The 113,913-nt window shown below is 53.9% G+C and overlaps 4 protein-coding genes and 1 pseudogene across 11 annotated transcripts; 3 read left to right on the plus strand and 2 right to left on the minus strand.

Annotated features, from left to right (window-relative positions):
* The first annotated feature begins 21,301 nt into the window (after nucleotides 1-21,301).
* IER5L (immediate early response 5 like) lies at nucleotides 21,302-24,006 on the plus strand. The gene has a single exon (XM_026009489.2). It carries the CDS (start codon nucleotides 21,502-21,504, stop codon nucleotides 22,723-22,725), a length of 1,224 nt encoding a protein of 407 aa, XP_025865274.2. The 5' UTR covers nucleotides 21,302-21,501; the 3' UTR covers nucleotides 22,726-24,006.
* Nucleotides 24,007-29,934: 5,928 nt separating this feature from the next.
* On the plus strand, nucleotides 29,935-30,335 carry LOC112928020 (non-histone chromosomal protein HMG-17 pseudogene; annotated as a pseudogene).
* Nucleotides 30,336-35,223: 4,888 nt separating this feature from the next.
* PTPA (protein phosphatase 2 phosphatase activator) lies at nucleotides 35,224-77,563 on the minus strand. 7 transcript variants are annotated; one of them, XR_011999823.1, is made up of 14 exons: nucleotides 77,081-77,563; nucleotides 71,346-71,443; nucleotides 68,293-68,379; nucleotides 63,050-63,175; nucleotides 61,050-61,167; nucleotides 59,124-59,223; nucleotides 58,107-58,231; nucleotides 56,907-57,007; nucleotides 52,104-52,211; nucleotides 42,393-42,604; nucleotides 38,500-42,306; nucleotides 37,902-38,069; nucleotides 37,250-37,363; nucleotides 35,224-35,944 (listed from the first exon to the last, which is right to left on the minus strand). XR_011999823.1 is itself a non-coding variant. In XM_026009488.2 (10 exons), exons 1-10 carry the CDS (start codon nucleotides 77,109-77,111, stop codon nucleotides 48,201-48,203), a joined length of 972 nt encoding a protein of 323 aa, XP_025865273.1. In that variant the 5' UTR covers nucleotides 77,112-77,563; the 3' UTR covers nucleotides 46,754-48,200. The 7 variants fall into 7 exon arrangements, 1 of the variants encoding a protein (XP_025865273.1); XR_011999822.1 differs by having other exon boundaries at nucleotides 38,500-41,571; nucleotides 42,086-42,604; XR_011999820.1 differs by having other exon boundaries at nucleotides 38,500-42,604.
* Nucleotides 77,564-77,665: 102 nt separating this feature from the next.
* CRAT (carnitine O-acetyltransferase) lies at nucleotides 77,666-91,575 on the plus strand. 2 transcript variants are annotated; one of them, XM_026009486.2, is made up of 15 exons: nucleotides 77,830-78,081; nucleotides 79,625-79,763; nucleotides 80,463-80,726; nucleotides 83,262-83,380; nucleotides 84,535-84,588; nucleotides 85,118-85,283; nucleotides 85,660-85,834; nucleotides 86,678-86,856; nucleotides 87,385-87,485; nucleotides 88,067-88,186; nucleotides 88,308-88,430; nucleotides 88,528-88,663; nucleotides 89,028-89,090; nucleotides 89,812-89,949; nucleotides 90,667-91,575. In XM_026009486.2, the coding sequence occupies exons 2-15, from the start codon at nucleotides 79,737-79,739 to the stop codon at nucleotides 90,880-90,882; spliced, it is 1,881 nt and encodes a 626-aa protein (XP_025865271.1). In that variant the 5' UTR covers nucleotides 77,830-78,081; nucleotides 79,625-79,736; the 3' UTR covers nucleotides 90,883-91,575. The 2 variants fall into 2 exon arrangements, with proteins under 2 accessions (XP_025865270.1, XP_025865271.1); XM_026009485.2 differs by lacking the exon at nucleotides 79,625-79,763 and having other exon boundaries at nucleotides 77,666-78,081.
* Nucleotides 91,576-96,096: 4,521 nt separating this feature from the next.
* On the minus strand, nucleotides 96,097-105,662 carry DOLPP1 (dolichyldiphosphatase 1). Its single transcript, XM_026009484.2, has 8 exons — nucleotides 105,372-105,662; nucleotides 101,519-101,619; nucleotides 101,174-101,258; nucleotides 100,979-101,078; nucleotides 100,651-100,749; nucleotides 99,999-100,127; nucleotides 99,472-99,561; nucleotides 96,097-97,607 (listed from the first exon to the last, which is right to left on the minus strand). The coding sequence occupies exons 1-8, from the start codon at nucleotides 105,445-105,447 to the stop codon at nucleotides 97,571-97,573; spliced, it is 717 nt and encodes a 238-aa protein (XP_025865269.1). The 5' UTR covers nucleotides 105,448-105,662; the 3' UTR covers nucleotides 96,097-97,570.
* Nucleotides 105,663-113,913: the final 8,251 nt, after the last annotated feature.

The following is a 113,913-nucleotide window of genomic DNA, read 5'->3' on the forward strand; positions in this document are numbered from 1 at the left end:
GAACTGAGGGGGAGGGCTGGGTGCTGGGCAGGTAAAAACAACAGCTGCCCCCCCCCCCCCCCCCCCCCCCCCCCCCCCCCCCCCCCCCCCCCCGCCCCACTTCAACGTTCCCAGTGTCACCCCCTGGGGTGAATCTGCAGGCTGCTCTGGGGGAAAGTGAAGGGTAGACAGGGGGCCCTCTTCAGAGAACTCAGCCCCAAAGAGGAAACCCACATGTAAACACATCACTGGGAGCCTCACCACTGTCGTCAGCCAGAGCAGATGGCCCATGGAAGGTATCCGCGGAGGAGGTTGGCCCCTTGGCCGGGGGGGGGGGGGGGGGGGGGGGGGGGGGGGGGCTTGCCTCCCAACCCTCCTCCCCCAGGGGTCCTTGGCCCCCACCACCCCCAGAGGGCAGCAACCCAGACCCAGAGAGAGGAGGCCTGACTTGGTCCTGATTCCAGCGGAGGGTTTCAGGGTGAGGGGGGCACCCAAGGGAAGGGTGCCACCTTCCCGGCCCGTAGCAGGCACTCAGGCAGTGATAACTGGAGTCAGAGACCACACAAGTGTTCCAAAGCAGTTCTCCCCTCCTCCCTCCCAAGGACAAGGACAGGACAGTGACAACAAGAACTGCCCCGGACTGGGCACTGGGCAGGCCCTGTGCCACTCTGCAACACAGCTAGCATCCTCAGTATCTTACAAGCAGGGACCCTGGGATCAGAGAAGGGGTGTCACCCGCCCAGTGTCACATGGTGAGACTGAGCTGGGACTGGCCCCCGGGTCTGGGTGCTCGCAGAGCGGTGTCCCCGACACTCTGCTGCTTCCTTCCACTCTAGACCAATGGCCCTCGCACTCGGTCCTGGCGCCTCTGCCCTGGAAGCTGCTGAAAATCCCATATTCCCCGGGCCCCTCCTCAGACCTGCTGCAGCCCTGGAATCTGCATTAACCGCCCTCCTGGAGATTCCGAGACAGCCAGACCTGCAGGCATCTGGGAACACCATCTGGTTTCCAGAATATCAGCTCAGAAATCCCGCCAAAGGGGTGAGGATTCAGGTGCGGATAATTCTCATTCCTCAGAAGCCCAAGCGTCCCACTGGTGAGAGGACCTCTGAGGGACAGGTGCCACCGCTGTCCCTCCCCATCCTTCGTGGTCCCACATACCCGAAGTTTTTAACTGAGATACTCAGTCCCTTCTCGGGTTCCAACACAGATGTGCAATTCCCACCAGGACTGGGGCAGCAGGGTGGGAAGGGGGGGTCCTCCGGCCGAGTCTTTCTGCGTGTTCCAATCTCTTCATGAAGAAGAGTCCGCCAAGCCTGGAGAGAGAGTCTTCCCTGCACATGTGAAGAGGTAATCGATTTGCTTCCCCATTCTTTATTAATCAAAGGCAAACCACAGCCAGCCAGGCCTCTGATCTAGGGAGCGGGGCCACACGGAGAGGGTGCCATTCTTGCCCAGGGTGCGGACACCCAGCACCTCTGACGGGGCACAGGGCCTTTATTCCCGCTGAGCTTCCTCAGGTGTCCAGAACACTCCCCAGAAGCCAAACGGCCCAGCACACCAGGTAGGAAGCTGGGGCTCCTGGTGGAGCGGAAGGGATGAGGCTCCTGGGGCTCCTGGTGGAGCGGAAGGGATGAGTAGGCCAAGAACAATCTGCCAAGGTTACCGAGGAGGCAAAGCCCAGGTGCTGTCAGCTGAGGCCGGGGCTTCCTGCTTTTCTCTTAGATGTGACCAGAGCCTGGGAGCAGGTCCCCATCCCTGGGAGTCTCTTGGCCACAGCGCCAGAGCTGGGAAAACAAGACCAGACTGGGCCTGAGAACCCCCAACATCTGGCCTGAATCCTTCCTGTTTCTGTCACATCAGGGATGGGGCGAGGTGGGGGCATAGAAACGACTCCCCCCCCCCCTCGATTTCCCACCAATGGCTTCTGACAGCTGAAGAGCCCAATGTAGGAAAGGCTTGTCTGGGATCTCACAGAGGCTCACTCAGCAGAAATTTGCAAAGAGCCTCAGTTTCCCTTCTAAGTAACAAGGATGCTGAACCATCCCTCATCCCCCATCTCCCTGCCCAGCTCCTGGGACAAGCCAGGACCCTGAAACAGGAGGGGGTAGGGGGCTGAGTCCAGGCCCTGCCACTGAGCCCCAGCCAAGCCTGGGCTCCGGGTCCTGCCCAAAAAAGACACCCACTCACTTGAGATTAAACAGACACTCCTCTCCTCGGTTCCAGCTCCTTCAGAGGCCCCCACGTACCTCACCACCTCTCACACTGGCCCCCTCCCCCACTGTCCTCTGCCTTCTGGACACCCCTCTCCTACTGCTCCAAAAGCCCCAAGTCCCCTCTGGCCCTAGGGCCTCCCCCCATGCTGTTCCCTCAGACTGGAACACCCTTCCCTGGTCCTGACCTGGCCAAGCCTGGCGTCTGTCCACTGAAGGCTTGCCCATACCTGGGGTCTCGTTCCGACCCCTGTGCCCGCCCCAAACTCTGTTAGGGTCAGCTCATGTGTTACTGATGGCTGAATGGGTCTAATTCCCCCCTCGCCCCCACCCTGACCCACCCTGACCGTTAGCACTGTGTACCCAGAGGGCCAGGCACAGTTCACAGTAAGAGCTCAGCCAACGGAGAATGGCAAAGTTCCCGCCAGATCACGGGTTTTGGGGGGTATGGGGGGTGTAGTCGGACGCCGCCAGGGCTGAGGTTACAGAGCGGAGGGTGAACGAGTCCAGGCTGGGGCAGGCGCCCGGCCCCGCCCCTTAAAGGGTCCTGGAGAACTCGACGGAGCTGTCCCGGGGTCCCCGGCGTCGTGAGGTTCAATCCAAAGGGCCTTCCACGCACGCAGACCCCACAGGGCAGGGGACCTGGGCTCCCCGCCGACAGCGCGCCCGCGCGCTCCCGGCGGCTCCCTGCAGGTCCGCGCCCGCGGTGGCGCGCCCCAGGCCGAGGGGTTGAACTACAATTCCCATGATGCCCCGCTCCGCGGCGGGCCCGGGCGGAGCGAGCGCCGGCGGCACCGCCCCTCGCGGCCTTCTGGGAGTTGTAGTTCTCCCCGGAGGAGCGCGGCCTGGGGACTAGGGCGTCTAGGCGTTCGCTCTGGGAAATGGGGAGGCTACCCGCGGGAAGGGAGGGGCTGAGGGACCCGGCTGCCTGCTGGCCTGGCTGCAGGGCCTTTCTCTCCAGCAGCCTCTCTCCCAGCATTGTTTCATAACAATAACAGCGACTCAATTTTGTGAGCACCTACTATGTGCTGGACCCAGTACCAATCTCCGGGAGGATAGAGGAAGACAGACATGGTCCCCGTGTTTGTGAGCGCCCAGTCCAGGCAGGGAGGCCGACACGGGACATTTAATTGCACAAGTACTTAATTACTTGTGCTGGATCCAGAGGAGTACAGCATAAGGCTATAATAGCAGGAGTGACAGGGAGGGTGGTGGTGACTATTTTCCGAGCCAAAGAGACGCAGAGAGTAGACAATGGGCTGGAATCTTTGCAATTCAAAGGGTGAATTTGATGGGTGGGGTGAGAAAATCAAGTCCCATCCTTGCCAACTTCATTATTCCCAAGAAGAAATTGTCCCAGAGAGATGAGGGGACTTGCCTCTCACCCAGCCTTGCACACAGTGGGTGTGAGGAAGAGTTCCAGGCGCAGACATCTAATGCCCAGAGTCCTCCCTCCGTTGGGCAGAGCCCAGCCCTTACTCTGCCGAAGTTCTTCACCTCCCTGAAACTGTTTCCCCCTCAGTGACCCTCGTGGGGTAATTCTAGCAGAAAAACCAAAGATGATGGATATGCAACCAGCGTTTTACAAGCAGGAGAGGTGCCAGTGTGAGTCACTTTCCGTTCTGTGCCCCAATGTGATGCCGTGGGACAGCCAGGATCCACCTGCGGACTGCCGCCAGGTGCCAGCCAGGGGACAGGCGGCCAGGGCTGGAGGTCCGCAAAGGAGAGAGACCCTCAGGGCTCGAAGCCCTTCTCTGAGGAGCCAAAGTTTCATCTGAGCCCTGAGGTTGAGGACAACCCAGTCAAGTCTCTAAGGCAAGCGTGGAATGTTATGTTCCCGGTGACATGTCACAGGTGTTTAGGTGAAACCACAGAGCTTCAGTGCATATCGGACCATGTCACCCCTCCTATAAAGCCATCCATGGCTCCCATCAGCCATCCACATGACGTCCACAACCCTTAGCCTGACCCTTGCCCACTCCTTGGCCTTCTGTTTCAGAATTCACCAAGCCCTTCCCTCCAAGGGGGCCTTAGCAGACCTTTGGCCAAAGCTATGAATTGGCAACCCAACAGGCACTTCTCCCTTTCTTCCCTCTGCTGTAGAGACAAGAAAAATTTAAAAACTCCATTTCCTCAGCCTTTCCTGCAGTTCAAGGTCACCATGTACCCTGGTTCCAGCCAATGAGATAGAACAGAAGCCCCTGAGGAGCAATCCCCTTCGTGAATAAAGAGATGGAGTCTGGCAGTCAAAGCCCTTTTCATCCTCTGCCCTTTGGCCTCTTGCTCTTTCCCTTCTCTCCGCCTGGAACACAGAATCAAGGCCTGGAGATTTAGCAGCCATGTTATGGTTATGAGGTAACAACGTGAGACCTCCCCATTGAAGATAGCAAAAAGGAAGACAGAAAGAGCCAGGGTGACTGGTGGCATCTGTAAGCCACCACACCCACCCCTTATGGCTCAGCTCGGGCTTATCCCTGTCTAAGTCAAGATCCCTCGCCTGTTTAGGCTACTGTAGTAGAATTTCTTTATCTGCAATTAACATGATGCTGACAATACATAACCTGGCCCGAGTGTCCCTTGCTGAGTGCCGGTCTTATTTGTCTCCTTACAAATCCTACAGGATGCTTATTGTACTCCAGTCTATATGCTGGCCTCTTTGGGTTCTTTGACCAGGCTGAACTCATTCCTGCCCCAGGACCTTTGCACTGCCCCCACCTACTCATGGCTGGCACCTTCCATCATTGAGGGCTCAGCTTCAGTGCCACCTTCAAAAGGCCCTCCACACCCACTGCACAATCTCAGGGGGTCCCCCCAGACACCTCTTCCGCGTGACCCTGCCTATTTTTACCACCATTCCTTATTGCTAGCTGATCCTCTCTGGCATTTTCATTTCTTCATTTGCTTATGATACAGAATGTGAGCTTTGTGGGAGGGGGTCGGGATTTTTGCCTGTATCACTTACCCCTGCATCCCGGGTGCCAGACACATAGTAGGCATTCACTAAAGGTTTGTTGGATTCATTAAGTAATTAATGCTGCTGTCTCTGCCCCATGTGCTTTCTCTCCCGCTTCACTTGGGAACTCCATGCCTTCCTTAGAGCCATCTCCTCCTAGGAAAGCCTTACTGGTGCCCGGACATGGGCTGGGTCAGGTCTGGTTCCCACACCTATGACTGTCAGTGTCTCTCCTCCCCTGCCCTTTCACTCACGTTTGTAAGACGGTGACAGCTCCTTCTGTTAGATGCCATATCCCATCCAGGATGTAACATCCAAGAGGACAGAACCCATCTTCTTTGGTTCCAGTTTCGTGGCCCATGCCTGGCACAGGCGGATGTGTTGGTCAAGTGAATGAATGACAGGAGCTACTTGCTGACTGTGCCAAGCCCTGGGGAAGGGGCTATTTCAGTAGTTGATCTTATTCTTTTTTTTATTTATTTATTCATGAACGACACAGAGACAGAGAGAGACACAGGCAGAGGGAGAAGCAGGTTCCATGCAGGGAGCCCGATGTGGGACTCGATCGCAGGACCCCATGATTACACCCTGAGCCGAAGGCAGTCAACCACTGAGCCACCCAGGTGCCCCAAGATCTTGGTCTTGATGGCAGGGATCACTTATAGTCCCACCCACCACCACCAGGCCCCACCCCCACCGCACTCCCTGCTACAGGTAGAACTAAATCAGATCTGCCTTGTTCTGAACAAAGGGGCAGCTGCCCAGACGGGCGCCTGCATCAGCAACGCTAAGCAAAGCCAGCCTGGCTGCATGGCCCAAAGGGCTTTAGGACTGTTCCTCAGCGAGATTTTGCCCCTTCCTTCCACGCCATCCTCCTTCCTCACCCTCTCCCCCCAAATAACAGCACAAACCCTCAGTCCTCACGTGGAATTTTTCGTCTTCAAAGCACTTTTATAAACATGAGCTCATTAGCAGAGCAGCCCCTTGACACCAGGAGGCTGCTCCCTGGGTGTCTTCTGAGTCATAGCGCCAGAGTTTACCGACAAAAACAAGTTTTTCCCATAGAGTGAATGTGGCGCCACAGCCAAGATCACTGTGTCTCAGAAAAAAAGGAAGGAGGAAAGAGAGACACGCCGCCTCTGGCAAGAACCAGCGGAGCACCAGGCCTGGTGTCAGCACCCCGAGAGCTCCGAGAGCTCCGGCACGTGCCCTTGCCTAAAGCCGGAGTGCCCCTGGGGGGTAGGGGCCCCAGTGTGCCCCCCACAGCGTGGCACTTCTTCGGGCATCTCTCTCCTGCCCAACGTCTGCCTTTCCACCACCCACTCTGTCCTCACCCACGCACACAGCCCCAGCCCAGCCAGCAGGTGACCGCTGTGTCTTCACAAAGGAGGGAGGCGGCATCAGCCATCTGGTCCAGAGGGTGGCTGCTTTGGGTGAAGGAAGTAGGGTTCAAATCCCAGATCTTCCACTTACAACTCCAGAGACCCTGGGTGAGCAACTGAGGCTCCATTTCCCCCTCTGAAGAATGGGGCAGTGTTGGGACCACATCACTCAGAGTTGGCCACAAGCGGAGTGTGAGATGGTGCGTGACAAGTACCTGTTCTCCGCAAAGGGTGTGGTTTCCAGCCTGGCTGGTGCTAGGGCTCACAGAGGGGCTTCAGAGGCAAGGCCTGCCACGTGGGAGCCTACCACAGAAGTGGGGGCTGTCGCCTTCTCCCTGAGAGAGAGCCTGGTCTTGGCCACCCCTGCCTCCGTGCCCCACATCAGCTCACGTACAGGAGAGGCATTTAATGAAGGTGCACAGAAACCACCACAAGAGCTAGACCGGCTCATGGTAGAAGCCCTGGGAAGACAGCAATCTAGACACTCCTCCTCTCCGTCCCAGCATACGCTGATGAGTCCTACTGTGTGCCCGGACACTGTGGCCAAAGCTGGTAAGAGCGCTGAGGGTCTCCACACAACACATCCCAGCTGCCTCCTGCTTCACGCTAGAGTGAAAAGGTCAGGATGCACGTGGCTCTCAAATGTGGGCTCCTTGAGAACAGAGCCCCTAACCTCCCACTGGGTGTCTGGTTCACCTTTTTCTTCCCTCCTCACAGAAACTTGCTTTTCAAGTAGGCAACTACAGCTCAGATAAAATATTCACCTCCCTTTGTAAGAATGAGGAGGCTCCTGCTGGGAACATCCAGGAAATCAGTTGTTTTTCTCCTAAAAAAAAGAGAAAACCATCTGGGGGGAGGGGGGCAGCTTTTGTTCTTTGCCCTTCACTTTTTCTCAATCTTCATCCTAAATTTCCTGCCTGGAATGCTGTCATGATTCCTGGAGGTGAAGCAGCCATTTTGTACCTTAAGGATGAAAGCCCCACACTTGGGTTGGTGGAGCAGGCAGCTGGAGGGGCATCGGGAGAGGCTGTCCCGGGCCTGACTGCATCCTGCAGGACTGTCTGGGTTCTGTGCTTAAGCCATCTCAGTCGGGGTTCTGTGCCATGAAGCTAACAGCAAACCCTGACTCATCACCAGGCCACCCAGGAGACTCGTGGCGCTTCGCACAAGGGCCAGCGCAGGGCAGCTGCTTAATAAACATGAGTGAACACTGCAGTGATGGATGGATGAGGCAGACCAGACCTGTCAGGTGCCCTGCGCCGCACACAGCAGCACCTAAACTGCAAAGACATAAAGGGGGTAGTGACGGACAATCCCATCAGATCGAGGAGGCCTGGGGTCCCGGCCAGCCTCCCCTAGGCCATGCTGTGTGGCCCCGAGCAAGTGCCTACCCATCTCTGCGCCTCAGTTTTTCTATCTGAAAAATAAATGTTTGGGACTTTGGGTGGGTCTGCGAGGGCAGTGGCCCCTGAGGTTCTTTCCTTTTTGTGCCGGTGAGAGGGGAAGGGAGCTCCTCTCACCTGTGAATCCAAATTCCATAGAGGGGAGAATAAAAAGAATCAGCTACCAGGTTGGTTACTATCTGGGAAGGGCTGGCCTTGACCAAGCTTGCCCCGTGCAAAATGCTGTGCATCGTCCCCACCAAGTCTTCCCACCACCCTGGACCCGCGGGCTCTCCTAAGCCCTGTTTAGCAAATGAGGACACGAGGCTTGGGGGTTAACTAGCTTGACCCACCCTGCCCGGTGAGCGGTGAGCGTGTGGCAGGCCAGGGCTGGCGAGCTGGAGGGATGAGATGGGACAGAGGCCTCATCCCCAGGTATGGGGGGGAGGGAGGAGGACCAGCAAGACATGAAGTCATTTTCCCCAGGGTCCCCGGGGAAGGAAGTCAGCAGGCAGTCCCATGTCTTTCTGCCTCCAGAGCAGGTGCCCCTGACCACCGCACCACCCTCCCCGGAGGAGTTGGCCATGAAGGGTAGGAGGACGGAAGATTGCACAGACACCAGTGTGAACCATGCAGTGTTTGCTCTGCAGAGATGCTCAGAGCCATGGGGACAAAGAAAAGTGAATGGTACGGGGCCCCGTCGATGGCTCAGCGGTTGAGCGTCTGCCTTTGGCCCAGGACATGATCCTAGAGTCCCGGGATTGAGTCCCACATCGGGCTCCCTGCATGGAGCCTGCTTCTCCCTCTGCCTGTGTCTCTGCCTCTCTCTGTGTTTCTCATAAATAAATAATAAAATCTTGAAAAAGAAGAAGAAGAAGAAGAAGAAGAAGAAGAAGAAGAAGAAGAAGAAGTAGTAGTGAATGGAACTGATGAGGATAGTTTGAAGGGGTAGAGCAGGGACAGGCTTGTATTCTGGGCAGGAGCACTGGGTACTTGTTCCACTGTGTTCTCTGCAGGTGGGGGATGACTGACTGTTTTCCCAATCAGTCCGTGAGCTCTTCTAGAATCTTCCTCAGGACTTAGCACAGACCATGGCCCAGGAGAGGGAGGGAGAAGGACTGAATGAGACCCAGCAGTGCCCCCAGGCACCCCAGGGTGAGCGGGCAATGATGGCAGGAGCTCTTGCACAGTCCTAGCATGACTTCTCCCCTGGTTGGCCCTCACCTTTTCCCACATCTCCCATGACTGCAGCTCTCCCTTTCCTCCCCTATGGGGCAGTGGGGGTGTGGAGGCTTGGAAGGGCCGGAAGTGCTAGCTGACAGGGGGAGGCCAGAGAGGAGTCTGGGGAGGGAGGTTAGACTTCTGTTAGAGTCAGTGTGACCTTACCCTCTTCCCCCAAAATTCTGCGTGATTGTCAAGCCCTCAGGTGGTTCCAAGGCCAGGCCAGGTTTGAAACCCTCTGACTTAACCTGTGCGGGTCTTAGTTTCCTTATCTGGAAAATAGGGGAGTGAAAGTCCCCCCCCCCCCCCCCCCCCGCCCCTCCATCCCTGTAGCATAGCTGTGAAAACAGCGAGATGGTGCTTGGGAGCGTTTAGCACAGGGGAAGGGCCCTACACATAAATGGTGGTGACTGCTATTCCACACATTTGACCAGTAAGCGGCCACAGCAACGAGGCCATGGCCCTGACCTCTATGTAGCCCAGGAGATGGCCCAGAGACTGTGCAAGAACCAGAGGATCATTTCATTTGTGACAAGCCCACTGTGACCAAATAGTCGTTCAGTATCTCCCAGATCATTTTTAAAATGCAAATCTGATCAACAGAGAGGAGAGCCTAATGCAGTAATTAGCAGAGGGGAAAAGCAGAAAAATGGATAAACCAGAAAACAAAAAAATCAGCCTCCTCCACTAACCTCATAAATATGCCCAGCAAGAGGCAAATATTAATTGCTTCTTCCACTGTTTGTAGGATCTATTTGTGTTTGTGTTTAACAAATGCTGCAGGAGCCAGCCCCCAAAACCATCTCTTTGAAGTCACCAACAAAACAGACACCTGGCTGGGCTGGACCTGGGAGAATTTTCTCTTAAAACAAATGCACCCAACTGTCACTTTATTTGTATGATACCGAGGAGTGGAAGGGTGACTACATTTACCAGGATTGTAAGTACTTGCAGGTATTCAGAGCTGTCCAAAACTTGCCTTCTGGAAAATAATAATCCCACAGAACATTTAAAGAATAATCGTGGTATTGGGGCACAAAGACAGTTTCAACAAACTCCAAAGAAAAACACATTCTCAACACAGTGAAACAAAATCTTAAATTAATAGCTAGAGGATTTTCTTTTTTTCATCTAACTTGGTGGGAATTGGAAAGTGATTTCCCAAAAATTCTTGAGATAAAAAGGAATTCGAAAGGACATTATATACTATTTAGATGTTTCATACTGTGTGGACATTAGATAAAATGAGAGTGCTGAATGCTGAAACAGGATGAAGCCAAAGCAATACTCAAAAGGAAAATTCATATCCATAAATATACCTAAAGTTTCCTAAGAAAGAGATTCCTTTAAAATAAAAATTTTAAAAGGTGACTTATTCATCAAGCAGCCCCCAATAAGGGGAGAAACTTCTGCCTAGATTGTCTTGCCAAGTTTCCCTAAAGCTCATAAAACCCAAGAAAGTTCATATTTGATTTCCTCTCCAGAAACTCTCCACCTCTAGACTTGGTGATGATGAAGTTCCAGGAGTAACAGAGATGTGTAGATATGCTCTGGGTTTACTATCTGTGATAGACAGAAGAAGAAAGTGAACCAGAGAAAGTCCTATAGAGAACCCTCAACCTCACTTCTGTTCTCATTAGGGGCTGCCTTTACCTGAAGCTTCCGGAAGGGCACTGGTTAAGGACTCTAAGGAGGCCAAAGTTCTAGGCTCTGGTGTTTCCATGCATTAGCTGTGTGACTCTAATCAAGTCACCTAACATTTATGTAGCAGTTGGCTTTTGCTACAATGATGCTGTATAACAAACAACCACAAGCTCTCTGAGGCCTCCTATGCACACACTTATTCTCACATGCACTGGTCTGTAGGTTGACTGAAATTTGGCTGCTCTAGGCCGGGCTCCACCAGGTAGTTCTGTTTCATGATGGGATCAGTTGAATTTGGTCTCAGGATGTGGGTTGGATTCAAGTCTGTCCCATTTGTCTCCTCATTCTTTTTGGATGAGAAGCTAAATGGGACATAGTTTGTCATAACGTATCACAAAGATGCAAGATGTATAGCAAAGACAAGCAGTACCTCTCCAGGTCTCCTCATAAGCATGCAGTCTCTGCTCCCCATAGTCCATTGGCCAAAGCAGGTCATATGGCCAAGGCCAAAGTCAGTGGAGCAGGGAAATCTATTTTGCCTCAAGAAGGGGATTGAATAATTGCTGAATAACTCAACCTGTCCTGCCTTCTTAGCCTCGGTTTTCTTATCTATAAAATGAAGTTGATGAAAATTCCTACCTCTTTGTAGGGACAAAACTCTTGAGCTCTGTTCTAAGCTCACCATACCTGAACCCTGCACTGGTTGGCACTGGACTTGGGTTATGTCCCACTGCTGCCCAGTGGGAGGATGGGGCTGCAAATCCTGAAGCTGGGCTTGGAGCCAATGCCACCCAAACCACAACGTTGTCTCTTGATGGAGAAGAGCTGGAGCCTATATTGGGAAGTTCACCACAGAGCCCACTAGCAGTGCCACACATGTTCTTGTTGACGGTCAAATCTCATTGCTGAGTTTCCCAAATTGCTTGAGTCTTACTAACACGTCCACAACAGGGATCCCCTCCCATCCTCAGGTCCCTTCTGGTGCTTCAAGCAAGGCTGGCAGCATTAATTTTCCCAGCTGCCTTTTCGGCTTCAATGGTATCTGAGTGCCTCTGGCCTAAGACTAGCCTGGTGGGTGTCCTTGCCCAGAGACAAGAAGATAAAGAGACTCATGCAGACTCTCTTCACCATCTGGTCTCAGGACAATTCCCCCAGTCAGTGCAGCCTTATCTTCAAAATCATGAGGAAGCCAAAGGCAGGAGAGTAGAGTGGTGAAACAACTGGATTCTGGGGAAGAAAAAAACTCAGGTGCAAACTCCACTCTGCCCCTTTCTGACTAAATTTAAGCAAAGCAAGTAAGCTCTGGGAAGCTCAGCTTCCTCATCTGGGAAAAGGGGCTCCTGACTATCATGTGGGCATCTGCATGGGAGGGTGGAAGGATGATTCAGAACACAGGCTCTGGAATGGGGCGGCATGGGGTTAGAATCTCAGTTCTTCTGATGAAGAATTCCTGAAAGGCTTTGGTCTTTTCATCTGTAAAACAGGAAGATACTAGCTGCCCAATGGGACGTGAGATCCCATGCTGTCAACCACTGAGTGCAATGCCTAGTGCACACTCAGTCCTCAACAAAGAATGGTTCCCCTCCCTTCTCATGACCCCCCAAAATATCAAGTTGTTTGCCCTAATCAATATGGAACAGAACTTGTCACTAAACATGTAATGATGGGATATGTCATATAATGTGCTTTATAAATGTTAACTAGTCCAATGAGTAAAATATCCAGATTTGTCAAAATTTAACATATATCCAGGTTTCAGAGATATAAGATATAGGATGGGGAGTGTCTTAGAAAAGATTAGTTCGGGGCACCTGGGTGGCTTAGTGGTTGTGCATCGGCCTTTGGCTCAGGTAGTGATCCCAGGGTCCTGGGAACGAGTCCCACATGGGGCTCCCCGTGGGAAGCTTGTTCTCCCTGTGCCTGTGTCTGCCTCTCTCCATATGTCTCATGAGTAAATAAATAAAAAACTTTTTTTAATAATAAAAATCTTTTAAACAAAATTAGTTCAGCATCTGATAATACAGTAAGAAATCAACGTGTTGAATAATGTCTGATTTCATTACCTTGGAGTAGCCATGTCTCCCCAAAAATGTGCATACCATTGGAGAACACACTGTCCTTTCCCCCTTCTCTTTTGTCCCATAAAGAGTTTAGCACATAGTCAATACTCAACAAATATCTGTTGAAAATGTAAATCAATCTATCCCTCCATTCATCACAGAACCAACGGATGAATCAACAGGACTGCTTGTTGATTTAAGAACTGTGTTCACTACTAGGGGAAGGGTAAGACTGGTTAAAACCTTTTTCTTTTCAAGAGAGACTTCTCGGCTACACTGATATTTAAATATATTTTTATTCACATCTGTGAAGCTAAAACACTTGTTCATCAGGATCCTTTCACACAGGCAATATTTGTTCATTGAACAAACACTAATTGGACATCCATTATTTGCTGGACACTCAGCTGCCCAGCACAGAAACTTCTGTCCCTGCCCTCAGTTTACAGCCCGGAGGCAGAGACACATACACATGTAAAAAAAAAAAAAAGGAAAAAAAAAAAAAAAGTAAGTAAACAAACATTTTCTTGGTAGTGTGGGATGTGTGATCCATGAATTGGCCAAAGCTCCCCTTTATCTTTCATCAAGGACTATTTGTCAGTGACAAAGCTGTGCGTTTACTGAACTGGTCTATTCACCTGCTGAGCCCACCTAAGGACTACATTTCCCAGCCTCCCTTGCAGCTAGGTGTCACGAGACTCAATTCTGGCCAAAGAAACCGGGAGGCACGATGATTTGGGTTTTGCTCTAAAACATCCTGCTGAGTCTTCACACTCAGTCCTACCGCCTCTGTCTGCGATGCTGCCAGCAAAGAAAACTTCTTGGATGGTGGAACCGCATAATCGGAGGAGCCTGGAACCTGGAGGAAAGCTGTCTGACCTGTCTGTGCTGGATTGCAACGGGAGAAAGAAAGAAACTTATATTGGGTCTAGCCTCTAAGATTTCAGGAACGATTTTTCCTGCAGCGGAGCATAGCCCAACCCCAAACGCTGAAAACCAGTGAAATCAAGTTGAATATATGAACCGAAGCAGCATGGAAGGTTCACGGGTCCACACGGAGGATCACGAGCCTCAGCTCTCAAAACTTGGGCGCCACCATCTTCCTGCCAAGTGCCTCCCCAGGTGTTGAGTTAAAAGAGCCGACCCTGGAGGCAAACCAGTCTAGATTTCATTCACTTAACCTCTCTGTGCCCCAGCCTCCTCATCTCTAAAATGGGCATGATAATAAATGTACGTCCGTCATAGATGCTATCATGAAGATTCAACAAGATGATTTGTGTAAAGAACTTACTGGCCGGTACATAGTAAGTACTCAATAAATAGGCTAAGAAGAGCCACTGGGAGCCACCACCAAGAACACAAAAGCAGAGACCCATTTTGCTGCACCCCCATCCCTGGGAGGTCAGTTCTGCAGAAAGGCTTCTGCCCCCAGCACCGACCACAAGGCTCCACTCTCCTACCTGGAAGTCTCTCCCCTTCCTGTCCCTCTCAGCCAAATTAATCCAGCTCCTCTGAGGTCATGGGCAGGGCTCCTGCTCACATTTCCACCCCTCCTGCAGCCAGAGCCCTGTGTGTGTGTGTGTGTGTGTGTGTGTGTGTGTGTGTCTGGGAGGGGGTGGGGGAAAGCAGGTGGAAGGGAGGAAAGAGCTGGGTTTCAGAGGACCTAGTGTGCATCCTGCCCCCTATTCCTCCGCTCATTAGGAGGACGCTGCTCAGAAGCTTCTTGTCTCTGTGCCTTGGTGTCCTCAACTGTAAGACAAAGGTGATGATACCACCTGGGTCCCCAAGAAGTTGGATGGGTTCACTGACGACATGGATGTCCAGGGTCCTGCCAGGTGCCTGTTCTCCAGCACAAGGTCCAGAACTAAAATCCTTTTTAGCCCCATGTTTAAAAAAATAAAAAGGAGCTTGCGAGATGAATTGAGGACAGATGATCGGTACTCACTGGGCTGTCTCTCCCTCCCACACTCTCTTCACACTCACACACTCACACACACACTTGAGAAATGATTTTTTTTTTTTTGAGAAATGCTCTCAAAACAAAACAAAAACTCTGCTTTGTTCCGTGTAAGCAGCATTAAAAATTCACCAGTTGTGGGGAGCGAGAGGGACAGGAGTGCAGCCTGAGCTCGGCACAGATTGCCAGAGTTTGGACCAGTGATTCAGGGACTCAGGCTTTGGGGAGACCCCCAGGGGAGAGCATTGGGGTCTTGGGGACCCTCTGCCCAGGAGGCCTTGTGAGGCTGCTCACTTTCCCCTCCTGCTAGTCCCCATCACAAAGCCTTGTTTACTTCCTTTATCACCCTCATTGCAATCTTGTTTATTTCTCTGCTTGTTTGTTTCTTGTTTGCTTCCCATCTGGTCTGGAATGTAAGTAACATGGACTGGACGGGGACTGTGGTGGTTCTAGGAGCTGATGCAGAGCCAGGCACATAGTAGGCACTTAATATTTGTGAAAGAACCAAAGGGCAAGAGTCCATAAATAAGCAAACGGATGAATGGACAAGAGAGCAACGGCGAGGCACAGGGCATCAAGAATGGATGATGACAGCTCTTCCCTAGCTTGGACCAGGGCCAGTACCCACGCAGTGGCATGGGAATATGTGTGGCCCCAGAACAGCTTTCAGAGCCTCAGTTTCCTCAACTGTAAATTAGAGATGATAATTGGAGATGATATACCTACCTCATTCGACTGCTCAGAGATGAATGAAGAAAAACATCCGTGTTAAACATGATTCTGTGTCTAGCACAATGATCTATAGCTTTATCCACCGAGTGGGGAAGTAGGTGGAGGAGGCAGGCAGCATATTCACTAGCTCCCACCACTCAAATGAAAAAGAATTCGAAGATTCAGTTCCTGAGATCCAAGGAGCTTCTCACTCCTTAGAAACTCCCAGCTGAGTCGGGTGAGGGGACAAAGGTCTGTACTAAGTGAGTTATAAAAACAACTCCTAGCCAGGAACCCCTGAGCCGCCCCCCACCCACCCACCCACTCTCACACCCACCCAGGGCTGGCCCAGGATTAACTCTGGCCTGCCCAGCATGCTCAGCTTCTGGCAGGATTTTGAGAAAAAAGAAAAGAGGGAAAGGGGGACGTCTCGCGTTTCATTTCAGTACTAATCCCTTCCACTCTTCAAAGCACTTTGCAGTCCCTTGCTGCTTACAGGACCTCCTGGAGGAAGGTGATGAGTGAGGAGACTGAGCCCCAAAAAGAGGCGATACAGGCCAGTCTGGGGCTCGCTCCCATTTCTCCTGACCTCCCCCCAGCCGCCACCCGGCCAGCTAGACCACCTCAGATGTCCAGAACTGAACGCACAGTCTCCTTCCTCATCCCAAGAGCTGCTACCCAGCAGGTCTGCCATAGAGGCTCCCAGCTGAGCCCTTGGCAGACATCACTAATCAATTGGGGCACATGCCAAATCCCTTCCGACCCAGAGCTCCAGGCAGACACTACCAATCAATTGGAATTGGCCTGGGAGATTAAGAGGATCCTCAGCTCCGCTCCAGGCTGTGCGAGCTGCCTGGTGTTCTCCCAGGGGCTTAGCACAGCACCTGCACGCTGGCCAGCATTTTAAAACTCCATAGTTATTGAGTGAATGAATGAATGGATGGATGGATGGATGCATGAACAAATAGACATCCGGCCTGTCCCAGGCGCTCGGGCAGAGACCCTGGTTGAGAGATCCAATCACGTCTCTCTACACATCCCATTAATAAGGACAGAATTTGTTGGAAAGGCCTATAAATCCAAGAGGAATAGCGGGGGTCTCCATTCCTCTCCTGCTGCTCTGCTCATGGTGCTCCCACTTCCCCAGAGCCCTGGGATTGGAGCCACTTCTTCTTTCAGGTATGTGACCCCAGGCGAGTCATCCAACCTCTCTGCACCTCAATGGCTCCATCCATAAAATGGGGATTTTACCTGAATCTGCCTCCCAGGCTGGGGTCCGGACACAAGAATATCACCACGGAAAGCACTGGGACTGGTGCCTGGCACAAAGCAAGAGCTCTGAAAAGCCAAGTTTCCATCAGTCTTTCTCATCACACCTAAGGACCTTGAAGCCAGGAACTATGATGGCTTGCTGGGCACCAGGCCTGATGCGCAGGACCATGCTGGGCAAACACGGACATTGGTGGATCATTAGCATCCACTAGGGACAGTGACAGGGTAGAGGTTCTGTGGGGCAGGAAGTGGGGGTTATCTGGGGTCCAGGACCCCAGCTGAGCTCCCCAGTATCCCCCCCCCCCCAGAGATGCAGTACAGGGCTCTCACCTCCAAGTGTCACTAGCCTCTCAGCATCAGAGAGGACTCAGCAGTGATCCCTGAGGTCAGCAGCAACCCCCCTCCTGCCTTCTCTGCCACTGTCTGCAGTCCCCAGTCTCAGTCCCCATGGAGCAATACTCCAAGTCTCAGAGACAGTGAGCTGTGGCAGCCAGGCGCTGGACCAGGAGGTGGGACAGCTGAGTTCCAACCCTAGCTCCAGTCTGCCACTCTCAGTACATCTCTCCTCCTTGCAGGACCTCAGTTTATCCATATGGAAATTAGAAGCGTGGGGTGTGTGTGGGGGGATCCTGGTCTCTAGGGCCCCTGCATATTCACGTTCATTGACTGATTTAGTCCACAAGCATTTACTGAGTGCCTACTGGGTACCAGACCCTACACTAGATAGACTCTGAGCTATTCTCTGCTAGAAGGCCCCTCCCCATCTTTGGCTTCCAAAGCTCAGCTTCCTGCAGAAGGCCCTCCCAGACCAGCTTTGGGGGCCGTCCCTCGCCCTCCTGCAGCCCTGTCCCTCTTCCTATCACAGACTAATCACTCTGTTTATCTTGTCTGCCTCCCTCTGAATTGTGGCCTCCTGTTCTTACAGGACCACATCTTGTCCCCTGACCCATTCATAGGGATTCCAGAGGACAATCCTCTTGGGCAAATGAACAACAAAGGCATAAATTCTAAATCTCCCCACCCATCACCCTAACACAACACCCTTCATTAAGCTTTTTGCCTCTGCATCCCTTTTTCCTAAGCCAATCACTAGGAACCCACCAGACAAATCCCACAATCCCACTGCTGACCAGCAACCTTCCTAGCCATGTCTCCCTCCTGCGATCTGGGTAACCAAAAAGACTCACAAGGCATATGTGGCACTTACAAGGTGTTAACTGCCCTGGCATGGGGCTGACACCACTGGGGGTTTGATGGGAGCCCAGGTCCCAATGGGGGTTCTGTGCCATGCTCTGTGCTGTCCCAGCAGACACTCAGTAAATATTTAGGCATTAATTAACTTCCTCCAGGGAGCAGTGACTCAGTGCCAGATGTAATCCCCCAGCTCCATGGGAAAAGGTGAGTACTTGAACCTTTTTCAGGTGCCCAGACAAATAAGGCCAGCTCTCCATCCAAAGAAGCCTCATATCACTCATTGCTGTCCTCCTGCACGGCGTGCAGGTCTGAAGGCCCCTCATCCCCACCTGGATGCACATGGATGCTCACACACACAGGTACACACTCACTGCCCTCGCAGTCTCTGGTACTCTGCTTTGAGCCATCCCTGGTGCAACTGAACAGAAGCTTTGGGTGGGATCTGCCCATTCCACAAACATTTGTGAATTCCTACTGTGTGCCCCAAGCTCCACTGCTCCCAGGGGCGCCAAAGACCTCAGCTGTCCCATTGCTTCCTTCAGCAACTGTTTGGTGACAACAGCTGCGGCAACTCCCCCCTCCCAGGCCACCCCAAAAAAGATCAAGGGTTTTTATTAAGCTAGACAACTGCTTCACTCTCCCCACTAGCCCTTCTCAATTTTTGAGAAGGAGAGGAAACAAAGTTAGTGTGGGCCCCAGACAAGAAGGCCCAAAGAATAGGGTCACATGGATGGGCTGACCTCCTCTTAGCTGATCCCCAGAAGTGAAAAAGCCTTAGGAGAACTCAAACTTGCCTTGGGGCAGGGGTGAGTAGGGGACTGGGAAGTGTCAAGGGGAGCTGCCCCAGTGAGGGGCCTAGCCCCCACCCCCTCCTGTGGCTAGAGAACCCACCTCCATCCCTAACCTGATTCCCCAACTGGGCGCCCCCCCCCCCCCCCCAGAGGCGTGCTTTGGGGTGCAGCTCTGAGCCTGGCTGTGAATGATGAGCTGAGGGTGGAACAGATACTTACTTACTTCTCTGTGACTCCTGGAGACGCTGGTCTCTGAGCAGCTGGCAGGGAAGTAGTGGATGTTGATGACATCAAGGTCATGTGTCGCCCTGGGCTGAGGCCTGGGAATTGGACTTGGATCCACCGAGGACAGAAGTAAGCCACTGATTTCGAAGAACCCAGAGGAAGTTCCAGGCCTACGAACAGACCTGGGTTCAAATCCTGCCTCTACCCCTGCTTGGCTGTGTGATATGACCTTGGGCAAGAACCATAAACTCTCTTAGTTTCCTCTAATAAATTCTGAGTGAGGACAGAAGGAAGGCCTGAAATCAGCATTAATAATCCATTCTTGGACTCTTGCAACTGGCCAGACACCAGGGATCCCAGATATGACTGTTGCATATGGAGTCCTCACATCCATAAAACCAGACAGAACCTCCCGCCTTCCTTCATATGCTAGTGATGTCTCAAAAGTAAACGAATGAAACTTGTGTGTATCTTGAAGACAGACCCTAAGGAAGTAAGGGGCAATGGATTTTTTATTCTGGCACATATTATCTCATGGGCAAGTTCCACTCTTGTGTGTCCCCATCACCAGACCACCTCTTCCATAGAATGGAAGTAAAATGCCCTTTTTCCGCAGTCACCCTAAAATGTCAGTTCTGGTTTCTCTGGATGGGGGTGGGGAGAGATGCTACCAGCCAAAGGGCTCAGAGCAGACAGAGACAGCCCAGAAAGGACAGAGTCTTCACCAGGAGCTGTGGGACCTCAGGCAAGTCGGGTCTGCTGTCAGCACCAAGTTCCCTTGCCTGAAAAATAGGGTAAATGCTCCCTAACTTTGTTTTCACCCTTGATGCCTGGCATTGAGTAGATGCTGAAAAGTGTCTGTGGAAACAAATCTGAAGAATCCCTAAGAATGAAGAGAGATCCAGATGCTGGAGGATGGACCAGCTGGGTCTCCTCACTCCCACCAAGGGACAAAAATAGGTGCTGAGGACAATGGGCCCAAGGAAAGAGGGCACCCAGGAAAAGTTTGCTCCTGGGCCCCCACTCCCACCCCTGCCCCCACAAGGCCTGCCTAGTTCTCACAGTCTCTGTGAAACCCAGTCCTCCTTCACCGGGCCAACCCAAGGACGTCTTCCTCAGACAAACCTCTGGGCCCCACATTCAAGCAGCAGTCACCCCCCAACCAGACGGAGAACCCCCAATCCTATCCCTCTGTTCTCCCATCTCTCAATCCCCTCCAGCTGGGAGGAGCTGGCCAGTGGATGGTTCAGCGCCAAAGGGAAACGGTGTTCACAAAAGTTAAGTTGGTGAGTTCCTGGGCCCTTGGTATTCGCCTCCCGTCCGGAGCTCACAGTCCTGGCACGAATCCTAGCTCTGCACACTGGGAGCTGTATGATTCCACACATCACCCCACTCCTCTGAGACTCAGGTCCCTGCTCTGCAGGCAGTCACCGTGAGGGATTCAGGCTGTTTCTGGCGAGGGTCTGTCCCACATGAGACACATAATAATAGTCCTCATTGTCATTATTATTAGGAAGGATGGGAAAGGTTACAGAACCGGTGATAAGGGCACGGGCTCAGAGCGCCTTCCTCTTCGGACCTCAGCTGGTTTCGAGGCCGTAGGCTCTCTGCTCTGGGGCATGCCTTGAAGACCAAAATTCACCCCGTTTTGGGTCTTCCCGTCAGACGAATGGGGAGGACAGCGCTTCCCTGAGTATTTCCTGAGACCCCTCGGTCAAAAAAGTCAAGGGTGTCAGGCCCAATATTCTCTGCGGTTGAGGCACCTCCAAACCTTTCTCCCTTGGGGGTGCCCAAAGTCAGCCCGGTGGCCCCACTCGTCTCCTGCCAAGGCCTGGGTCACCCGGGGCCGGCAGGTGAGAGAGGAGGTGCCGCGTGGCCGGGAGCGGAGAGTTGCGCGCACCTGCTGCAGGTGAGGCCCAGCCGTGCGGAAGGGGGAGGAGCCGTGGCTGCAGCACCCAGGTGAGCCGACCCCCGGCTCCTAGGAGCTAAGCCGAGGGCGGCAGCGGGCTCCAACGTGGCGGTTACGAGGCGACCCGGGCTGCACACAGCGGCCCCAGCGGCTGCGAGTCCCGCGCGGCACGGCAGCCCCAGGAGAACATTCGAGGCAGCGGCAGCGTTGGAGGCCCCGGGTCCGTTCGGTATTTGAATAGCACAAAGGAACCGCCTTGGTCTGATTGGCCAGCCGAGTGGCCCCGGGGCGGGCAGCGCCTGTCACTCGGGAGGCTTCGGGCACTCCTATTGGCTCATGAGGTGTGGGGCGGGGCCCGGACGCTCGGCTAAATAGCTGGGGCCGGGGCCGGCCGAGGCTCATTGCTTTGGCGCCGACTGGGGAGTGCGGGCTCGCGGGTGGCGCGCAGCGCATGGTGGCGGCTCCTCTCGGAGCGCAGCCGACCCGCTGACCCGGGCTCCGTTTCCCCTGCCCGGCGCGCCCCGGCGACCGGCTGGAGGCCGATACAGCAGCAGCCCTAACGGCAGCAGCGGCCGCGGCTGCTCCGCCGCCACCGTCTCCGCGGGAGCATGGAGTGCGCCCTGGACGCCCAGAGCCTGATCAGCATCTCCCTGCGCAAGATCCACAGCTCCCGGACCCAGCGCGGCGGCATCAAGCTGCACAAGAACCTCCTGGTGTCCTACGTGCTCCGCAACGCGCGCCAGCTCTACCTGAGCGAGCGCTACGCCGAGCTCTACCGGCGCCAGCAGCAGCAGCAGCAGCAACAGCAGCAGCCGCCCCACCACCAGCACCAGCACCTCGCGTACGCGGCGCCCGGCATGCCGGCCAGCGCGGCCGACTTCGGCCCGCTCCAACTTGGCGGTGGCGGGGACGCGGAGGCGCGCGAGCCGGCCGCCCGGCACCAGCTGCACCAGCTCCACCAGCTCCACCAGCTGCACCTCCAGCAGCAGCTGCACCAGCACCAGCACCCGGCGCCCAGGGGCTGCGCGGCGGCGGCGGCCGGGGCGCCCGCGGGCGGCGCGGGGGCGCTCGCGGAGCTGCCCGGGTGCGCCGCGCTCCAGCCGCCGCACGGCGCGCCCCACCGCGGGCAGCCCTTGGAGCCGCTGCAGCCGGGTCCTGCGCCGCTGCCGCCGCCCGCGCCCGCGCCCGCCGCGCTTTGCCCGCGGGACCCTCGCGCCTCCGCCGCCTGCTCCGCGCCCTCCGCGCCCCCAGCGGCCGCCCCTCAGGCCGCTGCTGGCGCCTCCCCGCCCGCCTCCCCGGCCCCCGCCTCCTCCCCAGGCTTCTACCGGGGCGCGTACCCGGCCCCCTCGGACTTCGGCGTGCACTGCAGCAGCCAGACCACCGTGCTGGACCTGGACACTCACGTGGTGACCACGGTGGAGAACGGCTACTTGCACCAGGACTGCTGCGCCTCCGCCCACTGCCCCTGCTGTGGCCAGGGCGCCCCAGGACCCGGCCTGGCGTCCGCCGCCGGCTGCAAGCGCAAGTACTACCCTGGCCAGGAGGAGGACGAAGACGACGAGGAGGACGCGGGCGACCTGGGAGCCGAACCCCCCGGGGGCGCCCCGTTCGCCCCCTGCAAGCGCGCCCGCTTCGAGGACTTCTGCCCGGACTCGTCCCCGGACGCGTCCAACATCTCAAACTTGATCTCCATCTTTGGCTCGGGCTTCTCCGGGCTGGTGAGCCGACAGCCGGACTCCTCGGAGCAGCCGCCGCCGCTCAACGGGCAGCTGTGCGCCAAGCAGGCGCTCGCCAGCCTCGGCGCCTGGACTCGAGCCATTGTCGCCTTCTAGGGACCCCCGAGGGCACGGGGACCCGGGGCCCCGCGGGGCTGGGGCCAGACAAAGACTCGGCCAAGGGGCGAGAGGAGGGAGTGAACGGGCGCCTGGCCACCCGGGGCTGAGCTGGGGGTGAGCCGGGGGAGGCGGCTGATGTTTTATAAATTGTAAAATAAAAAAAAAAAAAAAAAAAAGAAAGAAAGAAATCTAAGATGTTGGACTTTATTTTTGCAGAGAGAAAAAGCGCCTATTTAAGTATGCTTTGTGTTTCTCCTACTCTTTTTTTTTTTCTTTTTATTGTAGTGATTGCAGTGGTGTTTAGCGAGGAGCCAGCCACGTGAGGGAGGGCTGCTGCCCGGAGGAGATGCCGGGCAGCGGGGGGCGAGGCAGGGCGCCCGGGCGGCCGGGGCGCGCCGGGGGAGCAGCGCAGGAGGGCGCGGGGCCCGGGACGCCGATTCCAATCAGTTGTCAGACCCGGAAAGCCCGGCGCTCGGCTCTCCCGAGCCCCTCCGTGGGGTGAGGAATGGGTCTTGTGAAATCCCGAGCAAAAACAAAGGCAAACTCTCTATCTCCGAAAGGGACGTTTGGGTCACATTTCCTCTCTGGGGGCGGCCTCCAAAGTTCTCAAAATGAGAAGGCAGAAATGAAAACACTTCAACTTTTTTTTTTTTTTTCTTTCCCGGGGCGGGTGTCTTGAACCCCTCCTCTCCCCGCCCCTCTGGCTTGGCCCTCTTCCCCTCCTCCACCCGTCTCCCGGACTCGGGGGTGGCGCCCGACACCCCGACACTCCCGGACGCCGTTTGGGGAAGGGGTGGGGGGCGGGCACGGCGGACTACATTTCCCATCATGCCCAGCACTGCGGTCCTCACTAAACAAAAAAGGAAGTCGATTCCTTCACCTGGATCCCCCGCGGCCCCGAGGGAGGGAGGGGCCGGGGCCGCCGACTGCGTTGGAGACTTTTCACGAAGTTCCCGGTCAGATGTGTTTGTGTGTGTGCTTCTAAGTTGCACTGTCCTGCTTGAGGCTTCGGTTGCGTTCCATGAAACCAGCATTGTTCGAGGCTGTGAGAACCCTGTCCTGTGTCTTCAGCTCGATAGATTTTGTTTAATTTAAAGCCTTTTGTTGTAAAAAGGTGGGGTTCGGCGGCGGCCCATGTGGACTCCCAAACAAGTTGCCAACCCTTCCTTCTCCCTCGTCCTTCTGTATTTTTGTGCATACTGAATTGTATATCACCGGGTAAAACTGTTCAGATGATTTGTTTAAATTTATAATCTTAATAAAAAGTCGGCTATAGAGGATGGTGGTGTCTTGTTTTCAGACAGGCCTGGAGGTGATGGGGAGAACTGGGGGAGGTGGGGAGAGACCCCTACCCCCGTGCAAATCCCAGCTCCCGGGGGCCTGGGCGGACTGGACCTGCCCACATCCGCAGGGCCAGGGGGTGGGAGCGGGATTGGTAGTTATGTAGGGGGGAGGGTGTTGGATGTTGGGGATGAAGCCAGTGCTGTGCGCCTCCCGGGCCGCCCTCCGCAGAGGGGCCTGCCCCCCCCCTCTGGGAACAGCCGCCCCCCCCCCCCTCCGCCCGGGGACCCCAGCAGGAAGCCGAGCCTGCCTTCAGCACATTTCCTGCGCAGCCAGGGGCGCAGGGCCTGAGCGGCCTCGAGTCTGAGCTCTCTGCGGCCGGGGAAAGCAGCGGAGGGACGCCGGGGGGCTTCTGGGCCACCCACGCTCCCCGCCCCGCGCCTCCGCCCGCTAGTCCGCACGTCTCGGGCTGCAACTTGGGGAAGTTTTTTCCTTTTCCTTTTTTTTTTTTTTTTTTTTTTAAGTTGAGTTTGTTATCACTGCTCGGTGCCACTTGGTGGTGTGCTGGCGGCGTCTCCCTCCCTCCTCGGGCCCCTCCCCTCTCCCTCCCTCCTCCCTCCCGCCCGCCTCTCTTCCCTCCCCAGTGGATGGAGGCAGGAAGGCTCCAGGCGCGCTCTCCCCTCTGACCACCTACGGAATGACCTCAGAGTGGGAGAATGTGCCAAGGCCCCGAGGAAGCTCGCATTCTCCCCACTGGAACCAAATTCACATCTGGAGCCGCGGCTCAAGCCCGGGGGCGCGCGGGGTGGTTCCAGCTTTGCAAATAGGGGATAGGAAAGAAAGACTGGGGGAAAAAAGAAAGAAAAGAAAAAAATGAAAAAAACAAAAAACAAAAAAACAAGCAAAGTGGCAGCTTGCTCCTGTTTGTTTGACAGTGGCTCTCGGTGTCCCTCCGTCCCCGGCCGTCTCCCCAGTGTTCTCACCCCAGCTCTCCCCTTTTCCGGCGCGAGGCGCCCGGCAGGACCACTCGCGCCCCCGGCTCAGCCTCCACGCCTCCAGCAGCGACAGGAGGGGCCGCCGCCGAGAGGCCCCACCCCAAGCGCTGAGAAGAGGTCGCACGCCAGTCCCAGGGGCCCGCTCGGCTCCGGTCCCCGGGTGGCGCCAGGCTTAGTACTCGGGGACACTCCAGAGCGCGGGCGGGGGGCCGCGAAGGTCCGCGATGGGGGTGGGGGAAGAGAGAGCACTGAGGCGTGAGTGAGCGGGAGGAGCGGCACCTTCACCCCCGAGGGCTGTTTCCTCGGCCTCCCACGGGAAGAGTCTGGAGCTGCTGGGGAGGGGGACCAGTGTGTCTCCCCGCTCCCCATTTTTTCCCTGCAAGTACGGGGAATAGCTGTTTGATGCACGGTTCTGCTCGGATCCACCAAGCCAGTTGCCAGAGCTCCCCCTAGCGCCACTTCCCGGGCGCTGCGGCGGCTGCTACTGGGAGTGGGCGAGGCACAGCCCGGGGCGGCGGGACTGCTGCTGGGGGGCGGCTCAGCGCCCACCTGGGTCGCAGCGCAGTGTCCCTATCCCTCCCGGCTGGAGCGGGAGCCCGGGGCCACGTGCGTCCCCATTCCAGGCCCGCTTCGAGGAGGGGGCACGTGGCCTGTCGCCTTTGTTGGGAGCGCGGACCTGGGCACGGGAAGGGACCGGCCGAGGGGCTCGGCGTCCCCGCCTTACGACGCCCGGCTCCCTACGGCAGAGGAATGTGGGTGGTAAGCTGCCAAATAAGAGCTCGGAACCCAGCAGGACCCTGGACCTGTGTTCCCTTCCCTTTTGCCAGATTTTATGAGCTTCAGCAACACCAGGAGACTCAGGCACATTAGGATCTAACTGGCAGAGGGATGGAAACGGAAGACTCTGACAGCACCCAGAAGGGAGGCACCCTTCTACCCCCGTTATTTTTCAGGGCCCAGACATCCACGCAAAGGGTTAATGCCCAGACCATAATACACAGTGACCTAAAACACAACCCACTGGCCATCTACACCTCACCCTAAGACATTCCATAGAAAACAGTAACACAAGCACTTGCTGCTATGCTGCACAACACGCTGGGGGGCCACACCCAGCCACACGGTCCCCAACACCGGACGGTCTAAGCGGCATCTTCATTCCACTCAGTCCCCCAGGGTACCGCACAGCACGCAGTTGGCCCAAACATCCTGAGAGACTAATACTCCGGAGCATAGCACAACTGAAAGGCTGGGGTGGCAGATGATGCCTGGCTATGACAGTCCTTGGAAAGGGGGAAGGGGGCAGGCCCTCCGTCCATGTAGGAGTCCATAGATCCAAATCTGCAGATAATGCCCTCTTTCTTCAGTAAAAAGACCAAGCCACACCCCACAAGCGGCCCCAGGCAGGAGTTGGGGTGCTGGAAGTAGAATAGAAGAGATTGGGGGACCCAAGGAGTGATGAGGGGGAGTTTCCAGAGAGCAGTAGGAAGCCAAAACTCCTGCAAGCCCCCCAAGGTTAACCAGCATCATCGCCACTACCACCACCCCTCACACACACACACACACACACACACACACACACACACACTTCCCTGTGCTCCTAGAACACTGCAGGTCTTATTGCCCTTGACCTGTGGTGTAGGGTGTGTAAGTGTCCATGGTATTCTTCCGGTGCAGGGCATGCCCACCAGGAGCTGCGTCTTTCTGTATCACCACTCGCTGGTCACACATTTACAGAGCACCCACTTGGCGCCTAGCCTGTGCAGAGCACTGAGCTAAGCACCGCAAAAAATACAGCAAATAAAAGAACAGCAAGTCCCTTTTTATGGATTCATTCATATGGTTTTCTCTGAGATAGATACTATTAGCATCCTTGTTTTAGAAATGAGAAAACTTGCCCAAAGTCACACAGTTAAGAAGTGGCCAGGCTTCCTACTGGAATGCAGAGTCTACTGGGGAGGAATTTGTAACATATGACAATGTGAGCCAGCAATAGTCTCGTCTAAATGGTAATATTGATAAGCTCCAGCTGAACCTCAACTAGCAGGTTGGGAGCACCGCCCTCCCACTGCTTTATTGCTTCATGCTCTGGGACCCTGGGCAATAGACAGAGGGACACACAGGACCATGGTATCTGTATCCCACCCTGCCCAGGACAAAGACTGACCTATTTCTGGTACTTTTCAGGACGCTTATGGTAGAGGATAGCAACCTTACTGGAACCAGCTTGGGCAAAAGGTGGGATTTCTTGGCTCATGGAACTAAACTGTGCAGTGGACAGGGGTACATCTGGCTTCAGGTACAACCGGATCCAGGGACAAATCATTAGGATGGCCTCCCTTCTGTCTCTCTCTCTCTCTCTCTTTCTGTGTGTGTGTGTGTCCTGTGACTTCCTTCTCTGCACTAAGATTAGCACTCCCCGACTGCAGACCCACTTCTTGGGGGGTCTGTCAACATGGCTGTAGACGGCAGTTCCTGGCTTCCCATCACAAAGTTTTGCCACCCAACAGGGACTGTCCTCTTATTTTTAATTCAGAAAATCTCAAGAAAGGATCCTATCAGGTATCCCTGGGTGGCGCAGCGGTTTGGCGCCTGCCTTTGGCCCAGGGCGCGATCCTGGAGACCCGGGATCGAATCCCACGTCAGGCTCCAGGTGCATGGAGCCTGCTTCTCCCTCTGCCTATGTCTCTGCCTTGTCTCTGCCTCTCTCTCTCTCTCTCTCTCTCTCTCTGTATGACTATCATAAATAAATAATATTAAAGGGATCCCTGGGTGGCGCAGTGGTTTGGCGCCTGCCTTTGGCCCGGGGCGCGATCCTGGAGATGTGGGATCGAATCCCACGTCAGGCTCCCGGTGCATGGAACCTGCTTCTCCCTCTGCCTGTGTCTCTGCCTCTCTGTCTCTCTCTGTGTGACTATCATGAATAAATAAATAAAAATTAAAAAAAATAATAATATTAAAAAATAGTTTTTTTTTTTTTTTAAAAAAAGGATCCTATCATGTCCCAAGCCTGTGTCCTGTGCCAGACCTGTGGCTAAGGTTGGAGGGCGGTTGGTAGCCCCCACTGGAAACTCCTGGGCAGAAAAGGGGTGCTCTTCTCAGAAGTGGGTGGCACAGGGTGGCAGACCAAAGATGTCCTCCAGAGAGAGGGGGCTGCAAGCCAAGCTAAAGGAAGCATTTAGACGTAAGACATAGGGAGACCCAGGGCACAGGCATGGCTGCTTCAAGGCTTGCCCCTGAGGAAGGAACATTCTCCTAAAGCTCCTAGCCAAAGTAATGAGGCTCCAAGGGCCATCTGGTGCCTCCCAGATTTGCCACTCAGGAATCACCCGGAGAGGGGAGCCTGCAGCCCCCCGGGGCAGGGGGCAGGGTCTTGGGGGAGCCAGTGGGCTCCGTGACAGAGACAGTGACAAGGGCCACCCTTGAGGGGCTAAGAGCTGTGGGCAAGCTGCAGGGAGGCCAAACTGGAAGGACTTGCCTGGAGCTCATATGTCCCCCCTCCAAGCACTCCCAGATACAACAGCAAAGGCTTTGGGGAGAGGCCAGGGTGATCAAGGGGTGCTGGCCAGCGGGGTGGAGAGGGAGGGGCCATGCCTAGGTGAATCATACCCCCAGCTGGTGCAGTCTGGGGACATCTGGGGTACAGGTAACATCTCTTCTCATGTGCAGGTGAAAAAAGGCTGACTACGAGCTCTGAAATGCTAGTGATTATTACTAGGTGGGGACTTTACAGATGACCTTTGCTTGATCATTAATACATTTCCATATTTTCCAAATTTTCTGCAATGAGCACGTATTGCTTTTTATGCAGAAGAAAAAATGAACAAGACATTTTTCAGAGAAAAATGTGACGTGACAGGTGCTGTAATCGATGTACAGCCTGCTACAGAGCAGAGAGGGGGAGCCGCTATATTCAGCCTGTCTGGGGCAGGCTCACCCCCTGAGAAACAGAATACACACCAAAAAGCCTTGATTCACCAGAATTCACCCTCCTGCACTCTGTCTTTGTTAAAAGAGGCGTGAGACAAAACAACAGCTCATCTTGAGGATGTTGTTGAGGAGGCATTCTGGAGGGAGCCTTGTTCATTCTCACCTCTGATCCCTGGCCCAGCTCCACCCAGTCCTACCCATCAATCATCACCCGAATGATTTGCTCCGAGTTGCTAGATAACCTGGCAAGGTGGGGAGGAAGAGGCAAATGTGCTTGGTAAATGTTTTCAGCAACCAAGGCTGAAACCAAAGAGCAATTGGCAAACCTCGGCCTAGAGAGCATTGGATCAGGAGTCTGGAGACAGAGGGGAGGTTCTGGCTCAGGCCTACCTTGACACCTGGGCTGAGTCCCTCTCCTATCAGGCCCACATTCCCTCACCTGTGGAGACCCGGTAAGAGGAGAGAAATCAAGCCCCCAAAGTGGAAAAAAGCAGCCATTGCTTCCAGCCTTCTGATGATCTGAGGCTTTATGTCCAATCACAGCAAGGAAAATGCAGGAGGCATTTATCAGATTCCACAACTACCCATGAGCAATGGCCATCTGCCTATCTCACTCACTCAAGATATCCATGCATTCGGGGGCACCTGAGTGGCACAGTCAGTTAAGCGTCTGACTCCTGGTTTCAGTTCAGGTCCTGATCCCTGGGTGGTGAGATCAAGCCCCACATTGGGTTCCATGCCCAGCGTGGAGTCTGCTTAAAATTCTCTCTCCCTCTCCCTCTGCCCCTCCTGCTCATTCTCTCTCTCTCTCTCTCTCTCTCTCTCTCTCTCTCCCTCCCTCTCTCTCCCTCTCTCTCTCCCTCTAACATAAATACGTATATCTGGGGGCACCTGGGTGGCTCAGTAGGTTAAGAGTTGGCCTTCAGGAGCAGTGTGAAGAAGAAGAGGCGAGAACCACCCCCGGACTGGCCAAAGCCTGCGTGCCGCCACATCCCCGCGTCCAGCGCTTACGTCCCGCCGCCGTAGCCACCATGCCCAAGAGAAAGGCTGAAGGGGATGCTAAAGGAGATAAAGCCAAGGTGAAGGATGAGCCACAGACAAGATCTGCAAGGTTATCTGCTAAACCTGCTCCTCCAAAGCCAGAGCCCAAGTCTAAAAAGGCCCCTGCAAAGAAGGGAGAGAAGGTACCCAAAGGGATAAAGGGGAAAGCTGATGCTGGCAAGGATGGAAATAACCCTGCAGAAAATGGAGATGCCAAAACAGACCAGGCACAGAAAGCTGAAGGTGCTGGAGATGCCAAGTGAAGTGTGTGCATTTTTGATAACTGTGTACTTCTGGTGACTGTACAGTTTGAAATACTATTTTTTATCAAGTTTTATAAAAATGCAGAATTTTGTTTTACTTTTTTTTTTTTAAGCTATGTTGTTAGCACACAGAACACTTCATTGTTGTTTTGGGGGAAGGGCATATGTCACTAATAGAATATCTCCAAAGCTAGATTGATAACAAGAGGGAAAAACACCTTCCCCTTCTAGTTTTGAGAAACCTCCTCTTGGCTCCCAGGAGGAAGGATTCCTTGATGTTGACACACATGAGCCACCTTGGTGGTGTGGAAAAACTAAAATTCATTTTTTTATGTCCTCTTCTCCCTCTCTGCCTTCAACATAGACTTGACTCCCTTAAACCCAGAGACCTGCTGGAACCTGACCCCATGAAATGGTTCCCAGTATGTCAGGCAATCTGGACTTTACGGTGTCACCACTGAGATGGCATCCCTCAAAAGAGTTCCTTTTTTTAGCTTGTGGATCTTCAGATTGATAATTCTGCCATTTTCATTTCATTTCCTGAAAATCAGGGTCGGCTTGTGAAAAGTTGTTAAACAACATGCTAAATGTGAACTGTCAACCCTCACTCTAAACTTTCCCTGTTCAGAGCATCACATGAAGACTTCATTGGGTTTTATAGTGGCTTTCTGTAGTCCATTGAAGAAGGGAGTTTGAAAGTTGTTGTATACTGTTAACGATCGTCCGCCCATGTCCTACCTGAAATACCATGATTGTTTATGAAAAGTATCTTTAATAAAGCTGGATACAGTTTGGCTTGGGAAAAAAAAAAAAAGAGTTGGCCTTCGGCTCAGGTCTTGATCTCAGGGTCCTGAGATCGAGCTCTGCTCAGGTTCCCTGCTCAGTGAGGAGTCCGCTTGTCCCTCCAACCTTCTGCCCCTCATCCCCACTTGTGCTCGCTCTCTCTCACTCTGTGTTCTCTCTCTCAAATAAACAAATAAAATGTTTTTAAAAATAAAATAAATAAGTAAATCTTAAAAAAAAAAAAGAAAGAAAGAAACCTATGCATTCCAGCCATTCAAATATTTATGGAGCACCAGGCACTGTGCTAGGCACCAAAGATGCAGCCGTGAACAAGACAGCCAAGGGCCCTGCCCCCATGGAGCTTACATTCCAGCAGAGGAGACAGACGAGAAGCAAAGGAAGAAATAAACATTAAGTTATGTGTTACAGGAGAATAAAAACAGGGCTAGACAGGGCTCAGGAGAAGAGGGTGGTGCCGCTCAGATGCAGTGGTCACAGCAAGCAACGTGTCAGCTGAGACCTGGATGGGTCAGCTGTATTGGTCAGGATAGGATAGGCTATGCTGTCATCACAAATTGACCCCCAAATCTCAGAGGTGTAACACAGCGAAGATGGAGTTCTTGACAAAGCAATGTCCAGCCAAACTGGCAACTCTCCGAGGCTGCCATGCTCCACAAAATGACTCAGTGATTCAGGGATGCAGAGTCTCGTGGTCAGGAAGCGAGTCCCCTCGCCTCTCCTCATGGGCCATTGGCCCCAGTTAGTCTCCTGACCTGGCCTAACTCCTGACCCTTCCTAATTGCAGGGGTCCAGCAGGAGCAGGGCTGGGGGCAGGCAGGAGGGCCTGGGAAGGGGAGGTGAAGGGCAGGTGGTGGGGCACTAGAAATCTCTACCACCAGCCTCTGGGGACACAGTGACAGAGCAGTCCAGGCAAGAGCAGCAGCAAGGACAGAGGCTGAACACAGGGCCTCACTGGGCAGGTCGGAGGACCGGGAAGGTGGCCTGTGGGGCTGAGGCAGAGGGCACAGCGGACGGTGGCAAGAGATGGGACCAGGGGGAAGGCAGGGACTGAGGATGCGGCTGTAACCTACAGAGGAATGCTGAGCCGTGCCTGGCATACAGCAAGCACTCAAGAAACAGGAGAGCCTTTACTGGCGTTCTGGGAATTTCTGTTCTTTCCCCAGGTCAGCAGGGGGAGCGTGTCTGGGGTGCAGAGGGAGGAGATAGGCCAGTACAACCACAGTGTGGGTCAGCTGCCCCAACCAGTTTCCCTAGTCACACTGGGCAGGCCAAGGCTCCAGGCCAGTTGGAGCTCTGACCCTCTTGGTAATGGATTGGGCCCCATGGACGCACCCATCCAAGGGACCCTCAGCAAAGAGGGAGGCGGGTGGGCGGTGGTCCCAGTGCCGCATAATGGGTTGGGTGGCATCCCCTCCCTGGAAGTTGTAGTATCGAATGAGCAAAGGCGGACCAGCACATGTGAGGCCAAGCAACAGGGGGCTCCGGGTGGCCGCCCCCACTGGGTGTGCCTGTCCAAAGCCCAGCCTTGTGCTTCCAAGCACACAGACCTGAGCGCGAACTGGACTCTGCCGCTTTCTAGGTAACAACGGGCTCTTCACTTACCCTCTCCAGCCCTCCCCAGTCCCTTGTCTACAAAATGAGGTTGCCCGTGAGTACTCACCTGCACAGTGGGTCTCCTACGGCACCACACCTGGCATATAGTAGACACCCAATACATGAGAGTTCTGATATTGTCATCAGTCGGCTCTGCCCAGATAATAAATCTTCGCTGCAGAAATAAGGGCTGTTTTTCTACAGACTCTCTCCTATTGAGCAAAACTGAGGACCAAAGAAGTAAGAAGATGGCAACTTCCTTCAGAGAGATCCAATCCAGATCTTTTTACTCTAGGGCTGGGGACGGAGAGCGGAGGAGGTGCCCTATAAACTTTGTAGAAATTTTTTTTTTTTTTGTCTTTCCATAGTTGGCACTCATGTTTTCAAAAAGGTTAATCTCAGGAAGGTGTCTGGGTATCTTTAGGGCCTGGCTATGCCTGACAGTCAACATGTACTCAGTGTGTGTTTAACAGTTTTTCACTCAGGACATATGCTTAGAGATTGAATGAACGGATGGACAGATGGATGGCTGAGTGAATGGGCTATCTGTCCATTCCAAGGAGTGGTTTATTTTTTTTAATTTTGTTTATTTATTTACTAATGATAGAGAGAAAGACAGATGCAGGCAGAGGGAGAAGCAGGCTCTCAGCAAGGAAACCAATGCAGGACTTGATCCCATGACTCGGGGATAATGCTCTGAGCCAAAGGCAGATGCTCAACCACTGAGCCACCCAGGCATCCCACCAAGGAGTAGTTTATTTTTTTTTCTTTATTTTTTTTAAAGATTTTATTTATTTATTCATGAGAGACAGAGAGAGAGAGAGAGAGAGAGAGAGAGAGAGAGAGAGAGGCAGAGAGAGAAGCGGGATCCTCGTAGGGAGCCCGATGTGGGACTGGATCCCACATGCTGGGATCACGCCCTGAGCTAAAGGCAGATGCTCAATCGCTGAGCCATCCAGGTGTCCCACCAAGGAGTAGTTTATTTATTATTTATTTATTTATTTATTTATTTCCACCAAGGAGTAGTTTAAAGATGAAACAGTTGGTATAGGATTGTTTGCCTGTCTTCCCCTAGTCAGACCATTCCCACCCCTTCCTCCTCCATCTCTAACTCCTCTCCCCTCTTTCTGGAAGCTTCTTGAACATTCTCATGTACCTTCCACATTTATTACCCACCCCCAAGCCCCCAGTTGATCTCCAGGGCACTACACACACACACAGACGCATGCACACACTCCAGGGTGGCATTTGAGGTTCTTCTTTAACATCCACGTTACCCAGCCTGGGGAGCACTGGGAAAGCCAAGGAATAAAGCTTTCCTTTCTCCCGAGAAAGAACTGGAGGTCTGAGACAGATAATAGACCTGGCTGAGAACAGAACAGGTCCACGTGGGGAGATCTCTGACCTACAGGCATTCCAACTGGATGGACAGGTATGAAACTCTTTTAAGTCAAGAAAGGAATCCAGGTATCCAGACTGGCAAGCCTGGATCCTCACCTCTGTGGGTCCTGAGCACTCAGGCCTCGGCTGGCTGGAGCACAGGAACTGGGAAGTTCTTGGGTATTCAGCTGCGGGCACAGCTGGACTCAGAGGCTCATGTGACGTCACCAGGGCTTGCTCACCGTCCCTTGGTGCTTCCTGGCTCTCCTTGGCCTCTCCTAGGTTTGCTCCGAGGCATGAGCAAGATGGCCACCGGCCAGGCGCAGCTTCACAGGCCTGTGACCAGGGCGATCACACAGGGCTTCACATTCAAAGGACCCCATGCTTGGGGTTTAACGCTCCGCAGCTGCTGTCTGGAAATCCATAACCATTTGTCTTTGAATCTGTGTTTTGTAAGTGAAATCTGATGGTACAATGGAGCACGCGCCAAGGACTTGGAGCTTCAGGCCATGTACTATTCTGTCTCCATGGGACACGTTCTCAGCTGCCCCCTTACCCCTTGGCACCCTGGCCCTGCCTGGCCTCCCCCTCTTTGTGACCATGCCACTCTCCACCCTGGGCACAGGCACAGGGAGGGTTGGGGCAGGTATCACAAGGTGTGCCAGCAGCCATCATTGCCCTGATTGGCAACACCACTGCTCGTCTGGCATGCAACTGGAGCCCCTGTCTAGGCAGGGACGAGCCTGCCACCTACCCTCGTCCAAGGCCTGAGATCCTTGGATCACCTCTGCTGCAGGTTGAGGTGGGGGCCTGGTCAACCTCTCCAGGCCCCACCTCTAGGCCAGGGGCTAGACACAGTCTGGTGGTTGGTGGGAGGGGTAATTCAGCAACCGTCAGGCCCAAGGGAGCAAGGGAGAATGCATCTGGGCACCCAGGGTAGGGTTAGGGTCTGGGAAGGTCTGCAGTATCCCCAAGCCCAAGAGCACTCCCTTGGCCGGCTGTGTGTGGCTAAGGAGCCACTCCTCCTCCTATAACCTTCCTGAGTCTGCTTTGTGTTTGTCTTTTCTGGCCAGCTCAAGGCACCCTCAGGGACAAGCCACAATATAAAAATTATACAATTTTGGTGATTCTGCACAGGAATTAAATGATCTGACATTTGCATTTAAAACTGGTATTGCACAACATAGAGTTGAATGGTAAAATCCATGTTAATCATTTAATTTTTTTTATTTTTCTTTACTAGAATGACATTAAACAGCAAATAAAAAAACACCATGACAAGTTGAGTACAAGCCTACGAAAGGAAGTAAAAGCATTCTAGGTACTTTTAATGGTACTTTTTCCTGCTTTTTGAGCAAGGGGCCCTGCATTTGTTTTTGACGCTGGGCCCCACAATGCCGCAGCTGGTCTTAGCATCCCCAGGACAACACTGTCTCAGCTTAGCAACCCTGGCAGCAGGGGCACCTACCCAACAGCTCCCAACAGAAGTACCAGTCAGTAAGCTCACAGGCACAGCCTGGGTCACATGCTCATTCCCGAACCAATCACAGCAGATGGGAGGCAGGGGCCCTCTGATTGGCCAGGTCTGGGCCTGTGTCTATCCCTAAGACTGGGGGGTTGGTAGCCCCACCTCAGTCCCTTCCAGTGGGTTCTCCATGAGGGAAGAAGGGATCCTATTCCCAGAGGAATGGGGGCTGCTTGGTCACCAACCCCAGTGTCCTTCCTCTACACACTCCTCAAACTCAGTTTAAAAAATAAAAAAACAGGGACACCTGGATGACTCAGTCAGTGGTTGAGCATCTGCCTTTGGCTCAGGTGATCCTCGGGTCCTGGGACAGAGTCCCACATTGGGCTCCCTGCAGGGAGCCTGTTTCTCCCTCTGCCTGTGTCTCTGCTTCTCTGTGTCTCTCAGGAACAAATAAATAAAATCTGAAAAAAATTAAATAAAAAATAGGGACACCTGGTTGGCTCAGCCCATAAAGCATGCAACTCTTGATCTCAGGGTTCTGAGTTCAAGACCCACTTTGGGTGTAGACATTACTTAAAAAAAAAAATAAGATCTTGAAAACAAAACAAACGAAAAAAAAAAAAAAAAAACCCAGCTGGGTAAAGAACAATTTGGTTCCACTCTCCTGGCTCTTATCTTCCCAATCTCCTTTGCTGGGTCCTTCTCCCCTTCCTGGAAATGCCAGGGAAGTCCTGGGCTCTGGCCTTAGTTCCCTTCTCTTTTCCTGCCACCTTTTCCTGGACAAGCTCATGCAGTCCCACCAACCCCCTGACTACTGTCCCCAGTTGGGACCTCTATGCTGAACGTGGCTTAGGGGTCCCAACCCCAACGTGACCTCTCCTCTTGGGGTCCCAGGCATCTCAGAGCTCCCCTGTCTCCACCCACACGCCTGAGAGCCCACTCCTGCTTCTTCCTCAGCCTTTCCCATCCAGTCCATGGTACCACCATCGTCAACCCGTTCAGGCCCCAAGTCCCAGAATGTCTGGACTCTGTTTCCCATAAATGCACTTCCAGTCCCTGCTCCCCACCCCCATCAACCCCTGGCAGCCCTCCTTCAGAAGAGGTTCCCACATGCCCTCTCCCTCTCCCTCTCCTCAGGAAGCTGCTCTGCTGCAGGGCCCCAGGCCTGGCGCCTGGATGATGGTGCTGAGCTCCCCTGCTTGCTGTTCTCCCTCCCCTCCCTCTTGCTCTCCTACTGTCCCTCTTCCAATTGAGAACCATGAAGTCAGATCCCGGCCTGCCTGCCCAACTCCCAACCTTCCCCGGGGGTGTAATCGCTAAAAGCCCGTTGGGGAGGGGGCAGAGCTCAGCTGTACCTCCCTGGCCGACATCTGACCCCTGTGGTGGGAACGGGCCACCTTGGCAATTCCAGCTGTCCCCGTGTCATCACCGCATACACTTGCACCCCGGAAGCCAGGCTGAGGAGGCCCAGCCACCACTGTTCCTGCCCCGAAGGGAGCGAATACAGAGTGCCTGCTCTAGCCTGCTGGGCGCCCCCACCCCAGCCCGGCAGAGTGCCCACTCTGTGCGAGTTGGGGTGCTCCTGCCTCCTGTGGCCAGGCTGTTCCCACCCTGGCTAGGCCCTGGGCCCAGGGGGCGGGGTTCTTCTCTTGGCCCTTTGCTGGCTAACTCTCTCCCCTTTGGGTCTGTGCTCTAGTGTCGCCCCAACACCGCCCTAAACAGTACCCCTCTACCACCCTGGCCCACATTTTTCTCGTCACCCTTACAGCGGGCTGATGTTCCAGCGTGCATTCATTCTCTCGCACTCAGCTGTCTCCTCGCTGGGGTGTAGATTCCACAGGGCAGGGAGTTCACAGGCCGCTGCATCTGGAGAACAGCACCTGGCACACAGTGGGTGCTTGATAAAGTTGTTGGCTGAAAGACCCAACCTCCTGTGGGCCAGGAAAGCATGGGAAGGTGGCTGTGAAAGAGCCCCCATCAGTGAGAGGAGGGAGGCCCCGGTGGGGGGAGGCTGTGAGGCAGAGAGGAAGCCAGCAAAGGGGGCCTGGTGGTTTGGGGGGGGGAGCTTCAGAACCAGGATGGACACTTGACCTGCTATGTCAGGGGGCATCTCTGGGTCATCCAAAGCAGGGCAGTTCCTGCTTAGTGTCTCTCCTTCCTGCTCTGCCCCTCCACTCTTGGGGTGGGGGTGGGAAACTCCTTTAAACCCAGCCTACCAAGGCTAAGTCCACACAGCCGGGCTCGATGGGTGCTGCCCCAGCTTGGTAGTGAACCACAGAACCATGAAAGCTCAGTGCCTGGGACACTGGGGAGTTGTCCACCTAGGCCACCTGCCAGGGTGGCTCTCCACAGGGCCCCAGAGCTCCTGTACTGGAGTTGGGGGATGGACGGCCTGGCAGCCGGGGCTCCATCCAGCACCTGTTGTCCAGCTTTTTCTAGGATGACTCCAGGCACGGGGAGTCTACTTCATGCATTCACTCAGGTGTTGGGCACCTGAGCACTGTGTAGCAGTCACTGTTCCAGGCACTGGAGAGTCAGTGGTGACCACGATAAACTTGCTCCCTGCCCTCCAACCGAGCTTACATTCTATTGAGAGAGAAGATGATGACCAAGTAAGCAAATCAATAGATAATAAATTCAGATCATCATGAGAGTCATATAGGCAACTAGAACAGAGGGCAGGATGGAGAAGAGCTGGCCTGGTGGACGCCCCCTCAGCAGCTTCTCAGAGAAAGCAGGGAGGGCCCCTTGGAGGTAGCAGCATCTGAGCTGAGCCCTGAACAACCAGACAGAACCACTGCTCACCGTGAGACCTAAGCTGTCCAAGCAGAGGAAACAGCAGGTACAAAGGCTCTAGAGCAGGAATGAGCTTGGCATCTTAGAGGGCCAGGAAGAGAGCAGTGTGACTGGAGGGGCAGGAAGTGGGGAAGAGTACAAGGGATCAGAGGAGTTGGATCATGTGGTGGACTGTTCTGCCAGCAGTGAGAAGCCACTTGAAGAATATGATGGGACTTACCTTCGAGCTGCTCAATGTGGAACCAGGGTTTGGAGGGCAGAGTGGAGCCAGGAGGCCTGAGAGGAGGCTGCCACGCTGGTCCTGTAAGAACTGACAGGGGCTGAGATCGAGGTGGCCACAGTGCAGGTGAGGGAGAAGTGGACAGATTAGGGTTATAATTTGAAGAAGGCTCCAATAGCACCTGCTTGCGGGTTGAATTTGGGGGATGAAAGAGAGGCTAGTGCAAGGATTTGGGGCCTGCTGGATGCTGTCCACTAGCTGAGCTGCCCAGATTGGAGGACTGCTGGGAGCACCTAGGCCAATAAGCAATTTCCACTGGAACAGAAGAGTCTTCCTCCTGCCCGGCTGGAAGTGCCCCATCATGCTGATGATGTAGGACCCACATCAGACAAACTCAGGTTCCATCCTGACTCACGGGAGCTGGAGTCCTTGTGCCATCCCCCTCTCCCCCTGGTTTCCTCCTCCCTGAGCAGGAAGGTGACGTGACTTTCTCAGCTCACCACGGGGACTCCATGAGGGCTCAAGGAAAGCATATCTTGTAGGCTGGCACATGGCTACCAGCCACAACGGTCATCACGGTCCTTGCAATCCTGCCTCCTCTTCCTTGTCTTTGTGTGACTGGCCCTGCCTCCCAGAAGGGAATGGGGCTCTAGAAGTAGGTGCCTCTCACACAGGATAAGGATGTGGGGCCGGTCCTGGAGAGATGGGCTCTGACACAGGAGGAGGAGGAGGGTTCTGGGGCCACCTGAGTGGAGACAGCACAAGCCAGCCAGAGCCACCTTGATGTTTCAGTTAAGGCTCCGGGGAGAGGCCACAGGAATGTGCACCTGAGCAGGAAATAGACCCAGCACCTCCCTGGCCAGCCAGTGACTTCATTCGCCAGGACCTCAGTTTCCTCCTCTGTGAAATGGGGACATAGTTGACCCATAGTAGGACAAAGGGAGATGTGCTTTTAAGCACTTCACACAGTGCCAGACACAAAGGCTGGACTCAGGAACCACCAGCTCCAAGGTCTCCTAGGGACACCCCAAAGTCAGGCTACAGGCAGCTTCTGGAGCCTAGAGCAGCAGTGGCAGATGAGGACATGGCAGGGTCAAGAAGGTGCAAGGAGGACTCACCAGGCCAGTGTGGTCCAGGCTGGAGCCTGGGCCTGGGGCTGGAGGCAGCAATGGGACGAGCTCCACCGGCTATACTTCGGAGATTTCCCAAGGGTTCTCGCTACTTGGAGTCCTTGTCCACCTGCAGGGAAGCCTCCCCTGCCCTGTCCTCTTCAGGCCCATTGTCCCCTAAAGGCTTTCCTGTATCATTCTAAAACCTCTATGAAGAACCGAAGGGCATCACTGAGCCCAGCAGTGAGGATGGCTGTGTTGGAGCCCAAGAGCCCGGGTGTGCATCCCTCTCCCCAGAGCTGTCCTTTCCTTGTGCTTCTGCCCCTGCACACCCACCCGTGTAGGCTGGTAAAGATTACATGAGATAATGCAAAAAGAGAGAGAGAGAGATAATGCAAAACCCTGCATAAGTGTTTCCCCTTCAAAGGATTGTGCGGTCACTCCTGTTAGACCATGTTTATTTGTCTCCAATTAATACCTAAGGAAACTGAGGCTCAGAGAGGTTAAGTAACTGGCTCAAGGCCACACAGTGAGAAGTAGAGCCCATGCACCCTTTGACCAGCCCACTCCCCACCCCTTGCAGAGGTTAGGGAGCAGGTTCTAGAAGAGTCTGCCTACAGAACAGACCAATCCCAAAGTCCCCATGTGGAGGTCTGAGGAGTCTGGTCCAACTGAGGCTGGGCTCTGGTTATCTGGGGATGGGGCACCTGCACTCTGCCTGCCTTTGCAGTGCCCCTTGGGAAAAGCCCTCACCTAGTCCTAAGCAAATAAGGAGGGAAGAGGGATCTGTCGACACCTACATGTAGAGGTCGGCAAAGGTCTGCCCGGAGAGGGGACTAAGTATTCCAGAGCAGTGGCAGTGGACAGAGTGAAAAGCACTGGGACCAGAACCAGCTGGTCTGCCCTGTGAGAGGGACACCATGGGGCGCCGACCTCATGCCAGGCGCTGTGGACACTATCTCCGGGCCATGGCTCAAGACTGCTTGCCATCCCCATGCACAGATGAGAGAAATGAGAGACCCGGAGAGGTGAAGACCCTTGTCCCAGGTCACACGGATCTGCCCGATTCCCGAGTCCTCTCTACCACTGTGCTCCCTAGAGACATCATCCTGCGTGGGACATCTCCAGCTGGGCACAGTGCCCTCAATGCCCCCTGCTCAGAGGAGAGTGGTGGATGAAGCTAGGACTCCGGGCTCTGTCCCTTTGCTGAGTAGGGAAGCCACCTTCCGCAGTATCACAAGCATTAGAAAACGGAACCATCCCTCCCTTGGTTTATCACCATCGTCACCCCCATTCCAGGCTGGCGGCAGGGGAGAAAGTGTACCTCAAGTCTGGGGTTGACTTCTCGACTCAGCCCACATTCGCTGGGATCCTGAAAGCAGGGGCTGGCTCCAGCGGTCACCACCAGCCCGGGGAGAGGCTGCAGATGCCCAGATGCCCACCAGGGAGCCCTCCCTTGCTGAGTCCAGCCCGCTGAAGTTCTCATCATCAGTCCTCCGAAAGCTCTCCTCCTCCAGGAAGCCTGCCCATCTGAGTAGTCTCCCTCCTCTCCCTCCTGCCTCCCTGCCAGAGGTACACCAGACTTGGCGCTCTTTAGGAAAAACTTTTGTATCCGTATTTTTTTATTATTATTATTATTACAAAATAACATGCAGGCATTGTGGAAAGATTTAAAAATCCACTATGAAAACCAACAGGCAAAGTTAAAACTTGAGGTTTCTCTTTTGTGGCTCACTAGTGTTTAACATTTTCATAAATCTTTTTTGGGGAGCAGGAAAAGCAATGAAGATTTCCCAAAAACCCTCACATCCCCACACCCAGAGCTACGCAGCCCTTTGTCCATGTAGATGGAGAAAGACAGATGGGGCAAAACTGTAGATTTTGTTGTTTTATAAAAAAGAGTTCTACTTTACCTCTAGTCATTGGAGCCGTTTTACCTGCTCAGCAACAAAGTCCTAAGCATCTTTGCAGAAGAATAAATAAATAAATAAACAAACAAACAAATAAATAAATAAATAAAGCGCATCCTCTGATGGCTCATTGTACGACTGTTCCATCCTGCTTCTAATAATCCCCAACTGTTGGACACACAGGGCATTTCGAATGTTTCATTAGGATGAGTCATGCTAGAATAGGCTCCAGGAGGAAGGGCCCACCTATCTCACTCACTGTAGCATCCGAGCACCCAGCACAAGGCTTGGGGCAGAGAAGGTTCCAGGGATGTCTGCCAAGTGAGCGAGCCAACGCCAGCCCCAGTGAGCACCTGACAGCTTGGCCCTGACCTGGGCCTCTTGGGCCCCATCTGGCCCCTTGAGGACTCCAGGTCCTGAGCGGCAAGTTGCCTTCAGGTTCCTCAGAGCTTTCCTTTCTCCCTCTCTCCCCAGCCGCTCTACCCACACTTCCCTCACCTCTTCCCAGCCCCCACACTTCTGCCTCAGCCCCCACACCCTCAAAACTGCCCTGCGGTCCCCACATACCCCAACTTCAGTGCTGGCCCTCCAGCCTCCCCGCTGGGCTCTCCTGGGAGACATGGCCCGCTTCTGCATCTCCACCATTCCTCCACAGGGAAGGCCCCAGCTCATCACTGCCATTCACAGAGATGCCCCAAGCCCCGTAGCGTGCAGCACCCTCCTGGGGGTGGCAGGAGACAGGACAGGCATGTAAGGAACAGCAATGGTGGGTGCTGAGTGTAGGAGTCCTAAGTAAAGAAAAGCTGTGTCTGCAAACAGTTCCTTACCACACCCCACCTTGCAGTTAAGTGGCTGTGCCTCCAGCATCCCTTACTACACATCCTGGGGCCGCCACTGCCATATATGCAGCCCCCACAGCCAGGATATGCTGAGTGGTCAGAGAGGGGGACCGGCGCGTGGACACGGGAGGTCTAGGGGCCAGGTGAGGACTCTCAGAGGAAGTGGTGAGGCCTCGGTGGCACGCTGAAAAGATGACCAGGGGTTTCCAGTCAGGAACAGGCTTCTGGGTTCCATGGTCCAGGGAGTCTGAGGAATGGAACAGAGGCCAGTGCAGCTGGGACCCAGACAGCAGGGAAGGAAGGGAGCTGGAGCACTAGCAGAGCCCAGGGACAAGGATTCCTGGAGGTCCCTATAGCCTGGGCTCTCCCCACCCCCACCACCAGGCTTGGGGTCTCAACAGCCCTGGCCGCCTCGCCATCAGCCAGGTCCAAACATCTACCCAACAGAGCTCATCCAACTCAGCAGCCACAGCTGAGCATGGCCAGCCCCACCCCAGGCACAGAGGGGCAGTCCCCAGGGCCGCTGAGAACTCATCCCCTTCCCTTGGCACCAAATCCTACCTCAATCTCCCCCTTCCCAGCCCAGGGCCCGCTCTCTGCCCTGCACTGAACCTTCAAAATGTCTTACCTGGGCCAAGGCCCCAGCCCCGTCACTGGCACCCAGCTTTTGACCCTGCTCCCAGACAGCTGACGGGGGTCCTAAAACTCAGTGGGTGTTTTTGTCTCTGTCTCTGTCTGTCTGTCTGTCTCTCTCTCTCTCACACACACACACACACACACACACACACACACACAGGCACCAATTAAACATCTTTCCTGGCCACTGATACTACATTTATTTACTGGTGCCTGCTGTGTGCCAGTCTGGCGGGCACTGGGGTACAGCACCCAGTGGGCCCCTGTCTTCCTGCAGCCCACTGACAGGGAAGACAGACACGAAATGCATACATTTTGCATATAATTCAATGTAATTGTGTCATGTCAATGGGATGTGTAGATATGGGAGTCTCTTCCAGAGGTCACTCAGAGCCCTCTACAGACTAGCCCCCCATCTACTTTTCCAGCCCTGCCTCCTGTGACACACACCTCCACACCTCTGCTCAAAACTGGCCCCCACTAGAATGCCCTTTGTCTCTGCCCATCATTCAAGGCCCCACTCAAATGCCACCTGCTCCCTAGAGCCTTCCCCAAGCTTCCCCCCAGAGCCCATCATCCCGCTTGCCCCACAGCTGGTCCAAGATCCCCATTTCCCCCTCTAGGTTGGAAAGTTTTGGGTTTTTTTTGTTTTTGTTTTTTTAGGATTTTTTAAAGTCATCTCTACACGCAATGTGGAGCTCAAACTCACAACGCGGAGATCAAGAGTTGCGTGCTCCACTGACCAAGCCAGCCAGGCGCTGCAGGTTAGAAGTCTCTTAAAGGAAGGATTCTCACCTTTTTCATCTCCAAATGCCTGCAAATGCCATGTGTGTAACGTATGCTTACTGCTTGTTAGACTCAAAAAGAATGTGTCATTCGACTTGGGTGCAAGTCTTGGGCACACCAAGCCCTCCCCTTTGCTCTCCTCCCAAGCCCAGCTCCTGTCAGGGGTTCTGCTAGGAAGGGCCTCTTTGCTCCCACCCCCCACCTGCCCCAGGGAGCAGGGCCCAGCCTTGTCCCCCCTTGAGCAGGGAACACAGGTGTGGAGCTCAACTTGTCCTCTGGGCCTCTCTAGTCCAGGACGGTGGGAAGCCTGGGAAGCCGATGCTCCCTCCTGCAGCTCTGGGAGCCAGCCCCACTCGGGTTACTTTAGACCCCCAGGGAGTGACAGCAATGTGGCCACCCTCTGCTGAGCGTGGCATGGGCGGGAGGTGTGAGCGCCTGCCAGTCCCATACCCAGGTCCTGGGCGGGCTTCCCACCCTGCACTGAAGTCCTTGCTTGGTGTCTGACTGTTCCCTGTACTTCACAGGTGATCGGTGGCCCTGCTCACACTTCCTGGCAGAAGTGAATCCAGAACAATGCACAAGGTCCACGTTGATGCAAGGGTCTGTCTTCCCTCCACTGAGCAGGGACAAGCAGCCTGGCCCATTTTCCAGGCCTCGCTGCCATCAGCCTCCCTCCTCAGCACACAATGGGCCTGATCACCACCCCTTTCAAACCTTCCTTGACCTTGAGCCCCCCACCCATCCTCCCCATCTCTGCTCCCTCTACAGCAGAGCTCTGTAAGAGAGAGGTGAGGTGCTGTGGTAGAGGATGGCTCGGCAACCAGACTGTCCCAGCTCCGTGTGCCTTCTTCCAGACTGTTGGCCTTGGACCAGGGACCTCACCTCTGTGCTCCCATGAGCTCCTCATGGGACCTTGTGAGGATGCAGGAAGCATAAGCATGTGTACCTCCATGTCTGACTCCCATTCCCTCCCCAGCCCTCTGCCACCCTGCCACCCATTCCACCGAAGCAGTCCTGAGCAAGGCACAAAGACCCAGGGCCCATTCTATCCTCTTAGCCACGTGTCCAGGGCTCTGACCTTAGGGTCTCCCTCCACCCACCTCTCCTGCCAGTCTGCCCAGAACCAGCCAGCCCTCCTCTCACCTTCATCCCCATTGCTGCCTTGGTGACCCCAGGGACCTGCTGCTCACTGACCACTCCCTAATCTAGCAGCCCAGCCCCATCCCTGGCTCTAGCTCAGCAGACCCAGATGCCTACTCCACACCCCTTCTTAGAAGCAAACAGGTACCCTTTTCTTTCTTAAAAAAGAAAAAAAAATTTGCTGTTGGGGGTACCCTTGTTGGTACCCCCCAACAACAAATCCCCGTTCCCACATCTGCCCCAGCTCAGTAAATGGCATCAATTCAGCTGCACAAGCCAAGAATTGGGGCTACTCTGGGCTTCTCTTTGCTCTCTCACACCTTCCTGTTAGTGAAAGCTCTCAACACAGCCAAATGGGACCACCTCTCACCTCGTCCTCACTGAACCCTAGTCCAGGCCACAATCCCACAATCACACCACCCACATGGTGCCCACCTCCCCTCTGGCCCCACATACTCCAGGCCCTCGTCACCGCCAAACCCTCCAGCAGCTTCCCAAAGGACATTCAGAGACTAAATCCCAAAGCTGGCGGTAATGACCTGTTGAGGCCTCTGCCCTCCCGACCCCCCTGCAGCGCTGGGCTACCCCCCTGCCCCCAGCTCTCTCCAAGACTCATGGTCCTCTAAGTTGTCCTTCCCAACCCTGTCGCTCAAGCAAACCCTGCCTGCCGCCCTAATTAACTGCTGGTATTTCCTTCCTAATACTCACCAACACCTAACATTCCAGTATTTTGGGGTTGGCTGCTGTCATTTGCATGAGAATGAAGAATACGCAGCCACTAACCATTGTGAAATGACTGGGTCCTCATAACCCATGGCCAAAGTCAAGTTATGCTCACTTTCCCAATTAGGAAGCCAGGCTCAGAGATGAAGTCAACCCTGAGGGGTCTCCTAGCCTGTAAGCAGCGCAGCGGACCTTAGGGCGGCTCAGGGGGCCTGACTTGAGGCAGGGCTCCTGGCCACTAGGCTCTCCTGGGTGAGGCCTCTGAGGCCAGGAGAAGGGCCAAGAGCTCATCCTCTGAGGATACTTGTCTACAGACACAAGCCCAGGAACAGGCAGTGTCCAAGAAGCCACAGGTACTGCAGCCCCCTGACTGCCAACTCTAGCACGACAGGAACAGAAGGAGTGGGGGAAACACAATATAGATGAGCCCCATGGGGCACCTGGGTGGCTCTCAGATTGTTAAGTCTGCCTTGGGCTCAAGTCATGATCTCAGGATTCTGGGATGGAGCCTCACATCAGGCTGTCTGCTCAGTGGTAAGCCCCTGCCCCTACCCCTCGGCCCCTGCCCTTCCCCCTTGTGCTTGAACTCTGTGTCAAATAAAATCTTAAAAAAAAAAAAAAAAAAAAAAAAGGCATGCCCCTAAAAGCTGTAGTGCATGGCTTGCAGCTAAGTCCAGTCCAAAGACTCCCCTGTCAAGCCTGGAGTCCAGAGGGGCTGCCTTCATCTAGAAGACACGTGGTGACCACGGGTATTTGCTCTGTGCCAGGCTCCAAGCCAAGGACTTCACATCCTTCACTCAGTCCTGTCAGTCACTCTGTGATGGTCCTCGTTTTGCAGATGAGGAAGCCAGGGCTGAGAGAGATTCTCTAACTTACCCAAGACTCTTATAGTTGGGGGTGGGGACAGTCAGGATGCACCAAAGCCTGCTCAGGCAACTAGGCAACCGCTATGTAGTCACTGGCTGCCCAGAAAAGGCTCAGCCCAGACAGCAGCTGAGCCAGCCCCAGCCCCAGACTCCATGGCCTGAGGGAAGGGGATCTGATGGGAGAGACAAACAGGCATGTGGAGGAGGAATAAACACATGGCATGAAAAGACATACCTCACACAAGTGACAGGTGCAAAACAGAGGCTTTAATCCAAACAGCAATGAAGGTGCATGGGGCTGGGGGACTCTGGGGGGGGGGGGGCAGGGCAAGAGAAGCCAACAAGGTGGTGGTCTGGACCCTGCAAGGGAGGCCAGCACTGGGCCTCTCCTAGGAAAACGATTTCTGTGATTCTAGTGGTTCCTCTCCTGGCTTCTGCCCAGGCCATCAGCCCAGGTATGAGGGTCAAGCCCCTGAATTGTGCTTCTCGGGAGCTCCCCTTCCCAAAGGGGATGTGGACCCAGATAGAGGGTGGGGGTAGTGGAGGAGGGCAGGCCTGGGTTTGGGCCAGGGAAAGCTGGCAAGAGCTTGGCCCAAAGGCAGCCCTAGAAGGAAACTCAGGAGCTGGCACACCTGCAACCCCACCCCCAGCTCAGCCCCTGCCCATTTTCGGGGCGGGAGGTGGGGGGTATCACTGCCTAATCTTAGAGAGCCAGTGGGTGAGTTCAGGGAGAAGGGAAGACAAGGAGGGGCTTGCTGAGTGCTCCAGCGGCCCCTGAACCACTGCCCTGAAGAGCAGGGCAATAGGGGTAAAGGGCCCTGGAGAAGCAAGCACCAGGGTGGGGCTGGAGGGGAACAGAACCATAAGATTTTAGAGGAATCTAGGTTCCCTACAACCACAGCAGGGCCCCAAGTCTCTGCCACCCCCTGCCAGCCTGAGAAACTTTGGAAAGGCAGGCCTCACCCAATCAGCTAGGGGGTAAGCCCTGTACTGAGTGCCTATCCAAAGGGCAGCTTCCAGAGGCTACCCTTGTAGAGGAGGACAGGAGAGGCTACGGCCAGGAAACCCAGCAAAGCCAAAGGCCAAAGAACAGAAAAGCCAGGATGAGGCACTGGACACAGGGGCCAGCAGGTCTGGGGGGGCAGCCATGTAAAGAAGCTGGGAGGGTCACAGGCCAGAATAGCCAATGCTTCTCGGTCCCCGATCCCACCCCAGGCTGGCCACCAGCCTCAATCCCAGACTTCAGAACCCCCAGATACCCACCCACACGTGGCTTAGGAAACTGACCCACCCCACGGAAGCAACTGCTCCAACCCCTAAAAAGGCAACAGGACCCAGGAAAGGAAAGCAATGGAAACCGCAAAACCCTCCCCCTCCCAGGGGTGCAGACCAGCTCAGGTCTCAGGTGGGACTAGACAGGAGAGAGGAGAGGAAGGTCAAGTGCAGGACTGGGGCCCGAGCACATCCACCAGCCAGGGGAAACGGGCCCCACTTTGGTCACTTCTCCCTTCACTTTGGGTCCTTCAGCCTTATGCCCTGAGCCTCCCTCAACCCCAAGCTCACCACCGACCCCAGCAGACAGCCTCTCAGCAAACAGAAAGAACAGAGGGAGGGGGCAGGGAATAACTGGAGCTGGGGCAAGGGAGGGCAGGCACAGGCATTGTGGCCTGGGTGGCCCTGGCTTCTCAGTCCCTAGCATGAGGTGACTGGATGGATGGGCAGCAGGCTCCCAAACTTGAAGTGCTGGATCACAGGAAACTTCTCCAGGCACTGTGAAGGGGAAGGGGAAGGGGAGAAGAGAGGTGAGGATGGCTCACCTGCACCCCTGTTAGGGCCCATTTGGCCTGTCGGGCCTCCAAGAGACCCGGGCACAACTCTGAAGCCTCAGCCCAGCATGGTTCCCGGAAAGTGTCCAGCTCAGAGGAGCTTCCAGGTTCAGGGAAAGGCAGGCTTCCTACCTGTTTCCCACCACCCCCTCCCATCCAAAGACCCCAACTCCATGACAATCAGACCCCACCAAATAATGAGAGAGGAGAAAGGAAGGGAAAAAGAAAAGGCAGCCCAACCTCACACGGGGTGGGGGGAGCGGGAGCGGGCAGAGAGTTGGGGATGTGAGATGAAAAGAACCCTCCAAAAAAAAAAAAAAAAGAAAGAAAAGAAAAGAACCCTCCAGATCAGAGGGGAGGCCCTAGCCCAGGCCCTGGTCTTAGAGAAGAGGTGTGGGGACACTGGGACCCACACTTGAGAAGAGTTCAAGACTCATTTTTCTGCAATTTTCAGTTCTCTGGACTGAAGAAGGTACCCTGGCACTTCGCAGTGAGACAGTAAGAACCAGTTAACGCGCCCCCACCCCCAGGGCACTTCCCAGCAGCCCTGTGTGTGGGGCAGAGGACAAGAACTCTGACTAGGAGATGGCCCTACTCCCTGAATCCAGCCCAGCCCAGCCTCAGCCCAGCCTCAGCCCAGGGTGCCTGGGGGAGATGGGGAGATTGGCAGGGCCTACACAGAAGCTGGCCCAGTGCACGGGCAGCCAGGTCCCAGGCCACACACCTCTGGCCCAGGCACTGCTTAGCGTCACACAGGACCAGGAAAGGGAGAGGGGTCCCAGCTCCCAGCTCCCCCCATACCAGTCCCGCTGCACCTAACACCGGCCACTGGCTAGCTCTCTCAGGCAGCAGCTCCGGGCAAGTGAGGATCTGCCTTCTCTCATACCTTTGACCACAGAAAACCACCACGATGGCTGCGGGGGGGAACATGATTTGCAGCTTCAGATAAGGCAAGGCCTGCTCTGTGACTGTGGTCTCAACCTCTGCTTAACTTAGGGGGACAATGGTGTGCCACGGCTGGCCCAGGGCCCCTCATCTCAACAACCAGGCACAGAGCCGAGGAGGTCTTGACCCACCCTGACCCACCGTGTGTATGTCAGGTGGGGGGGATGGGCAGGCCTAAAGGCAGCCCAGGAGGTGAGCAGGAAGAGAGAAATCTCTCTCTTCCATCCTGCAATGGAAGAAGGATGGGGACCACAGCTCAGTGTGGGAGCAGAGCTCCAGGCCACAGACAGGTCCTGGGCCTAGGGCAGAGAAAGTGGGGAGCAAGCGGGAGGGGGTGGTCCCTCAGGGGGAGGAGAAACAGCAGCAGCTCCAGGCCAGAGGCAAAGGCAGCTGCCATTGTGCTTATGTCATCAAGGAAGTGGTGGGAGTTTGTAAAAGGGGGCCCCCAGGGCCCTGGAATTCCAGAAAGGGTCAGAGGTCTGCCTGCTCCTAGCTTTCATTCAAGGGAAGCTCAGCAGGAGGGGGCAGGGACCCAGAACAAGTTTCCCCAGGGCCACAGGACAGGAGAGGGGCTAGGCTGAAGGCGAGGGGCTACTGGGGCAAAGGAAGTACAAGGCTTCAGGAGAGCAGCAGAAGGGAGCCTGGGTCAGGCCTCCTCTCAGCCTGCTGTGCCCGGAGCCCACCAGTGTCCTGGGCAGAGTGGCCTGTGCCACACAGATCTGGAGACCCTTCCAGTGCCCGGTGCCTCAAGGGGGAGAAGGGGTTCCCCAGGCCCTGACGAGGCCCTTCTGAAGGGAGCATCAGCAGTGACAGCCCTCGGGCCACCCACAAGGGCACAGAATGCATCTGGTTCCTCAGCTCAGAAAAGCAGGGTCAGAGTGTGGAGACGCACACAGGTGGTCCCAAATCCTGAGGCCACCTAATGCCAGGCCTGCTGAGGCCTCTATGGCCGCTCAGGGGACCAACTCTGACTGGTGGCCCTGGCCTTCAAGACTGGTGGGCCTCACAGGTCCCCCCCATGGACCGAGAACTGACCTGAAAACAAAACAAAACAAAACAAAACAAGTCCTTTTCCTCGGACCTCTGGGAAGGGAGTGTGTGATCCCACAGGCTCTCAGGGACCAGAAGACTCCTACAGAGAGTCTGGCAAGGCTGCCAGCTCGTACTGTGCCCACATGCATGCAGGGCTGAGTCCTCCCGCTTTCAAGAAGGATGCTTTGTGATCCTCTGGTGTTCCCTGTCTGGCCTAAGCTGCAGTGGCTGTCCTCCCGTACCCACACCCGCAGAAATCCGCCATCGGTTACAACTGTTCTGTTCCTGCCGCTGCTCCATTTGGAATCTCAGCTTGCTCCTCCCTCATCCCATGTCAGCTTGGAGCTCCTCCTCTGGAAAGGGCAGGGAGAGGAAGGGGACAGGGGCTCCTGCCCTGCTCTGAGGGCGCCCAGATCAAGGTAAGATTAGAGTCATTCAAATAAGAGCCACGCAGGAAGGACAGCACTTCAGATCCTAAGCAGGAAAGGCACAAGAGTCCTGCTTGCGGTGTCAGGAGTGGAGGTGGGAGGCTGGAGGGGCTACACGCTCCTCACACGCTGCACAGGAGTTCCTTATCAGCACCCATTGTGGGACTGGTGGGGGAAGGGGGGGTGGGTGTCAGGAATGACAGGACATCCAGAGGGCAGTGACCCAGGTGCTCTCCAGGCAGGGGACAGCCAGACTGGAGGGCCCAACAGGCTGTAGCCCGGAAGAAGCCTGTGCAGCCCCAGCAAACGCTCTTCTCAGATTAGAGAGGTATGTGGGTTGGAACCTAAACACAGGATGTGAAGTCCAGAGGAAGGGGACCAGAGGGGGAGGGGGCGGAAGGGAGAGAGAGAGCCAGGCCTGGTCAGTTCCAGCACCATTAACCCCTTCAGAACCATGCAGAGGGAACAGGACAAACTGGAAGCATCTACACTCCCAAACACACCCAAGCCTCTAATACCCTCTCCTCCCTGCTCCCCCTGCCCCCATTGATGGGATCTGAGTAAGCTCCAAGTATGATGAAGTAGACCCAGAGATCCAACCTCCCTCCCTCCCTCCATGGGAGAGGGGATGGCTAAGGGCCAAGAAATGGGCACCCACAGGACAACATATAAGACCATCAGCCTGAGGGCAGAAAGAGGGGACTTTGGGGACTCATTACTCTAGGTGAGGGACTTCACATCCAGGCCCTTCCCTGGCCAAGGTCATGCAGTTCTGGCATTGGTGTGCACAGATGTGAAAGGAGCTAGCAGACAGGATGGAAACAAAATGTCTCTTCCTTACCTGCAAGGAAAAAAACCCACCTCCTTGGTTGGGAAAAGGTGCCAAAAAGGAGAGAGGGCAGGGGACACCCACAGGAGCTGGGCAGCCAACTCCCAGCAGGGGGAGCTGAGGGAAACCACCTCCTTGCCCTGCCTCTCCCATCTGAGAGCAGAAAGACCACCTGAAGTGGTTGCTAGAAACATCAACTCTGGGCCTCCCCAGAGACCTCTCACCTGCCCAGGGATCAGGCCCACCAAAGTTTGAGAAGCACCAATGTACATGGAGCCTACAAAGCATATCCACCTTCGGGTACCAATGTCCACCTCTGGCCATTTGACAGACCCCTGTGTGTCAGGGCTATGGCTCAGTCACAGGGCAAAGCTGGGCTTCAGCCTAGTGATTCTCTGACTGCCCATCTCACAGACAGAGACTCTAAGGCCTCCAGTGTCAGAATGGCTGGCCCAAGATTCAGAGCAAAGCAGCAGAGTGGGGGTGAGGGGATCAGCAGCCCCCTCTGATCTGAGTGCTGGCCAGCCCCACTCACCTCGGCCTTATACATGCGGATCAGACCCTGGTTCACTTTGGACCAGGAGGGGACAGCACTGATGTTCCATAGCTGGTTGGAGTGCTCTGCAAAGGGGCCTGTCTTCATCTGGAAAAGAGAATCCACAGCTGAAAAGGCAGGCCACCTGGGAGCTCACCTGTATTCCCACAGCAAGGTTGTACACATATGTGTGTACACACACACCAGGACATGCAAACATGCACGCACTACAGCACACATGTGCGTATATATATACGCACACATATACGTACATACATACACATATATGCTTGAGGACCTGACTGCATCATCTGGGGTGGAGAGGGTGTGTGCACGTGCTTGTGCACACATGCACGCACGCACACACACAGAGGCGCACGCAAATACCAGAGACAGGGTCTCTCTTGGTCTGCAAGACTCCCTAGGAAAATACAACCCCTAGAGTCATCCCCTTTCTTCCACAGCCAAAAAAATGGGGCCTGATTCCCACCACCCACCACATTCAGCAGCCTCAGAAAAATAAAATCTCAACTCAAGCCCCTGCTGGGACTCCCACCAACTCCCCCCCCACCGCCCCAGCCACAGAGTGCCCCACCAGCACAGGAACCTGCTCCCCTTCAGATAAACAGTGGTAGCAGCCTTCCCGACCCTCCCCAGCCCCATACACAGGGTGGGCTCTACCTGTCACAGGTAGAGCCGGAAGACCCTGGGGAGGGGTGTCTGGGGGAAAGCCAAGGTGGGGAAGAGTAAACCTAACTGCCTGTGCATAGCAGGCAAAAGGGGAGGAAGGTCTGTTTAGAAAGCCAGCCCGACCTGGCTGGGAGGTAAATTAGGGGTGGCATCGATAGCACCAAGGGACAGGCAGGAGCAAGGACAGCTCCATTCCTGTCCCTCCTCTTGCCAAGAGTTTGACCCTCCAGGAAGGAAAGAGATTCTGCAGCAAGCCCAGTGAAGTTCCCATGACAGGAGAAACCATGGCACTGAGACAGGGAGGCGTGTGCGCCTGCAGGCAGCCCTCTGCACAAGGCCACACATCTGTTTAGCAGGCACTCCAATCCCCTTCCACACCGCACCCCCCAGGTTAGAAACAGCACGGATGCTTGTTGAGGGAATGGGGTTCAGCACCCCAATCCCCAGGCTTCAGAAGATTCAGTTTGATAAGCAAAGAGGTTGAGCTGGCAAGTAAGCAGAGACTTGGACCCTGAGAGGGTGGAAGGTTCCAGAAGAGGCTGAATGGAGGCTGGGCTAGGGGAGAGCTGTTCCGGGGAGAAAGGATGGGCCCAAAACTCCTTCTCCATATTGGGCATAAGGGTAAGGGCCCAAGAGCTTATAACAGCCCCACTGTTTGGCTGTGGACTCCCCAGGGAACCCACTCCTACACACTTCTCACTTGTCCAGTAAAGCCTCGTACCAAACTGCAAGATCTAAGTCCAAAAAGCTGCCATTTACTGCTGTCACCATCCTCCCCTGGCCGAAGTTCCCCCAAAGCCTGTCTCAACCCCCAGGTTCAGTGGCAAAGACAACAGATCCTTCCTCCAGTAGGGAGGCCACAGCCCCACGTGGCAGAGGTGGCAGATGGAGACCAGATCCCCCTCCCCCGGGTGGCTGGTGGCCGCAGAGCTTTTCCTGGGTCAGTGCCTATACATAGTACCTTCCCCCACCTCTCTCTCTCTCTCTCTCTCTAAGGCTCCCTCTTAGGGATAGCTGCCGGTACCCACAGCCTAGGGGGTCTGGCCTTCAAGGAGCTTTGTTCCAACCATCCTACTCAAGCAGGCTCCACCCTCAGTTACCGGCCCTCCCTCTTGCCCCACCCCTTCCCCCAAAACTCTCTGCCCCTTGGGGACCAGTGCCAGGTTCCAGTCATCTCCTGCACACTTCCAGGCCCTGAGAAGTTCAGAAATCACCGGAGATGTGTAATTGGTTTCACTCTGGACAAGGCCTTGTGAACAAACCACCCCGGAGGCACCCTGCTGGCTTCGTCCCACAGCATCGCTCCAGAAGCCTGCTCAGCAAGGGCTCCAAGGCTAGGCCAGCAGATGATGCTGGGAAACCAGAGGCTTTGCCTTGTGGGCCAGCCTCACCCACTAGGGGCATGGGAGGGGACCCCAAAAGGCCTCTCGGTCCTGCTGGAAAAGCCCCAATGGCCCTGCCCCTCCCCATGGAAAGGCCAGAGACGCTATTTATCTAGAGGGGCTGCCCTACCCCCCCCAGGCCTTCAGTGTCCCCAGGTCTCCCCAAGTCCTTCAGAAGGAGACTTTGCAACTCTGAGAAAGGAAAACAGATGAGGGGGAAAAAAGGAATCAGGAGCGAGAAAACAAAACAACAACAACAACAAAAAATTAGCTCATTCTAGCCACAAAGGGAGAAGAGAAAGAGCGAGAACGAGCAAGCAAGCTGCAGTCCCGCAGTGACCCCAGGGGAATCGTGTGAGTCAGAGCAGCCATATTGAGCAGGAAATTACTCACAGACGCTGCGTTCCTGCCTCTCCACTCCCAAGAGAATCGGCCTTTTGTAAATGGTTCCTCTGTCAGTAACTGAGGGGGGATGGGGGGAGGCTCTGCACAGCGCCTTCCTGTCAGCTCCTTCCCTTCCAGCTGAAATCTGATCCCTCCCTTCCCAAAACTCCAAATTTAGAAGCCAGATTGAAACTGAAATTCTTTTCCTGCCGGCCCTGGGCTCTTAAAGGCGCCAGGGCTGCATTTCCTGAGACAGCAGAAGCCCTGCAAGGTGGGGCCCCCTCATCCAGGATGCGCAGAGCTACCAGGGCAAGTCCTGGGAGACAGGGAGGAGATGCCCAGGTCCATTTCCAACTTCTTGTTTTGTTTTTTCCTCCTAGTTGCACCAGCCATCCTGATCCCCAGGTCTCTGGAGGCAACACCGCCCCCTTCCAGACTGAAGCACACAGAATTCTGCACAGGGCTTCAGGTGCCCTGTGTCCCAGTGGGGGCTCGTTCACGAACCAGGGGCAGTGAAACACTGGTGCAGGGTGGAAGGGGACTGGGGTGGGCGTAGCCTGGACAGAGCTCCGGAGAACTAGCACAGCACAGCGGCAGTCAGCACCCTCGCTGACCAGGCCTCAGCTTAGCCAGGTGGCCAGGGAGCCCTCAGAGCTGCTAGCACCGGCGTTTACCACCATGCCCAACCACCTAGACCCAAAGGAAAAACCAGGCCTTGCAGAGAGGGTGCCGAAGAAGCAGAAACTCTAGGGTTTGCCTTTCTGCCTCTCCCCACAATTAAGTTACTTAAAACCTTCTCAAAGTTCGGTGTGCCGTTAGCGCCACCTAGTGGTCACTGTAGGATTTTCCAGTAAAGGAACCGAGTCCCAAACTTTAGAAACCTTTTGGGTTTTTATACCAGTATAACCACCCAAACAAATAAAAATACAACATTTTAACCTGGAATCAATTCCCATTTCCTTGAGGCCCGGCCTGGCTGCCTTCCTTGTTAGGCACTGACGGACCCAGGGGCTTGGCTAGCCACCACAGTGAGCCAGAACAGCCTAGCCCTTTACCCCCAAGCAAGCAAAGCATGGCTCAGTCTAGAATGTGCACTCCTTCTCCCCACCCTGTTCCTCCTGTTCCCTCCAGGGTCTCCTGTGACTCCCAGACCCTCGCATTCCACTCTGGAAACAGTAGCACGTGACTGGCTCTTGAGGCAGTGAGCCAGGCTGCCCCAAGTCCTTCTGACCTTGGGCCTGCTACATGCTGAAGGCAGCAAATCTGAGACTGAAGCAGTGGCTGCCCAGCCGTCAGTCCTGGCTCCATTTGCTGACTTGGAAAAACATGTCATTTCCCTCTGGCCTCTGGAGTTTGGCAGAGGCCTGAGCCGAATGCTGACCATGAGGAACCTGGGGCTATGGCTACTTAACCAGGCTTCTCTGTTCAGGGGGCTCAGAACCAGAGCCAAAGAGCAGCCCTGGTGGGGAGGGGACCCAGATATGCATGTGGGCATCGGAAAGAATGATGGCAAGACCATCTCCAGACACTACAACCAGGGCACCCTTTCAAAGTTTGGGGGCAGGGGGGCGACAGGTATGCAGCAGGGAAGACAAAAGGTCCTAACACCTCCTGAGAGAGAGATCCTAAGAACAGTGAGTCCCCAAATTCTGTGTAAAGTCACCTGGCAAGTGTATTTAAATACGGGTTCCTGGGTCTTATCCCCCAAGATTCTTGACTCAGAAAGCTGGGGTTGGGCAAAGGAACGTGGGTTTTAACAAGCTCCATGAGTGACCTTGAGGAAGTGGGAGACCTGGCCTTAGTGGGCAATAGCAGCCAGTTAATAAACACCCCCTGCCAGGGAGGCCTGTAGCCCAGCCTGCTTGGTTCACCTCCAGGACTTCATCTGGCTCAAGTCCTCAGGCACTGACAGAGATGTGTCCCTTCAGCAGAAATCTGTCCTGCTGTCCACTGAGCCTCTCCACCTCCTGCCATAGTTTCATCCCACACAGCCACATGCCGGTGGCTAGAGAGAGACCCTGTGGGCCCCGCCCACCCCTTCAGACCTGCCGCATTGGTTACCAAGCCCACTAGTGATCAAAGCTCAGTCCCTCAGCTCAAGTGTCCCACGAGGTTCAGTAGTAACCCCAGACCACTGATTTGGGAAAGGAGATCCTGGACAGTCAGACGTTGGCTTAACCTTCCACAGGCCTAGTGGGGCTACCTTGTCAGTAACCCACCTCCTAGGGACCAGCCCTGCCATCTTTGGGTGAAAACTCTGGCTCCTCTGACCCACTCCAAAGCCACCAACCTCAGTTGATCTCAGCCTGGAGGCCACCATGGGTGGCCCTCACCCCCTTCCCCTCACCTCAGTGATAAACAGGATACATTCCAGGAACATGTAGTCCTTGTGGTTCTCATTCACAGCCTTCTCATCAACAAAGTGCCTTGGCTCCAAAAACGGGTGGTCTAGGAACAGCAAAGAGCCCCAGGGTTCAGAACCAGACACTCACACCGCCAAGCACCTCAGCCCAGGGTTGTCCACACCCACCCTGGGGGCCACTGTCCTGCCCATGTGCTCTCAACACTTGACCTTGCAGGAGCAATAAATGATGAGTGTGTGCGTGCATGTGTGTGTACACGAACTTGCTCTCATGGAACAAGCTGTGGCTTTGCCATTTTCTAGCCATGTGACCTTGAACCAGTGATTTCAGCCTTCTGAGGCTGTTTCCTCATCTGTGCAGTGGGGATGAACTGCACCTCCCTCATGCCGCCTGGTGATAGGGACCGGAGTCAAGCCTCCGACATGGTACCTGCACAGATTAAGTGCTAGTCGATGGCGGCTCGTCTCATCCTGGCCAAGACCCTTCCCAGGGTCACTGAGAAGTGACCTAAAATGTTTCAAACAGTGCCTGGCACAGAGCAAATACTCAAAATACCTATTCATATTATTTTTTAGGCAGTTAATGTTATATGGAAGCAGAAGTCACTCCCCGGCCCTCACCCACCATAGATCCCAGTGAGCCACCCAAACCTGGGGAGCAGTTGCAAAGTAGGGGGAGCAGGCAAAGTGGGCCCACAGGAAGCAGCTCACTGCCTCCCATGGGTGGCTACTCCCTGATAGGCCCCCTTGTGCACAGCTTGATAATAACAGCGGATGACACCAGTCACCAAGTCAAAAGAGCCCCTCATTTTCAACATAAAACCCCACAGCTGCTGCCAGGAGTGGGGGTGCATTTCACACCAGTCCATTATGTGCCAGGCGAGTGCCCCTGCTCCAGCCTGTGTCACTTTCCATTATCTCGGCACACTCTGCCTCCACCTCCCCCATCCTCCCTCAGCCTCCCCCGCCTCCCCTGGCCTGCCCTGCTGAGCCAGAGCCAGCTCTCAGCACAAGAGCCCGCGCTCAGCACAAGGTCAACAGCAAACAGCCTCAGTCAATAGCCAGACTAATGCCTGCTTTACAAGCTGTCACTGTCTTCCCCAGCAGCAGAAGTAAGGCGAGAAGGGAGGGAGGTGTATAGAGCAGTCACCCCAGGGGGAGGAGCAGCAGATGCCCCTTCAGTACCTATCAGCTGTGAACTGCCCCAGATGAAGGGCAGAAACTGAAAGTCGTCCAGGCCCCACACTCCCTGGCTGCCCGCTGGCTCCATCCTGTATGTTTTCTGGAGTTTCCGCATAACCTCGAGGTACCTGCACAGGAGGGCAGGGAAGAAAAAAGTAGCAAAAAGCAGACAGTCTCCACCCTTCTGCCATCAGGAGCTCACTGAGGCCAGAAATAACCACCTAAGAGTGTAACTGGTCTCTATTTCAATTAAAACCTACACACGTAAGTTATGCATCAGCTGGTATTCTCAAAATAATGTCGATTTTTTTCTCCCACACTCAGCCTTCTTTTGGCCCAGGAAAGGAAGTTTTAGCACCATCAACTCATAACATGAGCTCCTGGAAAAGAGCCTCAGGCTGTCTAACTCTGGCCTGCCCATCGGCAAGCTGGTGGGGGACAGAGCAGATCATCTCCTGGAACCTCCCAGCTCCTGCCTTCCCTGTTCTCAGGGGCTGCATCAGTGTCACCTGGGAGCTCTGGCATCAGCATAGCCAGAGTGGGGCCTGGGATGGGTGTGTCAGAGGCCTCTGGCAGCTGCAGTGCACCTGTGTTGCCAGGCAGGTGGTCTGGGGACAGGGAGCAGCTCAGAGCCTGAACGCAGTTCAGCTGGCTGTGCGACCTTAGGGATCAGAAGATGGTTTCTCTGTGCCTCTGTTTCTTCATCTATAAAATGGAAATAACTACCTAGAGCTGTTGGGGGAATCTAGGGAGGGAGTTGCATGCAGAGTGCTTAGGACAAGGCTGGCCAGGGAAAACTCCACAGAGGCATTAGTAGTTGGCAAGTGACCCGTTTCCTTCACTTGTTCTTATTTGAATCTGAACCTCTCAGAAGGCTTCCTGGACACCCCATCCACAGACAGAGCTTGGTTAGGACAGGCCGAAAGAAGCATTGGCCACTCAGGAGAACCCGCCAGCATCCTGTCTCCAGCCTGGCAGTGATGAGGAGGGAAGACCCTTGCCGCTCTTCTTCTCACTCACCGATTGAACACCTTGAAGACAATAGCTATTTGGTCATCTACCCGGAGCACCCCAATCTTACAGAGGCAGCAGAGGAAAGCAGCAAAGGCTGCTTCATGTCCTAGAGGAGAAAAAACAGCTGAGGTCAACAGTCTTCCAGGAAAAGGAGTGGTACTATTCTTGGTCTCACCAGAGTCCACATCACTGAGAACTGCCCCTCTACAGAGGAAGGTCAACATGGAGATGATGGGGCCTCTGCCCCTTCTAGAAAGACCCAGGCCTTTTGGTAACTACTGCTACTATAATTCAACTCCTAAAAGGCCAAGGCTGTGGACTTCTTAAACAGACATTTGCATTTTGTTTTGTAGGTTTAACTCACTGGTCAATTCCACACTATCAAGTGAGCACGTACTACAAGGGCAGCCACTGTCTGTATCAGGCACTAGGGAGACTAAGTCCATGCCTTTGCTTGATAGTTTATGATCTTCAGGATGACAAACAATAAATAGACAATCACTTCTATAATTCTAGCTCTGAAGGAGAAGGACAGGGTGATAACTGGAGGATATCACAGGGGACCCTGACATTAGGGTTCAAGAAGGTTTCCCTAAGGAAGTAATATTTAATCTGAAAGATGAGTAAGAGTTGGTAAGACACTGCATGTGAGGGAAGCAGGAAGACCAATCTAGCTAGAAGAAATAGCATGTGCAAAGGTCCTGAGGTGGAAAAAAAAAAAGGGTATGTTTGAAGAACACTAAGAAGGCTGGTATGGCTAAAGGAGAGAGGACAAGGGTGAAAGGATAACAAGACTTAACTGCCACGTAAGAAGTTTAGACTCAGTATCCTAAGAGCAACGGGAGCCACTGAAGGCTTCTAAGCAGAGAACACATGGTCACATTACAGGGTCAAAAGACAATGCCTTCCACAGGGCCCCTGGCTGGCTCAGTCAGTGGAACTGTGACTCTTGATCTTGGAGTTGTGAGTTCAAGCCCCACACTGGGTATAGAGAGGGAGGGAGGTAGAGAAAGAATATTTCAGCGACTTCCTGTCCCATCTCTATAGAATCAAGGTTGCTTCCAGGGCCTGGGAAGCTTGTGAGCTGTTCCTCTCACCTGCATGGTTCCTGATCTCCACCAGCCAGAGGCCAGGCAGCCATGGCTCAGGGGCTCTCACACACCTGATACCAGAAGGAAAACCCCAGTTGACCTGGCCAGTGTCCCTTCAGAGTCCCTCCCTGTCCATTTTAGGCCAAGTCCTGGAAGTCTCAAACACCCGATAAACCTGCTCCCCAGCAACAGGGGAAGCAGAAGACAAAGCCTCCCCAGGACCCAGGTTCAAGGGGACCCTTTTCCAGGCCTGCCTTAGTGGCCTGTGTTTCTCTCGAGGAACCCAAGGCCCAGGCAAGGTGAAGGCCAGAAAGAGCAGCCGCTCTTGCACTTGCCGCTTCAGGACAGGTCAGGAGGGTGCGCCTACCAGAACAAGGTCCTCCTCAGCTACCACCCACTGCACAACCAGACAGCATGCACCCTCTTCTGCAGAACTCCATAGCACACAGACATTGGCATGTCCGTGTACCACAGCGTGTACCACAAGGCTTCCAGAGGCTACAGAATGCTCTCATTTCTCAAGGTTCTGGTAAGGGGTCGCCCTAAGATATAGTAAGTGCTCAATAAATTACTCTGCTGCTAGTGATAAGCTCAGAGACCATCTTTATAAGGAATGGAAATCGGGGCTGCACAGACACCAAGTCTGTGGCATCAGCTCCCTCTGGTGGACCAAGACGGAGCAGCAGGAGCAGCACCAGGCCTCCCTGCACCCAGGACAACTGCAGCCTACCTGGCCCCAAAGGCTCTTGCTCAGAGGGCCCTGAGACAATCCGGAGCAAAGAGGAAGGAGCCCAAGAAGAGGCTGCGGTGAAGCCAAGTAAACACAGAGAGCAGCAGGTACCTGTGCCATAGTCGATGCGTGTGGAGTTCCCCACTGACTCCTTTAGGTAAACGGCCACCTCAGGCACAGCAGCTGCCAGACAGGTGGGGACCACTGTGGCCACCAAGTTTTCTGCTTCCTGATAACACAAGAGACACAAAGTGGTGGCAGCAGATTAGGCAGCATCCTGGTAGGCAGGGACCCAGGAGCAGCATTTGGCTGGGGCCCAGCGGGCCATGCCAGGCTAGCCTGGCTCCCTGCTCTGACTGGCTACAGAAAGAAGAGGGAAACATTTACTCTTACACCATAGAGCAACTACCCTAGGGTGGTTTCTAGTCTGCGGACCCTTCCTCCAGGGGACAAGGATCTGGGACAAGATAGGAGGGAATTGCAAAGAAGCCATTCGACTCCCTTATCCCGTAACTCACTGATGTCCTTATAGGCACCATCTTTCTTCATACTCCCAGGGTAGCAAGAATCTGTGCCATATGTCCACCAAAAAACATACGAGAATGTTCATAGCAGCATTATCCATAGTAGCCCTCAACTGAAATGTCCATCAGCAACAGACCATGGTGTGGTTAGGTGCTGAAACACCACACCACAATGAAAAAGCTCAGCTGCTCCACACAACACGGGTGACTCGCAGAGACAGAACACTGAGCAAAAGAAGTCAGACATTTATAAGAAATTCAAAAACAGGTAGCACTTATCTATGGGATAGAACTTAGAAGAGTCTGGAGGTGGATATCACCTCAAAAGGGGCACAAGGGTCCCGCTAGAGTGCTGGAGTGTTTTAGAGCTTGATACAGGTGGTGGTACAAGGGTCAAAACCTACGTTAAGGTCCATCAAGCTGTATAGCTATGTTGTGTTCACTTTCCTGTAAGTTAGAACTCAATAAAAATCTTAAAAAGAAAACAAACAAACAACAAAAAAAAAACATGTACCCTCTTAAGATTCCAGGGGCAGCCCCAGATTGCTCTTAGGCAGGGCAGCATTTTGCTGGGTCCTTGGGACTCCCCTCTGCTCCAGGCAAAAACACGAGGTCAGAGAAATGAGGACTCAAGTTGCTTTAGGTTCAGTCTATGGACACCTGGCAGGAAAATCTCCTAGAGACCTGAGGAAAATCTGGATTCCCAGGCCTTACCCTAGACCTACAGGACTCTGATCCTGCATTTTTATTTTTTGTTTGCTTTGAACAGGTATCACTGTGATAGGATTCAAAAATAAACACATTAACAAAATTAAAATGCACTGAATTCTACTTAAGAAACCTATATTGCACTAAATGCTAACTACCTGAAATTGAAATAAAAATTAATAATTTGAAAAATCAAGAAAAAGAAGTACAATACTAAATTCTTTGGGATTTGCCAAGAAAATATCAAAAAGTAAAAAAGCAAATAATTACACATATTACAAAAGGGATGCATTGAGAAGTTTCTATCCCCCTTCCCACTCTCTCCTGCCCTGAGAGAAACCACAGCTTTATTAGCCTCTTGTATATCCTTCTAATGGTGTTTCTTTACACAAACTGAGCAGTTTGCGTAAACTAGGTCACCAGGAACTGATGTTTCTTTACGCAACCAGATCTTTTCATTTTTCCCTCCTTGCTACCAAGAAGTAGCTCACCATATGTGTCAGACCGATCCCAGGTTCTTCTTCAACTGAATGATAAATCCCAGACTGCCTCACCCCAGGCTCCAAGTAGATCTCCTAGTCTTTCTCATAGCTGCATAGCACTCCAGGCTAGCTCTACTAGTTTATCCAACTGACCCCCTACACATGGACACTTGGGACATTTGAATCTGTAGCTAATGCAAACGATGACCTAATTAACAGCCCTGTGCAGAGGATTGGGCATCCACAGTGGTGGTTCCCAGAAGATGACGGGGGCAGAGGGTAAATACATTGGTACTTTTGGTAAGTGGAATTTAACAAACTCCCCAGAGATGCTGAGATACCTGAAAGCTCCTGCACCCCTGGCCCAGTCCCCAAGTATGTCCTGTGACAGCCTCACCTCGTCGAGTTTGGCATACCAGGTCCTGTAGGCCTTGTTCCCAAATCGAGAGGGCTGGTCCACCGGAGGAATCTCATCAATCCACCTGTCCAGTGTGTTGAGGAGGGCGACCAGTTTCTCAATGGCCTATAATAGGTAAAGTAGAGGGGACAAGCCACAATGACGAGTGGCCCCCAGCTAGAGCCACAAAGGGAAGTCTCACCTGCTGCTGGACAATGACCCCTAGGCATGGCATTAAGTGCTAAGTGTTGGGGAGATCACACACTCCTACAGGATGGAGTTTTTAAATCCAACTGTCTGCCCTGCATGGGAGCCTGTGTCTGTGTCTCTGCCTCTGTGTGTGTGTGTGTGTGTGTGTGTCTCATGAATAAATAAATAAATAAAATATTAAAAAAAAAAAGGGGGGGATCCCTGGGTGGCTCAGCAGTTTAACGCCGCCTTCAGCCCAGGGCGTGATCCTGGGGTCCCGGGATCAAGTCCTACATCAGGCTCCCCGCATGGGAGCCTGTGCCTGTGTCTCTGCCTCTCTCTGTGTGTGTGTGTCTCTCATGAATAAATAAATAAAATATTAAATCCAACTGTCTGGTGGGGGGGTGGGGGGGTGGCGCCTGGGTGGTTCAGGCGGTTAAGCGTCTGCCTTCAACTCAAGTCATGATCCCAGGGCCCTAGGACAGAACCCTGCGTCGGGCTCCCTGCACAGCGAGGAGTCTGCTTGTCCCTCTCCTTCTGCCCCTCTCCCTCATCCATGCTTACTCTCTCTCTCAAATAAATAAAATATTTAAAACACGGGTTCCAGGGCACATGCTGCCTGGTAGCCTGCCTGATTTCCTCATAAGCCTTATCCCACATCAACATGTAAACATAATTTTATGACAGCCTTTAGTAAGTCAATAGTATTTCATTGTGCCAACATACTATGATTTATTGAATCTCTGTTACATATTTGGCTTATTTCCAATTGTCCACTTCTACAATCTGGGAAGTCTCCTTCAGCAGAACCACTGGGTCAGAGGTCCAAACCTCTGTAATGCTTTGCTGGGCTGCAGTTTCAGGGAGCCTGTCTCCCTACACCTTTCCCACAGCAGGCAGAAACCAAGACATGGAATTGGTGCCACAGGCCAGGGCAGCATTAGCACACAGAATGTTACTCAATGAGGAGATCAGGTGAAGCTGACTATCCAAAACACAGGTCTAGAAGGGCAGCTAGAAAAGGGCTCCTTCTGGGTGTGGCTTGTAAAAAAAAAAAAAAAAAAAAAAAGGCCAGGACGAAAGGCTAGCAGAGGGCACAAAGCAGAGGGTGTTTAGAGGCAGGCAGCCCTGGGAAAGAAGACCTTGCCAGGAAGCAGGTCTTGCTTGTGTCCACCGGGCACCAAGAGCACAGAGAGAGACTTCCAGAAACCCCTGATACTGGGTAGGACCTAGCAGGGTAGTGCCCACATGAAAAGTTCTGAAGAGGAAGGCAAGGCTCAGTCAGGTCCACTGCTGCATTGTGCAGGCTCTGCAGAGGGGCAGTCAGAGAGCTCTGGGAGAGGGAACATGGACTTGAGCTAATGGAGTATCTGTCAGCCAGTGCCCATCCTCCCCAGTCCCCCTCAACACCCCTTCACCCCCACACAGCTCCAGGAGGTACAAATCACTGCAGGCCAAGTAAACAGCACCCCCTGGCAATAGACAATGTGACAGTGGCCTGAAGGATGCCATCCCCCACCTCCCCTCTCAGGAAAAGTTACCTGTAAGAGGGGAAACTCCCTTTATACCTGGCTGAGGCAGAAGGCCAGGGTGACATAAAGCTGCCCAGCTGTAATGTGTGAGAAAGTGCTTCCAGAGCCCAGCTTTGTGAAGAATTAGGTCACCAGCACCTGATAAGGACAGAGCAAACCTGACCCCATGCTGCAACCAGGACTCGGGAGTGATGAGGTGGTAATCTGGCCCCAAGAAGTACCAGCCAGGCCCGACTCCCGGGCCATCTCAGTCCTGGGCCAGGGCTGAAGGGGATAAAGAAGGTGCTGGAAGGCTGTGGAAGCCAGGCCCCAGCTGCCAGCTCAGCTGGGGCAATGAATAATTAAAAGGCTCCTCGCTCCTCTTTCTGGAGAGGGCTTTCAGAATGCAGGGGCTGCCTCTATTGTCTGACTGGCTGGGCCAGAGGGGCTGTGAGCCAGAACCCTCAGGAAGCACAAATAATAATTTGAACTACCCTCCTGCTTCCTCACCCAGGGCTTCCTCTTGGATTTCATGGACCAATAAAATTTTCTCTAAAACATTACTTGCCAGTGTTTTTTTTTTTTCTTTGCTCCCAACTTAAATATCAAACAAGAATAAAAAATAATAATAATCCTTTTTTCTTTAATGACTTTATTTATTTATTCTTGAGAGACATAGAGAGAGGCAGAGACACAGGCAGAGAGCTCCATGCAGGGACCCTGATGCGGGACTCGATCCCAGGACTCAGGGATCACGCCCTGAGCCAAAGGCAGATGCTCAACCACCACTGAACCACCCAGGCGTCCCTAATCCTCTTTTCTACTCACATTTTGCAAAACTCAAAAAAACCCTGAAGATTAGGACAGACATAATCTCAAACTGAAGGAGAGCCTTCTAAACATGGGTCTAGACAGTCTCACCAGATTGCCCTTGCTTGCTCCCTTCGATGCTGCTGGTCTGGAAGCTGCCACCTAAGGCAGCTCCATCTGCCCTCTCCCCAGCTGCCAACCCTGTGGGAGGAGGAAGGACTAAGAGGAAACAGGTGCCCCCAGCAGCTGTGCCGAGGGGGCCCCCCTCACATCCGTGGGCTGAGACCACATGCTGTCAGTCGTGCCTTCTGCTGCCCTGCCAGCTGTGGGCAGAAGCTGGAAGACCTCTGGAGACCAAATTAGTCACCTCTGACCACCAAGTGATTGCCCTGGCACTGGGATGAAGCCTAGTTCAGGAAGAGCCCCCAGGTGAAGCAATCACACCACTACTAGACGTTAGAACTGAAAAATAGCTAATGATAAGAGCTAATGTGCCAGGCACTGTGCTAACATCCCTATGTGTGGGATTCCCACTGAATCCTCCCCAGGGGCCATGAGTCGGTCTGTTGGCTCTTCCACTCATAGATGAAGAGATAGAAGGTCAGAGGGGACAAAGCCACTCAGCATGGAAGGGAGAGGTTATCAAAACCCAGTCAGCCTGACTCCAGAACCCAAGCACTTAACCATGCTACAATCCTGCCAGAAGAACAACTCCTGAGCTAAGACAACACCTGGCTGGCGTGGAGTCTTACCATCAAAGCGTGAGGGTCAATTATGGGACCTGAGAGGGATTTGGAGGCTCAGGATCTGCTGGGGTAATTAGAACATCCCCCTATAATTAGCCTACCCCCACCACACTCCCTGCCCCCTGAGCACAGCCCAGCTTCCCTCATCACACACTCAAGGACAAGCCCTCTCCTCTCTCAAACCACAAACTCCGTGATGGACCAGCTCCCAAGAGAAGGAGGTCTATCCCCAGCACAGGCCTGGCTCCCCTCTGGTGACAGAACAAGATATCAGCCTCCCACCAGCCAGTTAGGGCCCAGGAAGAGGCAGCTCTCTGGGGCGGGGCAGGGGATGGGGGTGGGTGGGAGGGGGGAGGGAAGGCAGCGGGGCAGGGGCTTTGATATGAGCATTGCCCTGCTAGCCTCAGGACAGGTGGAAAGACCAAGCCACAACAGGGTCAGGCCTTACCCGACAGGGTGAGATAAGGCACTGAGAGGCAGCTCAGGCCCTGGTGTCTGAGATAAGAGTCTCAAGATGACTGTGGGCCAACTAGGATAAGAACCCAAGAGCCACTGGAGGCCTGGGACCTAGCCCTAGGAGGTGGCATCCAGTAAGAGCAAACAGCCTGCAAGCCCACACCACCCCCCACAGCTCTTGTCCTCTCCGCAAACCACCTGTCTCTGAAACAGCAGCCAGAGAGTGCACACCCTGCAGTGCATGCCCTAAACTCAGTATTCCCACTTCCAGGAATGATTCCTTAGGAAAGAGCATCCACAGGGATGCCTGGGTGGCCAGTGGTTGAGCATCTGCCTTCAGCTCAGGGCGATCCTGGAGTCCTGGGATGGAGTCCCACTTCGGGTTCCCCACAGGGAGTCTGCTTCTTCCTCTGCCCATGTCTCTGCCTCTCTCTGTATCTCTCATGAATGAATAGAACCTTTTAAAAAAAATGTATTTAAAAAAGGAAAGTGCATCCACAGATCTATATGTAAGGTTGTTCAGAGCACCAATATTTAGGGACACAATCTCAAAGTCCACAGTCAGGGGCTGCTTAAACAATGAGGGTGGGCTCAATGAGACAGCCATTTACATAGTGGAGGGGCAACAGGAGAGGAGGGGCTCACATGGCAGGTCTGGCTGGCATTCCCAAAACTGTTCCTAGGGACACCCCAGGGAGGCGGGTAGGAGGGAGAAAATCGGGAGAGGTCAGCTTTTTGTAAATACACTTCTATTACTGTTCCCTTTGGTGAGCACACTTACTTTGTTTACGATCTTTTTTTCATCTAAAAAGTTACATAAAAACACCAGTTAGCAAAAATGCAGGCTGTAAGATGTGTACTTCCCTTGATCCCAATTTTATAAATCTCTATCTATTCACAGATTGAGGAAAAGGAAAAGATTAGAAATACAAACACTGGATATCCCTGGGTGGCTCAGTGTTTTAGCGCTGCCTTCAGCCCAGGATGTGATCCTGGAATCCTGGGAACAAGTCCCACATCGGGCTCCCTGCATGGAGCCTGCTTCTCCCTCTGCCTGTATCTCTCTGCCTCTCTGTCTGTGCTCTCATGAATGAATGAATGAATGAATGAATGAATGAATAAATAAATAAAATATTTTAAAAAAAAGAAAGAAAGAAAGAAAGAAATACAAACACCAAGAGGCACCTGGGTGGCTCAGTAGGTTGAGCGTCTGACTTTTGGTTTCGGCTCCAGTCATGGTCTTTGGGTCCTGGGATCGAGCCCCGCCAGGATCGCACTACTATATCAGACTCTGCTCAGTGTGGAGTCTGCTTGTCCCTCTCCCTCCCCTTACTCATGCAGGCTCCCCCCACTTCAAATAATAAATATTTTTAAATAAAGAAAAGAAATACAAACACCAAAATGTCAACTGCACATGTCCTTGGGCAGTCTTATTTTCTGCCCTGGCGTGTTGTGGGCAACAAGCACATGTGATTCTCCATAGCTATTCTGGGAAAGGCTCTTCGGTGGCAGGTTCCCTGCCTGTGCCTACCTCAGAGACTTTGTACTCAAAGGTCAGCTTCTTTCCCTTCACACCTTCATTGAGGGTGAGGATGAATCCGATGTAGTCAGCGTATGCCTACCAAATAAAGTGGGGAGCGGGGAGGGAGAGGAATGTCAGACCCCTGACCCTCCACCCCCCTACCCAGCCCCCAGCTCCATCCAGTTGCCAAAGAGCTCCAAGCTGTCCCCTGGTCCCCAGCCTGCCAGCAAGGGAAGCAGAATGATAATGCCAAATTCCCCCCCAGACCCTCCATCCTTAACAGCTGGCAAGTCAATGACCATGATTACACCTGGATCCTCAGCCAGAACATGCTCATTACTACCACCAGGAGCTCCTTTACACAACCCCACAAGGTAAACACTCACTGTCCTCATTTTATAGATGAGGAAACCAAGGCTTCACTTCAGGAAAGGTGACTTGCCCAAGGTCTCCTAAGACCAAGATCTCATTAGATATGGAGCTAGGACCCCACAAGTCCTACAATTATACTACACCACCAGGAGTTGAAGGAATTCCACAAGGGTTCCTCCCCTAGTAGGCTTCCAGATGTTTCCCCCCACCAGACAGGCCATGATGTCAGACTGTAGTGCAGCCCGTCTGCTTCCTAGAGAAGAAACAGTTTTCTGCCCACGGTCAGGTGTGCCAGCACACCCATCCCTGGCTTCCAATTGGGCACTGTCTTCCCTGCTGGGCTAGGGTTACAGCCAGCACATGGGTAAGAAAATAGTGAGGTGCAGGCCTCTGGAGAAGTAGTCCCAGGAGCAAATGACTTCTGTTTGGTCTCATTTCTTTTCCATCTCGGCTGCCTCTCAATCTCTTCCTTCCTCTCCTTATCCAAGCTTTAGAGATGGCAGCAGCAGCCACAGCAAGCCCTGACAACTGACCATCCAGCATCTAGAAAGGAACATTTCCTGTACCAGGACCTTCCTACAGCCTGTGGAATGGAAATGAGGGGTCACAGGGCAGGTCTGAGCCCTCGTCCTGCCTGCGGCCAGTGATCACAGTCATTCTTACAAATTACACCGGATGCAAAGACAGAAAGCAGCAAGGGGCAGTGTCCTTGCTCCCACACAGGCCCGAGTCTCTTGGTGACTAAAGCTCAGGCCATTCTTATAAACATACCTGTCTCCACCAACGCCACCATCCTCATCCCTGTAACAGTAACAACCATGCCTGCAGGTCAGTACCCCTCATGAATGCTTAGCGCTGGGTCAGGTGCTTTTTGGACTTCGAGTCCTTTAAGCCTCCAAACAACTCATTTTTCGTAGAAGAAACAGTCTTGGCTAGCTTAGGCACATTACCTAAGTCACAAGAAGAGGAAATGGCAACCCTCAGGTCCCATAATAATTCAAGCTTTGATCTCTCTGACCCTAAGTCCATCCTCTTGCTGCACTCTGCTGCCTAATCAAACTGTGTGAACCATGGCACAGAGTCACTTGTGAAGTCACACACTTGAGTGGTGAGCTTTAGAGCAAGCGAAAGGCTTCTACCCAAGATTGTTCAACAATACTCCATTAGAAGAACTAACCAACGTTTCCCAAAAAGTGTTGGCACCTACGAAGGGCCAGATAGTAACTATTTTAGGCTCAGCAGACCATAAAGTCTGGTTTACAAATTCTCAACACTGCCAGTGAGTGCGAAAGCAGCCATGAACAATACATAAACAAATGAACCTTGCTGTGTTCCAATAAAACTTTATTTACAAAAACAGACAGAGGTCCAGATTAGGTAAGAAGGCAGTAATTTGCTGACCTATGGCCTAGAGCATGGTGGCTCAACCCATGTCTATCTAGAGACAGAGGACCTGGGCGTGAATCTTGAATCTCATCCCAACCACTTGCTAATGCTACCATCTTGCTAAATTTCTTTATCTCCTGGTCTCACTTTTCTCACCTTCAAAATGGAGATGAACACTGAGTCTACTTCCCAGAGTTTTTGTGAGGATTAAATGAGCTAAAAAATACCTGGCACATCATAAACACATCCTCTTTGGAAAACACCCAAGGGGAAAGCAAAGAACTAAAGCCATTTTTGGATTCAGCAATACTGTAGGTTCAAGGCAGACTCAGGGTTCTCAACCCAAGTGATTTAGCTCCCAGGTGACTTCTGACAGTGTCTGGAGACACTTTTGGTTGTTAATAACTGGGGGGAGGGGTGCTGTTGGCATCTAGCAGGTAGAAGACACAGAAGTTACTAAACATCCTACAATACACAGGACAGCCCCCTACCACAAAGAATTATCTACTCCCAAATGTCAACAGCGCTGAGGTTTAGAAACCCTGAGGTAGAGCAACCAAGATGATGAAAGGAGTCAAACCGTGTCCTCTGAGCAGCTGTGGGGACTAAGGTGTTTATCCTGGTGAAGATCTAGGGGGAGAATATAACTCAGAAAAGTCATGATAACCATCGGCAAATATTTAGAAGGCAGGCTTATGAAAGAGGAGCCAGAAAAGCTTACATGGCCCCAAGAAGGACAAGCCACGGCAAATGCAGGGTGTGGGCTCAGTGTAAGCACAACAGACTCCCCCCCACAGAGAATGAGCCCTTCTGTACCAGTGACTCTCCCCACCCCAGCTGAGCAGACCAGGGGTGGGCACCTGGCTGTAGCTGGGACCAAGGCTTTCCCTGGGGATTTGAAATTGGCTTTCTTTCTCTTAGTCCCAATCTTTCCACAGCCTGTGCCAGAAGCCCGGGAGGTAGAAGCTGTTCATTTCTGCCCACCATTGGACTGAACAGCACAGAAAGGTGGTCAGCACTTCCTCTTGCTCCAGGTCCCAGTTCCTAGGTGTTTTTAGGCCCAGCCACCTTCCTGGCCTAGGTTTCAATGAGATAGATAACCTCCTCTCACTTAGATATGCTGACTCCCAGACTGGCTGTAACTTCTCCCCGTGAGAGAGAACAGCTGGCTCCCCCGTCATCTCTCTCCCCAGCTTCTAACAGCTCTGGTTCCAAGAGCAAGAAAGGTCAGGAGCTCATGGTCTCTGAAAAAGCCCAAGTTCTTCATCCCAGCTCTGGCTCAATACTGCAGACACCACGGGTACCTGAGAACGCTTCCATTTGCCCATGTCTGGAACCGTGTGGATCTCCTTTTTCGGAATGATGAAGTTCTGAGTGGCTGGAGGGATATCCTCCGAGGAATCTTGACAAAGAAAGTGAAAAAGCAAACAGATAAATAGAATCTTCCCCTCAACCCAACTTCCTCCCTTCCTCTCTCTCTCTCTCTCTCTCTCTCTCTCTCTCTCTCTCTCACACACACACACACACACACACACACACACACACACACACACACACGTTTAAACCAAGACTCTAATCCCCAGTCCCTAGGGTAAACCAGACACGTACTCCCAGGACAGAGTAATGGCTTGTTAAAGCCAAGCCCACCAACCTCCTGTCTTTCCTTCAGCAGCACAGAGCCTGGCCATACTCATGATCCCCTCAACAACTAGAGGTTCAGTGGCGCCACGTGCCCTCACCTCCTGGTCCCTCACCAGAGAATGGTCAGAAAAATAAAACCAATTTGACCTTTTAGACAGAAGCAGGCAATTCAAAGAAGGGGGAAGAAAATACAAATGGCCACCACCAACAAACATTTGAAAAAGATTGCCAACCTCTGAATAAGCAAAGAAATGTAAATGAGACGGCTCTTCCAAATCAGGGTGGCAGATTAAAACCATCTGGCATGAAAAAAAAAAAACAAAAAACCATCTGGCATGGACTGGTGAAGAGGAAGCAGGAATTCTCCAGCACTGCTGGTGGAAGTCTTGGTAGAATCTGCTGAGGCAATTCAGCACTGACTTTTGAAGCAAAAACCACACAGACCCATTGAGCCAACAGTTCTACTTGTAGGCATCAAGCCTTCACGTGCTCACAGAAATACACAAAGATGCATATAAGGGCACTCACTGCATGGAAAAAGGAAACAGCCCATATATCAATTGATAAGGCAATGGGTAAATAATAATATGGCCCATATAATGGAAATCTTCAGCTTTTTAAAAGAATAAAACCTAAACTATTGACATAAGAAAACAGCCCAGATATTAGTAAACGAAGAGAGAAAATTAAGCTATGTTATATACAATATAATCTCATTACTGCGAAAATAGCTATACATACTGTATAAATAACATATGTATCTAATAGCACGTACATTGGAAAAATCTGAAGGATTAACCCCAAAGTTAGTTAATAGTTATCTTGAGGAGGTAAGATTTATAAGGGACTTCCATTTCTAAGCTACAAATTGCTATTAAAAACTAGCATACAGTATGGGGTGCTGGGTGGCTCAGTCAGTTGAGCACCCAACTCTTGATTTCAGCTCAGGTCATGATCTCATAATCTCAGGGTCATGAGATGGAGACCCACGTCAGGCTCTGCATTGAAAATGTGGAGCCTGCCTAAGATTCTCTCTCCCTCTCCCCTCCTCCCACTTTGAGCTCTCTCTCTTAAAAAAAAAAAAAAAAAAAATTAGCATTCAGTACTTTTGTAATCAGAAAAAAAAAAAAAAAACAACTATTTTCTGTATTCAGAAGTTGAGGAAAGGAAAACACAGGGTAGTCTCATGTGCTGACCTACAGGCAAACTTCACACCAAAGCAGACTGCTTAGTATGAGTGGCCTCTCTAGCCAAAAATATCTGGTCCACACTGCAGGATTCCCTTTACTCTGACACTGGAAATACAAGCCCTCAGTCTCTTCTCTGTAATTCCAAAATCCAGAAACTTCTAAAAAGTCAAAGTTCTTAAAATAAGCTTGGCACAAATTCATTTGATACAAAAGTTAAACATAAACCAACATGAGGACATTTACAGGCTTTGCAGATCCCTCATTAGGAATTTAGGTTTTGTTGCAGATGTGGGTTTTTTTTGTTTTTGTTTTTGTTTTTTGCAGAAGTATTTTTGTTTGGTTGTGGGGTGCTGGGATCCCTGGGTGGCGCAGCGGTTGGGTGCCTGCCTTTGGCCCAGGGCACGATCCTGGAGACCCGGGATCGAATCCCACATCGGGCTCCCTTTGCATGGAGCCTGCTTCTCCCTCTGCCTGTGTCTCTGCCTCTCTGCCTCTCTGCCTCTCTCTCTCTCTCTCTCTCTCTCTCTCTGTGACTATCATAAATAAAAATTAAAAAAAAAAAGATTGGGATCCCTGGGTGGCGCAGCGGTTTAGCGCCTGCCTTTGGCCCAGGGCGCGATCCTGGAGACCCGGGATCGAATCCCACGTCGGGCTCCCGGTGCATGGAGCCTGCTTCTCCCTCTGCCTGTGTCTCTGCCTCTCTCTCTCTCTCTCTGTGTGACTATCATAAATAAATACAAAAAAAAAAAAATTAAAAAAAAAAAAAAAGATTGTGGGGTGCTGCTTTCTGAAATCTGAGAAACTCTGAATTCTAAAATACACCTGACCCCAAGAGTCTTGGATAGGGGCTGTGCCTGAATCTACTATTGAAGTTCTGTTGGGGCAGCCCCGGTGGCGCAGCAGTTTAGCGCTGCCTGCAGCCCAGGGTGTGATCCTGGAGACCCGGGATCGAGTCCTACATCGGGCTTCCTGCATGGAGCCTGCTTCTCCCTCTACCTGTGTCTCTGCCTCTCTCTCTCTCTCTCTCTATCATAAATAAATAAATATTTTTTTAAAAAATGAAGTTCTGTTGTAGTAGTTAACGCCTTCCTTTAAAAACACAAACTCGGGGATCCCTGGGTGGCTCAGCGGTTTAGCGCCTGCCTTTGGCCCAGGGCACAATCCTGGAGTCTTGGGATCAAGTCCTGCTTCGGGTTCCTGGCATGGAGCCTGCTTCTCCCTCCTCCTGTGTCTCTGCCTCTCTCTCTCTCTCTCTCATAAATAAATCTTAAAAAAAAAAAACCTCTCAGGATGCCTGGGTGGCTCAGCAGTTTAGCGTCTGCCTTAGGCTCCAGATGTGATCCCAAGATCCGGGATCGAGTTCCACATCAGGCACCTTGCAGGGAGCCTGCTTCTCCCTCTGTCTGTGTGTCTCTGCCTCTCTGTGTGTGCGTCTCTTATGAATAGATAAATCAAATCTCTTAAAACACACACACACACACACACACACACACAAACTCTCCAAAGAGAGTCACTCATGACATATAATAAATCTGTCCCCCTGCTATCCTCCTAAAACCTAGCTGACTTGGCTGCATGGAGAAAGGGGACAGGTGCCTAAGATGGTTCTGGAACTTGTGACAATTGGGAGATTGAAGCATTCCTGAAGAGGCCCTAAGGAAGCAGAAAGTGCTTTGATACCTGGAGACCTATGGAAGAGAACAGAGAATCTGGGAGGAGAGCAAGGCAAACCTCTGACTAATTCAAAATTCAAACCAGAGCCCAAAAACCAAATCAGAAACTCTCTTCCTCCTCCCACCTGTTCTACAAGCTCTGTTCCCAGAACCCAAAATTAAGGCCCTTACTATTAGTAAATTACTTTAAGACACTATTAATTAGGACCACCTGGGTGGCTTAGCTGGTTAAGCATCTGCCTTTGGTTCAAGTCATGATCTGTGGAGATCCAGCCTACAGGGTTCCCTGCTCAGCAGGATGTCCGCTTCTTTCTTTCCCTCTGCCTCCTCCCCCTTGCTCACGCTCTGTCTCTGTCTCTCAAATAAATAAATAAAATATTTTCTTAAAATGCTATTAAATAAAAAGTTTTATATAGGTCAGGCTGTTAACCCACCTCATTGGGGTTTGTTTTTTAAGATTATTTATTTATTTGAGAGAGAGCAGGAGCAGGGAGGAGAGGGAGAAGCAGGCTCCCTGCTGAGTGCGGAGTCCTGACTCAGTCTCGATTCCAGGACCCTGAGATCATGACCTGAGCTGAAGGCAGACGCTTAACCTACTAAGCCACCCACATACCCCTAACCTCATTGTTTTTATGGGAAAATATGTTCCATGTTCCAAATAATCAACTTGCAAATGATCTTTAGGAACAGACAGCCCTTCTGTAAGTAAGTTCCCTGTCAAGAGACAGCCCTTCTGAAGTTATTTCACAGGTGGGAAGCCCTCCAAGCCAGGCCTAGTGTCAAGGGAATGGCTACCTTGTAGGAAGCACTGCAACAACCACTAATGAACATACACATGTTGTTACCAGAATATGCAATCCTCAAATCAAAGAACCAAGCCTTCAAACCTGAGACTGTGATAACTGAGCCCCTCCAGCCTCAGATTCTATCTCTGACAAGGTGCCATGGGACAGGTGGATACCCTACAAGCTTACAGTGTAAGATGGAAATATTTAGAGTTTTAGAGATGTTTCCTAAAACTCCCCAAATGTATAATGTAATATCATCTATCATTTGAGAACCAGCCTACAGGTTCAACCTGTACCACCTTTTAAAAGGACAAGAGCAATCAACATTTCCTGACTACCCCTCATGCCCTATGTTTTGCCCTCGTAATCTATGGAACACATACTACAACTCTGTGGGGAAAGTATAACATACCCATTTTCAGAGATAAGAAAGGGCTCACAGAGAATGTGATCTGCCAGGCAGAGCCAGGTCTGTACAACTCTAAAATCCAAGGTTATCACCACCACACTGAGTGAAGTGGTTCTTTCTACTTGTTCCAAAATGTCCTGTTTCAAACTGCAAAGAAGGACCACCTCCAGGGACCTGGCTCTTTCCGGCCATAGATATCTTCCTCGAGCTTTCATCTCTTTTAGTGCATGGGCTGTCTCCTCAACCACCCAACTTTGGAGAAATATTCATCTCACTGAGAATTCTGGTTGGCTTATATCTCTCACAGGCATTACCAGAACTTCCAAGGGCATAGGCACATAAGTTTTGTATTAAATGAAGTAAATGCCTGGTTTCAAAGGCCCTAAGAGTCCATACCCAGTTCTTTGTTAATCTATTTGGGAAGGGGAGGGTAGATGCCTTTTTTGGTCTTCATAATTTCTCCTTCCTGAGGCCTTTCCAGAGATCCCAAAAAGCAAGACAGTTAGAAGGAATATCCAATGCTTTCAAAACATTAGCTGTGTTTGGTCAACTTACTCGCCCTATCAGGACTTTAAATTATCTAGGGTCAGTCCTTCCTAGCTCGGTGTGGGCTCAGTGATGTCAGCAAACAGCCTTCCCCTTCTCCAGGAAACAGGGCTCTATATAGGAAGATCCTTTCTCTGGTACTTCCATCCCAGTTATTGGAGATGAACCAAAGTGAGGTCACGGTGCAAAGAAAAGTTACAGACGGTGATGCCAGGGAGAGACTCCTCTTGCACAACCAGCTTTTTTAAATTAGTGGTTTACACAACTAAAGGCCGTTTCTCTCAATAAATTTTCAGCCACGGAAAGAAAACTGCACTGCCCCGCCTCCAAGAGGGAAAGAGCGTAGGTGGGCACGGTGCAGAGGAGTCCGGAAAGGGGGTGGGGGCGGGCCCGGCCCACAGAGCACCACCCCTCACCTCCAGGGCAAGGGCAGCCCCAGAATCACCTTCGCCCCCATCCCTGGCAGATTCCCCACCAGCTCCAGAGCTCACCGCAGCACGCGCAACCCAAATGTGGAAGAGGCCTCGCCCTTTGGCCACAGCACTGCGCACCTGGCCCTTGGGCAGCCGGGGCTCCCCAAGTCCGGATGTTGCGCCCCACCCACCACCCCTTCGCAGCCCCGTGATCTAGCCCGGCCCCCCGATTCCCCCAACACGTCCTCCCCGGGGGCCAGCAGCTTCTGCCGCTCGGGCACCTCCACCTCCCGACCCCGCCGCCACCTCGCCGCCCCCCAGTACCACACCCCCTCCCCGCCCCCGCGCCCCTACCCCACCCCGGCCCGGCCCGTCCTACCTGGCGGCGACTGCCGCTCACCCTCAGCCATCTTCCTCCCGCCAGGAGCCGGTCCGGATGCCTGAGGGGGTCTCACCTTTCACCCCCGGACACCCTCCCTTTCCCCGGTTCCACCAGGCGCTCAGAGCTTTCTGAAGAAAAAGAAGCACCGGCCGGCTATAACCAAAAACCGAGAATTAAAGTCACCCCCGTGAAGACGGCCGCCATGCTGGTGCGGGGCACTCAGGGAGCATGCCCAGCAACTGCCGGCTCGCGGCTGCGGCGCTCACCGGAGGGCGGCGGCCATATTGGTGCGGGGCAGCTGGGAGCATGCGCACCAACGGCCGGCTCGCCTCCCTAGCAGCCAACGGCCCGCCGGCCGGTGGGGAGGGCGGCAGCCATGCTTGTGCGGGGCGCTCCCCACCTGTCATCTCTGGCCCTATCCCGAGGCACATTAGAGGACATTCCCTTGTTGACATGGCTGTGTTTTCCTGCCGCTCTGAGAGTAGCGCTCAAGGACACCAAAGGGGCTGAGAGGGGGGCACACTACTGCCTCCAACGGCTTAGACAGCGTTTGGAGGTGGGAGACGGCGAGCTGGACAGCGGCCTGGGCTCGGCCCCTCCTCCTGGATTCCACAGCCCGGAGGGGATCTGGCGACCACAAACTGAGCCCTCGGCCCCGCCCCGTCCCTTCCCGCACCCTGGTCCCGCCCCGCGCTCGCAGCTAGCGGCCGGAGCCTGCAACCGGCTGGCGGCCCCGCCCCAAGAGTCCTCCTCCCGGGGGCCCCCAGCCGCCGCCCGCCGCCCGCCCGGCCCGGTGGGTGGGCGCCGGGCCGCCTGGACCGGCCCGCGGCGCTGACTCGGCGACCTTGGCCCCAAGGCTCTAGCGGGGACCCACCGCCGGCGGCGGCGGCGGCGGCGGCGGCGGCGGCGGCGCGGACTTTGGCCGGTGCGGAGGACCGAGCGGACTGTGTGTGAGCGAGCGGGCCGCAGCGATGTTGGCTTTCGCGGCCAGGACGGTGGTGAGTGCGGCGGGGAACCGGCCGGGCGGGCGCTGGACGGGGCGGGCTGGCTGCGCGGGGCGGGCGGCCGCGAGTCGGGCCAGACCCACAGCGGCTCCGGAAGGGGGCCGCGGGCCGTCGGGGCGACAAGGCCGAGGGGCCACTGCCCTGCCCCGCCAGCCAAACAAGATGAGCTCTTAGCTGCTGAGGTGGGACCGGCAGGTGGACTCACCCTGCTTGGCAGAGGAGGAGACTGACGCTCAAGGTCAGCGATCGCACCGAACCTACGTCGTGTGGCCCTAAATCCCGATCACCCGGAAAGGATAGTGGGGACGCTGCCTTCCCTGACACCCAGAGCCAAGGATCCGGGAGACCAGCAGTCTCTCTCGCACACCTGTCACACGCTCAGTCTGAGCCATCTGTGCCCAGGCTAGGGCCACTTCTCCAGCCTCATCCAGTTGGTCAGTCTCCTTGAGCTTATCAAATGGCCCTTGGGGAATCTCGTGTGGCCAGAGAAACTCACGTGGAGGCCTCAAGCTGGGCTGCTCTGAAGGTCCTCCGAACTGGCAGGAGGCAGCAGGTGGCAGCCCCACACCCTTCTTACCCGCCAGTCCCTCCCCCAGCTTGTCCAAGTCTACCCCACAGTCCTCCCCACAGGACAGCAAGCAGTGCTGCTGCTCTGATTTGAGTTCCTTTCCTCTCTACTCCAAGCATATCTCTGCCTGCATTTCCTTCTGTCTGTGCCAAGAAGAGTGTCCAAACAGACACTACTTGGCCCAGAGGCTCTTCCAGCTCTCCCAGAGCCCAGGACTCCACATCACCCTTGCCCCTGACCCGGCAAGGGTGGTGCCCCAGTCTCACAGACAGCTTCTAGGTCATTCTCCAGGAACCGCTGGGTGGCCTGATCAGTTTACTGCTGGGAAAACTAAGGCAAGGAGAGACTTGGCCGGAATCCCCCAGACCTGGTAACTCAAATGGAGAAGAATCCTGAAACCAGCCTCCTCCAGTTTATTTTTTAGCACCCAAAGTCCACTCTTGGCTCCCCACTGAATGAGCTATAGCTCAAGAGAACCGGGCTTTGGTGGAAGGGAAGCCCAGAAGGGCTCCAAGAGTCCTCCTGGAGGAAAACAAGATGAGCTCTTAGCTGCCACTTATGGCCACTTATGGCCCTTTCCTAGTGTCTGCTCTCTTGCACCAACCCCAGTTTACAGAACTGATTTCAGGATTATGGTGTAACCTCAGCGGCCAGGCAGCTTCTGCCTCCAGCCAAGTTTTCCATCATTCAACAGACCTACGCAGATTCCAACAGGTGGATTTTTTTAATCCCTCCTGGCCCTGGCACCAGGCCCACCCAGAGAAGAAAGGAGAACATATTCCACATTTCCTCCCACTCCAATGCCTACTACCAGCCTCTTCACCTGCTCCCCAATCCTCCACCTCTGACAGTTAGGGAGGGTGCCTGCCACAGCCACAACCTTAGATGCCACCGTAGCCACTGTAGCCATTGCCACTGCCACTGCTGCCTCCCCCACCCTGAATCTTGGCTCTTGTCTTCTCTTTCCAGCCCGGGCAAGTGGCTGTCTCTTGCTAGGTTCTGCTCACCCACTGGGTAGCACAGTTAGGCTTAGAGGTCCAGCCCAAGGCAGACAGACAGGGCTCAGAACTTCAGTCCTGCCATGGAGGACGGGCAGCAGAAAGAGAAGGTATGGAACAATCCTCTGCCATTCACCTACCCACTGCTGCCAGCAGCCTTGGATCTCCTAGCTCTCTTTCTGTCCACCTCCGGAGTCTCCCAGACTTTCTCTCTTTGCCACCTCTCACCTACCTACCAAGCCATTCAGCTCTTGCTTGCCACAGCGCTGCCCCTATGCCACCTCTGTCCCCATCCCACAGACAGATAAAAACCAAGGCCTGGCCCTCACCCAAAGATGCTGTCATCATCTGGCTCTTTCTGACTTTCTCTTTTTGCCTCTTATTTCTCAGCTTGGCAGGGGTGGGAGTAATGGAGGTATGGGCCCCTGGGCGGGAGCAGTCACCTCACTACCTCCTGGCTGGCTCATTGTACCAGGGTGAAGAAGGTGGGGCCTTGTTGCTTCCAGACAGGTGAGAGGTCACTCTCAGCTCTGCCACCCCCAACAGGTGCTATTCATCCTGACTTGGTTCCCCAGAGCCTTACCAGGATGGGTGGCCACACCCCCCTACCCTCTCCCTACCTGCGTCTCCAGGCCCCAGAGAGGTGGAGACACCTAAAGTTTGAGGGCTGGGAAGCCAGGCAGGCACCACCCAAGAGGCTGTCTCTGACCCCAAGGATTGGCACATAAGTGCCCAGGACTGGAGCTTTAGGATTGCCAGGGCCTTCCAGGGCCAGTGAGACAATGAGCAAGATGTTCTGCTGCCTGCAGGTGAAGCCCCTGGGCTTCCTCAAGCCCTCCTCCTTGATGAAGGTCTCCAGCCGCTTCAAGGCACACCAGGATTCGCTGCCTCGACTGCCCGTGCCTGCGCTTCAGCAGTCCTTGGACCGCTACCTCAAGGCACTGCAGCCCATTGTGAGCGAGGAGGAGTGGACCCAAACCAAGCAGCTGGTGGAAGAGTTTCAGACCTCGGGGGGTGTCGGGGAGCGGCTGCAGAAGGGGCTGGAGCGCAGGGCCAGGAAGACTGAGAACTGGGTGAGTGGAGCTCCCTGTTTCCACATAGGTTGGGGGGCCCGAGTCCCTCACAGAGGCTCAGGTCGTGAAAGGACCCCTTGCTGTGGCCTGTTGCTGGCCTCACGCTGAATTTTCCAATACCAGCTGCTCTGGCACACTTATTTGTGCCATGGAGTTTCTGGAGTGCTTACTGTGTGCCTAGCACTAGGTCAGGTCCCTGGGTGAGCAAGAAGGACACACTGTGGTCCTTCGGGGCTGACATTCACGCAGGGTGGGAAGCGAGCTGATTAAACTGCAGGCAGGTGTTGCTGGCAGTGAAGTTGGCCGGGAGAAAAAGGGAGAATGGCAGTGTCTTTGTTCTGAGTGGGCAGAGAGGAGGTAGTGTTGGATCTGCGAGAGAGGAACAACACAGGCAAACGTGGCAACAGCCTACCGTGTTCATCAGCAGAGCCTGGAATGTAGCACCATGGCCTAGAGCTTGGGGGCGGGGTAGCATCAGAGGAAGGCATCTGGACTTGAGCTCAGTGGGAGCTGAGGGAGGGGACCACAGGATGGCTCCAGGCAGGGCATTTGTGTTGTTCAGTGACAGATCAGATTGCCCTGGTTCTCTGTAACACAGGTGTGTTCAGCTCATGAAAACGGGTCCATACTGATGCTCCATGCAATTTTCTGTATGCATCTTACACCTCAACATTATTGAAAAGGACCACCCTGACTGCTGGGAGGGAAGTGGGAGTGGGGGTGGGAGGCATGTGATTAGGCTGGCGCCGGTACCCCAAAGGAGATACCAGGAGATGCCGCAGGAGGGGTGGCGAGTCATTCCTTTCATTTTATGTTCTGGAGGGAGCACCAGTGGCTCATACAGTGGCTGTGTGGGAAGTAGTCCTGACCTAAAGCAACTGTGTGGGGCGAAGGAAGAGGGAGACTTGCCAAGCTGGAGATGGCCCAGAAGGGAGCTGCTTTGGCAGAGAGAACCAGAGTCAGGTTCTGGCCCTGTAAGGTGGGAGATGCTTTGAGTGGGACAGGTGGTAGGGTGGGGGCCACACACGGGAGGTGGGAGTCATCAAATGATAGGCAGCACGTACTGAGCTTCAGCAGGCATTTAGAGTCTGTGGTCCAGCAGCTTACCAGTATTTTTAGCTCAGAACTCCTTCCAACAGAAACTTTCCAGCTAAGGGGCAAGGATATCCCATTCTCCACTCACAGGGCCCTAGTGCCCAGCAGATTCTTAATGGGGGAATGCCCACATCTGCAGGAACTCCACTTATTTCCCAGCTCTGGCTGGAGGCCCTGAGATCTCCAGTGGGGTGGGGTGGGGGGTGCTGGCTGAAGGGCACCCAGCTGTTCCCAGACAGGAGGGAATTCCTTTCTGCCCCTCCCTGATTCACAGAGGAGGCAGCTGAAGCTCAGAGAGGTAGACTGAAAGCCCAGAGCCACACAGCTGCTCTCAGGGAGGTCCTGAGCTACACAGGATGGTCTGGCTGACCAGGAGCCCTGTCCTCAGGCCACAAGTCAGCAGACAGCAGTTCCTCACTAGCCTGCTGTACAACCTGGGCACGTCATCTTCCCTCAGCCCTTGCAAAGGGCCCATGGCTGGTGCCCTGGTGCCACAGGCCAGCAGTTCCCCAAGTAGAACCTGTATGATGAATAGGCATGTCCCACTGCTGTCTGAGAGGGGATAGGAAACACAGTGGGGGTGTGTGCCCCTGGGATTGAGAGACCTGCCAGGGAGATGTTGCAGGCGTGTGTGTAAAGGGGCAGAGTTGAGGGGCATGTCCCAGTCACCATGTAAGGCTCAGGGATGACAGTCTCTTGGGAATCTGCACAGCCCAGACACAGGAGCCTTCAAAAACCTGTCCATGGCTGGTCCCCAGAGAGACTGCTCACCCAATGGAAAGAGCCCCGCTTATGTAGAGGAATGTAGAGGACAGACCACCAAATGCGGACACAGGATGTGGTACCTAGATCTTGTCACTAGGGGAGTGATTTACCCTCTCAGCGAGCTTTCTCCAGGTGGCCCTGACCTTGTGATCCCACTGGGTGTCTGCTCCCCAGTCTGACACCAATAGGAAGGACCCGGGTCTGAGGGCTGCACTGAACCCTGCACTCCTGGCTCCCTGGGAGAATGTCTACCTGGAACAGTCAGAAACACATTCATCAGACTTTCTTTTTATATCTTTTTCCATTTTTCCCTTTTCTGTCTATCCGGGGTGGTTTTTTTTTTTTTTTTTCTTTCTAAAAGCATAAAAGCATTGACCAAAAGTGTATAAGAAAAAATGAAATGATTCCCATCTCTGCCTCTTCCCCTCAACCTATCCCCACCTGCAGGTTTCCTGCCAGTCTTTCTCTCTGGAATCTTTGGCTTGGTGGTCTTGTCTGATTCCTCTTGCTAATGCTGATTGCCTCAGGCAAAGGGGAAATGATGGGGTGCTGCTGGTGGGTTTAAGTGGGGTGGACGGTTCTGGATCTGAGCATTCATTCTGAGAATCTGTACTCCATGGAGGGGCCCAGCCAGGTACCCACTCACTGCTCACAGGCTCTGGTCCTTTTCCCCAGCTGTCCGAATGGTGGCTCAAAACAGCCTACCTCCAGTACCGCCAGCCCCTGGTCATCTACTCCAGCCCCGCTGTGGCACTGCCCAAACAGGACTTTGTGGACCTGCAGGGACAGCTCCGGTGAGTGCAGCTGGGACAGGGCACCAGGCACATCCAGGACCCTAACGTCCAATCCCCCAGGAGACTATAGGGCCCCCAGTCCTGTTCCTTATGTTTCATCCCCACATATAGCCTTATGAAGTAGGGACTATCATCCCTATTTTACAGATGGGGAAACTGAGACTCAGAACAATGAAAGGACTTCCCCAAAAGCACCTTTCAGGATTGGCTGATCTGGGCCGGAAAGCAAGGTCTCCCTGGCTCTAAAGCTTCATAACTGTTAACCACACCGTGGCCCATGTCACCTCTCTCCCTATAAACCTGAGGCTATCCCTCACCTCAGTTCTCACCCTTCACCCCCACCCCTCTCGCTCCAGCTGGCCACAGGGGTGACCTTTGTACACAGTCCTCTTTACCATGTCATTCGGCCATGACACTTGCCCTGGCTTCTGTACCAGTGCTACCAGAGTTAAAAATACCAGTGACAGGATCTCCTGCCCGAGGACCAGCCACTCAGGCCTACCACCTGTTTCTCTTAAAGGGACCAGGGCGCCCCAAGAATTCGGGCTCAGACTCTAGCCTGTCATCCCAATGTTAGGACCCAGGGGCATCCCAGGTGTCAGGCATGATTGGTATGGCCCAGACAATCCCGGGAGGAAGGTCAGATTGAGAGAGACAGAGGCCCCAAAACAGGAAGGCACCTATCAGAGGGGACACTCTGAGCTACTGCCCTCCCATTCATACTCCCTGTCCCCCAAGGTCCCAGGTCCCTTTATAACTGATGCTTCAAAGAAGGGTGACCTCCTTCCAGGCTCCAGGCTTCAGGCCCTTTGTGGGTAGAATCAGCCAGCACCTACCAGTAACCCAGCTGTAATCGTACTGCCATTCATTCATTACACCTACGTCCTGCCAGGGCTTGGCCAAAAGCATCTCCCTGGGCCCTCTAAGAGCCCTCCCTCTAGAGATAAGAGAAAGCTGGCTTAGAAGGGCAAGCCGGGATCCAAACACAGGTCCTGCACTTGAATTCCTTCAGGCTTTCTGCAGGCAGTGAGTCAGGAGTGATGCAATCTGTATCCTCCTTCAGCGAGGCCCTTCCCTTACCTGACCAGGGACCTCCTGTGGGGTGTCCGCGTGGGGTGTCCGTGCGGCTTCTAATTTCTAATTGGTACCCCCAGGTTCGCTGCCAAATTCATCGAGGGCGTGTTGGATTTCAAGGCCATGGTTGACAAGTGAGCAGCCTGCCCCCGCCCTGCCCTCCTAATTGCCATAGCCACTACAGCCTGGGCCTGCAAGTGCAGTCGCCTCAGCCACATGTTGGGCTGGCCCAGAGTTCAGCTGCTTTCACTTCCTTGGCCCAGCTTCTGCTGGGGTTGGGGAGACAGAGTGGGGATTGGGACACCTAGGTCCTCTGCTCTGGCTTCTGAGACTGTGTGGCCACCTGGTGACCGTGTCTAAAAGACCCCTGGAATTGGTGTCCAAGCCAAAGAGGACCCCAGAGGTTGACTCACTGCTTCATCTCTTCTGGCAAACTGAAGCACACGGGGGAAGGGAGTTTCCAGGGTGACACAAGCAGCACCCCTGCCCCAGAGTGGAATACTGTCCTCCTGACCCCAGGCCAGGCCCTGACACACCCCCAGCTCATGCTGAGGGGGATTAGGGACCCTCCTCAGCTGTGCCCAGCAGCAGCTCTCTGTCGGTTTTATCCTCTTCCCCGCCTACTTGCTTGGTGGCCCCCTCACTGTCCCTCTGCCCCCGCAGCGAGACCCTGCCTGTGGAGTACCTGGGGGGTAAGCCGCTGTGCATGAACCAGTACTATCAGATCCTGTCCTCCTGCCGTGTGCCGGGCCCCAAGCAGGACACGGTCATCAGCTTCAGCAAGACCAAGAAGCCGCCCATGCACATCACTGTGGTGCACAACTACCAAGTGGGTGGGCTCCTGCCCTTCTGCGGGGAGGGGGTGGGGGTGGGCAGGGCCAAAAGTCAGCTTCTCCAACACACACACCCATGTGTCCCCAGGAACAAGCATGCCCTGGGCATCTCTACCAGGTGCCTTGCTTGGCCCCAGCCTGAGGACAGCCAGGAGGGCCAAGGGCCTGCCCAGCCTGGGGAGAGCAATTCGAGGACCTCCTCCCATCTCACACCTGTGGCCTGGCTTCATCCCCCTGGGCAGGACCCAGGCTGGCACTGGCTGTGACTTCTGGGCTGCCGAGGCCAGGAGGAGGTGGAGGGTGGGAGGTAACTGCTGCCAGTCTGAGACCCCTACCCGCCTCCCTTCTCTTCACTTGCCTGTGCCCGGATAGTTTTTTGAGCTGGACGTGTACCACAGCGATGGGACACCGCTGACATCCGATCAGATCTTCATGCAGCTGGAGAAGATCTGGAACTCATCGCTGCAGACCAACAAAGAGCCCGTGGGCATCCTCACCTCCAACCACCGCAACTCCTGGGCGAAGGCATACAACACCCTCATCAAAGGTGCCACGGGGGTGGGGGTGGATGAAGGGAGAGAGGCCCACACCAGGCCCTGGGTGGCCACATTTCTCACCGAATCCTCTCAACTCAGAATGTGTGATGTTGTCCCATTTCACAGAGGGGGAAACTGAGGCTTGGTTGGGTTTAGTTTTCCTCTCTTAAGAGTCCAAGTCCTCTGGCTGCAGACCCCACCTCGGTCTCCATGTTCCTGGCAAATCCTGTTTGGGTCAGAGGCATTGTCCCCAGACCCAGACCCCTGTGTTAGTCCCCTGAGCCACACTGGCTCTCCATGTGACCTGGGGCTTCTGTGTCCTCATTTCTTTTTTTTTCCCCCCTTTTTTAAAAGATTTTATTTATGCACAAGAGTGGGGTGAAGGGCGGGGGGAGTGGAGGGACAAGTAGACCCCACTGAGCCACAGGGCTTGATCTCAGATCTCATGACCCTGAGATTGTGGCCTGAGCCAAAAATCAAGAATTGAACGCTTAACTGACCCAGCCACCCAGGTGCCCCCTCCCCTTTTTTTAAGTTTATTATTATTATTTTTTTGGTCATCTCTACCCACACCGTGGGGCTCAAACTCGAAAATCTGAGATCAGGAGTCACAGGCTCTTCCGACGAGCCAGCCAGGCGCCCCTCTCTTTCCTCTTTTCTTTTCTTTTCTTTTCTTTTCTTTTCTTTTCTTTTCTTTTTTTTTTTTATTCTTTCCTCTTTTCTAATGTGGGTCTGGTATTGGGCCCTGCTTCATGGGGTGCCAGGGGCTGCACATAAACATTCTGGAAGCCTCTGAGGCCTCTCCAGGCCTGACATGCACCCCCATCTTGCACCTCTCCCACCTTCTTCCCCAGACAAGCTGAATAGGGAGTCGGTACGTTCCATCCAGAAGAGCATCTTCACCTTGTGCCTGGACGCACCCATGCCTCGTGTCTCAGACGACGTGTACCGCAGCCACGTGGCTGGCCAGATGCTGCATGGGGGTGGGGGCAAGCTCAACAGTGGCAACCGCTGGTTTGACAAGACGCTGCAGGTGAGGACTCGGTGGGGCCAGGACTACCCCCACCCCCACCCCAGGACTCACACCCAAACCTGGCCCATTGCAGCCTCAGGACTTCCTGCCCGGCGCCTGGGTGTCCCTGGCCTCCCAGCTAGTAAAGCAGGTGGGAAGCCAGCAGGTGGATGTGGCTGTAATTACCTAGCAGTCAGCCTGTCATTACTGGGCCTGTCCCAGAAACCGCTGTCACTCCTTTAGCACATCAGAGAGAAACTGGCCAGGCAGAGCAGCACAGTCTTGGCTGTGACCTTCCCTCTCTGCCCCTGTAAATTGATTCCCCGGGAGGGTATTGCAGGGACTCAGTGAGGTACATGCGTAAGGTACATGCTTGCTGTGGCCTGGAATGGGCCTGGGGCCCCTGGTGAGCGTTAGCTGTTATTAATAACAATATTAAGCGTGCATAACCCCTGAGATGGCTTCAGAGAGGCGCTTCCCATGAGACCCAACCAGCACAGAGTGGCCCCAGGGACCTGGGCCTGATGGGTACCCACTCCCCACCCCTAGTTCATTGTAGCAGAAGACGGCTCCTGTGGGCTTGTGTATGAGCACGCAGCAGCGGAGGGGCCCCCCATCATTGCCCTCGTGGACCACGTCATTGAGTTCACGTGAGTGTGGTTGTCCCACCCTCTACCCAGTTCCCTAGCTCCTGGTGATGGGTGACACACATAGGGGAATGCCATCCTCCCCTGTGCCTGGGAATCTGTCTCTTCAAAGGAAGCCAGAGGAAGGCATGGGCTTGGAGTCTTGAGACCCGGGTTTGAGTTCTGGCTCTGCCACTTCCCAGCTCTGTGACTTTGGACAAGTCCCTTCACTCTCCAGGCCTCCTCCATGTAGCCACTTGAAAGCTGGAGTAAAGGCAATTTTATTTTTTCTTTTTTTTAATTTTTTTTTAATTGACTTACTCATGAGAGACACAGAGAGAGTAGTAGAGACACAGGCACAGGCAGAGGGAGAAGCAGGCTCCACGCAGGGAGCCCGACGTGGGACTCGATCCCGGGTCTCCAGGATCACACCGTGGGCCGAAGGCGGCACTAAACCTCTGGGCCACCCGGGCTGCCCCTGAAGGCAATTTTCTAAAGAGTAAACCCAGAGTCTCCCTAGGCTGGCTCCCTCCAGCCTCAGGGACCCATGCCCCCAACCTAGTCCCAATGGACCCAGGCTCCCAGAGCCCCTGTGTCCCACGCAGGAAGAAGCCTGAGCTTGTGCGGTCCCCCATGGTACCCCTGCCCATGCCTAAGAAGCTGCGGTTCAACATCACACCCGAGATTAAGAGTGACATTGAAAAGGCGAAGCAGAATCTCAGCATGTAAGTAGTGGGCATGGGTGGGTGAAGTCAAGTTAAAGGATCAGAACACTCCTGGGCCTTCCCTGGGTTGGCAGGGGCTGCCAGGCTCCTGCTCCTCACCCACTTCTCTCCTGCCTCCCAGCATGATCCAGGACCTGGACATCATGGTGATGGTGTTCCACCACTTTGGGAAAGACTTCCCCAAGTCAGAGAAACTGAGCCCAGATGCCTTCGTCCAGATGGCCCTACAGCTGGCCTACTACAGGTTCATCCTACCCCACGTGCCCATGGAGGAGGGATGGGACCTGGGGGTGGAGGTGGGGCAGCCCGCCGGGGTGTACTCAGCCCCCTGTCCCACCCAGGATCTACAAACAGGCATGCGCCACATATGAGAGTGCCTCTTTGCGCATGTTTCACTTGGGCCGCACCGACACCATCCGCTCCGCCTCCATGGACTCGCTGACCTTCGTCAAAGCCATGGATGACCCCAGTGTGTCGGTGAGAGGGCCGGGGTAAGGGTGGGCAAGCCGGCCGTGAGCCACCTCCCCTTCCTATACTTTCTGTCATCACACATCAATTGAGCCCCTACTATCTTCCTACCCTCTGGTGGGTGCTGGAAATCTTAACAGAAGGTGGAGTCATGAGTTTGGTCCTGACCTTCCTGGTAGCCAAAGACAAAAAGGAACTGTTCATTCATTCACTCAGCAGTGAGCATCTGCTCTGTGCATCAGGCCTCAGGGGAGGATGGATGAGAGTCGGCAGCTGCAGTTCCTGCTCTTGGGGAGTGCAGATCCTAGGGCTGGCTGGGAAGTGGGCTGCTGGGGTGGATGCCAGAACAGACTTCAACTCCCTCACCCCCTAGGAGCACCAGAAGGTGGAGCTGCTGCGGAAGGCCGTGCAAGCCCACAGAGCCTACGCTGACCAGGTGACTGACTGACGCGTCATCTCCCAGCTGTCTATCCCTGCAGCAAAAGGCTGCCCACCCTTAGTGAGGGTGGCTATACTAGTCCTTCCCAAACCTTGGGGCATCTGAGTGAGGCTGAATAGCCCCCTTTTAAAGTTGGAGAAACTGAGGCTTAGCCCAGTGACGTTGTGGGTCCTGGGTGAACCTCTGGATCTTATGTCATGCTCTCCTCAACAGCCCCAGACTCCAGGATGCTGAGAGTATGTGGGGTCTGGCCAACAGCAGCACTCCTGCCCTCTGATAGCTTGGGCTAAGGCCTGGGTTCCCGTCTGGCTCTGAGCACCGGTGTATGCCAGGCTCTGCCCACGTTACACGCAGTTGTCCATTTCGATCTCACTGCTACCCTGTGAAAGGAAATCCAGTAACCAGCCCCATTTTATAGATGAAGGCACTGAGGCTCCAAGATACAAGTGACCTGCGAAGGCCCCATGGCCAGGGTAGAGCCAGGCCACCCAGCTCTAGGCCTGTTCTTAAATGGGAAGAGGGACTCCCCACCCTGGGAAGGTCCCTGAGGTCAGTCTCCCCGTCTATAAAGTGAGGGCTCTCCTGCCTGGACCCTCTGGTCTCGTGAGTCTAAGGGACCGCTGCATGGAAGAGGCATTGCTGCCATAGGCTTTTGAGGAAGGTCAGGGGCACCCCCTAGGACTGCAGGGCCTGCATCTGACAGCTCCTCCTCTCACAGGCCATCCGAGGGGAGGCCTTCGACCGGCACCTGCTTGGTCTGAAGATGCAGGCCATTGAGGACCTGGTGAGCATGCCTGACATCTTCATGGACACCTCTTACGCCATTGCTATGCACTTCAACCTCTCCACCAGCCAGGTGGGCCACTGCCCCAGAGCCCTCTGGGTTTTCCTGCCCTCCAGGCCCTGCCACTGCCCTGGGCACCCTGGGGTGGGATGGAACAGACCCTTCTGGAGCGGGACAAAGGCTACACTGAATAGAGCCAAGGTCCAGAACATGGTCAGACCTCCTTGGTGATGGCGTAACCCATAGAGGCACACCCATGTCCACTGCTGAAGCAACTGAGTTCTGATGGAAGAGCCAGGGTCAGAGGGCTTCACTGCAGCCTAGGAAGGCTGAGGAGTCGGAGTACCCCACCCCCCGCCCCTGCCCTCACCACATGGGAAAATCAGCTTCATTCATTCACTGGTCCAACACGAAGGAACATCCGAGCCATGCCAGCTGGTGCTGGGCACTAGGACACAGCAGGGACAGACCACCACCCCTGTCCCTGGGGGCTCACAGTGTAGGCTAGAAGCACAGAGACAGAGGCAGTGACGGCCCCCTGGGAAGTGCTGGGGGTTAGGGGGTTCTCAAGGAGGGAGCACTTCAAGCTCCCTGAGGAATGACTAGGAAGGCTCTATAGATGGTTGACTGCAAAACTACAGCCCAAAGGATGAGAAAAAGTTGTCCATCCACTGGAGAAGAGAAAGGGACATATCAGGCAGAGATACAGAAAGGCAGGCTGGTGCCACCACGGGGCTGGAGGGGAGCCAGTGGGGTAGGACAAGAGCCTCAGTCCTGTGCCATTTCCAGGTCCCTGCCAAGACAGATTGCGTCATGTTCTTTGGGCCCGTGGTCCCAGACGGCTATGGTGTGTGCTACAACCCCATGGAGACGCACATCAACTTCTCTGTGTCGGCCTACAACAGCTGTGCCGAGACCAATGCAGCCCGCCTGGCGCACTACCTGGAGAAGGCACTCCTGGACATGCGCGCTCTGCTGCAGAGTCACCCTCGGGCCAAGCTGTGAGCTACCTCCCATGCTCAGGCCTGCCAGTGTCACAGCCAAGCCACCCGAGGGGATGGGCCACCCACCAGACTTCTACTCCTTTACTCCCTCCCCCACCTGGACCCTGCAGATCTGACTGATATGGGGAGGCATCCCCCAGCAGGGCCTGCAGGCCTGAGCCAGTGCCTTCCATCGGTCAGCCCCAGCACTGCTGGGGCCCGAGTCCTGGGCTGAGTTCAGAGGCTGAGTAAGGCATCAGGCCCGGGCACCCAGCGCGTCACCTGTGAGCCCTCCTACAGGGAAAGGAACCAGAGGAGCCCCTCCCTTGCCAGGGCAACAGACTGGGAAGTCCTTTTCTGGCTAGCTCAGTCCACTGCCTCCTGTGCTGCTGGGCCAGTGTCTGTAACCCGATCCCCAGGCTCCCGAGGACCTAGACACAGGACTATCTAGAGCCAGGGGCTCCAGCCCCCCCCCCCCCCCCCCCAAGGTTGAGGCCAGGGTGTGAGGTATACCGGTAAGGGAAACTCAAGACCTTGATCCAGCCCACCTCACATGGTGGAACCATCTTTCCTGGGGGCTGCTACGTTTTTTTGGATGATGTGGCCCAAAGGCCCCAACTTGCTCGCTTCCACTCAGCTTGATTCCTGAACCATGTTCAAGGTTATATAACAGTAATGTGCAAGGTGATTAATAAAGGAGAAATTTGTCAGTGAAGAGGTGTTTCAGCCAAGGGGCAGGCAATGTGGGGTGGACACCTGGGTTTGCTTTCTCTCAACTTGTTCTGCATCTGGGACCCAGTGTCCAAACAGACAGGGGCCACAAAGGCTCCCAGAGCAGCCAAGGGGAGGGTTCTTGGGCTTAGGCTAGGGAGCCACAGGTCAACGCCAACCTCAGGGCACTTAGCCAGGAGTGGCACCAGACCCAAGGCTGCGGCCTCTACAGACCTGAGCCTCCCTGTCCTATGGGCTGTGGGTGGGAACGAGGCTCCCGGGGGGCTGTGGGGCCTCGTAACCTCAGCGGTGGTGGGCTGGGCAGTGTGCAGTTGACACTCAAGGCCTCACCCTGCTGCCCCCACAACAAGCCAACAGCAGTGGTGGCCAAGCAGCCTTGCTCAGCCCAGCCTCACCCCGGGTGCTGTCAGGAGCTACCAGACACCGGATCACGTGGCTAGTTGATCAGAACCCTATACATGCCCCCCCCCAGCCCCCCCCCAACCTCTCAGGGGCAGGGCGTTCTGCCAAAATCAAGTAGGCTGCTTACGGAGAGAAGAGCCTTTCCCTCAAAGGTGACACTGGCCCTAAGGAAGTCACCCATGAACCCCCAAGAGCAGGTGCCAAAGGGGTGGAGGGGGTAGAGGTCACTGAGCTTGTGAGTGACCAGGCTGACTTGTGACCATCATGTGAGGGTAGATCCTATAATTTTCTACTTTTTTCAGATGCAGAAATAAGCTTAGAGAAGTTAAGGTCACCAGGCCACTAAAGGGCAGAGACAGATTTCCAGAGAAGCCCCTGTAGCCAAGCACCCAGCCCCAACACCACACCCACTCAGACAGCCCAGGGCAGCGGGTGGAGAATAAAGGAGCCAGGGCTCTGATGGAGGAGGACAGAGGGCCCCAGCTGGGAAGTCGGAAAGTGCCAGCTTGACCAAGGCACTGACCAGATGGTACTAACCTGTGCTGGGCACTGGGCACCGGGAGGCCTGACTGCGCCTCCTCACAGCCACACAAGGGTGGGGACTCTGCATCCTCATTCTCTGATGGGGCTAGCAGAGGACATGCCCCTTTGCCCCAAATCCCAGGGAGCAAGAGGTAGAGCCTGGATAATGGGGGGGGGAGGGGTGTTGCGAGGCCTGGCCACTCCTCAGGACCCCAGCACAGGCAGTGGGGTGGGCTAATGCCAAGGGAAGGGGTACAGGAGCGTCCTCCCCTCGGGGGCCGTGACAGAAAGGCCTGCAAGAGGATTCCACAGCATACAGGCTCTGCTCTGCCATTGGAGAGCTTGGGCTGGCCCTTGGCTTCCCTGTGCCTGGGTGTCCTCATCTGTACAGTGGAGATGGTGCTGCTCCCTTGGGGGGCGGTGGGGGGAGGCTTCTGGGATCTCAGGAGCAGGGCCCACTGCAGGAGTTGGGTAGGCACACCCCAACCCAGCCTGAGGCAGCAGGGGAGCAGGGAGAGTGATCCAGGCTGAGGACATTGCCTGGACAGATGCCCAAGACTCCCGGAGGCTCGGGTTCTAAGACTGCATAGGGTCTGATCATGAGGCAAGATTCTTCCCCCAAAAGACCAATCCTTTGGGAGTGAGGGTGGCCCACTGCGCTTGAGTTGTTACAGGTCTGCTGCTACAGGGCTCACTCTGTATTCTAGGGCCAAAAAGTACTGTTTGGAATAGACACACTTAGCACAGAGGACCCCAATCAGTGTTATACAGAATGCTGGGGCGGGGGGAGGCAAAGAAACGCAGATTTAGTCATTACTTCTGAGGGCATGATGTGTGACCTCACAATCTGCAAGTGTTGGATGGGGACAAGCAAGTGTTCTTTGGTTTCTGGACACTCCAGGAGGTAAGTGTTGGGGACACTCACACTCACACTCCTACAAGATCAAGTTTTTCAATCCAACTGTCGGAGCGCCTGGGTGGCTCAGTCAGTTAAGCATCTAATGTTGGCTTAGGTCACGGTCTCAGGGTCCTGGGGTCAAGTCCCACTTGTGCCTTCTATCTCAATATCTTTTAAAAATAAATACAAAAGAAAAAATAAATAAATAAATAAATACAAAAGAAAAATAAACCAACCGTCATAACATAACATAAACCAACATAACAACCAATGTAATGTTATGCCAATGGACACTTCTGTCTTAGAATAAAATTTCTAAGGATAGCATCATGCACTTAGCCAATGGACCCAGAGAACAGTTGGCCCTGAGAGCGAGCAGACCCTGACGTCAAAGATGCAGATGAAGAACTTGGTTTTTGTGGGGGGTTTTGCAAAGTATGAGTGAAAAAGAATGGCTCTAAATAGATCCTGTGGGGATCCCTGGGTGGCGCAGCGGTTTGGCGCCTGCCTTTGGCCCAGGGCGCGATCCTGGAGACCCCGGATCGATTGCCACGTCGGGCTCCCGGTGCATGGAGCCTGCTTCTCCCTCTGCCTATGTCTCTGCCTCTCTCTCTCTCTCTCTCTCTCTCTCTGCGTGACTATCAAAAATAAATTAAAAAAAAAAAATTAAAAAAAATAAAAATAAATAAAAATATTTAAAAAAATAAAAAATAAATAGATCCTGTGCAATATGTTATTAAATTCGAAACTGTTGGGACGCCTGGGTGGCTCAGTAGTTGAGTATCTGCCTTTGGCTCAGGTAGTGATCCCAGGGTGCTGGAATCAAGTCCCACATCAGGCTCCCTGCATGGAGCCTGCTTCTCCTTTTGCCTATGTCTCTGCCTCTGTGTGTGTGTCTCATGAATAAATAAAATCTAAAAAATAAAAAAATTTGAAACTGTAACCCAATGAATGGGTGAAAATTGTTTACCTAGATCCCCTAAAGGCTTATCCAGGTTAGCATGAGCTTGCTTTGAGCTCTCTTCACTGGGAAAGTGCAGGGCCTGGAGCCTGCCAAGTGAGGGGAGAACCAGACCACCTGGAGCCCCAAACAGGGGGACTCTCCCAAGATCGGTGCTTTGGAAGATGCTGAGGAATGGGCTGAAGGGGGCCAGGCTGGGCTACGGATGAGGGAGCCACATGTGGAGGCTTCGCTGCCTCCTGGGAGGAACTGGTGTGCCCTGGACTCAGAGCCACCTGGCAGGTGGGAGAAGATAGATATTTCAAAGATGTTTATCAAGTATGAAGTAGAGTCAGCTAGGATTGGGGAGCAGACTAATGGGACAGGTCAGGCTGCCTGAAGGTGGGAATGGGTGGGGGGTGCTGTCAACAGGGGTGAAGACATCAAGTCCACTTGGGGCCCAGGGAACCCCCAGGGCTCACCAGACAGCCCCTTTCCCCTCTCCTCCCTGGAAAATCCCTGCTGGATTCTGTCCAGCTTGCTTGTTCCCTTCAGCTGCATCTAGTCGACTTCATACCTACCTGTTGGGTTCTCGTTTCTTAGCTATTCTATTTTTCACTGTTGATTTATTTTAAAATCTTCCAGATCTCACTTGAGTTTCCTGCCTCCTACAGATACTTTCAAGTTTGTCTTTTATTTCCTTAAAACAGTAAAACAACTTACTCTGTGCCTGATCATTCCAGTATCGTCCCAGTATGCATGGGTCTGCTCCACTGCCTGCTTTCTTTCTGATGGTTCTCAGTCATGGTGCCTTCTGCACCGGGCCATCTCGGTCTGTATTTTATGCACAGTAATTTAAAAACTACTTACACAGGGGCCCCTGGGTGGCTCAGTCACTAAGCATCTGCCTTCGGCTCAGGTCATGATCTCAGGGTCCTGGGACTGAGCCCTGCATTGGGCTCCCTGCTCGGCAGGGAGTCTGCTTCTCCCTCTCCCTTGCTTGTGTGCTATCAAATAAATAAAACCGTCAAAGAAAATGTACACAAGTAACTGAAGTCTCAGAGGAAGTTTCCTCCAGACATTTGTTTGCTCTTACCACATACCTGGGGTGAAGTCAACGTAACTGAATGTCAAGGTTCTGCGGACCCAGGGCAGGGATCCAAACCCAAGCTCAAGCTCATGGGAGGACAGACAGTTCCAAGCTCATGGGAGGACAGAGAGTTCTGATTCACCCTGACCCTGAGGACGTGGCCATTCTGCATCTCCACTTTGTGAACCAAGGAAGTCAACTCCCTACCCTGGGCCAGTCAGTCCTTGGCGGTGACCTGTGCTCATCTCATTCCCACAAGGCTGCCAAACACCCAGCTCAGTCTGCAGCTCTATCTTTCAAAGCAAGACACTGTCTGATTCAACAGGGAGTGGAGGCGACGGAGGCTTAGGAAGGGCACACTGGCCTATTCTCAAGGGCTGAGGGCAGAACCAGAGCCAGCCAGGACCATACCAGGGTCAGAGGGACCTGTAACTGAACTATAGGCCATGAGGTCCCCTCAGACACTGGTAGGAAATGTCACACAGGTTGTTTAAACCCCAGGTGTGCGGGTTGGAAAGTACTAGATGTCTTGGAGATGCTTATGCTTTTATGGTGTTAATCACATCCCTGCCCCTCAGGGTCACAGGTCCCCCATGGCCACCCCTCCCCCACCAGTCTCCTCATGAGCTCAGGCAACAGGTGCTCAAGCTGCCAGAGTTCAAGATTTTATTTTAAAACAATAGTAAACAATTTCATTGATTTTTCTTAAATCAAACCACCTCACACTTGGCTTGTCTCAGGCAAAAAGTACAAAATAAAAATAAGAAAGGAAGGGGAGGAAAATGTAGGGACTGACCAACCTTCCCCAGAAATAGGCCCCTGGTCCTGGCATCTGGAATGGCTTTTGGAGACTGTCTTTAACAAATGAGAAAAGAAAGCACCAAAATATTGTGCTTCAGCAGCAGATTAGGAACCTCCACAAAGAAAAAGGGTTGAGGGGGAAGGGAATACAGGTCCCAAGCAGCCTGGTTCAGTTCTAAAACTTCCAAGGAGTCTGGAAGCATCTCTTACTCCATTTGAGAGTGACTTAAGAGATTGGGCTCCTTCAGGAGTAGCCGCCCTCCACACTGGACAGTGGGGATCTGTGCACCCATACCCCGGACACAGGCTTAAGGATGCCTCAGCAAGTGCCCAGGCTCTGGGAGGGTGTCGAGAGGACAAGGGAGTGTTCAGAGTGAGGGGAAAGAAGGAGAGGGGTTGGGGAGAGGAGGAGAGGGGAGGGAGGGGAGGGCAGAGACATTAGGTACCCACAGCTCTGCTCCCCTCACTGGCTCCTGGTTCCTCTGCACTTTGTTTGGGTGGAGTTGACAGCTAACTGCTACTGGATGGCAGGACAAAAAAAGAGCTGTAAACAGCCTGGGTTTGCTCACCCACATGTGCAGGCTCTTTTGTCAGAAGGGGACCATTGTCTTGGGGACAGGGGACCAGAGAAAGCCCTTGTGGTGCAGGGTCGATTCGGGGTAGAGCACAATGATAGCAGCCGCCAGATGCGCACTCTCTCGGGGCTCTGCCCCCCAGACAAGGAAACACTGAACAAGGTTCTGGAATGGCATTGGTGGCCGGGAGGGCATGAGGGCGCTCCCCTCCTCCTGGGCCCCCAGGCCACCTCTCTAGCCCAGGGAAAGGCAGTCTGTCCCCTGGGCCCAGGGCAAAGGGCCTGGGAAGCTGACCTTGGCCCCTCCTCTGTACGTAGGGCAACCACGGCCGAGCAGGCAGGCCCTCCTGGCCCCATCTCCAAAAGCCCGTCCGCCTTGACAAAATCAAAAAATAAATAGTGTGTATTTTTCACGCCACCTGGATTTCCTGGCCCTGTGACCAGAGGTGTGAGCCCTCCTCCTCTACACCACGCCCCGGTGCCTACGCCAAGGGCACTTTCCCCCCAGCTAGGGGTGGGCAGCAGCACAGCGAGGGTCTCTGGCCGTGTGGCCCCCTGGCAGCAGGCCCTCCAGGGTCCTGGGCTGAGGGGCTGGCTCGGCCCTTTGGTCCACCTTGTTCGTTAAAATTAAAATAAGAAAAAAAAGGCTCCACTTGGTGACTTGGGTCTGTAGAGGTCTCTGCTTCGTCCCTCTGACTGTCATTCTGTCCATCCTGCAAGGCATCACGCAGGCCAGGTCTGGACTCATCAGTCACTGCAATTTCGTCCCCAGCTTACGCTGTCTGTTCCTACAAAGTGGGGGAGGGGGTATCAAATGAGGAACTCCTGGCATGCAGTGATCCAGGCACTCAGCTGTCCCTGCCCTAGCCACAGTGCCATCAAAATGGGTGACTGCCTACCCCAGTAGCCCCAGTGATTGGCTCAAATGGGGCCAACCAGAGCTCCCTGCCCTGGGACCTGGGATTTGAGACCCAGAGAGGATCAAGGTCTCCAGCTGGGCCTGTAACCCACCACGTCTCAGTCCTGGAGCTCAGGAACACAGCCATGAGACTGGGGAAGAGGAGGGCCCAGGATGAGAGACCTGAGACCAGAGGGACCCAGTTGGAATCCAGCTAATTATGGGGATTACAGATTATGGGGATTACCTGCCCAGCATGAGCAGGGTTCTGTTATCATTAATGTGACAACGGACAGGACAGTTCTCCACCTGGAGGTATGCATGCAAAGCCAGAACTGCTGACGGAGGTTATACAGAGGATCTGAGTATCTGTTTGGGGGTATGGCTATATCCACGATGGGCCCAGAAACCTGAGGCAAGCAGGTATAATCTCCCCCATTTTCTAGAGGGGCTGGCTAAGTTTCAGAAAGAAGAATGAATGGACTTGTCTAGAGTCCCATTTAACAAGTAGAAAACTAAGCCCACAGGTCCCACGGGATGTGGCCTCTGCCTCATCCCCTGCTCTGTCCCCTTGTTCCCTGGGCTCCAATCATAGCAGCTTCTGTCTGTCTGGTGGACTCACCAACCTCTGTCCTGTCTTAGATGCTCTGTGGGTGCTGTTCTCTCTGTAGAGTGCTCTCTCCCTGCCCAACCCAACCTCAACAGACCCACTCTTTCTCCAGGCTCAGGTCCACGGCCCACAGGGCAGCTAGCAAAACCACCACCCCCTGCCCCCATCAGGATCCTGTCACAAGCTCTCAGGCCCAGGACACTGATCACACAGACAGGTGCTTCATTCCTCATGTCTCCCCTGCCTGCCATGACCGTCTCTCTCTGTGCTACCCGCAAGTGTGCAGCCTGGCACAGAGCACCTGCATGTGGAAATTTTGGTAGATGAAGGCAACTGGTGGCCAGCCAGGTGGGGCCAGGTGGGGCAGGGCGCCTGGGCCAGCTGGGGCCCTTTCTTCAGTAATGGGATTGCCTGCCCTAACCTCCTCAAATCCCCTTTCCTCATGGATCCAGGGCTTTACTCGTAAGCTCATTAGGATAATTTGGACCATGATGCAGACACATTTCCCCGATGCTGCGACACCTGGCCCCAGCATTCTTCTCATCAGCATGTCAGGAAACCTCCCAGGCTTGCTCTGGAGCCTGACCTCAACTCAGCTCCGCCTCAGAACCTGCGGAGAAAGCTGGCCTTCCCCAGCCCAGTTGGCACTGCACCCAGGATTTGGGGTGAGTAGAGAGGGAGAGCTGAGTCAGAAGGCTCCAAAGCTCAGCTTTGTCCCGACTTGCTCTGCATCCCTGGGCAGCCCCAACTCCCTGTGCCTCAGTTTTCCCATCTGTAGGAAAGCATCTGGACGAAACAACCCCAAGGGGGGTCCACATACAGACACCCTGAGAATCTCGGCTGCCCAGCTTTCTGGTGTTGGGCCACAGGGGCTAAAACACAGCTCTGGGCCAGACAGCCAGGTTCCCTACCCGGCTCCCACATCCACCATTGGCAAGTCCCAGTCAAGTGATTCCTCCTCTCTTCTCTGACCTTGTTTCTCAACTGTAAAATGGGGCCCAGGGAAGGTTCAATGAGGTAGTGCAAGAAAAATGCTTAGGCAAGTGGCTGGCTATTGGGGAGCCCTCCAAAAAGGGGTACAGTGGCCGCCGTGGGGTTCTCCCTCACTGAGCCAGGCCCCAGTGTCTCCTGGCCCCTAACTCACCTGGCTTCTGCCCGGGTTACTGTGTACTCAAACCAGAGTACGTTGGGAATGAGGCTCGTGTCTCGGATTAGGAAGAACTCAGAGATAGGCCTGAAGAAACAGACATCCGGAAAGCCAGGACCACATCAGGGCATGAGCCTGTCACCAAGCCAGATTCCCCCACCAGTGCCCAGGGCTGGCAATGCACCCTCCCCCCATTGTTCAGAGAGCCTTTGCCTGGCTTGTGACCCAGGAGCCACTGAGAAACCCAGACATGTCACCTGTGCAACACCCAGGCAGGGGCACTGCCCCATGGTACGTACAGCTCAGCAGGCCTTAGGCTGCTTCCTAAGTCCCTGAAAGCCTAGGTGTGGAGAGGCTGGCCCCTTGGCTTCTGGGCCTGAAGAAACCCCTGGGGGAGGAGGACGCCGAGCAAGCAGGGCCTTCAGCTCATGCCCGCTGGAGGCTGGGACACCAGCGCCCTCCCAGGAAGCTGGAGGCTGGGGGCAGAGGTGGGTGGGGCAGCCACAGGGCCAGGAGGCGGTTACCAGGCTGCTATCCTAGGGAACAGCGGGGTGAGGACCTCCTGGGTGAAGGCGAACCAGGCGACGGCCATGAGGCTCCCAGCAATGCCCCCATAGAGCACCTGGCTCCAGGTGTGGTACAGCAGGTAGACCCTGGGCCAAGGATAGAGGAAGGTTCATGAGACCCCGTGGGCACAGGCCTGCACGATCCCCCCGTGCCCAAGCACTGGCTTCCCAGGGACCTGTGGGTGCACATGGGGAGACACATGCAGAGAGGACAAATTCCTGTGAACACATAGCCTCCGATCTACTTCCAGAAGGAGCTGCTCCTTCCAAACACAGAAGTGAAAGGATGGTTCGGCTGGGATTTGCCTCCCTTCTGTCCAGCCTTCAGCTGAGTCTGTCTGCAAGAAGCTCCTCCAGGACACTGGGAACAGATGGCTGATGTGTGCAGGTGTCCCCAGAACCTTGGGCTTGGCCAGGAGGAGAGAGCAAGGACCAGGCTGGAAGGGGGAGCGGACCTCTAGCCCTTTAACATGAGAGGCCTAGGACCCCCTTCCCAGCTCTGCTCTATACGCTCTGGGACTCGGGTCCATACAGAGGTCCAAACAGGGACCACAAATCCAGCAAGACCCCATGGGCAGGGTGGGGGTAGGGGCTCTCCCTCCCTCCATACCTGCTATAGGAGACTAGAAAGGCCGCGGTGAGGAGACCCAGGGAGAGCACGTGCCTCCACAGCAAGTCCAGGAACCTGGCGTTGTTTGTTTGGTGCATTCTGGGAAAACAGGCCTGTCAGACGGCCTCAGCCCACAGCCTGGAGCCCAGGCCTCCCAAGCAGCCCCTGGTCCCAACCAAATGCTGCCTGGGCAACTTCTCCTTGGCTGCAGCTCCTCCCAACCTGAGGGAGGCCAAGCCCCAAGGGTGTCCAAAGGGCTGAGAATGAGTCCCTGGCAGAGGCCAGCCTGGGCCAAGTCAGGGTCACCCAGATCAGGGGAGAAGCTCACCTTAAATACAGGAAAAGGAAGGAATAGACGGAGAAGAACCACATAAACTGGGAATGGCTGGAGGGCATTCCGTACTTGGTGCCCACTGCCATGTGGGGGCCTAGGAGAGAGAACAGAGCAAGATGGGAGGATGCAGGCCTCCCAGTGACATCCCGACCAGGGGCACCCCCCCGGACCCTGCAGCCCAGGACCTACCTCCACAGGGCCGTGGCTCCTGGATGACGTGTTTGATCAGCCAGTTGACCCCCTCGTTCAGTGCCAGGCCCCCGAGGAATGAAATCTGCCAGGAAGATGTGCGGTCAGCTGGGCCTCTGTGTGCCTGCTGGCTGCCACCCACGCCCAAAGACTGTAGCATCTGACTGAACTTCCCAGCCCAACCAGTAAACACCCTGGAACCAGTCAGGAAGCACCACAAACTTCAAGAAAGGTGGAGACAGGGCAGGGAAAGGAAAGCATCCAGGATGAAACGGTACAATGCCCCCTCCCGGTGGGGGGAATTGGAGGAGCAGAGGAGGGACAGCCAGGGATGTATTCACTCACCGTATGTAGCTCCCGCTTGAATATGATGAGGGTCACGAAACCAACAATGACGAATACAGGGCTGAGGCTCAGGTAGGCAAGGAGGTGGCCAGAGAGATCACCTGGGGTGAGTAGGGGGGCAGGGGGGCACAGGGAAACAAGATAAGGACAGAGCACAGCAATCAGAAGAGGGGCTAGCACCTAGCAGGTCAAGTGGGGCCTGAGCCAGAAAGGAAGGCCCAGAGGGCAGACCAGACAGCTGTGGATGCCTTAGTCTACAGGTGACCATACCAATTCAGCCATGGGCTGAGCCCTAATATTCATGGATCATAAGGGTTTTTTTGTTTGCTTGTTTTTTGTTTTTTGTTTTCATAGATCATAAGTTTTAAGCTGCCTTCACTGGCCTCATTCTATAAATGAAGAAAGAGTCCCACAGGGGCTGTGTGACTTGTCTGAAGTCACACAGCTAGAAGAAGTGAAGTCTGGCCTAAAATCCAAGTGGCCCACTCTGGCCTAGTCCAGATAGTAAACCCATAACCTTGCCAAAGCAGGAATTTGAATCTGGCTTGGTCTGACTTTAGAGGCCAGGCCCTGTGCCAGGAGGCATCCCGGGGCACATGGGTGCCTCTGGAGCACAGTGCTGTGCTGAGGCTGCCCCAGCCAAGCTCTGGGCCTCCAACAGAACCCAGGTGTCTCTGGACACCACAGAGTCTGACAGCGACCAAGTGAGGGGAGGCTGCTTTGCCCAACAGGCAGCCTCTCATTGGCAAGAAATTGGCTACCTACTACCTGCTTTTTACCCTCCTAACAGGCACGGAAAGGAGGCTGTGCAGGCACCAGGAGCCCCTCTGAGAGCTGAGGACCCTGAAGCCTCTTCAGTAAGGACACGTTCCCTCTTGGTTAAGGGCAGGGCTGACACTAAGTCCAAAGACTGCCTCCACCCTTAAGAGACAGGGCAGCTGTGTGGCCGCTCTAGGGTCAGAGGGCATGCATGGCTCATGGTTCAGCTCCTGTGCCAGTGAAAAGGGGCTATTAGCACTCAAGTCCTACAACTGTGGGAGCTTGGATGCGGCAAGGCCAGCTCAGCTCCTGGCACCCAGGACGCTTCCACGTTGGGAGAACTCAGCATGGGAAATGGCCCACAACACCAGCCTGGCCTCACACAGGCAGCAGGAAGGTGCCCACGCAGGGCTAAGCCCAGATTCCAGGCTGAAGAGATGGTCACATACCTGGCCTTACTCACATCTACCCACAGTAGGACTGGCTGAGAACCTGCATGGGGGAAGGAGCCAGCAACCTAGGTTCAAGTGCCACTGCTGCCCCAGGCCCACTGGCTAGGTGACACTGGGTGAGACCTTTCCCTTTCCTAGTCCTCTGTCTCCTCATCCACATGATGGCCTGGCCCCTTTCAGCTCTAAGATTCTGGGGCTTTTGGCTGCCCAGCTAATGTTCCGAGCACTGGGTTGTGAGGACAGGGAGAAGCTGGTGCCCCCAAACCTTGGGCCATCTCCATGGCCTGTCCCATAACCAGCGCTACCCTTGGGCCTTCCTGCAGATGCTGTAGAGGCTCTGGCCTCTCCACTCTCTAATAATCTAAGTCCCTCCATGGCTCCCTCTGCCCTTGGGATGAGTCCTACCCCAGGCCAGCTCATCAGGTCCTGCACAGTCCTGGCCCTGCTTCCTTCCCACCTTTGCTCCAGTCCCCAGGAACAGAACTCTAGTTCCCTGAATGCTCCCTGCCCTGTCCCACTTCTGGACTTTGCACACACAGGCTTCCCCAACTGAGATGCTGTCTGGGTTAATGCAACATAAATTAAGTAGCCACCACAGTGGCAAAAAAAAAAAAAAAGACATATTCCTAGCATTGCAGAGCTCTCAGTCTGTGGTGGAATCTATAACCAGGGCATCACTAATGATGCACTCATATGTGGCTATGCGGCCGGTATCTTTCTCTCCCTCTACACAGCAGGCTCCAGGAGAGCTGGGACGGGGTCCCTACACCCTGCTCAATCTCCCAAGCCCAGCCCAACACCTGGCACTCAACTAGGCTTAAAAACAATGCTAGGGGATCCCTGGGTGGCGCAGCGGTTTGGCGCCTGCCTTTGGGCGCAGGGCACGATCCTGGAGACCTGGGATCGAATCCCACGTCGGGCTCCCGGTGCATGGAGCCTGCTTCTCCCTCTGCCTAGGTCTCTGCCCCTCTCTCTCTCTCTCTCTGTGACTATCATAAATAAATAAAAATTTTTAAAAAAATGCTAAAAAAAAAGAAAAAACAATGCTACATGAGTAAAGAAGGGAAGAAGCAAGGATTGGTGTAGTGAGGGTACAAAAGGGGCCACAGAAGAGTTAGCAGGTGACTCGACCTTGAACAAGGCCCCCAGGCTCACCCAGGCTCCTCCTCCAGGTACTCACAATCCCTGCAAAGAGCCCCTTGTCACACCCTGTGTCATGCTGCTCACAAATGCCAGGTTCCCTCTTCTGGTTTGTGAGCACTCAGAGAAACTAAGCTACTCTGAGGCCAGGGAGAGGAAGTCTGAAAATGCTGAGGCCTTCCAATCCCTTCCCCTCTTCAGCCCTTGGTTTCCCTCCTGTAAAGTGGGGTTTTTTGTTTGTTTTGGGTTTTTTTACAGTCCATAAGGCAGGGAGTGTACGGGCCTGTTCACCATTCTAAACCCTGAGCTAGCCCAGGGCCTAGCACTCAGGAGGTGCTCATTGAATACTGGCTGAACGAATGAGGCATAAATGAGGCATAAATGAGGCATAAATGAGGCGGGCAGGCAGGGTGAAGGCCTGGCAGGGCTGCCCCACCCCCTGCATAACCCAGAACACCTAGGGTCAAAGTTCCCTGGCATCTCTGTGCCAGAAAGCAGCGTGAACAGGCCAGTTCTGGGGCAACCAGGGCTCGGTGAGGGGCCTCCAGGCTCACCCAACACTCAACCATCCTACCCTGGGAGGGTGAGGTGGGCCTGAGATGGTTCTTGAAAGGTGAGCTAATATTCACTGCAGTTACATACTGAATGCTTACTGTGTGCCAGGCATCGCACTCAGCATTTCTCATACCACCTGTAATCTGTTTCTCACATCAACACTACAAGGAAGGCACTGTGATCATCCCACTTTAGAGATGAACAACTGAGGAACAGAGAGGTGAAGTCACTTGCACCAGGCCTCAGCCTCAACTGGAGCCCAGGCACCTCTGACCCTAAGGCCCGAGCTCTCACCACTCTACTAGCCTCCAGAACGGTTGCTAAAGGACTTCTCAGCCGGAAAAACCTGCACTTCTAGAGATGGGTCTGATTGGGAAACTCCAAAAGTCAGATGCTAGGGGCTGCCAGTCCCCTGACCCGGCCCCCTCTGTTGTGGAGCAGTTCCCTGCTCAGGGCGTGGCACAAGTACTCTAACAACGAATAGCTGCCCGGCCTCGGTTTGCACACTCCCAGCAGTGGGGAGCTCTTTGCAGCCCAAATACGCTGTCTGAAGGAAAGAGGCACTCCCTGCACGCCTAGGAGGGAGCCTGGCCTCTCGGCCTCCAGGGCCCCAGAGAAGAAGGGCTCGGGTCCAGGCCAGTCATCCCTTGCCGCCTCATGCAGACCCCAGCCCCATTACAGCCCACCCGCGTTCCCGGACCCGGGAGGCGGCCCGGCCGCGCAGCCGCAGAGTGCGCGAGCGAGCCGCTCACAATTTCGCCCAGCTCATCGCCGCACCATTGCGCCTGCGCGGCGCGCGCGCCGGCCGAGCCCCTCCAAGGCTCACTATTTGACAGTTCCCACCCCGGCCCCCCGGCGCCCCCGCCGCGAGCTGGCGCGGGCCGGAGCGCCCGGGGATGACAGGCCAGCCCCAGGAAGGCGTCCTCCGAGACGCGGCCGCCTTTTACCTGTAGGATATTCGACGTGGGTGAGGGTCACCGGCCGCCATGAAGCGGGGAGCGAGCACTGTCCGTCCGCTGCCATCTTACCCGGAGACCGGGCTTCGCCGAGTAGCCAATGGGGAGCCAGGGGGGCGGTGGTCCTGACCTATCACGCCGGGGAGGCGCCGCGTGCCCAATCGGAGGCCGATACAGGTAGCGGCGCAGCCATTTAGCGTGCGGGCCCTGAGGCTGACCCGAGCGGCGAATCAGAGAGCGGGGCCCCGGAGCATGCGAGCCGACCGCGCCGGCGTCCAATCCGGGGCGAGCACAGGTAGGAGCCTGGCCAATCAGAGGAGAGGAGGGTTCCAGCGCACAACAGAGAACAGAGCAGCCAGTCACAAGGTGAAGCGGGCTCACAGAGTGAGCGGCACAGGCCAATCAGGCGCTAGCTTGGGGGGCGTGTTGAAGTTTGGTGGGAGCTTCGGTTTGCCTGGGACCTGCGCAGAGTGGACGCGGCCTCTGCGGTGCCCCCAGCCTGGCCGCGGTCGGCGGGAGTTGGGCTCTAGTCAGAACGCACGTTCGGGTCTGAGCCGACCCACTTTTAGTTATGAGTAAACTGCGGCCAAAGACCGACCCTTGTGTTAAAGTGTGTGGGGTGGAGGAGGGACTCCCGGAGGGGCGGGGGTGGGGACAGTCGGCGCCCTAAGTGCTTTGCGGAGTGGAGGGCGGCCTGACTGAAGTTGGGACGGACTCCCTCCTTCTTTCCTTCAATTCATTCATTCGGATGTTTTGATTCAGTCACGTTTATTTTGCTTCTTGGGATCTTGGCATCTTGGGAGTGTTTTAAAGGAGAAGCCTGTTTGCCACCTACACCTCAGTTTCCCGGAAACATTCCTCCCAGTGGCCGCAGGGCCCTGCGTAAACAGCCACACCTTCCCACCCCCCTCCCCGCCTCCTGCCGCCGCTGTCCCTGCGGCTAGATTGAATTACTCAGTCCAGCCAGGATGCCCTGCCTGCAACGCCTCTCCGCTCCTGTCCCACTTGGCCTCGCCAAGTCTAGCTCGGGTGTCTTTTCTCACCTAGAATCTGTTTCCATGGCCAGGTGAGAGGCCTCCCCTGGGTTCCCAGTTGCATCTCTTCTTCTTCTCTTTTTTAAAACTGTATTTATTTATTCGTGACAGACGCAGAGAGAGGCAGAGACAGAGGCAGAGGGAGAAGCAGGCTCTGGATGTGAGACTCCCTCCCAGAACCCCGGGATCACCACCTGAGGCAAAGGCAGGTGCTGAACCGCTGAGCCACCCAGGTGCCTCTGCATCTCCTCTTCTTCTTCCTTCTTCCTCTTCCTTCTTCCTTCTCCTTCTTCTTCCTTCCTTTCTTTCTTCTTCTTTCTCCTTCTTCTTTCTTTTCTTTTTCTTCTTCTTTCTTTTCTTTCTTCTTTCTTCTTTCTTCATTCTTTCTTCCTTTCTTCTTTCTTCTTTCTTCTTTTCTTCTTCTTCCTTCTTCTCTTCTTCTTCTTCTTCTTCTTCTTCTTCTTTTCTTCTTCTTCTTCTTCTTTTTCTTCTTCTTTTTTTTAAATTTATTTATTTATTTATGATAGACATAGAGAGGGAGAGAGGCAGAGACACAGGCAGAGGGAGAAGCAGGCTCCATGCCAGGAGCCCGACGTGGGACTCAATCCCGGGACTCCAGGATCGCGCCCTGGGCCAAAGGCAGGCGCCAAACTGCCGAGCCACCCAGGGATCCCCTGCATCTCCTCTTCTAACCTCTGCACTGGCCACAGCAGACCATTACTGGTTCCTTATCTGTCTCCCAATAAGCAGTCTCCCATGCAGCACCAAGAGCAGCTTCTAGAAGTGCAGGTTCCTGGGCCCCACTGTGGCCTAGCTTGATCCAGTAGATCTGGGTTGGAGCCGTGGAGTCTGCATTCCTACGTGCTCTGGGGGTTGTGACGAAAGTAGGTCCAGCCATGCGGAGAAGCCTGGGCAACATGAAGACAGGGCCTGTTACATATTTGAGTCTGGCCCAGACCAGTGCTAGCACAAGTACCTGATAAACAGCATAAGTTCTTTTGAGAAGTGAGAATAAAGCAGAGGGTTTCACCGACCAGAGATGCTCACTCTGCCACAACCATGGGAGCCACAACCATGGCTTGAGCTGAGGAGTCGGGGCGGGGGTGTGGGGGGCAGTACAGATGGTGGTGACTCAACCCACCAGCAAGCCAGGAGGGCCCCAGGCCCTCCCAACTGTACTCAGCTATCACCCAGCCCAGCCTGGACTTGTCTGGATCAGCTGACCCCATCTCATTGTCACCTGCCCTCAGCTCCCTCAGGCACTGCCATTATTAGCCTGTGAGAAGCAGGAGGTGTGAGGAGTGGGCTGTGAGTTTCCCAGAATAATTCCCTGGCACAGGGCAGCCATCCTGACCCGGTCTGCTTTGCCCCTCCTTGGTTGGCAACCATTTTACTGATGAGCAAATAGGCCTAGAGATGCAGAGCCCTGAAACCCAGGCCTGACTCCAGAGTCCTCTCACCCCAGGGAGAGTGTTCTGGAGGAAGAGACAGGGACAAGGAACTATAAAATGAGAGGGTGAGGGACTCCTGGGTGGCTCAGCGGTTTAGCGCCACCTTCAGTCCAGGGCATGATCCTGCAGTCCCAGGATGGAGTCCCACGTCAGGCTCCCTGCATGGAGCCTGCTTCTCCCTCTCTGTGTCTCTCATGAATAAATAAATAAAACCTTAAAAAAAAAAAAAAAAAAAAAAAAAAAAAAACGAGAGGGTGTTATCCAGACTGGCATTTTCCTGACAAAGGGAACAGCATAAGCAAGTGTCCTGTGTGGCTGAGTGGAAAGGGCAAGAGAGAAGGAGGGGACAGCTGCTGGGGAAGGGGGCTGGCAGAGGCCTATCCACCCCAAACTTTGAGGGTCACCAGCAGTGGTGGGGACAGAGCAGAGCTCTGAAGGGAGGGTAAGATTTTATTTATTTATTTATTTATTTGACAGAGAGAGAGAAAGAGAATGAGCACAAGCAGGGGAGAGGGGCAGAGGGAGAGGGAAAGGCAGGCTCCCTTCTGAGCCCCAACATGGGGCTCAATTCCAGGACTCTGGGATCATGACCTGAGCCAAAGGCAGACACTTAACTGACCAAGCCACCTAAGCACCCAGGGCTTTACTTATTAAACAAATAAAATAAGAAATAACATTCACATAGGAAATTCCAGAAATCAGATGTATACAACTTGATGAAGTTTCACAAACTAAACACATCTGTGTAAGCAGCCCTCAGACCAAGAACCAGGGGCCCAGGAGCCCCATACCCTGAGTCACCCCAGGGTGACCACCATCCCAATTTCTAACACCATCCATTGGATTGGTCTGAATTTCATACTTTCTGTAAGCAGAATCCTACCATAGGTACTTTATTGAATGGAGCTTCTTCCACAAGCATTGGTTTACGAGATTTATCCATGCTGTGGCCCCTTGTTCTCATTTGTTCACTCTCACTGTGCAGCATTCCATGGTGTGAAGACATCACACCCTGCACTTTATTTTCCATTCGACTCTCGATGGACATTTGGGGTGTCTCTAGAGTTTGGGGGTTATGAAGAGTGCTGCTCAGAACACCCTCGCGCATACCTTGGGTGTACCAGTTAGGCCGTTTCTGATGGAGATGTGCCTGGAATCATGGCAGGGTCCCAGAGGTGGCAGAGATGACAGGTCCAAACTGCCAAGTGAATGAGGGGCTGGGGACTGCAGATGTGCACGCTGCAAGGAGACCCCCAGGAGGCTATGGGAGCCATCTGCCTCCCTGAGCTGAGAGGTAGACCAGAAGTTCCCTGGTATCGCTCTGAGCAAACTAGGAAGTGCTCCAGTCTTAGTCACTTGCACTATCATCAATCACTACACCCTGCAAGGCAGCCCTGAATGCTTTCAGTTTATATCTGAGGACAGTGAGGCTCTTGACTGTCCCCCCACCCCCATTTGCCAGGCCACTGGGCTAGTGTGTGGCGGAGGCAGGATTCAAATCCAAGTCTGCCTGATGGGCAGGTGCAGGTTCTGAGCCAGCCTGCATCCCGTGAGCCCAACTGCTGCCTTCCTCTTCCCACTTGCCCCAAGGAGTCCTGGGATAAGTCCTGAGCTCCAGGCTTTTCCAGAGCCCCCAGCTGTGCCAGGCAAGGCTGGCCTTTTACTCACTGTGGCCTTTCCTCCAGTGGGGAGTTCACAGACAGGGCAGCCCTCACCTGGACTCGTTTGTGCTCAGAGTCCTTTAGGAAACTCCCTGTCTCTGGGCCTGTTTCCCCAAAACATGTGTGCTGCTGCCCTTTACATGAGATTCATTCGTTCACTTTTGAAACTGAGTTCCCAGGTAGTGCAGGCCCAGGAAGGGGAGTCAGGGCTGAAGAGCGAACGTGACCAGTGGTGTGCCACCCTCAAGGAACTCATTTCAGTGGAGGCTATGGCATCCTGAAGATGCCAGTTTATTTTTTTTAAGATTTTATTTATTCATGAGACACACATACACACACACACACAGAGATAGGCAGAGACACAGGCAGAGGGAGAAGCAGGCTCCATGCAGGGAGCCCATAGTCGGACTCGATCCTGGGTCTCCAGGATCAGGCCCTGGGCTGAAGGCGGTGCTAAACCGCTGAGCCACCAGGGCTGCCCCTTTAGATGCCAGGTTAGAAACACAAATTGTCTTGAGGCACCCGGCTGGCTTAGTTGGTAGAGCATGTGACTCTTGATCTTGGGGTCATGAGTTCAAGCCCTACGTGTGGTGTAGAGATAACTAAAATTAAAAAAAAAAAAATGGCGTCAAACTAGAAGTGACATTTTGGTTTCGAAATCTCTGGAAGAGGGCAGCTCGGGTGGCTCAGCGGTTTAGCGCTGCCTTCAGCCCAGAGCCTGATCCTGGAGACCTGGGATCGAGTCCCACGTCAGGCTCCCTGCATGGAGTCTGCTTCTCCCTCTGCCTGTGTCTCTGCCTGTGTGTGTGTGTGTGTGTGTGTGTGTGTGTGTGTCATGAATAAATAATAAAATTTTAAAAACAAAAGATAACAAAATCTCTGGGAGAGGGTGCCTGGGTGGCTCAGTGGTTGAGCATCTGCCTTTGGCTCGTGTCATGATCCTGGGGTCCTGGGATCGAGTCCCACATTAGGCTCCCCACAGGGAGCCTGCTTCTCCCTCTGCCTATGTCTCGGCCCCTCTCATTAATAAATAAAATCTTAAAAAAAAAAACCCTCTGAGAAGAGCCATTTATTGTCTATCTCCTAGAAGATTCTAGAAGCCAGGGTCTGGAGTTATAAGCACCATGGTGTCAAGTCCTCAAGACAAATTGTCTGGCTCATCCCTTGTGCTGGTGGCATTTTTTTATTTCCGTGGTGGAAATTCTCTCTCCTGTGGCCCCTTTCAAGCTACCATTGTAATGTTCCTGAACAGAGTGGAGAAGAGCTACACAGGCAGCTCTCACACTGCCACTGCTGGTGCTGTGCCTGGAGCAGTGCTTGGTACACAGCAGGTGCACAATAGATCCTTGGTGAACAAATTAATGTTCTGTCACATTTGTAGGAACATCCTAGGAGCTATTTATATTGTAATTCAAACTACTGTTTATTGAGCACTTGGTGTGAACCAGAAAGGACTTTAAGATCTGACCCTCCACAACTCTCCTCAGGCTGTGTGAGGATGGATCTCATGTAATAGAAGCCCTGAGGCTCATCATGACATGATGTAAATACAGAGGACTCTGAGGTGAACAGAAGGTGTAGATATGGATGTCAGGATGGGTTCAAGAGACCTGGGCTGCCATGGACTCACTGCAGGTGAGTCACCCCTCCCCTTTGATCAACAAGGGGGTTGGAATCAGCTACTGCTGTGTAACAAGCCAACCCAAACGTAGTGCCTTAAAACCATCACCATTTTATGGCTCAAGGTTGGCAAATTTAGCTGGGTAGTTCTTCTGGGTCACTCTGGGCCTGTATGGTCCAAGCAGTCTCCTCCAAGTCTGAAAGTTAGCTAGGGCTGTTGGTCAGGGTGCCCACGCTCTCCTCCATATGGCCTCCCAAGCCACGGACCCGTTTCCTTCATGGCAGCAGCTACGTTCCAAGAGGGAAGTCCCAAAGCTACAGGGCTCAAGCCTCTGCTTGCATCACGTTACTCTTGTCCCACTGGCCAAAGCAGATCATGCAGCCAAGCCCAGAGCTGATATGGGCGAGGCCCATACAAGGACACAGATTCCAAGAGGCATGGTTTGTGGGGGCCATGATTCTGACAGTCCACCGTCTGCCACAGAATGGGCCAGGATTCCCCTCGGCCTTCCCACCTCTGGCCTCTGGGATTCTGAGCTTCCTGGGACATCTTACACTGGGAAGGAAGTGCCCAAAAACTGACTGGGGCTGGGACCACGGGGGCGGGGGGGGGGGGGTGTCAAAAAGACCTAGGAGCCAGCTCAAAGGGCCTCCCGCTGGTCAATTTTGTGACCGTTTGAGCATCAGAATGACTGCAAGCAACTGTAAATTATCAAATAAATCAAAATGAGTGAATCCATTCTGGTGTTCAAAAAAGAAGGCGGAAAACTCACTGCAGAATGCAATTCAGCAACTGGAAAATAAAATACCAAGACATGCCGTAAAATGGATGTGATCTCAAAAATACTTTTCTAGGGGTACCTGGGAGGCTCAGCGGTTGAGCATCTGCCTCCAGCTCAGGGCATGATCCCAGAGTTCCAGGATTGAGTCCCACATCTGGCTCCCTTTGAGGAGCCTGCTTCTCCCTCTGCCTATGTCTCTGCCTTCTCTCTGTGTCTCTCATGAATAAATAAAATCTTTAAAAAATATTTTTCTATATAAAGAAGCTAAGCACAAAAGACCACATATTTATGATTCCATTTATAGGAGATGTCCAGAAAAGGTAGGTTGAGAGAGAAAATAAATGAGGCCCTGGGGGCTGGGGAATTTACTGGAAATGGGCACATGGGGTCTTTTTAGGGTGATGAGACTCTTTCTAAAATGATACTGTGCTTACAGTTGCCCACCTCTGTAAATTTACTTTAAAAAAAAATCATCAGGGATCCCTGGGTGGCGCAGCGGTTTGGCGCCTGCCTTTGGCCCAGGGCGCGATCCTGGAGACCCGGGATCGAATCCCACGTCGGGCTCCTGGTGCGTGGAGCCTGCTTCTCCCTCTGCCTATGTCTCTGCCATTCTCTCTCTCTCTGTGACTATCATAAAATAAATTTTTAAAAAAATCATCAAAGTTGGGGTGCCTGGGTGGCTCAGGCAGTTGAATGTCTGACTTTTATTTTTAAAGAATAGTTTTTTTAAATTTTTATTTATTTATGATAGTCACACAGAGAGAGAGAGAGAGAGAGAGAGAGACAGAGACACAGGCAGAGGGAGAAGCAGGCTCCATGCACCGGGAGCCCTATGTGGGATTCGATCCTGGGTCTCCAGGATCGCGCCCTCGGCCAAAGGCAGGCGCTAAACCGCTGTGCCACCCAGGGATCCCAAATGTCTGACTCTTGATCTCAGCTCAGGTCTTGATCTCAGGGTCATGAGTTCGAGCCCCGTGTTAGAGTCCATGCGGGGTGTGGAGCCTACTTAAGAAAACTGTTTTTAAATATAAAAAAAATAAAAATAAAAGATTGTTAAAGCAAGTGTACTTTATGGCTTAATATAACTGTTGAATGAAAACTTATCTGCCAGCATTGGAGGTAAGATCAAAAAGAGAACAATAAAAGCATTTGTCCTCTTCAGGTGGAACTGAAAGCTACCTCCAGTTGATCAGAAGATGTTTTTCAGATTCCAAGCAGATACTACAGTAACCAGTAATTCTTCCCTCGGCATGATTATGGCGTTGTGGTTCTGTCAGAAAGCTACCTTAAGATCTGCCTGTTCAAGTGTTTGGGGGTGAAGGGAGTACATGTCTGACACTCTGAAATATTTTACCTAAGAAACATTTATAAGAAGTAAATTTGGCAAAATGTACATTAATGACTCAAGGTGTTGGTTTGATGGGCGTCCTCTCTAGGGTTTTCCTTTTAATTTTGCTGTACATTTAAAATTTTCAGGGGCATGTGGATGGCTCAGCTGACTAAACGTCTGCCTTCTGCTCAGGTCATGATCCCGGCGTCCCAGGACAGAGCCCCATGTGCTCCGCGGGAGTCTGCTTCTCCCTCTGACCCCCATCTTGTGCTCCTTCTCAAATAAATACATTTTTGGGGGAAGATTTTATTTATTTATTCATGAGAGACACACAGAGAGAGGCAGAGACAGGCAGGGGGAGAAGCAGGCTCCATGCAGGGAGCCCGTCGTCAGACTCGATCCTGAGTCTCCAGGATCACACCCTGGGCTGAAGGCGGCGCTATACCGCTGAGCCACCCAGCTGCGCCTTAAATGAAGTCTTTAAAACAAATTTTTTAAATTCAATTTTCTTTTTTTTTTTAAAGATTTATTTATTTATGATAGAGAGAGAGAGAGAGAGAGAGAGGCAGAGACACACAGGAGGAGGGAGAAGCAGGCTCCATGCCAGGAGCCCGACGTGGGATTCAATCCCAGGACTCCAGGATCGTGCCCTGGG

Source organism: Vulpes vulpes, chromosome 2 (genome assembly GCF_048418805.1).
Source record: "Vulpes vulpes isolate BD-2025 chromosome 2, VulVul3, whole genome shotgun sequence".
NCBI classification, from domain to species: domain Eukaryota; kingdom Metazoa; phylum Chordata; class Mammalia; order Carnivora; family Canidae; genus Vulpes; species Vulpes vulpes.

Excerpts from the sequence above, each read along its gene's own strand:
- CRAT (XM_026009485.2), top strand. The coding sequence starts at position 78,055 with ATGTTGGCTTTCGCGGCCAGGACGGTG. Across the intron at positions 88,187-88,307 it reads GCGAAGCAGAATCTCAGCAT|CATGATCCAGGACCTGGACA; the intron begins GTAAGTAGTGGG and ends CCTGCCTCCCAG. Across the intron at positions 89,091-89,811 it reads ACAGAGCCTACGCTGACCAG|GCCATCCGAGGGGAGGCCTT; the intron begins GTGACTGACTGA and ends CTCCTCTCACAG.
- PTPA (XM_026009488.2), bottom strand. The coding sequence starts at position 77,111 with ATGGCTGAGGGTGAGCGGCAGTCGCCGCCAG. Across the intron at positions 71,444-77,080 it reads TGAGCGGCAGTCGCCGCCAG|ATTCCTCGGAGGATATCCCT; the intron begins GTAGGACGGGCC and ends TTCTTTGTCAAG. Across the intron at positions 63,176-68,292 it reads TTGAGTACAAAGTCTCTGAG|GCCATTGAGAAACTGGTCGC; the intron begins GTAGGCACAGGC and ends TACCTATTATAG.
- IER5L (XM_026009489.2), top strand. The coding sequence starts at position 21,502 with ATGGAGTGCGCCCTGGACGCCCAGAGCCTGATCAGCATCTCCCTGCGC.
- DOLPP1 (XM_026009484.2), bottom strand. The coding sequence starts at position 105,447 with ATGGCAGCGGACGGACAGTGCTCGCTCCCCGCTTCATGGCGGCCGGTG. Across the intron at positions 101,259-101,518 it reads TCAAGCGGGAGCTACATACG|ATTTCATTCCTCGGGGGCCT; the intron begins GTGAGTGAATAC and ends TCTTCCTGGCAG. Across the intron at positions 100,750-100,978 it reads TTCCTTTTCCTGTATTTAAG|AATGCACCAAACAAACAACG; the intron begins GTGAGCTTCTCC and ends CTGTTTTCCCAG.